The sequence below is a fragment of the Acanthochromis polyacanthus genome, chromosome 6, assembly GCF_021347895.1.
Source record: "Acanthochromis polyacanthus isolate Apoly-LR-REF ecotype Palm Island chromosome 6, KAUST_Apoly_ChrSc, whole genome shotgun sequence".
Lineage (NCBI taxonomy): Eukaryota > Metazoa > Chordata > Actinopteri > Pomacentridae > Acanthochromis > Acanthochromis polyacanthus.
The window spans coordinates 8736102-8842026 of NC_067118.1; the positions used below are offsets into that span (position 1 = coordinate 8736102).

General features: G+C 39.1%; 5 protein-coding genes across 9 annotated transcripts; 2 read left to right on the forward strand and 3 right to left on the reverse strand.

The window, feature by feature from the left end:
* Positions 1–203: 203 nt before the first annotated feature.
* On the reverse strand, positions 204–17807 carry ccnq (cyclin Q). 2 transcript variants are annotated; one of them, XM_051950027.1, is made up of 6 exons: positions 17780–17798; positions 17491–17640; positions 9548–9731; positions 7819–7951; positions 4778–4996; positions 204–1761 (listed from the first exon to the last, which is right to left on the reverse strand). In XM_051950027.1, exons 2-6 carry the CDS (start codon positions 17636–17638, stop codon positions 1672–1674), a joined length of 774 nt encoding a protein of 257 aa, XP_051805987.1. In that variant the 5' UTR covers positions 17639–17640; positions 17780–17798; the 3' UTR covers positions 204–1671. The 2 variants fall into 2 exon arrangements, with proteins under 2 accessions (XP_051805987.1, XP_022076326.1); XM_022220634.2 differs by having other exon boundaries at positions 17491–17807.
* A 923-nt stretch (positions 17808–18730) lies between these two features.
* cfap126 (cilia and flagella associated protein 126) lies at positions 18731–25483 on the forward strand. The gene is made up of 5 exons (XM_022220633.2): positions 18731–18826; positions 20185–20247; positions 20371–20442; positions 20531–20734; positions 25158–25483. Exons 1-5 carry the CDS (start codon positions 18800–18802, stop codon positions 25212–25214), a joined length of 423 nt encoding a protein of 140 aa, XP_022076325.1. The 5' UTR covers positions 18731–18799; the 3' UTR covers positions 25215–25483.
* On the reverse strand, positions 24595–37043 carry LOC110970368 (alpha-1,3-mannosyl-glycoprotein 4-beta-N-acetylglucosaminyltransferase C-like). Of its 2 annotated transcripts, XM_022220631.2 has the most exons (5): positions 36823–37043; positions 30263–30361; positions 29824–29974; positions 28388–28642; positions 24595–28301 (listed from the first exon to the last, which is right to left on the reverse strand). In XM_022220631.2, exons 2-5 carry the CDS (start codon positions 30356–30358, stop codon positions 27418–27420), a joined length of 1386 nt encoding a protein of 461 aa, XP_022076323.1. In that variant the 5' UTR covers positions 30359–30361; positions 36823–37043; the 3' UTR covers positions 24595–27417. The 2 variants fall into 2 exon arrangements, with proteins under 2 accessions (XP_022076323.1, XP_022076324.1); XM_022220632.2 differs by lacking the exon at positions 36823–37043 and having other exon boundaries at positions 30263–31132.
* A 6556-nt stretch (positions 37044–43599) lies between these two features.
* ap4b1 (adaptor related protein complex 4 subunit beta 1) lies at positions 43600–80461 on the reverse strand. The gene is made up of 14 exons (XM_022220629.2): positions 80349–80461; positions 80041–80179; positions 76781–77005; positions 76577–76707; positions 74121–74268; positions 68601–68886; positions 67387–67485; positions 64187–64298; positions 60184–60267; positions 59045–59148; positions 51668–51875; positions 50643–50957; positions 48136–48282; positions 43600–44148 (listed from the first exon to the last, which is right to left on the reverse strand). Exons 2-14 carry the CDS (start codon positions 80151–80153, stop codon positions 43691–43693), a joined length of 2430 nt encoding a protein of 809 aa, XP_022076321.1. The 5' UTR covers positions 80154–80179; positions 80349–80461; the 3' UTR covers positions 43600–43690.
* A 10918-nt stretch (positions 80462–91379) lies between these two features.
* Positions 91380–96617, forward strand: LOC127534532 (homeodomain-interacting protein kinase 1-like). Of its 3 annotated transcripts, none has more exons than XM_051949880.1 (11): positions 91380–91955; positions 93108–93310; positions 93495–93683; positions 93834–94015; positions 94123–94246; positions 94333–94443; positions 94534–94617; positions 94737–94909; positions 95062–95473; positions 95583–95637; positions 96242–96617. In XM_051949880.1, the coding sequence occupies exons 2-9, from the start codon at positions 93128–93130 to the stop codon at positions 95432–95434; spliced, it is 1419 nt and encodes a 472-aa protein (XP_051805840.1). In that variant the 5' UTR covers positions 91380–91955; positions 93108–93127; the 3' UTR covers positions 95435–95473; positions 95583–95637; positions 96242–96617. The 3 variants fall into 3 exon arrangements, with proteins under 3 accessions (XP_051805840.1, XP_051805842.1, XP_051805841.1); XM_051949882.1 differs by having other exon boundaries at positions 96245–96617; XM_051949881.1 differs by lacking the exon at positions 91380–91955 and having other exon boundaries at positions 92964–93310.
* Positions 96618–105925: the final 9308 nt, after the last annotated feature.

Genomic DNA, 105925 nt, shown 5'->3' on the forward strand with positions numbered 1-105925 from the left:
ATGTAATGATGAAACATCGTAGGTCGAGACATCGTAAACCGAGGACCCCTGTATAAGCAATTATTGTCCATATATTTACTTTAGAAAATTACAAATCGGATTGAAGTGCAGCTTTTCTTCATTCACATGTGGAAACCTAATTTAATATTCTGAACTGCTTCTTCTTTCTCTAAAGCTTTTCAGGGACCAGAAATCAGACAGCATTTCACAGTCCTTGGACTTTGCTTTTATTGTGAATGTCGATTTTTTTATGATATTTTTTAATCATAGCAAAACTGAGGCACAGCAGTTGAACTGTACATTTGGCTTTTAGATATAAAAATAAATCCTCTTTTCCATCTCGTTTCTTCAGTTACACACAAGAGAAAAATATTCCAAACAAACACAAAACTTAGGACACAATAACAAAAACACAACACTTTCTACCAACTTTGCAGATTTTAAATATGTAATGTATGTATATGTTAAAAGGCTCCATAGGTTCCAAACAGCTGTAGTTTTTAGAGGATGTTACTCAGACAGAAAGAAATATCAAATATCTTGGGGACTATTTAATACACACCTGATGCTCTGATGAGTATTTTGATTGTTTCTGTTCATAGTAATAAAGAAATGTGTCACACTGAGACTCTCTGGTGTGGATTTAATAGATTTTTCTGGAGCTCCGTGACTCTGAGGACTGAGATATATCCAGTTTAAACACACAGAATACATTATTTAGTCCATATTATCAAGTCATAGTTGGCTTTGGTCTTTTTATGAGGTTAAATTAGGAGAACAGCATAAAAAATAACACCAGAAGGATCCTAGAAACAGAGTAGGACAGTCTCATTGTAAAAAATTCACCATGCACATTAAAACTATATTGTCATTTTAGCAGCAGAGGAAGAACCCACATTTTTTTCTCATCCATTTGGTAAAAGCAAAATAACATCACCATCTTCAAATGAACTCAAGAAAGTCACTCATGCTGCTAAATATCCCGGCTACAATCATGAAATATTCACGCTTCATTTGATGAGATCATTAGGCCAATTAACACATTCACATGTAAATGTACATTTTAATGTAATATGCATCGTCAGGGTGAGCTGTGCTTCAGCATGAGGGATCTAACATGGTATCCAGTGTGGAAAATCCAATTGTCCTTGTTAATATGCAGATTTATGCAGCGAGGCGCTCTGGATTCTAATAAGACTTTAGCTTAACTACATGTTTATCACTGTCTAGTACTCTCCCAAAGCAGGAATGTGTCAGAATAATGCCATGAAATAACAACTGAGCTCACCATTCCCATGCATCTTTAATGGATTTGTTGGGGTTATTTATTGGATCTCCCCATTAAATCCTCACATCAGTATTTGTAGTTCCAACGTGTAAAGTGTGAGCTGATCACTGAAGGCTGGGATGTTTCTGGTGCTGTATTTCAGAGCACATCAGTATTCTGCAGTGCCGAGAGATCAGAGACCAGACGGCGAGAAACGTCTCCCCACGGAGGCAGGAATCGGTACTGCAGGTGTGGGTTTTTGTCACAGCTCACAGACTAACTGGGGCAAAGCAAAGTGTTCTTCTGCCTCACAAAAAAAAAAAACCCACACACACCTGAACCTTGACACTCGATTGCGCAGAATAACGCAGGACGGACGGCGACGTGTGCGGGTCTCGCGTCCTTCAGATACACTTGGCCTCCATGTCGTAGAGCTGCAGAAGGTCTGAGATCACAGCGTCGATGTCGGCTTTGGTCACGTCCTCACTCAGCACCTGCACACGCACGCACGCACACACGCACGCACACACGCACACACACACACACACACACACACACAACAGGCTTCAGCTGCACATCCGGCCTCAATAAAAAGTGGACATCAAAGGTCCACACGTCATTTCAAACTACTTACATTCTACCGCCTCAAGGACTGAAGCAGAAAACCGTCACAAATCCTGACTTTTCTCCATTTGCATTTGGACACGGTGACTTTTGAAATCAAAGCAGCGGCCAAAGAGACCTCATTTGCGGGATTGTTTGACAGTGAAAAACTATAACTGCAGCCACCCTGCAATTAACACTCAGAAGAGGTGTTTGTGCCTTTGAAGACCGGATGCAGCTGGATGGTTTGGTGCCAGTGTCACTTTAATAAAAGCTGCTGCACGGCGATGCTGTTTGTGGCACACCTATAGACCGAAGTGGAAACTGAAGATGCACTCGGGTACAATAAATGTCACACAGGACCTCGACATAAGGGCAGATTCTCCATTCAGGTGGCTTCTCTAACCATCTGAGCCTCAAAAAACTGCCTGTAGGTTTGAAAGGAACATTATAATGTAGAAAAATCACAAAAATGACACCAATTATTACAGCCAGGAACTTGAAAAGCAAAAATAAATAAATCTGATATTCGAGTTTCTAACAGTCCTTGTTTAATCCTACTCATCTGTGACATGCTCCTCAATTAAAAATAATAACCAAATAACTTAAATTCATGATATTTTTCAAGAAAATCCCTCTATTCCATATATCTTTTATCTTTATAATATGGAAAATGATCATAAACAATTCGATGATTGTGTCGTGTTATACACTAAATTAAAAATCATCATATTTCATTAAAATCTGTTCATGTCGTATTTAAAACAATTGCCAAAAATAAAATGTTTGCTCCATACAGATTCTGTAAAAAGCAAAAAATTCCATGCTTTTCTGCAAAGCTGAGAAGTTATTAGTGACTCAGCTGTGACCAACAATCACAGGCCAAAAATTGTGATTTTTCGGTTGAACTGCAGGCAGTGTTTACACAGAACAGATCGGAGAAAAGCACAGAAACAAATCAAAATGTAAATAGTAAACTATCTAGCATGTGTGGAGTCACCATAGTTCATATTATAAAGTAAAATAAACATGAGGTTGTCCTGTTTTCTCTTGCAGCTGCTGCAAAAAAAAAATTGTAAGTTTTTTTTTTTTTTTTTTAAATCAGATTTTTAACTTTTTCTGATTCACCAGCAGAGAGCAGACGGATCATTAAGACTGGAGCTTTCCAAATAAGGACTCTCCAGCCAAAAAACTATATTTAAAACACTGGTTGCTCATAACAGCATCCTGCTGATCAAGTCATGATATTTTAAGTGAAGTTCTAGAAGAATATAGAAAACAATCATAAACCGTTTGCTTGAAGGGGTCGTGTGACATTCATTAAATTAAAATCATCATATTTCATTAAAATCCGTTTGTCTTATTTTGAAAATTTGCCAAAAATAAAATGTTTGCTCCACACAGAAGCAAAAAATCCCATGCTTTTCTGCAAACTGGAGAAGTTATTAGTGACTCAGCTGTGACCAACAATCACATGCCAAAAATTATTCAATTTTTCGGTTGAACTGCAGGCAGTGTTTACCCAGAGCGGATCGGAGAAAAGTATAGAAACAAATCAAAAATGTAAATAGTAAAATATGTAGTATGTATGGAGTCACTGTTTTATTTCCAGTAATGATAACACATGTTGGCATTTGGAAAAATGTTGTACATGTTGATTTCTTTTTTTTTTTTAATTTCTGTAAAACAAAGAAATTCAACTTTCATTTCTTGTTATCTTTATGATTTATGACATAAAAATGTTGTCATACAGCAAAGAAGACATTTCTGAGTTCTCTACTTCTAGTCATGGTTGTGGTGTTTCTATAGAGGTGCAGGACTTTATAATGCGGCTAAAAATAAGCAAAAATAAGTAAAATATGTGACAGGAGCAAAAGAACAAAAATAGTTCAGAGGGTTGATTAAAGCTCCACATTTCCTTTCTTTCCTCTAAACTCTGTCTTTCTGGCTGCAAAACCTGCTGTATTTCCCATTAATGTTGCTTTTGTTTCCTGCAGGGATGAGAGAGAGAAACTAACAACATAAAGCTATGCACGTCCTCACACATGTAAACAAAGCAGCGCATGCGGATGAATATGCCATTAATTAGGTTAGACAGCAAGAAGTTGTCCCAGATGGAAATCGCTAATGCAGTTAGCGAGATGTCTGTTCCGAGCTGCTAATTTCTGATGTTTCCTTCCAGTCAGACTCAAAAATAAATGACTGAAATGATTCAGGCAACAACATTCTTAAAAGCTGTTTCTCTGCTGTTCTGGGTGATGTTTTGGGACAAATATTTTTGCTGAAATATGGAAAAAACCTTTCCTAAATAGCTTCTCATAACTGGAAACACTGTAGCTTGTGTGTTCTTGTCAACTAAGTAAGACTGCCAGCGTGAATTTTAGGGGAAATTGAGCAGGATGTGTGTTCAGACATGAAGTCAGCATCTTTGGTTGCTGTCAGATTAACAGAAAGAGGTGCATGCAGCGCTGCAAAGACCTACAGAGCCACGACAGAAGCAGTTTTCAGGTGCATTTTGTCTTCAGGATTACTGGCCCACTGTTTTTGTCTGCCAATAACGCTTTTTATTTACTGCAATAACAGAACTGTGGGTAAATTATCCTCCAAGTCATACCTGTACATACACTCAACAAAAATATAAACACAACAATTTTGTTTTTGCTCCCATTTTTTATGAGATGAACTCAAAGATCTAAAACTTTTTCCACATACACAATATCACCATTTCTCTCAAATATTGTTCATAAATCTGTCTAAATGTGTGATAGTGAGCACTTCTCCTTTGCTGAGATAATCCATCCCACCTCACAGGTGTGCCATATTTGCTAACATGTTTGTCACATTTTCCGTTCATCTCAGCGATCTCGCCTCCCTTCCTAACCTCCCAGTCGCACACTTTCCGCTCACCTGCCACCACTCTTTCTCTCCGACGGCGAGCTCCACTCCGTAGCTGTTCAGAGCCAGGTACAGGGTTGCTATGGCGATGTGTTGGGGGGTGTGGCGGATGCACATGGCTCCGTGGTAACAGTCTCTCAGCAACGCCCAGGAAGTCTCAGCCACGGGGGTTCGAGACCACGCGTGTCGGTTGACCAGCGACTTCACGGACAGCAGGTAGTGGAGTAAATACTGGAGAGACAAGACGTCCAAACATTACAACAACCACCTCTGATTTAATAGAAACGTCATTATCAAAAATTAGAGATATTTAAAATGTTATCTGTGAAATTTTAGCTTGCTGCATCAAATACTTTCCAAGATTTATATATATATGTGTGTGTATTTTTTTTAATTGCCCGTCCTTCCACTTTCTGCAGGTGTTTTTGCACGCTGAAATTTAATGTTGTTTAAACAACAATATCTCAGGAATTGTTACAGATGAAACCCTAAAATTTTCACTAGAATTTTTCATCCGGTCATTGATTCAGAATCTGTAATATTGGACAAGTTGATCGAATAACATCTGATTATGAGTGAGTTGAAATATACACAAAAATCAAAGCTGTCATGAAAAGTTCCATCTTTGAACTCATATTAACGAAAGAAAATGATATTATCTAAATGAGCTAGTGATATTTTCTGAACCATATGTAGCTGCATTTCACAGTAATAAAAACCAAACACATAGAATGCCAGTAACATAAATACTTGGGCACAAAATTAGGAAAAAAAATTCCATTGAACTTTCATAACTGATTGAGCAGGTTTGACAAGTTGAACCACAAAAACTAAGGACGTCCGATATTGGCTTTTTGGCCAATAACCGTCCCACTCTCGATTTTCGATACCGATGTATGTGGGCCATTGAACTAATTTTAGGTTAAATAATTCCACATATCTCCTGTCATGGAATTAACACATCATGTCTAATTTTATTGTGATGCATTCTCAAATGCAACAAGGCTTTCAAATGTAAACATTGTCTGTGCAAAATAAGAAAATTACTTCAACTTAAGTTATGGAAAAAACAAAACATTTATGCCTTTTTTTATTGTCTCAAACAACAGTTCACTCTCCTCCTCTCATACACCCATGATCACAGATTATTTGATCTGTCTGTCCATTATTGCGGATCAATGACACAATGAGAAATAACAGTAAAAAATTCAGCCTTTTATCTTTAATAGTTTTTGAGATATTGTTGTTCAAACAGCCTCAAATTTCAATGTGCTAAAACAACTGATAAAAGTGGGTTGACGGGCAATTTCAACTAAATTTTTATCTGGAGAAGTGTTTGATGTATGCACTTAAAAACTGCAAATACAGGGTGGGGAAGCAAAAATGTCCTATTGACAAATTTGAATGTCCTTCCCAAACGGTGAGGGTAATCAAAACAATACTTAAAATCAAAGTTCCTTACCTTTAACCAATCTTTTAAGTATTGGTCAGACCTTGGTGCATTGTGAAGTGAGCAAGCAACAAGCAAAACGCAGTAGAGTTTGTGATCTCCTGGATGGCCAAATCCCTCAGAAGGACATTGCCAAGATTGTTGGCATCAGTGAGAGGACCATTCGCCGCATCCAGCATGCCAGACAATCCAGTTTGGGCACCAAGACATCTCCAGATGGTCCTGGGAGTCTTGGGCTCAGATGGCAATAAGATGCCCCCCTACTTCTTCAAGCCAGATCAGAAAATTGTGTACTACAAAGTTCTGAGATACACCGTTTTGCCCTGGCTGAAGGCCACCTACCCTGACAAAAACTATGTGTGGCAGCAAGATGGGGCTCCTGCTCACACATCAATCAAGGCCCAAAAGTTCTGTGAGTAGAATATGGAGAACTTCTGGCCCAAAGGCATTTGGCCCCCGAGCTCACCTGATCTAAACCTCCTGGATTTCTTCTGATGGGGTGCCATTGAGTTGAGGACTAATGCCACCCCTCATGCCAATATGGATTTACTGAAGGCTGCAATCTCCAGGGAATGGGAGGCCTACCCCAGGGAGGATATCAGGAGGGCCTGTGCCTCTTTCAGAGGCTGTATCGAGGCCTTCGTCATGGCTGATGGAAGACAGATTGAATAAACATGTTCTAAAAGCTTTAAATTTGTGTTCTTCAAGAAATCAGTTCAAAATTCCAAAGAATAAAAAAGTTATACCCATTTATAGCTGTTTTTACTTGACAGGACATTTTTGCTTCCCCACCCTGTACCTTTAAGAAAATCCAGATTTTATCTGATAAAAATTTCAAGCAAATCAGACATGGTCAAGAAGACATAGTTTCTTTTTTTTTTTAAAAAGTAACTACATTACTTGTTAACATTAAATGCTTGATCACAAAAATGAAAAATCCCAAAAACATTTTTGGTGAATTTTCATAACTGATTGAACAGGTTTGGTAAGTTGCTGTAAATATTCTGAATCAACGCGATGATGAACAACAGTGAAAATTTCAGAAATAGTGGGGAAAAACCCTGCTGAAAGCGAATCAATGCACAGTTTTAAAAAATACAAATCTTGGAAAGTATTCGATATATCATCTAAAATTACACAAATATTTTTTTAGAAATATCTGTATTTTATGTCATTAAAATTTCAGGCAATCAGAGGTTGGTCGAGCGAAAATATTATGATTGCAAAAATGAAAAATTAAATTCCAGGTTGTTCTAAAACTGTGAAAACAGATAGAGCGAGCCATTATGCATCTGTGTTATTTAGATTACACAAGGTCCATTACAAGTACATGAAGTAATTTTGAAGGACTTGCAGCTTGAACACTGCATGCAATTGTCAAGTAATGAAACACAGAATAATGGATAAAGGTATGAGGTCAGCTGAGGAAAGGGAAGCAGCATTTTTCTGCTACCAACTGAAAACACTGCTTCAACCCAGATCGTGCAGCAGCTGCACACACAAACACAGCGGGACAACCGGGACGACAGCAGACGGTAACCGAGGCCGACAGGGAGGCTGGACGCTGAACAGTCAGGACAGCGGCCCGCTCAGAGACACCTACCTGGTGAGGGTGTTCGAAGGAGACGTGGAAGTTGAGCTGTCGCAGGATGAGGAGCTCACACTGCACCACGCTGTCCCTCAGCTCCCAGAACTCCTTGTCACATTCCAGAGGAGCGCTGCCGCTGTTGAAGTACCTGCCAGCAGAAGGAGAGGTTTAACAGCAGAACGACAACAACAAAGAGCAAAAAATACTAAATAAATGCAGGAATGGCAGCAGCTTAAGATTATTCTGATTAATGGTTAATCTGCCAGTTCATTTATCGATTAACCCTCGGATATCAAAGATGTTTCTGGCCATTTTTTTTTGTCACAGAAGGAGGCAGAGAACACCATCAGAGAGCCCACTCACCCTGACATAAACTGTTCACAGCCCTGTAGAGTAAAACCACCAGACACAAGAACAGCTTCTGCTGAACGGCTGAGCCATTCTCAGCTAAAATACGGCTGACTTTTTATTTTTGCACTAAGAACAACATTCTCTGCTTTTTGCACTGTACTCTCATCCTAGCAGTTATCACTTTGCCCTACTGTGTTTAAATATACTACCTTTGAAAAGTCTGGGGTCTAGAATAGTCATTTACTACATTAACAATGTCTAGACTATTTCTGATTCATTTAATGTTATCTTCATTGAAAAAAAAATGATTTTTTTTTCAGAGATAGTAGTGCACATCGAGTTGAAACGCAAGTGTTTTGTTTAGAACCAGACATTTTATTTAAACCAGTGAAATGATTAAATATTATGACCATTAAATGATCCTTTTAGTTAGGTAAGTAGTCTGCCGAATATTTTTTTGACTATAAAATGAATTATTTGAACTAGAAAATGTCAGAAAATGACTTAAAAGAAGTGGCATTACAATTTTCTAAGGCCCAAGTTGACATATTCAGATGAAGAGTTTAGTTTGAAATGTTCAGTTTTCTCTCATAGACAAGTTCATTTACAAGAACCCAACTAATAAACCCATCAGCTAATATTTATGTGTAACAGACAAACTGGAATCATTTTAATGTTGTCTGATATGTGCTACTATAACAGATATATTGATTGTCCTGACCCCAGTAGTAGAACTTTTAAATTGGTCAAATAAAACAACATTTGTGTTACCAAATACATAAACTGTTTTTTCTTATTTTGTACTTCATTTGTGTAACTTTTACAGTCATGAAGTAAGTAAATTAATTATTATGGTACCCTAAAACCCTTGAGCAGATTTGTTATCTTTTCTAAAAACAAAAATCACCAAAATGACGCCACCTGTCAAAGACGGAAACTGTTAAAACAGAAAGAACCATTAGATTCTCAAAGAACTACTCATGCATGACGTGTGGTTTCGTCAGGAAAATTAACCAAATCTAAGCTTAGAATTTTAATATCTTATCAGAAAATCACATTATTTTGTACGTTTTATCTTAAATTGTGACTAACAGTCATTTGTAACTTTGGACGACATTCCCTGGACTCCACGTGTGATGAGCAGTTAGATCAGAAAAATGAATCAAACATAAGTCACTTTGTTCTACATTTAATATTTGCTAAAAACAAACTGTTTGCTCTAGACAAATCCAGTAAAAAGGTAAAAATTTTGCACTCCTTGACGCAACAATAAAGCCATTCATGACTCAACTATGAGTAATGATAATACTGGAAAAACTCAGGGACGAACTGATTTTTTTCTTTCCTTACAGATTGATTTAAGGTTTTCCTATCCATTCTTCACATAATTTACCTGTGGCTCACGTTGATGATGTCCCGGGTCCTGATGTGCTGCTCCTCCACCTTCCCAGCCAGGTAAAGGCAGCTCATGGCCACCAGGTAGGGCTCGTACGCCTGGACGCTGACTCGCTCGAAGAAGCGATGATACAATACGCAGGCTGTGGCGACGGGCACCGAGCGCATCCCGAGCTTCACTCCTAAACAGCAGAGGAGGTTTTAATCATGTCCCATAAATCTGTTTCCACAAACTCACGTATTTCTATTTGCTGTAACGCTGATTATTTGACCAGGATTGAATCACCAGTTAATGTGCACGAATTCAGAGCACTTAAAATGTGGATTTCTAACTTTTAATTCTAACCAAAGCCTTCTTCCACCCAAATATAAAACAGTGAACCATTTCTCCACAAGCAAAACCCTAAATTTAATGTCAGACCTTGATGATTAACAACAAACACGTATTACATTCATTTAAATGTCTCTCTGTTTGAGAATGAAAATAACACTTCAGAGTAAAGGATGGGAAGTCTTTTTTAAGTTCCATCATGTATCTTATGACTATGGAAGTTCATTTCAACCCAAAAAGGGGGGAAATGACATAAAAATACAAATATACCAAATAAGTTACACATACTGAGTCAAAATAAACTCAATAAAAGTTATTCAAAATGGAATCTTTAACTTACAAAGTAAATTTATGATAGCAAGTCATAATTTTGCCATAAAGCAAAACCAACTTTTTATTAGCCTAGCTTAGCTAGACTTTGTATTCCCGTTATAAGGGATATACGGAATACGGTCTAGCCCTCCTCCATTGACACATTTTGACAGGTTGTCAAGCTCCGAGCAGATCAGACCGAACCAATCAGAGCACCAGAGGCGGGAGTTAACGATGCGTCATCTTCAGGGCCGAGATTACCCATCTAACACCTGTGCACCTCCCGCATACAAACGAAATGGCGACCGCAACAGAGCGAGGTTTCTTTTTTTTTTATTTTTTTTTTTTATTGACAATATATACATACAATATACATAAACTCTCGTAGGGAGGCAAAGTTTGTAACATTTTTTACAATATGTCTTAACATAAAGAAATAGAAAAAAAAAGTGCAAGGTAAATGTCTTTACAAGGCATATGTCTCATTTACAAATATATATTTTTTTACAAGGGTACATAAGCAGTTATTGTATTACAAATCTTTTCAATTGTTTCATATTTATTTCTCAATAAGGACAAGGAATTGTAAAAAGATCGGATTTCAGCTTTAAATATATTGATTGAGGGTGTTTTATTTTGCCATTTGACTTTGTGTATGTGATATTTTCCCATAATAATTACAATATTACATAACTCAAGAACATTTTTTTTCACATTTTCTATACCATACATTACTTCCTCCATTTTTAACTGTGTCATTTTGTCTATTTCAGTCCATTTTGATACTTCAGTCCAAAAATGTTTTGTTATTTTGCAATGGAAAAATAAATGTTCTATTGTTTCTTCTTCCTCCGAGCAGAAAACACATGGCTCTACCTCAAATCCAAATCTTTTATTTAACATTACTGCAACTGGATAATAGTTATTTATAATTTTGAATTGCATTTCTTTTATTTTAGGTGGGATCGGCCATTTCATATATTTATTTAATTTAGTTCTTTCCATTAATTTGCCTTCCTTTGTGTATTTTTTGATTGTTGCATCATATCTATGAAATAATTTGTTTTTTAACAATTTTTTTAATTTTAGGTTATTACACTTTTTATCATTTAGTGGCAATTGATCTAAACATAATTTAGGGAGAGATATTGTAATTTTGTTTGGGTGCTGTAGATACATTTGAATTAAATTAAGCAGGGCAATTGGAATTGCTCTGCACACTTCATTGTATTCTCTAACTGAAGTTTCAACATTAAACTTTTTAATAAAGTCTGCAAAACATAACAAGTGCCCTTGGTCATTTAAAATATCAGCTATATGAACAATTCCTTTATCGTACCAGTTTTGAATAAATAAGGATTTCCGATTGATGGTTACGACTCTGTTGTTCCACAAGGTGGAGCCATGAGGAGTAAAATTTTGGGCGAATGCAATTTTCCAGTAGTTCAGAACTTGTTTATGATATTCTGATAATTTTAGAGGCAGTTTTGTTATTTCAAAATCACATCTTAATAAAAAATCCAGTCCACCTACTTGATTAAAGATCATTTTAGGGATCTGGAACCACAATAATGTAGGGTTAGCCAGATAAGATTTAATCCAATTTAATCTGAACATTCCAACCATTGATTCAAAATCTATAGTTTTTAGACCTCCCTTATCATAGTCTTTTATCCTATTTTCTTTTCTAATGTAATGCGTTTTATTGCGCCAAATAAACTTATAAAGCCTTGTGTTTATTTTTCTAATATTTAGAGGACTAATATACAGGGAGTAACTCCGATAGACCAGTTTAGATACACCTTCAGATTTTGATAGAAGGTTTCTCCCAAATATGGTCAAGTCTCTTGTCAACCAATTGTTAAGACTTTTAGTAACCATCTCTATTTTTCCATCAAAATTTATAGCTTCTCTTGTTTTCACATTATTGGATAAATTAATTCCTAAATATTTTATTTCTTTCTTAACAGGAATTTTTTCCAGTTTAAGGTCAGAACATTCATAATTTGGCAACAGTTCACACTTTTTTAAATTTAAACACAAGCCTGATGCCTGGGAGAATTTGGATATTATATCCAATGATTTCTTAAGAGATGATTTATCATTTAGGAAAAGTATTGTATCATCTGCGAATTGACTTAATTTAAATTCTATATTGTTAATTGTTATGCCTATTACGTCGCTATCTATTATTGAGTAAGCCATTAGTTGGGTACAAAGTATGAATAATTTAGGTGAAATCGGACATCCTTGGCGAATTCCACATGAGACGTTAATTCTTGGTGTGAGACCATTTTGTACGGAAATATAACTATAGATATCATTATAGAATATTCGAATTATTTGACAGAACTTTTCTCCAAACCCCATTAATTGTAATGACTCCAGCAGAAATTCATGTTCGATTGAATCAAAGGCCTTAAAAAAGTCCATAAATAATATAAGATGTTCAGAATCAGGAGGGGATTTATAGTCTAACATATCAAGAATAAGTCTAACGTTGTTCTGTATATATCTACCTTTAATAAAAGCAGATTGATAATCCCCTATTAAAGAATTTAGGACACTTTTTATTCTATTTGCATATACCAATGCAATTAATTTATAATCATTACAAAGTAACGTTATAGGTCTCCAATTATCTAGTTTTTCAGTGTCCTTGTTTGGCTTGGGCAAGAGAGTTATTAGGCCAGTTTTCATTGTTGGTGATAGTTGCCCATTGTTTATCACATCTAAATAAGCATTAAATAGAAGATTTTTAATGTTCGGCCAAAACGTTTTGTAAAATTCGATTGTTAACCCATCTATTCCAGGTGATTTCCCATTTTTCATTTGTTTTAAAGCTATTTCCACTTCCGATATTCTAATCTCATCATCAAGCTTCTGTCTATCTCCATCTGATATTGTGTTTATTTTACTCTTGCTTTGAAGTAGATTTATGAATTGATCACTTTTATTTTTCTGAAATTTACTTTTGTACAGTTCACTATAAAATGTTGTTACCTCTTCCATTATTTTAACAGGGTCTTCGATCTTATTATCATCGATTTTTAGTTTATTTATGGTCTTTTTTGTTTGTCTTCTTTTTTCAAGGTTGTGAAAGTATGTTGAATTTTTTTCCCCTTCCTCAATCCATTTAGCTTTAGATCTTACATACGCCCCTTGTGCTTTTTTTAAATACATTTCATCCAATTGATCTTGAAGATTTTGCATTATTTCTTTTTCTTCAGTAGTAAGATCTGATTTTTCACATAAAATATTCATTTTGTCTATTATTTCTTTCTGTAATTTTTTACGATTCTCTGCAATTTTTTTGCCTGTTGCAATCGCTTCTTGTTTTATTTGGAATTTGAACCATTCCCATTTACTGGCATTTGACATTTCCATCACAGCAATTTCTTCTTCTAACTTAATAACTTGATCACAAAATTCTTTGTTCAATAACAATGAGTTGTTAAATTTCCAAGTATTACTAAACTTATGTTTTTTCTCCCCCAATTTTAAACAGATTTGTATCTCACAGTGGTCAGTCAGGGGAGAAAGTTGAATATCACAGTTAGTCACCGAGGATGTTAGGTTTTGAGATATTAGCCAGTAGTCCAGCCTGGAGCATAAGTTAGAGTCAGCTGGACTTATCCATGTAAATGTACTAATGCCAAGGTTCTTAAATCTCCAATAATCAATTAAATTATTGTCCGTACAAAAACTATGAATTGTTTCATCATAAACATGTTTTATCTTTGGAGGTTTTCTGTCCAGCCATGAGTCAGGAGCTATATTGAAGTCCCCTCCTATTAATAGTTTGTCGGTATCATATGTTATCATCCATTCTCCCAAGCATCGACTTAATTTGCTTAATAGATTCCTGTTTAACGATTTATTGTTATATCCATATATATTAACCAGTATAATTTTGCTGTTTTGTATTTCTACGCTGACCATCAACCAGTGCCCTTCCAAGTCAGATTTATATTCAATAATATTACCGTTAAATTTATGAAATAAGATCATTACTCCTGCTGAGTGAGACGTACCATGTGAATACAAAATGTTTTCACCCCACTGTTGTTTCCAAAATTTTTCATCTTCCTTATTTGAATGTGTTTCTTGCAAAAAAATTATATTTCCTTTGGTCTCCTTGCAAAACAAAAACAATGCCTTACGCTTTACACTATTTTTCAAACCTCGAACATTCAATGAACTTACAAAAATAGACATTAAATTGAAAACGAGTCGCTTATAAAAAGTACTAAGAGGATTAATACGAGAAATAGCAGGAATGAACTTTTTGTCCATGAATACAAATTACTCAATTCTCAGTTACAGATCCCAACAAGATCCCAAAAAAAAAAAAAAAAAAAAAAAGAAATAAACAATCACTTTGGCCACTAAATTATTGTATTTACTTGGATCTATTCTCCATATATACCAAGGTAGTTAAAGTTTGTTACCCTTTTCTTCAAATTATAAGGAGCAAATAACTTAAAAGGGCCATTATTCATATATTTTTAATTCTTAAATATTATATTCAACTTACTTTTTGATCAGTTATGACTCTTTTTTTTTTTTTTCCTTTTTTCACCTTTCCCTTCCTTTTTTTTATTCTTTTTTTTTTTTTTATTGACGACCTAATTTTGTGTTTTATGAACATGTGGAATCCTGAAATCTCAATTATTATTATTTTTTTAATAACAACCCAAAGAACCCAAAGAGGCCAGATGGCTATCAAAAGTTACTTAAATGGTCCCATTTATCCTCCGGGCCCTATCTTGAGCACCCATGTTTTCTATTTTTGTACCTTCTTTATCCAATACGTTTTCCATCGATTATGGCGTAGCCCTCCTTTAAGAAGGCTCTTTTTCCTCTTCTTCTGGCCTCTTCCACCTTTGGCCACAGCTTTGCCCGGACTTCCCTATCTTGTTTGGAGAAGTCTTCTTTAAACTGTATGTTCATCTCTTTACACACTCGTGCCTCTTTGGAGTGTCTCCAGATCTTGTCCCTCGTTGTCCTCATTCCGAATTGGATGATTATTGGTCGTGGCATTTTGTTTGTAGCAGCATCGTTTTTCACTCCAAGTCGATGTACAGAGTCCACAGTATCCCGAAGCTTTTCCACTGACACAGGAATTACTCTTGTGAGAATGCCAATAACTCGATCCCTCGTGTTTTCATTCTCTGATTCTGGCAATCCAATCAATCTGAGATTCCAGCGTCTTCGATAGCGTGCACTTTCCAAACTCATCTCTCTTAATTCAGCATTTTCTTTTTTCAATGACTGAACCTCTGCCTTCAGTTGATCCACTTTTTCCTTGTTTTCCTCTGATGACTTTTCATATATTGCCATTCTTGTTTCAAAATGCTCAAATTTTGACACAAGCATATCCATTCGTTGATCCATTCGTTTTGATAGTGCTTCAATAGCTTCGAGCACACATTCATTACCACTATTGTTTGACCCTGCTTTTCTTTTAAGTTTTTTGGGCATGGGACTATTTACCGGAGTGTTCTCTCTTTCGCTTTCCCCTCCAGTTGTCTCCATCTCCGACTGCATTGTGTCTTTCTCTTCCTCAGGGCCAGGTAAGCATGGTCCGGGATGCTAGCCGTTAACTTCAAGTTAGCCATTTCTTCAATATCCAAATAAACACTTTTCCTTTTCTTTATTCTATATAAAATGAATCAAATGGGTTACGTGGTGACTTTATTTACCAGTTTGGGATAACTGTAACTTCCTTCTTCAAATTTGTGGACTTAAATTCAGTTGTTGGGTCGGACCCTGCAGTTTCACGTCTGCTCACACCGCCATTCCCCCCCCCCCCCCCCCCCCCCCCCCCCCCCCCGTACGGCGAAGGAAGCTGTTAAAACTACAAAATATCATGGCGGAAAGGCAGTTGTTAGGTCGCTTAGTGATTGCGTCACACATGCGTTACGCTGATTGGCTCTCTCCAATTCAAGCTGTGATCGGTAGTCCCGCCTCTGGGCTAGATTTGGTTCAATGGAGCAGTTCCAGACTGACTTTATGTGTATTTGTAATACACAATATAAAGGCTGTCTGGTCCCCACGCAAACTTTTTATAGCTACATAAAAATATCTTTGTAACACATAAAATATATTTTTGTTCCTGGCATTAAGGGCTTCCATAGAATTTAATTTATCTTGAAATAATCAAAACATTGTCGAAGTTAGCTTGTGATCCCAAACTAAACTTAAATTCTGTCTTTTTTCCCCAGATATTAATGTTGTAAAATCACAGAAGATCTTTTAATGTTGTATAAAACCTACTTTTAAACTTTAATTCCACTTGCAGAAATGCAAATAAAAGAACATTTCACTGCTTTGTTTTGCACGTAGACCTCATTAGACCAGGTCCAGATCTGTATAAAGTACACATAATTTCATTTTTTGATTTTGTTTTTTTTTGCATTTTTACAAATAAAAGGTACGCTAAATAAAGGTTTCACACAACAGACAGTGTTTTAAAGAGTCTTTAGTCTCTGCAAACCAGTCTAGTCTAGATTTGACCACCCAATATATAGTGATTTAGATCTGGATCTAATCTAATGTGGTCCACATGGGCAAAAAGCATTCAAGTTTCCTCTTTTTTCGCATCTTCACAAATAATCTCTAATCAGAAACTGTACTTTAAAAAATCTTCAGCTCCTCTGTCACAATCCAGTAGAAATTTGCATCATTTTTTGTTGCTGTTTTTTGCATTTACACAAACTAAGAGTCTTTAGTTTATGTAGGACAAACTAGTTTAGATCTCACTACCCTATGTACCATGGGTTTGGGATCTGGACCTAATCTAAAGTGGCTTAGATGTGCAACAAACAGAGACATCTCCATTTTTACGCCTATTTACCCCTAGAATGAAGGTTTTACTCATTGTAAAGTAGGTTTGAGACTAAATCAAGGGTTTACAGAAATGTTTAATTTGGTTTCACATCATGAAAATGTGGCAAAAAATGACAGCCAGTCACTCAATGCTGCAAGTTTACTTCCTGTGTGTTCCTGGACCGTGTTTTTATGTTACCATAGAGTATTTTTGTGTTATCATACAGTGTTTTGTGCTACCATGCAGGATTTTGTGCTACCATACAGTATTTTTTCTGTTATCATGCAGTGTTTTTGTGATACCATAGTGTTTTTGTGCTACTATACAGTATTTTTGTGTTATCATGCAGTGTTTTTGTGATACCATACAGTGTTTTGTATTACCATACAGTGTTTTGTGTCACCATACAGTGTTTTTGTGTTACCACGCAGTATTTTTGTTTTATCATACTCTGTTTCTGTGTTACCTGTTTCCATGATGAAGCGACAGACGCGAAAGTGTGTTTTCATGTCCCGGCCGAGGTCAGTTTCTGGCTCCCCGCCGGAGTCTCTCCTGGCCGCCAGTCGCAGCGCTCCGACCGGGACAGCAGATAGTCTAGAGGACGGACCCTCCATGTCTGCTGGACCACAGGAAGAAGAAATAATTAACGTCTATAAATGACGAACTGAAGACAAGTGAAGCTAAAGAAGGGTTAGGTTTCTAATTTAGAAAACAAAATAAATACAGAAGGTGCAGGACATTTCTGTTAGACGGACATTTTAACCAGCTACACAGCAGACGCGCATGTTTCCGGGAAACGGAAGCTGCCGGACCAAATACAGTGAGACTCCCAGTTAGCAATTTCAAAATAAAAATCTTTTGCCAATATATTTTAAAGATCGACGTTGATTATTGTGCTTACGGCAAATGGAACGTCCGTGTAAATATTCGTAAACATTCACATCTTCAAATACCGATCTGACTGTTCCTTTTTATGAAAAACATACAAACAAACCAACAAAACCCTACATACAATCAAGGAATGATTTTTTTACACGAGTGGTACATTTTTTAAAAATTAATATTACCATTTTTGAAATCATAACATTCCGAGATGTGTCAATGATTAGCAACAACATGCGTTCATATTTCAGTGCAGTGGCAGATTTTTGATAAAAATTCACTATCAGAACTTTAGTGGGCAAAATGTTACAATCAGATGCTGTATTACAAATTTGACATACAAATATCATTTTTCCACTAATATGTTTCATTGAATTAGACTTTTAAAATGCGCATCAGTGCTGATCAAAACTACTAAGCATTCATAATGAGAGCATTTTTATGAAAAAAAAAATGTTTTTCCCTGTGGCATGCTTTATGAGGAACATAGTTTGGCAATAGAAACAAAAGAAAAAAGAATTTATTATGGTTGTATTATGATGGCTGCTGTTAATTTTTTTTAAATCCTCCAAATACACCCCCTTTGTGCATTGATACGGCCAAAATTATTTTTTTAAAAATCTGTATTTAAATGTGTTTTTCAAACATCTATTGTCAAAAATGAAGGGGTAAAAACAAAACAGACGGACAAAAAGCAAAAAAAAACCCACGACACAACTCTTTGTTTTCATGTCTATTAAACACATTATTTATTTATTTATTTAGGTCGTTATACTATGCTATTGGTGTGTATTTTTTCTTATGAGTCTTAGCAGCGGAGCAGCACCGTTACCGCGTTGCTATGCAACGACTCACCAACAAAAGCAGACACGGAAGTTGCAGTGGTCTCAGAAATGTCATCGAATTTCTCAGCAAACCAGGTAAACTAAATGTCTGACCCAATAAAAAACCCTAAATTTTAATTATTTTATGTTCTGCTCCAAGTTACACGGAGATTTTTGTAAAGTCCTTCAGACATAAACTTCCTCTCCTGATTTCTAGATACAGTCAGTTTTCATTTCAACGCGTTTCTTAGATGATGGCGGCCGTACTAATCTTTAAAGAGCATGAAAAAAATATTTAACTGGCCTAAGAAAATCAAAAGAAATCGCATGCTCATGTAATGTTTTGACAGTACAAAGTAAACCATTGTGTTTTTTATGAGTGCACAGACACAGTTGTTTATTCCCATGTTTGCATCATCTAATACAGTAAGATAATAGCTAATGAACTTTCAAAGTGTTCCATTATCTGTGTAAAAGGCAAACTAGGTGACTTTATGGTAACGTTGAGCATGTTCGTTTTTGAGCTAGAAGACAAACAACTTCTCTCAGTTGAAGTTGTTCATTCTCAAATACCAAGTAGCTTGATATCAAGGACCATTACTGTTCAGAGGACTATTGTTAACAAAATGTTTATCTGTAGCCGTATTCCCAGGAATGGATGGAATTCACAGTGTACAGAGTGTGTTTAAAACTGATGGAGAGGAACCGCTCTTATGTCAGCCCTCTCTTGTTGGTGTAAAGGCCTTTCCATATCCTCTTGTCACACGATCCCTCCAATCAGATGGTTCCAGATCCTGTAAAGAGAGTCTCTCCCTGTTGTGATTGGTCTGCTTATCACCATTAACAAGTAGTATTCTACCTTCATCATCACTGCTGACTTCCATCACCTTCATATGAGATGATCACAGTTTCTGGTGAAGCACCATCTCCAGTTCAGTTAATTACCCTTTAAATATCTGTTCACTTATGCATATTTCTTGTTTACACATCGTATTCATATTATTATGAATGTACACTATCATTCAAAAGTTTGGGGTCATTTAGAAATGTCCTTATTTTCGAAAGAAAAGCATTTTTCTTTCAATGAAGATAGCATTAAATGAATCAGAAATCAAGTCTAGACATTGTTAATGTGGTAATGACTATTCTGTCTGGAAACAGCTGATTTCTAATGGAATATCTCCATAGGGGTACAGAGGAACATTTCCAGCAACCATCATTCCTGTGTTCTAATGCTACATTGTGTTAGCTAATGGTGTTGAAAGGCTCATTGATGATTAGAAAACCCTTGTGGAGTTATGTTAGCACGTGAATAAAAGAGTGAGTTTTCATGGAGAACATGACATTCCGTGACTGACCCCAAACTTTTGAACAGTAGTGTATGTAATTCTTAAAGGGGCTGTCTTTTGTATTTTGGCATAACCCAGCTTACATTTTCTACTTTCTATCCTCAGTATGACGACACCTTCAGACCGCAGACGTTGCAGTACTGGGGTCAGACTAAACACGTCAAAGAGGTACTGGATGTTTTATCAGCAGTCCTGTCCTGTTGGATTACAGCAGCTGTGTTTCTTATTGCCTAGATGCATGTTCATTTGAAAATTTGATGAGTGAGTTTATCTGACTGTGTGTGCTGGCAGAGACCCACTGCACGACTCGGTCACACCACCTTCATAGCGGATGACAAAGGATATCTGCTCCCTGGAGTGAAGGTGAGAACAGATCAATCCTCTGCTGTGTCTCTTCATTAACAGCAGCCTCTCTGTCATTGTGAATCACTCGCTGCGTGTTTTGCCACAGAGAGGCAGCGCCTGGTCAGACTTTAAGGGCACCTGGGATCTACCTGCTCGCATCCCGCTCCAGCGGCCGCTCAACCCCACGGCTCGCACTGTGGAGGGCATCAACAGGCTCCAGTCATGGGGATTTTACCCACAGAACAGTGATGGTTCTCGGCCACACAGAGGCAGCAAAAGCACAGATTTACTGCAGGATGCTGGCGAGCAGGTCAGACAACACACAAATCCATGTATCAAACTCATTTTAGTTCAGGGGCCACATTCAGCCCAATTTGATCTCAGATGACCAGTAAAATCACAGAATAATAACCTATAAATAACCACAACTCCAAATTTTTCCTTTGTCTTAGTTCAAAAAAGTATATCCTGAAAATGTTCATATTTAAGGAATTATCTTTCTACAAAACATCATGAACAACCTGAAATTTGTTAAGAAAATAAATTCAATTTTAAACAACACTATGCCTCAGTTTATCATTTACACATTACAACTTATAGATCACAGAGTGTCTACAAAGGAACACAACATTTAGTCACAGGTGTCTGGAAGTGATTGATGTAGTATTTTACTTTATGATCAAAATGATGAAAGTCAGACAAATAAAGGAATAAAACAACAAAAGCAACACAAAATATTACAAAAATGAGACACAAAACGCCCAAAAATGGGACACACAACAGGAAACAAAACTAAGGAGACAAAAACCTTGACAAAAAGTTACAAAGTGACAACAAAATGAACAAATGACAAAATCAAGACAAAAAATGACACAAAAGAGACCAAAAATAACAAAAGCAAGAAACACAACAACAAAAAATAGAAAAGCAACACAAGCCAGACAAAAAACACAAAATGACACAAATGATGCACTAAACAACAAACAAAGCAAAACACAAAATGACAAAAATAAGACAAAATACACAACAGAGACAAAAAGGAAACACAAAATGACAAAAACGAGAAACACAGTGACAAAAGCGTGAGAAAAACGATAAAAGTTGGACATAAAAAATAAAAACAAAATATTTCAAAAATTAGACACAAATGACAAAAGAACAATGAGCAATCTAATATTTTACTTTAAGATCAAAACTACTTGTCATGGTCTAATAACAGTTAATGTTTTCTCTGTGATTTTTACACTTCACAAAGTCCTCCTGCGGGCTGCATGTTTGACACCCCTGATCTATCCAATATCTATACACCACTTTATACTCTGTAGGGTCACAGGGGGCTGGAGTCTGTCCCAGCTGGCTTGGACAGGTCGCCAGTCTATCACAGAAAGACAACCAAGCACATTCACACCTATGGACAATTTAGAATCACCAATTAACCTCAGCGTGTCTTCGGACTGTGGGAGGAAGCCGTAGATGAAAACCCACGCTGCACAAGGAGAACATGCAAACTCCACACAGACAGATCCCAGGCTGAGACTCGAACCCAGGACTGGTAGCTGTGGTCACACAGACATACACTACAGCTGAAAAGTTTGGGGTCACTTAGAAATGTCCTTATTTTTAAAAGAAAAGTTGTTTATTTTTCAATGAAGATGACATAAAAGTATTCAACAATACAGTCCAGACATTGTTAATGTGGTAAATGACTATTCTAGCTGGAAACAGCTGATTTTTAATGGAATATCTCCATAGGGGTACAGAGGAACATTTCCAGCAACCATCACTCCTGTGTTCTAATGCTACATTGTGTTAGCTAATGGTGTTGAAAGGCTGATTGATGATTAGAAAACCCTTTTGCAATTATGTTAGCACATGAATAAAAGTGTGAGTTTTCATGGAAAACATGAAAATGTCTGGTTAACCCCAAACTTTTGAAGATTAAAGTTTGTAGCTGTTTTTCATGAAGGTACACAGAAAGCTTCCCTGCCCTTCTTTATGTTTTCACAAGCTCTGTTTTAGAAGCCTGTGCTGTTCTGGGTGTGACTGAATCATCAGAGTTCTTGTGTAACAACCACAATGTTCCCAGTAAAGACTTGCAAATGTCACTGTAAAGAAGGATCTTCTTGTTACTTCACATCCTGAGAAGGATTTTGCAATGATGTTGATGATGATGATCTAGTTTAGTTTTGGCCACCAGACTTTATAGTGGCTTCAGATCTGGATCTAATCTAATGCGGTCTGCATGTGTTTTCTGTTTCAAGCTTTTTCTTTTTTCTGGTGCCCTGATATCCAATTGTTCTTTCAGAATTTCATCTGAAAACACCACGTTAAACCTTTTTGCGTTTCTGCACCACCTGCTTCTCCACCTCCATTTCCTCCTCTTCCTCATCTGTTTGGAAATCATCTTCCTCCCCATCCTTTTCACCCTCCATACTTTCTTCTGCTGGACTTTTAAAACCGAATATAGAAAGAGGGTAGAAGTCACTCATGCTGTCTTCTGAGCCACTGTGATCTTCCTCACTGGACGACGGCTCCCACATGTTGTTTCCATGTTTGGAGGGCTTCCTCCGATTGAAAGATTAATCGATTTATCAAGCACAGATTAGAAAATAGATTAGTGTTTTGGTATTTATCTCATAAAATATGCAATCAGTAACATTCATCTACTTTGATTTGGCCAAAAACTAAAACAATTTGCATGTATCTTTCATTATGGGACTGTATAAATATGTTGTTGAGTATCGTGTTTAAATTTATGAACTTGTGTAACATTTTTCTTCTTACAAATGAAAATTCACATTGATAAGCAGACACCCTGACATGGTTTTAAAAAAGGACTTATAGTCTAATCAGTGGCTTGTGGTGATTAATGTGAGCTGGCAAATTTAAGATACAAATACTGCTGTGTAACACGCACTACTGATTAGGTCTATTAATTTTTTGACAGTTATTTACATGTGCTGCTACTGCTGCACACTTTGACAGCATTTATGATTCTCTGGTGGCTGCAGTAGCTTAGAATATGAACACTGTGCCAAGGATGAAGCTAAACCTGCTGGTGTTTTTCACACCGAGATGACTACATCTATAAAAACTGCTCTTGTGTTTTAAAGCAGGGGAGTCAAACATGTGGTCCGTGGGCCAAAACCGGCCCAGCAGAGGGTCTGGTCTGGCCTATGGGACGACTTTGTAACAAGTAAAAATTAGAGATATTACAGAGACATGAAACAAAACATAGACAAAAAATTTGACAAAAAGTTACAAAGCAACAACAAAATGGACAAATGACAAAAACGAGATAAAAAAAATGACACAAACGAGACCAAAAATGACAAAAGCGAAATGACAAAAAAAAGACAAACAACACAAGTGAGACATAAAAACACAAAACGACACAAATGATACACAAAACGAACAAACACAAAATTACAAAAAAAAGACAAAAAACAAGCAAGACAAATATCAAAAAAATTGTAAAACTATAACTTAAAAAATTATTTCTAGACCATGACAAATTATTTTGATCATGAAGTGAAGCACCAGATTGATCATTGTTCTTTTGTCATTTTGTGTCTCAGTTTTGTAATATTTTGTCTTGTTTTTGTTGGTTTTTGTCATTTTGTGTCTGACTTGTCGTGTGTCTCATGTTTTTGTCTTGCTTTAGTCTTATTTTTGTCATTTTGTGTTTCGCTTTGTTGTTTGGAGCATTGTTTTTGTCATTTTGTGTATTTTTTGTGACACTTGTGTCGGATTTTTCTGTTGATTTGTTCTCGCTTTTGTCAATTTTTTGTCTCGTTGGTGTAATTTTTTGTCTTGTTTTTGTCATTTGTCTTGTCACTATGTAACTTTTTTGTTACCTTCTTGACTTTCTTGAACTTATTCCTAAAATGTGTTCCAGGCTTTAGTGTGAACATTGCAGAGCTTTACTGACTCACACACAGGTTTTATACAAGGATTTTTTTCGCTACATATTTAGACCATGTGACTCGGTATCCATACAGAACGTACATATGCATAACACATGCCTGAGCTCACCGCAAGGTCATTTTTATTGAAGATTTCATTTGTCAAAAATCACATAATGAATGAGCAGCCTTGGCAAAGTGCTGAGCTCTCTGAGTGCTTTTCTAGTTCCTAATGAAGCTGTAGCAAAAGATGAGTTTTTAAATATTTCATAATGAAACAAGGATTTGAAGCCTGTTTATTTTTAGAGACTTTACAGGGAAATCTTTGAATTTTGTCACAGACCATCATAAAGTCAAATAATAACAGTAGAATAGCCAGACAAAGTATTGTTCAAGTTCCCTGGTTAACATTAGCCACCAGAAGCTACCGGTCTTGGCACATTAGATAAGACTTTAGCACAGGCATACGAATCTAAATCTGAAAAATAGTAAAACATAAAACAATAAAAAGTTGTAGCACAATAAAAGCTGAAGTTAAAAACATAAAAACACAACAAAATCATAAAGCCAAACATACATTCAGCCGGTGGAGGGAGGCTAGCGCTGGTCTGAGGTGATCACACTTGGTTTGTTCCTCGTTAGAAGACGAGCAGCTGATTGTTATGGCAGCTGAATGAACAACTGCTCTCCACCCACACAAAGAACTTTAACCAAGTGGAAGTAAAGGCATCAGTGTGGCTACTGGTTAGGAACTCAACTTTACATTAGCAAGAGGAAGAAGGTTCAGGTCTGCTGAGTGGCTTCATCATCTATTTTCACTCATTTCAGACCAGCGGGGATATACAGCAGGAAGCCGCAGCTCCGTCCTCAGCAGCCGAGGCCTGACCGACGTCCCAAAACCGCCTCGTCACTGTCGCCCAGAGAGCTGCCAGCCGGAGCAATGCGACCGAAGACCAGCCAGCTCAGAGGCCTGCCGAGGAAGCAGCCGGCCAACACCAGCATCCTCTGAGCAGAGACCAGTGAATGTAATCAAATCCTTCATACATCACAAAAACAGCTGTAAAAATAAAGTGTCGTCTCTCAGTGATTGTACAGAAGCAGCTTTCCAGCACATCAGTGTATAATCAAATAAATATACAAAGCTTTCCTCAAAATATCTCTCTTTTATACACGTTTTCCTCGTGTTGTCAGCTGTCACTAGAGTCCAGAATGTCTTACTGTTCTGCCAGCTGACCAGCATAATGAGTTCCAGCATCACCGAAAAGAATAAAAGGTATTGTTCTCTCCACGAGGACGCACAAGCAGGCGGTTAGTAGGCACATTTGTTAGTCGGTGGTTTCTCAGACTTTGGGACGGCAGCAATGTTTTGCAGCATGAAGGGCCACATGTGTAATATACAACAACATTTAAAGGCAGCAAGCAAAAATAACCGCCTCCAGTGTCTTAACCCTTTGAACCCCACATTTTTACTCACTGTGGACATACTTTAACTGGAATACAAAGTCCTGTGCCTGTATGAAAACAGCACAAACATGGCTAGAATCAAAAACAACTCAAAACATCTTCTGTGCTGTATGACACAGCTATAATGCCACAAATCATAAAAAAAGACAAAACAAACGAGCTTAAACTGGTAATGTACATGTTTCAAAGTGCTCCCAGGTTTTACCTATACTGGAAAAAAATGGAGACTCTACATGCTGTAGATATTGTACGACTTACATGTTGAACTTGTTTCCAAACTCGTGCCTTCTCTGTGTAAACACTGCCTGCAGTTCAACCGATTTCAGCTGATATGACCCAGAATTCTTGTCACATGAGTGTTGGATGTAGTCAAATCACTAATGGGCCAAGAGACACCTATTTTTTTAGTTTTTTAGAGAATACTATTAGAGTAAATGGTTATTTTTTGGTGGATTTTTCAAGTGAGACATGAGGAATTTAATTATTTTTGATGAAATATTACAATTTTTTGCGTAGATTTGGTTCCTAAACAAACAGCATGCCACAGATGAGTAGTTCAGGGGCTGTCAGAAAGCTGAAAATATGATGATTCTTTCTATATTTCAGTTTGCTGCTCTGATAAATGGTGTAATGGTGTATTTTTGGAGTTTTTTTTTTTAAAGAAAGGACAATCTGCTTTGTGTAAACACTGCCTGCAGTTCAACCGATTTCAGCTGAAATGAACCAGATTTTTTTCCCCACATGACTGTTGGTCGCAGCCAAATCACAAATGGCTTCCCATTTGGACCAAGGAACACCACATTTTTTTTTTTTTTTTTTTTTTTTACAGATCCTGACTGGTGGATTTTTTTTAAGTGAGACATGAGGAATACAATTATTTTGATGAAATATTACAATTTTATGCGTAGATTTGGCTCCTAAACAAACAGCATGTCACAGATGAGACAATTCTTTCCATATTTACAGTTTGTTGCTAATAAATGTTGTATTTTTTTGCAATTTAAAGAAAAGAAGACAACCTGCTTTGTGTAAACACAATCTGCAGTTGAATTTTTGTCATGTGTCTGTTGATCACACCTGAATCACTAATAGTTTCACAGTTAAGCCAAGGAACGCAGAATTTTTCTTTTTTTTACAGAATCTGGTCAGTGCAAACAATTTATTTTTGGTCATCTTTTAAATGAGATGCATCAAATAAAGTGATTTTGATGAAAAATCACAAATGTAAGTTTAGATTGGTTAATTTTAAAAACAGAACGCCTCAGATAAGTTGTTCTACTAGAGTATGGCTCTGATAAATGGTGTCATTTTGGCATTTCTAAAGAAAGACAACAACAACTAGCGGGTTTGGGGGGTTCAGAGGGTTATCCTGGCAGGTTTTGGTTTATGGCTGACTTACTGCAAATTTCTGCATTACGTCGAAGAAGTATCACATCATCACAGAGTTTAGTCAAACATTTTCTTACAGCAGCGTCACGATGTCATAAAGCACTGGTTTGATTAAAGAAACAGTTCAATAAGGCACAAAAGTCACATTGTCAGTTTGCATACAAGGCCCAGCCAATCAATACTTAATTATTAATCTGGCAGGAAGAAAAATGAAGGCTTATTTCTGGCGTGGAGCTTAACTCCGCTTCGTAGTGATCCTGATTTTATGAATGACGACCCAATCTTTCTGTTCAGCCGTGACCAGTATCCTCAGACATGAGGAGGCAGAACTGTACTTTTTGTCTACCTCCTCCATCTCAAACTTCCCTTTTTCGATCACTCCCACTTTCTGGAACTCTTTACAGGTCTTGTCCTTATTTGCAGTGACGACGTCGTGGCCGAGATCCACCTGAGCCGAACGCAGCAGGTCTTTCAATCCTGACCCCGTTTCTACCAAAATCCACGTCACCACTGCAGGTTCCTTGAACACTACTGTCAAGTGATTTCCTTTTTGTGGAGCATATCCCCAGAAGTATCCTTCCCCAGCGTCCCAGGCCAGGTTGGGGTAGTTCTTCTGGTAGGTGGACATGTCGGAGTAAACTTCAGCTAAAGGATTGGTGTAGAAACCATCCTCAAAGTCCTTGTCCTTTAGCTTGTTGTGACGCCCTTTGTACGAGGAGAAAGTCCCCATGTGTTGGAACAGCGACGGTTTAAAGAGGATTGTCTCTTTTTGGGTCATCACCAGTTTGAAGTGAGTCAATAACCAGTCGCAGGGCATCTCCTGGTAGAAGAGAAAAAGGAAACGGGCCAGGAGAGGCAGGTGGGCCGACTTGTAGAGCTTCCCGATGTAGCCGAGGGACGAGAATTCCAACGTGGCCCAGGTGATCTTTTTCGTGTTCTGCTCCTCTATGCGGCTTTTCATGCTGCTGAGGAAGTTTTTTGCACAGGCGATGTCGTCCTCCAGCTGCAGGTAAAACTGTCCGAGCCCTGCGCAGTAGTGGATCAAGAAGGCGTAGTCCAGGTTTTGCTTGGAGCGAAAGGTTACCCGATCAGGAGCGTCGTTGTAATTCCTCTTTAGACCTGCGGGGGAAGCGGAGAGGCGTCTCAAACAAAATGCTCATGGCATGGAACGAACTGTACACCAGAGCATCACACGTCCACTTTACCTGTGATGGGAGGGTAGAACTCCTGAGGAACATGGATGACCACGAGCTGGCCTTGTTCCAGCTCCAAGGCAAATGTGGTTTTGATCTCCGTCAGCGTAGCGACTCTCCAGCGGGTGTCGAAGTCTGCCAGCAGCACGACCACCACCATGGAGCGTCGCTCGGCAGAAGACGACTTTGAGAAAACAGACAGCAGGGTGGAGATGAGATAGCTGTCCTTCTTCCTTTGCACCGAGGATATCCCAATAGACAGATACCCTGAGACATGTCGAGACAGAAATGGAAAAGGTTCTATTTTTTGTTGAGCTCATTTAAAACCAGTCTAAAGTTATCACTGTTATGAGATTTATCATAAAAATTCAAAACATTGTCATGAGTCATTTGTCTGGCAGGCCTGCACTTGAAATATCTGGCATCAAACCTGGTTCTGAAGAGGCTGAATGACTTATACTAAAGCCCTCACACATAGTGTACTGTGCAATGAGTTGGATGAGCATTCTTACTAATGCGCTAAAACCTCTGAAACCCACAGCTGCATGTTTTCTTTTAAAAAACAAATTTAAGTCACAAAAAAATCACACCGTTCATGAGAGCTAGAAACTTTAAAAGCAGAAAAAAATCCTCAAATTTTCAACTTTCCAGCTGTCCTTGAACTAACCGTGTGTCCTTTTTTTCCCCCCATTCTGTTGGGAAAATTAACCAAATCTCAAGCTGTGTTTGCAAAAAGCAGATTGGAGGATATAAAAAATTGTGCAAGCGTGGGAAAAATAGAAGGATTGGCAACAAAATAAAACATTCCTGACAGATAAAACAAATGTAGCGTGGCTCAAGGCAGTATTCAGAGAAGCAAGCTATCAGGAAGTCTGAATACATACAGCATGGTGAAATAGAGTTCATTTGAAGAGTAGTGCGAAAAACGGCTAGTTTGTAGGAGCTGCTTTTCATTGTAATATAAAGTCCTGCACCTCTATGGAAACAGCACCATGGACTGTGGGAGGAAGCTGGAGTACCCGGAGAAAACCCACACATGCACAGGGAGAACATGCAAACTCCATGCAGAAAGATCCCAGGCCGGGAATTGAACCGGGGATCTTCTTGCTGCAAGGCAAAAGTGCTAACCACTACGCCCACTGTGCAGCCCAGTCCAAAAATATGCTGAGGTTAATTGATGACTCTAAATTGTCCGTAGGTGTGAATGTGAGTGTGATTGTTTGTCTGTATATGTAGCCCTGTGACAGACTGGTGACCTGTCCAGGGTGTCCCCTGCCTTCACCCGAGTCAGCTGGGAAAGGCTCCAGCAACCCCCCGCAACCCGAGTGAGGATAAAGCAGTGTATACGTAGAGAATGGATGGATGGATGGATGACACTCAGAAGTGTTGTTCCTGCTCCTGTAGATTGCTTTGTGATTCCAGATCTTTGTATAAAATGCAAGACTCACTCTGTTGAGTTGCCGGCGCTCCAGCGAGCAGCTGATAGGACACATTTAAAGGCAGGTACTGTCCCCGGTCGACCCACGACTCCTTACTAACCAGCAGCTCTCCTTGCCAGCTCAGCTCACTTGGATGTGCCTCAGGTGACCTTGACAGGCCCTTTAAAACAAACACACACGCTTATTATTAGACGATACAATAATGTGAATATGAAAGCAGACTTGTTATCGTCACACACTGTGAAGAGCAAGAAAACAAAGTGCAGCCTTTGAAGTTTGCAGGTACAGTTAGAGCTGATGCTGTTTCGTGCAGGTCCCACTCTCACGTATATCTGAATTGGATGTGTGCTTCCTTTCCTCTAAGCCGTGGAAATGAAATGTTGCATTTTGTAAGCGTGAAGTTAAGCCTATGTGTGTGTGTATGTGTGTGTGTTGTGTTTGTTCTCACAGGCATGAGGAAGTTGGAGTGGTTGATGAAGTACAATCCCCCGACAAGGAGCAGCACTGCCAGAACGACGCTCTTCTTCTTTAAAAGCAGTCGCATTTCCTGTCACAGTCCAATGTACACACAAACGCACACAAACAAACACGATACTCCGTTCATTATGCTGCCGCGTAACTCAGTCAGTGCAACTGTAAATAATTCAACTAACAGTTAATGAATGTTTCAGGAGGCTCCTATGCAGCTTAGATGGGCCTGTTTGTTGTGAAAACCATGGAATGAACAATTTTCTGCTGCTTAAAGTTCAGTTTACACACGTCTAAACCCACGGTGTAGAGCAGGGTGTCAAACTCATCTTAGTCCAGGGGCCACATGTAGTCCAAGTTGATCTCAAGAGGGCTAAAGCAGTATAATCAAAGCAGAATAACCGAACACCCCCCCCCCCACCCCCCAAACTCCAGATTTTTCCCTGTGTTTTGCACAGGAAAAAAAAGTGCATTCTGAAAATGTTCATGTTTCAGTAAGTGTCTTTAGAAGATAAGATAGCTTTGAAACGTACAAGATAAATAAGTTAAGAAAATAAAATGAGAACAAGAAAGGCACTCAGAGAGCGCAGCCTCCGCCAAGGCTGCTCAGTCGTATCATTTCCGATGGATGAAATCTTTAATAAAAAATGACCTTACATTGAGCACAGGTGTGTCTTATGTATGTGTTATGCATGTGTACGTTATGTATGGATACCGAATCACGTGACCTAAATTTGTAGCAGGCGGCACGAATTGATGGGACTCAGAAACACCCCCACAATTTAACCAATTGTTCCTTGTATCATTTCTGACAGATAAGTCCTGATAAGTCCACAGCGGTGGATTTGTAGTAGGATCACAATCATGGGATCATCAGCAGGCAGCTGACGTAGTGTTCACTTGTTGTCATGGTTACAGTGACGCCATGCTGCTATCTCTCACTGATACAGAAATCTTTAGCAAATCTGTGGATCCAGACTATAAGCTGCATCACTGCTAAAGTCTAATCAATTGGCCCTTGTTTCATTTCTGACCTTCCTTGAAAATTCATCCAAATCTGTTCGTCTGTTTTTGAGTAATGTTGCTAACAGACAGACAGACGGACAAATCAACACCCATTGTTACATAATTTCGCCGCGTTCCTTGGCGGAGTAATAAAAAATAACTTAATATTGGAGTAAAAGATGTAAACAGAAATCTTTACAAAAACAATGTACAAGAAATGTTTAAGTCGCAGCAAATAACAAAAGAGAGGATACAGGGGCAGATAGTACAAAACATTATGAAGAACCTGAAATTTCCAACAGTTACAACAATATTGTGCCTAATTCTATGCTAACAGCTAGCGGCTAAGCAGGCAGCCACAGATGAACCTGAAACAGAGTCTGGAAAACAATAATAAAGCTTTAAGATCTGGACCTTAGTGGACGATAAAAGTGATAAAACAGTAAAATATTAAGACAACAGAGAAGAACTGAATAAACAAACTGATTAACAGAGAAGAATGTCCTAACTTAAACACTAATACTATATTTTACTGAATTTAGAGAGCCACTTTGGAAACATTTAAAGTAATTTTTGTCAATTCTTTCAACTTTTTCAAGATTTTCTTTAGTTTTCTCAACACTTTAAAGAATATTATGCCTCAGTTTAAAATTTACACATAATTTACAGATCACAGTTTATTTACAAAAGCACACAGCATTTAGTCTCTGGACTAAATGCTTTCGGACTAAATGGTATCTGGAACTGAACAATCTAGTATTTTACTTTATCATCAAAAAACAACTTGCGAAGATCTAGAAACTATTTCAAATTTACAAATTCACAATTTGCAGTTCATGTTTTCTGTAGTTTTTTTACATTTTGTAAATTTTTCCCACGGGCCAGATTGGACTCTCTGGTCAGCAGGTTTGGCCCACAGGCCGTATGTTTGACAACCCTGGTGTAGATGGTGACATTTAATACAACCCTGTGATATTCTGAGCCTTTAACACATAACTCACCTGTCTGTCTGCTAGAAGATAAAGCTAATCTTTGTCAAATCAGATTTTGACTCAATTTCATCAAAAAGGAACCCCCAGAATTACACTATTGTTTAGAGCCACAAACTTTAAGAACAGAAAAAGTTGTCAGAGTTTCAACTTTCCAATGGTTATTGAACTAATCATGTATGAGGTGGCGTTTCTTTGGGAAAATTATCAAAATCTAAACTAAAAATCATGATATTTCTTTCACAAAGTCACTTTATTCTATGTGTCTTCACCAAAAATAAACCATTTGCACTAATTTTATCATAGTAACATTATTTTTGTTTTTATTTCTGTTTTATTGCTGTCATAAAGCACTTAAATTAACAAATAAATTTCACTTTACTTACTTTAATCAGAATCTGTAAAACAAATAAATTCTGCACTCCTCGGTGCAACATGAAGCCATTAGTGACTCAGCTGTGACGCAAAAAATTAGGTAATTTTCCACTGAACTGAGCTGAACTGCAAGCTAAACAAATAGGAAGCAATATAAAAATGTAAACAGTTAAATATTTATTCTAGGTAGAGTCAACATTATTTTCCCAGGACTGGCAACAACTGTGGACACTTGAAAGAATGTTGTACATGTTCATTGTATTTTTTCTTTTTTTTGTATAATACATAATAAATAATTCAACTTTTGGTTTTGTTGGTTGGTTGTTAATGTTGCTGTTTCCATGGAGTTGCAGAGCTTATAATTGCAGTGAAAGGAGAGGGGACTATTAGGATTGGTTCCTATAGCAACGCCGCAAGGGAGGAAACATCAGGCGACAGGGATACTGTTCGCGCGACATCGTCTGACGGAGCGGAGGGACGGGTTGAATATTCAGATACCACCGTTACGACCGAATATTCGGATATTCGGGTCCAGTCCTACTATCCAGTGGTCATTAAACTAATCATGTGTGACGTGAAGTTCTGTCAAGAAAATTAACCAAATCTAAACATGAATTTGTGGCATTTCATCAAAATCACTTAAAAAATGGCCAAAAATAAAGTGTTTCTGCTGACATGATTCTGTAAAATAAAAAAGATTCTGAGCGCCTTAGCTTAAGCCTGAAGCCATTCAGATGTGACGAAAAGAAATGTGACAAAAATTCAGGGATTTTTCAACTGAACTGCAGGCAGTGTTTACACGAAGCAGATTGACTTTCAAAAAAAATTCACAGTTTATCTGATCACCAAACCGTAAACATACAAAGAATAATCATGTTTTCAGCTTTCTGACAGTCCCTGAACTACTCATCTGTGACATGCTGTTTGTTTAGCAGCCAAATTTAAGATTAAAATGACAATATTTAATTAAAATCGCTATATTCCTCATGGCTCATGTAAAAAATAATCACCAAAAATAAACCATTTGATCTAATAAGATTCTGTAAACACACAAAAATTTGGTGTTTCTCAGCACAAATGGGAAGCCATTAGTGATTTGACTGCGATGAACAATGATATGACAAAATTCAGGGATCTTTTTTTAGCTTACTTAGGTTGAATTGCAGGCAGTGTTTACATAAAGCAGGCAGGAATATGGAAACAAATTCAAAATGGAAGTAGTGAAACACTACTGTATGTACCATTTTTTTAGTGTTGGTAATACGTGGGACCTCTCACTGTACATGATGATTCAGGTTTTTTAAAAATTTTTGTCAAATAAATAATGAAAGAAATACATTTTTTCCCCTCTTTCTATGATTTATACATTTTTACTTTGCTATATTGCACATAATCTATGTTTGAGTTCTTTTTGAGACTACAGTTGCTACGGGGGGCTCTGGAGATCCCAGGCGCAGACAAAGAGAGACCGGCAGATAGGTGAATAATTGAAGGGGTTTTATTAAACGAGAATCCGGTGAACCAAAGTTCCTTGAATTTCAGAGAGGTTATTAACTATTACCCTACAACTCCCATTAAATTATGATTAGAATTACGACACGTGATATATTTAGATGACGTATTTCTATCTTTATATCATTATTTATCTCGTATATTACCTGCTGCTCATTCTATTTACCATACTACACATAGATCATTTATACATCATATACAGTGCTGTGAAGAAGTATTTGCCCCCTTCTCGAATTCTTATTTATTAAAATATTTCCCCACTTAAATGTTTAAGACCATCAAACTAATATAAATGACAAAGATAACCTAAATAAACACAAAATGCAGTTTTTAAATGATGATTTAGTGTTTTAAGGGAAACAGGCTATCCAGACCTACCTGGATCTGTGTGGACAAGTAATTGCCCCCCTTGATAAATCATGAATTAACTGTTAATCACATTTTAAGAAAGCAAGTTCAATTTCACTGACCACACCCTAGCCTGATTACCTAAAGATCTGTTCTCAAGAAGCTGCAACAAAATACCACGATCCAAAGAAATTCAAGAACAGATGAGAAATACAGCAATTGACAACTATTGGTCTGGAAAGGGTTAAAGCCATTTCGAAAGCTTTAGCACTCCAGCAAACCACAGTGAGAGCCATTATCCACAAATGGAGAAAACATGGACGAATGAGTAACCTTCATACCAAAATGACCCCAAGACACAGCGATGACTCATCCAGGAGGCCTCAAAGCAACCCAGGACAACATCTGAAGAACTGCAGGCATCCCTAGCCTCAGTTAAGGTCAGTGTTCATGACTCAACAACAAGGAAGAGACTGGACGAAAATGGCTTCCAAGGCCAAATCCTTGCTGACTAAAAAAAACATAAAGGCTCGTCTTACTTTTACAAACAAACATCTGAATGATCCTTAAGACTTTTGGGAGAATATTCTATGGACTGATGGGATTAAAACTGAACTTTTTGGAAGGTGTGTGTGTCTGGTTACATCTGACATAAAAGTAACACAGCATTTTAGAAGAACATCATGGCAACAGTCAAACATGGTCCAAAAATATGTTGAGGTGAACTGATAATTGATTCTTCTAAATTTGCCCGTAGGTGTGAGTGTGATTGTTTGTCCTGCTTTAAGTTACTGTAATGTTTAGAATTTATTTTCTTGTTCTTTACAGTGAAGCACTTTGGTCACCCTTTGGGCTGTTGTAAAGGGCTATATAAATAAACTTAGATAGATAGATAGATAGATAGATAGATAGATAGATAGATAGATAGATAGATAGATAGATAGATAGATAGTAGTGTGATGGTGTTGGGTTGCTTTGCTGCTTCAGGACCTGGACGACTGGCTGTGATTGATGGCACCATGAATTCTGAATGTTCCGCCATCAGTTTCAGACCTCAAGCTGAACCTCACTTGGGTTCTGCAGCAGGACAACAACCCAAAACACACCAGCAAGTCTACTTCTGAATGGCTTTAAAAAAAGAACTGAATGAAGGTTTTGGAGTGACCGAGTCAAAATCCAGACCTGACTGTGGCTGGACCTTAAAAAGGCCGTTCATGCTGGAAAACCCTCCAGTGTTGCTGAATTAAAACAATTCTCCAAACAAGAGTAGTCCAAAATATCTCCACAGAGATGTGAAAGACTCTTTGCCAGTTTTAGAAAATGCTTGATTTCAGTTTCTGCTGCTGAGGGTGGCCCAACCAGTTACTGGGGTTAGGGGGCAATTACTTTTTCCCACAGGGCCAGGCAGGTTTAAATAGCTTTTTTTCCCCTTTAAAACATGAACTCATCATTTAAAAACTGCATTTTGTGTTTACTTTGCGAAATATTTACGTTTGTTTGATGATCTTAAACATTTCAGTAGACTGGAAACAGTAAAACAATAAGAATTTGAGAAGGGGGCAAATACTTTTTCATGTCACTGTATCTTATACTGCTCATACTATATATACTTTAGGATATTCGTACTGCTTTTAAAGCTGTTCCACTTGATTATTTCACATTGCACTGTACTGTCACTGCTTTTTGTTGGTCCTCAGTGCAGTAGCAACAAATCTAATCATAGAATAACTGTGTCAACATTTGGTGGTGGTTCCTGCTGGACCTGATTTCATGTCGCCTGTGGTCAAACGCAGTATAACTGGATGTTTTATTTTTTATTTATTTACCTCGGTGTTGAGCAGACAACAGGTAGAGGGTGAACCTTCAGCACCGAGGCCCTTTTGTTCTGTTAAGTAGAATATCGAGTCTCCATCTCGGGACCCTAATTATAGCTCCGAGCTGCTCATCTATAATTAGTTTGTCCTCCGACTTCTGGAAAATCAACAATAAAACCACACAACCGCCAGTTTACAGGTGTGTTTGAGGCGTTTCGAAATAACAGTTCGAAGAGAAAAGCGGCCGTTACACATATACACACACACACAGCGAGCGTGAAAGTTATTATTATTACCGGACCGTTGGTTCACCGGGGAACGGTCCGCCTGCAGCCCAGCTCAGACGTCGCTTCAGCCGCAAAACGAACTCAGACTTCACCGTTAGAACCGGTACCAACCGGCAGAATGAAAACTTCCCTAAACGCGGCGATAAAAGTCAACTGTGTACCGAGAAACAGCCCGTAACTGCCGGTATTTCGCCGAAAGCGTCCACTCACCTCCTCCGGCCGGTTTCCCCTCAGCTCCGCGGCCCGACCCACACCGACACCCGATGGCTGCTGCTGCGGCTCTTAAAGGCGGCAGAGAATCGGAGGAAGAGCTCGACCTTCCGGAGCTGAGGCCACACCTGAACGGGGAGTGTCACCGGTTCACAACACATAGATTTTATTTTGAAAAACTGTTCTTTCCTCGAGCAATGTGTATATTTAGTCACAACATTGTGATATGTTTATAATAATAATTTCATTTAATGTAACTTTTTTTCAATATCTGCCACAAGAATACTGTTCGGGATCAATATGTGTGTGTGTGTGTATATATATATATATATATATATATATATATATATATATATATATATATATGAAAATAAGCTCTGCATTTGAATTCTTAATTTAACTGAAAATATATAAATGTTCTGAGCAAAGATGTACTTAAAGTAGGAAAAATAAAAGAGCTCAACGTGCCATTGTTTTTGCTGTTTTTTTTATATATGTAATAAAAAAGATAGAATATAGCAATATATTATAATATAAACTATACACTAGTGGTCAAAAGTTTTAGAACGCCCCAGTTTTCCAATGAATAGCCTGAAATGGTACAAAGGTAAGTGATGAACTGCCAGAGGTTCAAAAACAAAAGGTAAGGTTACCTAAAACTGAAAAATAATGTACATTTCAGAATTACACAAAAGGGCTTTTTTTCAGGGAACAACAAATGGGTTAACAACTTAAAGCTGTTCTGCAGCAATGGAGGTTGATCAAGCCTTGAAAGTTGGTGCTACCAAATCCTGCAGGAGTCCCAGTTTTTCTTGATTAGCCTACTTCCAACCCCCTCTGTCTGCATAAAAGTAATGATGGAACACACTGTGGCTCCATACCCTCCAGAGCATTATTTGAACAGTAATGTACTGCAGAAAGTAGTGTGTTGCTTTAAAAATGGAGAGAAAAAGGCAACTTACAATAGAAGAGAACAGACTATCATGACACTTAAAAATGTAGGTCTTTCTTACAGAGAAATTACAAAGAAAGTCAAGGTGTCAGTGAGTTCAGTTTTCTTACCATCAAAGGGCGCTCGGAAACCAGAGGAAACTGACAGGAAGAGGTCTGAAAGACCCAAACTGACTACACATTCAGAAGACTAGTTTGTGAGGGTCAACAGCTTCAAGCACACCTTCATAGTGGTCGTAGTAAGAAGTCTCAGTTTCAGCTGTGAAGAGGAGACTTGGAATTGCAGGATTGTCAGGTCCAACTGCAGCAAGAAAGGCATTGTGGAGATGTCAGAATAAGATAAAGAGGCTTGCCTGGACCATGAAATACCACCAATGGACTACTGAAGACTGGAAGAAGGTATTATGGGCTGATGAATCAAAATTTGAAATCTTTGGTTCATCACTCAGGATTTTTGTCCTCTGTTAGGTAGGGGAACGGATCCCAAAACACAAAGAACATTGTATAACATCAAAATCAATGGTTGATGCCCAAGAAAATAACTCTTTGATGGGTGTCTAATTGAAAGAGCACACAGTAAATACTAATAATGTGCATTGGTATGTGTGTTGCAGTAAATCTCAGTTTCAACTGCGAAGAGAAGACTTTGATTTGCAGGTTTGACAGGTCAAGCTGCAGTAAGACGTCAGAATAAGATAAAGAGGCTTGCCTGGACCATGAAATACCACCAATGGACTACTGAAGAATGGAAGAAGGTATTATGGACTGATGAATCAAACTTGAAATCTTTGGTTCATCACTCAGAATTGTTGTATGCCATCCAGTAGGAGAAAGGATGGTTCCTCAGTGTGGAATCAACTGTCAAACATGGAGGAGGAAGCGTGAAGGTCTGGAGCTGTTTTGATGGATCCAGGGTGGTGACTTGTACAGAGTGAGGGGAACCCTGAACCTAAACGGCTACCACAGCGTTCTGCAGCACCATGCAATACCCTCTGGTAGGGGTTCATCCTACAGCAAGACACACAATCTTTGAAAAACAATGTAAACCGGTTGTAAAAGATTATCTGTCATTTTCAATATACACACCTATAAAATAGCCTTTTTACTCTGCCAAGGAACAGTGGAGTTATGTGATGATTGGCGTTAGTTTGTCTGCGTGAAACATTACTCAAAAACGGACGAATGGATTTGGACGAAATTTTTAGGGAAGGTCAGAAATGACACAATGACCAAGTGATTAGATTTTGGCTTATAGTTTGAATCCAAGGATTTGTTAAAGATTTCTGTATCGATGTGAGTTCACATGATTGCGATCCAACTACAAATGGAGCCTGCGGACTTATCGGGACTTATCCGTTGGATATCATATGACTCAGCTGCCTGGGCGGAGCACTGCACTCTGTGAGTGTTTTTCTTGTTTATTATTAAACAAAACATAGAAACTGTTAATTAAATTTACAGATTTTCCTTGTTTTGCTAATTACAGAAAATAAAAATGACACATTAATCATAAAAAACAGGTCAATACAATACAATGTAAAATAACAGAAAATATGGAATATATTCTCTTTTTGAGCTACAAGTTGTGCCGTTTTCCACAGTGGAAGCTGATCCATTCCACTGGAAAAGAAGGAAGCAAAACGTTTGTTTTTACAAAGCACATTGAATTCCTGTTAATGTTTGATTGGGCGTGTTGGAGTTTAAATAAAACCACGTGCGTCGACTGTCAGCATCAGTCACGTGTAAACCATGAATTGGCCTTAATAAGTCTGCTATTGTTCAACCCTGCCAAAAATGCTAAAACTGACTTTTAACTCTGCCCAAATTCAACGTTTAAACCAGGATGCAGCCATAATACTTGTGATAACCAGCAAACAAAGCGACTTAGAGATCAAACTGTGGGCGTAATAGAACTTACTGTTTCAAAATTTACACTACCAGTCAAAAGTTTGGACACACCTTCTCATTCAGTGGTTTTTATTTCATTATTTTCTATATTATAGATAAATGCTGAAGACATCAAAAAAGAATACATATGGAATTATGTTGTACACAAGAAAGTGTTAATCTTCAGTATTAATCTACAATGTAAAAAATAATACGAATGAATTAAAAGCATGGAATGAGAAGGTGTGGTACTAAAATAGTAACCACAACTTAATCTGTTGGGAGAGCTTTTGAACAAATTCTGAAATATTTGCACCCTTTAAATTCGACAAATTCCTTAAACCACAGATTCAGCTCTGTACAGTTTTTCCTTGGGCATCCCTGCATGAACACTGCTGTTTTAGGGGTGCCATTAGGTCTTTAAAAAATAAGCAAGAAACAAAAACACATATTGTACTTAAGCTAAATAATGATTGATTGGATGATTGCTGCAGCACAAGAACCAATCAAATCCATCAGCTGACATGTACACTACGGTTCAAAAGTTTGGGGTCACTGAGAAATGTCCTTATTTTGGAAGCATTTTTTCAATGAGGATAACATGAAATAAATTAGAAATCCAGTCTAGACATTGTTAATGTGGTAAATGACTATTATAGCTGGAAACGGCTGATTTTTAATGGAATATCTCCTTAGGGGTACAGAGGAACATTTCCAGCAACCATCACTCCTGTGTTCTAATGCTACATTGTGTTAGCTAATGGTGTTGAAAGGCTGATTGATGGTTAGAAAACACTTGTGCAGTTATGTTAGTACATGAATGAAAATGGGAGTTTTCATGTAAAACAAGAAATTGTCTGAGTGACCCCAAACTTTTGAACTGTAGTGTAGGTCAACCTTAACTTATTTAGAGCAATTTTAGCTAATATAGATCAACTTTGACTAACACAGAGCAACTATAATTCATGTACACTACCATTCAAAAGTTTGGGGCATTTTATTTTTCAATGTAGATAACATTAAATGAATCCAGTCTTGACATTGTTAATGTGGTAAATGACTCTTCTAGCTGGAAACGGCTCATTTTTAATGGAACATGTACAAACATAAAATTGCCTGGGTGACTCCAAACTTTTGAACGGTAGTGTAGGTCCCAAAGGAGACACTGGTTTTACATGATCTGTAAACATTACTGCAACCAAACCAGCCGGTTAATGTTAGCTGTTATTGCATCTTGTATAATTAGCATTGACATACCAATAATAAAAAATAAATAAATCAAACATCAAAGAGAAGCTCTCATATATTACCTGTATTAGCGGAGTAGCCAATAACAATGACAAAAGAGCCTAACAGGGAGGATTAAAGGCTGCGTAGAACAAACAGTACTGCCACAGCGTTGACTTTGTGTTTGAGCTCACTGAATGGGCGTGAACGAGGAAAAAGGTTTGCATGGAGCATTGTAAAAAGCAGGTGTGTCATCATGACGGAAAGATATCCAATGGCTGTTAATGACCAACATTCTGACTTATTCAAACAGACACCAGTTCAGAGCAATGCAGTTTAAATATTTTATTTGAATTACATGTATTATTAATATTCCAAGTGCTTGAAATGTCCTACAGCCACCTCCTGTACTATGATACTTCAGAATGAATGGGGGAGTGACATTTAGGTTATCGTGAACTGCATTATCACCTTTCAGTCCTCAGATGGAAAATTCTGCTTTCATGATGCATCGCCACCATCAGGACAAACATGGCTCAAAGAGAACTATTCTTTAATCTGCATATCATGCCGAGCTCTGAAGAAACACAGAGGCGATTCCTATTCTTTCATATTTTACTTCAAATAAAAAGAGGAAGTATATATAATTTTACTACCGATGGACACCGCTTCTGCCATCTGTGTTCACTCTATATGTGGTTTCCTGTAGTTCTAAGGAATAGCATTGTGCTCCTGGTGATGTTTTACATTTATATGTAGGGGAAGAGCAGGTGTGTCCCGATCTTTGGGTAGATAAAAGGCAAATGTTATTCAAACGCTATCAGCATGAACCTAAGCTAGGTCCTTTGCTATCTCCACTGTCACACAGGTGTCATAAACACTTGTCTTGCAGCACTGTCAATAAATAATTGCCAAATTTACAACATAAATGGACATCCAGTCCGTTTTATCTGTCAGTTGAGAGGTGATAGTGCAGTTTACCTCCAGTCTATGCCTGAAATAGTCTATCATTAGTTTCGCCCTGTGTTGATAGTCGTCACAAACACCTGCTACCTGCTGTGAAGGCCACTGGTACACGTGTCACTGGAAGGCTATTCTGGTTGATCCTGGCTTGATTTAGTACACCAGACCTCGTCATGCTGCCCCTTTTACAAGCTAAACCCCCACAATGCTCTCTGCTTGTGGAACCACCTCTTCTGGTTGCTATAGTAGCAAACAGTACTAGTTGAAGTGTGTATTATATATGAAAATACTATCAGTTTGGGATTTGGCATGGACAGATATTTAGTATTGACTGGATCAGGGGCAAAAATAAATGTAAAAACAATTAGGAAATCCTTAGGGATGGGTGTATACTTGAAAGAATACATAATAAATACAAATAATGTGTTTGTATATGTGTGTATTCTTTTGAACAATCAAAAAATAATACTTTAATAACACTATGTTTAAAATGCACACTCCAAAGTAGAAGGCAAATGATCACTGACACACAAATTAGAAAAATATTATTAAAACTGAATATAACACGGTTGAACACCAGAATTTGGGGGCAAAAAATATATGTAAAAATAACTGGGAAGTCCTTAGGGATGGGTTTGTATTCGAAAGAATACACAGTAAGTCCAAATAATGTGTTTTTGTATGTGTGTCTTCTGAACAATCAAAAACTGATACTTTTTGGAATACTATATTGAAAATACACACTCCGAAGTAGAAGGCAAATGACCATTGACACACAAATTAGAAAAAAATGTGATTACTGAAACAAAACTGAATAAAACACGGTTGAACACCAGAACTTTCTCCATGTTGGACCATCTTTTTCATCCACATGGAAAAGAAATGCCAGAGAAGCTGAAAACATTTGATTGTGAGACTCTACAAAGATGGAAAAGGATACAAGAAGAGTGGTATTCAAATAAAAATCAGTGGAAACACAGTTGCAGCACTAATCAGGAGGTGTAAAACAAAGGATGGTACCACTAATCAGGGCTGCAGTGTTCGTCCTCCTAGAGTTCCTGTGGCAGCTCACATAGCACAAAGAACATCCCATAATGTCAAAATCTATGGACAATGCCCAAGAAGATAACTCTTGGATGGCTATATATTTGTAAGAATACACAGTAAATCAAATAATGTGTATTTGTATGCGTGTCTGATGTATCAAATCAAGCAAGGATCAACCAGAATAGCCCTCCTGTATCCCAGTGACACGTGTACCAGTGGCCTTCACAGCAGGTAGCAGGTGTTTGTGACGACTATCAACACAGGGCGAAACTAATGATAGACTATTTCAGGCATAGACTGGAGGTAAACTGCACTATCACCTCTCAACTGACAGATAAAAACGGACTGGATGTCCATTTATGTTGTAAATTTGGCAATTACTTATTGACAGTGCTGCAAGACAAGTGTTTATGACACCTGTGTGACAGTGGAGATAGCAAAGGACCTAGCTTAGGTTCATGCTGATAGCATTCAAATAACATTTGCCTTTATCTACCCAAAGATCGGGACACACCTGCTCTTCCCTTACATATAAACGTAAAACATCACCAGGAGCACAATGTTATTCCTTAGAACTACAGGAAACCACATATAGAGTGAACACAGATGGCAGAAGCGGTGTCCATCGGTAGTAAAATTATATATACTTCCTCTTTTTATTTGAAGTAAAATATGAAAGAATAGGAATCGCCTCTGTGTTTCTTCAGAGCTCGCCACGATATGCAGATTAAAGAATAGTTCTCTTTGAGCCATGTTTGTCCTGATGGTGGCGCTGCATCATGAAAGCAGATATTTAGGCTTTCTCTGAGGACAGTGTGTGCAGCACAGTGGTAAGGATTGACATGAAGCCCTTCAGAGCTTTGTCATCTCTTGGCTGCTGCCTAAGAGTCACTTTTACAGTTTCCTGTCCTCCGTCAGCTGTTGCCTCCGTTCCCTGCCTCGCCTGTTCGTCTTCAGTGCCTTCCACGCCGACTTCTCCATCAGCCGAGCCTTTATTTACTTCTGCTTTCTGAGGCTCCTCCCCGGTGTACAGCAGTTCCCCCAGTATGAGCGTGCTGTGGGGCGAGTCGTCCAAACAGGTGTGTGTGTACAGGTAAACCCTCCACGGAAGCGTCTGCGGCGGTGTGAAGGCCAGCGTCTGGATGTTGACCAACTGCATGGCAGCCTGGAGGCTTTGCGGGGAGCAGCAAGGTATCGTCGGGCATCGGACACATTCTTCCATCCACACAAAATCCTCCTCCTCTGCCTCTTCTGCAGAACAACAAAATGAGAAGCAGTGTCATAGATAGATAGATTTATTGCCACGTGGCAAAACCAAAATGCCAGATGGCAAAAGGAAATGCCACATGGCAAAACTGAAATGGTATATGGCAAAGATGATGGCGTGTGGCACTGTTTTCCACTGGTAATGGTGTATATAATGTCACTGGTCACACACACACAGTATATACAGTGTATAGAGTATCAGGGCATATGGTCGGTTAAGGCTAGGCTGGCTCCAGTGGCTAACACGGTTTGCCGAGCCACCATAGTCACTTAGCACGACCCGTGACTTTACTGTACCCATCGGCGGTCATACATGTACAGACGTCAGTGTGAGAAACATAAAAAAATACAATAAACCTATATCGCACTGCACATGAATCAAAAGCACATTCCATGACTGCATTTTGTGAGTAGGCTCAACAATGATTCAGTCGTGTTGCCAATAAAGAACAAAAAACAAACGTCGCAAATGAACACTGCCGTAAAGTGAATTGGGGGGTAGGCAAGACAACTGGCATTGCCGCGCTGCTCCCTCTGGTGGTAAATCACCAGTCACACAATTTTGCCATATACCAGTCCTGAGTCTGCCATAAGCCACTGCTGAATGCCATCTGGCAGAACCGCTCTGCCATATGCCACTGCCACCTAGTGGTCGGCCAGAAGCCATTTTGGGATCTCGGCGCTGCTGGGATCTCTTCAGACTCTGAGGGGCTACAAGACAAAGTTTCCCAGATATGTGGTGTTGCATCATATTATTATTTAAATTATGCAATGTGTCACGCCCCTCCTGTTCAGAAGCGCTGGCTCATCTGCGTAACAACGAGCAGCTGTGCTGAGAGCGCAGCAGGCAGAAATAAGCAATCAAGCGCAGTATAAAGCCTGGATCCGCCAACAGCTCCAGTGTTGGTTCATTGCTTCATCGTCCATGCCCCACGACGCACTCCGCTTCATCCTGCACTCTGTTACCGTCTTCTGCACATTGCTCCCTGGACTCAGTCCCCCCCGGTCCTCCCGATTAGCCACTCCGGGCCTGCTTCCGCCTCACAGCTGGAAGGTCCCTGGTTCTTGTATCCACCTTCCTGGGATCTTTCTGCATGGAGTTTGTATGTTCTGCCTGTGCATGTGTGGGTTTTCTCCGGCTTCCTCCCACAGTTCAAAAATATACTGCAGTTAATTGATGATTCTAAATTGTGCCTAGGTGTGAATGTGAGTGTGATTGTCTGTCTGTATATGTAGCCCTGCAACAGACTGGTGACCTGTCCAGGGTGTCCCCTGCCTTCACCCGAGTCAGCTGGGATAGGCTCCAGCACCCCCGTGACCCTAGTGAGGATTGAGCGGTGTATAAATAACAGATGAATAACCCAAATGTTCCACAAAAATCCTCTTTTGACTCAGTTTTCCGCTATTACAGTCCTTGTTTATTTCACTCCGTATTACAAAGGCAGTGTAGGCGCTCACATCAATGATGTTAAAAAAAAAAGACGAGCAATAATGCGTCTGCAACTGCATGCAGCTGTGATCTCGTCCAGGGTATTAACCACTCCCTTTTTCGTGTTGTAGTTCCAGATCATTTGTGGTTTTCTGTCTTCTCTGGTGCTCAGGACAGCATCTTTGTGCACAGTGCTCATCAGCAGGACATTTGTTTTCCTTTCTTGGGGCTTTAGGAGACGACAGTGACTCTGTCAGTGAAGGCAAACACTGAAGATGTTTCCTTCCTGTTCTTCATCACAAGCAGCTCAGAGGGAAGCTCCGGTTCAGTTTTTTCTCACTGTCCCCAACATGGTAACCTTCCTTTTCATGCATTCTTCACCCAGGGCGTACCATGTAAAAACTAGAAAGGCACTCGGAGAGCGCATACCTCCGCCATGCCGTTTGTCTGTCCATCTGTCTGTGTGTGTGTCCGTGTGTGTGTGTGTGTGTGTGTGTGTGTGTGTGTGTGTGTCTGTTTGTCTGTTAACAGCATAACTCAAAAAGTCATGGACGGTCGAAAGACAATTGAGAGATGGCCGCACTGCAATTGAGAGCTTCAAAAAATTCCTGGATCCAGACGGTGATTCGGATCACCTCCAAAATCTAATCGATTCTTACTCTTGCTCTTCCGGACATCCTGTAAAAATTTGGTGAAAATCCGTCCATGACTTTATGAGTTATGCTGTTAACAGACAAACAGACACACACACACACACACACGGACACACAGACACACACACACACAGACGGACAGACAAACAAACTCCGGTGATTACATAACCTCCTGGCGGAGGTAAAAAGTATCAAAGTTCTCGCAAGAATGATGTTTCCCCTCCCCCACATCATGTGAACCATCAGTGGTTCTCACACTACTACAGTTATAGTTATGTTGGTTAGGGCCCTGAAACTTCTGAAAGATTATAAAATCGCATGCTATAATGGCCTAAATGTCATCCTGAACAAATGAGTGTAAAATGTTGATATTTCTAATGTGTTTTATACAGCTGAAACAGCCTGGGGTCAAACTGATCCCAAGACCAATGTGTACAATATGTGTACAAGACACTGAAAATAAATCATCATGTTAATTTTTTGTTTACCCAGTTGTCCTCATCAAAACTCATTATATATGGAGCAAAAACAATGATGTCAATCATTTATTTAGAGACGTTAAACATTGAATGGGGTCAAATTGACCCCAAAGATAATAGGAGGGTTAGAAAAAGTAGTTCAGGCAAAATGATGGTCATTATGTTGAATAATTCTGTGTCCTAACATTAAATTATCATTGTTCAGGCAGTAATGTGTATGCAGCATTCAGTACAACTTCAACTAAGGAATTCCATTATAGGTTAGCAGATTTATTTAAAATGTATATAACTGCCATTTTCGACAGTCAACGCTCAATAACCCTTTATGGATCAACGGAAACATGTTCCTAGAATGAAGAAAACGTGTTAAAAATTTTAAATCTCATTTATAAAAGTATTCATACATATAAGTCAGACTTATTTCTCAATACAAATTAGTCGTCTTGACAGATTCTGTAAAGATCTGTCAGACTGGATGACAAGCATCTTTAGGTCTTCACAGATGTGCTGTTGGGTTTAAGTTTAGACTTTCGTTGGGCAACTCGAGCTGAAGTCTGAAGCTTTGAATTCATGGTTTGCTTCAAGTCAACATTGTGCCGTTCCATCAGTTCTGACCAGCGTCCCTGTCTCTGCCTCGAAAAAGCATCCCAGTGGCATGATGCTGCCACCACCATGCTTCACTATAAGGACAGCAGTAGCAGGTGATGAGAAAAGCTCAGCCCAAAGAGTTTAGTTTTTGTCTCACTGGACCAGAGAATTTTCTTTCTAGTTTTCTCGGAGTGATTTATACGTAATTTAGCAAACTCTAAGCAAGCTGTTGCGTGTCTCTTCCTCAGTGTGACTTCCATTTGAGGAAGTCTTGATGAGATGGTCATCCTCCTGGCAGGTGCTCCATGCCTATAAAAGATTTCTGGGAACAATGGGTCCCAGAAATCAAAACTTCATCAATTTCTGCTTCTTCAGCCATCGTGGCTCAGAGAGCATTCAAAACTTTGGGAAGTATTTTATGCCTGTGCCTGGATCTGTGTCTCAGGACAGTTTTATTGTGGAGGCCTATAGACTGTCCTTAAACTTCATGCCGTAGGTTTTGTCCTTGCAGAAAAAAATGTGCCATTTTTTGCATGCGTTTCATGCAAAAATCTTTATTTTTAAAGTGCCCACTAGATAAAGCTGTCAATTAAATGCAGAGCAGCTAAAAGCACTATGTCAAATAATAAGAACTTCATTTTTTTTACTTCAATACAGAGCTTGGGTGAGTGTACTCCACCAGAGGAGACTTCATACCATCCTCTTTCAGCAGGCCTGCTTGCTCTTATCAACCACAAGTCCTGCCCAATGGAGGGGAAGCTCCCGGAGAGAGAGAATCTCTGGGATGTGTTGTTTACAATATAACCTTTTTCCATTTCATTACCTTGTTCAGCATGCAGGGCCCGTTGCTGTAGCCACAGGCGCTCAAACTCCTCTGGGCTGAGGGCTGGGAAGAGGGACAAGCTGAGGGGGGCGGCGACACTGGAAGCCAGAATATCAGCAGAGGAGTCTAAACACCGACCATCACTGTCTGAGCATGGAGAGGACAAAGAGGAGGGGAGGATGTAGTGAAAAGTGAATGCAGGGGAAATAAGAGAAGGAAGAAAAGGATGCAGCAACAGGGAGGCGAATAGTTAAGTTGGAGGGAGAAAGGGAGTTAGGATGAGTGCCAGAGGAAGAGATTTGTGATTAAAAATGGGCCTGCATTCCCAGAAATGAACCCTAACTTCAAGAACCCAAAGATTTCTCAGTTTCTGACCAAAGCAGCACAACTTAAGTATGTAAGCTTGATGCATTCGGACCCATATAAAGTGGCATGAAGATATTTGTGACCGTCAGTAACCTTCATGACCAAGGCTGCTGAGTCCAGTGACTGAGCTCACATTCAAAGCTCTAATAATGGCTTCCCATATCATTACAGAAGTATTATATTGGACTTTTGTGGTCTGGTTTATGATCTGACTAAACACTGGGACATGCCACAAAGCAAACCTGAGCTCAGTTCTAAGAGTCCTAGCAAAGGCTCAGAATACTTTCTACTGCATGTCGAGGGAAGAGGTGGTGCCATCCAAAATACTCAGCTCCAATTATGGTAATACCCCTTTTGGCTTGAGTACAAGACTTTACTGGTCCTGTAGCTGCCATTCCTCTAATGCTGGTCCTCATTCCATTAGGGGAAGACATTCTGTTCCCACAAAGAAACTGCAAGTAAAAAAAAGCAAGTTATGAAAACCAGAATCACAAGCAGCTATAACAGCCTTCGAATCAGGGAAATTCACTGTTTAACAAGCTTGTCAGGTTTCTGCAGATTAACTCGCTGTGGAGATGTATTTCAAAATAGCTGTTAGAGCACTATGAAGATTAGTGGTGGACTGTGACTGAGCATTTACAGTAGGTTCCAGGTTCTTTGTAACATACAGCACGTACACACAAAATACATGCTATACGTATGATGTGCTGCATCACAGTACAGTATAACAGCTCCAAGCAAAATGCTGCCTCGGGACATTTAAATTCAAGTACAGTATAAAACAGATGTAAGCAGAACCCTCAAAAAGTTCATTATTTCTAAGATGATGAGAGACTTTCTCCTTATTAATCAATCAAAAATTAATACATTAGTAATACTATGTTGAAAATACACACTCCAAAGCAGAAGGCCAATGATCACTGACACACACAGATTGGAAAAAATGTGATCTCTGAAACACAATGGTTATAAAATGACTCATGAACATCAGAACTTTCTCCTTGTTGGACCTATGGGCTGTGTCTATCTGCATGTCTGCATCATGGCTCCACGTGGAAAAGAAATGCCAGAGAAACTGAAAAATCTGATTGTGAAACTCTCAAAAAGATGGAAAAGGTAACAGGAAGAGTGGTAACCAAGTAAAAGTCAGCGGAAAAACACATGTTGCAGCAGTTATCAGGAGGTACAGAACAAGGGATAGTACTACTAATCAGGGCTGCAGTGGACATCCTTCTTAATGATACAACAGACAGTAAACTACTTTGATTTCAGCAAGTGACTCAGACTTGGCACGGCAACAAGAGTTTGTGTGGCAGCTCACATAATGCAAAGAACATCACATAATGTCAACATCTGTGGATGACATCCAAGAAAATAACTCTTGCTTGGTCTTCATCACAAAACTAAAAGATAAATCTTATCACAAGAGCATTAAAAGAAGCCTGATGAATATTGAAAGCACATTCTTTGGTCAGAATAGACAGAGATACATTTGGTACAGATGGAGTCCAGCATGTTTAGTGTGAACCTGGTCAGGACTACTGCAGTGCACGCATAGTCCTGGTAGTGAAGCACAGACGTAGAGGTGTGATAATATGGAGCTGCATGATTACTAAAGGTGTTTTGCTCCACAGCAGCCTAAGCTCAGCCGAATGAGTACGAAATGTAGCCCTTTGAGACGACATTTTAACCTGCAGATGCTTCAAAGTTAGTTCCAACCTGATGCTCTGTACCGTCCAAATACTGATTTCAAAAACTGCGACGTCACTCGAGGTAAAAACACTGTCTGTGCTGTGAATTCGGCAAAAGTTAGAAGCTCTCAAAGTTAGGTACGGTCCACTCAACTATCAATCACAGATGCAGAGAGAGTTTTGTTCCTGAAGGGGGCTTGTACAGCAGTGGCTCAGCTGCCTTTAAACGTACAGACACTGTTTTAGTCTGTTTAGACAACCACTAAAAGCAGGAGTTTTACTATTGTGAAGAAATTAACCATTATCTTTGTGGTAGTTGGAGCTGAAAAATTTGAAAAACACATTTTGTGAGACTGCAGTTAATTTGCTGAAAAGGTGAACAACATGGGACATTTAATTACTTACTAGTGACTACATACACAACAGGAAGATTCTAATATCAACACTCACCTGAATGAACCTTCTCAATGTGGCTGCAGTCCAGTGTGTCGGAGAGGTCAGCGTTTGGCTTTGGGTCAAATGTGGTGTGTTCAGGGCTTCCCCTGCTGGCCGACTCCGTCTCTATGGAGCCCTGCCTCAGAGGCTCCAGGGTGTTAAAGCTGCGAGCCCATTGGCTGACAGGTTCAGCGGGGCGGCCGATCAAAACACCCAGGGACGGGTCCGACCTCCGTCCCTGAAGGACCTTTCGTGTTTCCTCTATCCCACAATGCAACAGTCGGTAGTAGAGGAGCGCCTGGTCACGAACACACATGTCTGTCTCCTCCTCTGGAAAACACAACAGCATTAATAGTCATCTCTTTTTAGTTTTATCTCTTGGATAATCAAGAAAAGCACTCAGAGACCACAGCACTCTGTCACGACTGTTCAGTCGTATCATTTCCGATGGCTGAAATCCTGAAAAAAATTTGTGGCAGAAATCACGACAACTTAAAATGTGGCCATTTAATATAGATGTACCCACAAACAAAATGACCTTGCGCTGAGCACAGGTGTGTGTTATGCACGTGCACGTTATGTACGGATACTGAATTGCGAGACTTAAATATGTAACGGGCAGCGGGAATCGATGGGACTCAGAAACACCCCCACAATTTAATCAATTGCTCCTTGTATCTTTTCCAACAGATAAGTCCCGAAAAGTCCACAGCGGTGGATTTGTAGTTAAATCGCAATCATGTGACCATCAGCAGGCAGTGTAGTGTTCACTTGTTGCCATAGTTACAGTGCCGCCGTGCCGCTATCTCGCAACGATACAGAAATCTTTAACAAATTCATGGATCCAGACTATAAGCTGCATCCCTGACAAAATCTAATCTGTTGGTCCTTGTGTCATTTCTGACCTTCCCTGAAAATTTCATCCAAATCTGTTCGTCCGTTTTTGAGTAATGTTGCTAATAGACAGACAAACAGACGGACAAACGTACACCAACTGTCACATAACTCCACCGTTCCTTGGCGACGTAACAAACACACACCTATGCAGTAGTGCAGCAGTCTTCCAAGCATGTCCTGAGTCTCAGCAGGTCGGCATAGAAACAGTCTCATGGTGGCTGTTAGCAGCTCCATCTTGACTCCTAGAGACGCTTCACTCCTCACTCCATCGATGAACACTTCCAGAGTGTAGGGGGCGCTGGAGACTCGCTCGCCGTATACGCCCAACAGCCACAGCAAAGCCTGCCTGCCCTAGAGGAGGATCAGAAAAATATCTGGAAGGTTTAGGTCCCTAATTGCAAATCAAAACACCTAGCTTGACCCCAATTAGCACAATAGTGGAACCTTCAGGAGCCAGTATGTGCTAGTCAAAGCTACTCAGGACATTTTCATGATCACTGCAACAAAGAAACATGGGATGTGTATTGCTACAATTCTACAATTTTTTTTAGCAGGCGCTGCTATCCAAAGTGATGTACATCTGAGAGTTGATACAACACAAGCAGGGTTCTAATCAGGAGAAAACAACCTGGATAAGAGCTGTGGTGTCTACAGGCAGTGCAGACGTCATAGGATTTTTTTTTTTTTTTTGCAGTCTGTCAAGTGTAAAGTTGTTCATTGAAGAGTTTTAGTATTTTCATAAAGACCGAGAGAGACTCTGCAGATCGAACAGAGTTTGGTAGCTCGTTCCAACACCGGGGAACCACAGAAGAACACCCACTTAAAGGGGAACTTCGTTTTTTTTCAACCTGGGGTCTGTTTCCATATGTAATTTCATACATGTGAGTGATGGAGAAATGAATTTTCGACATAGTTCCAGTATTTAGCCAGGCAGGCAGCTTAGCAGCTCAGCTAGCAGCTCGGCTAGCGAAAAGTATGGGGCAGCTGCCCCCCCCCCCCCCCCCCCCCGCGTCAAAGAACGCAAATCTCGTTCCGAAATCCCGCGAGAGCTCGCGAAATCACGTGAGAGCTCGCGCCAAAACCGGTGTTTTGGTGCGAGCTATCCCGCGATTTCAGAACGAGATTTGCTTTCTAGCATCCTGAGATTTGGATACAGACCACAACAAAGAGCGATCGCCAGGTAATGTGGAGGTTTTCGTTCACTTCTCATCTCTAGTATGTTGTGGGACACTCGTTGAGACTATCTGAGCCGGTCAGTGTGGGGAAAAAAGCACGCTAGGGTGGACTTTGACGCGGGGGGGCCAGCTGCCCCATACTTTTCGCTAGCTGAGCTGCTAGCTGAGCTGCTAAGCTGCCTGCCTGGCTAAATACTGGAGCTATGTCGAAAATTCATTTCTCCATCACTCACATGTATGAAATTACATATGGAAACAGACCCCAGGTTGAAAAAAAACGAAGTTCCCCTTTAATATCCGTAAGTCCACTATTGTTGTCCAAGAAACACACTGCCTGTCCAAAAAAAAAGTCCCACACTCTTAATATTTCATTGGATTGCCTTTATCGTTGAGTACGACACACATTCACCGTGACATTGTTTCGATAAGCTTCTGCAAAGTCACAGCCTTTATTTCTGTCCAGAGTTGGATTCATTTTCTGCTAAGATCTTATATTGATGATGGGAGAGTCAGACCGCTGCACAAAGTCTTCTCTTCTTAGTTCAAGACAGTATAATACAACAGACAATCTGCTACACGATTCTCTGGATGTCCTACAACATGACCCTGTCCCCTAAAATGTCTGTCAACTTCACCAAGTCCAGGAACAGCTCAGTTTGGGCTGTAGCAATGCACTTAATTGCCCATCATTTGTCCATCATTTGCTGTCTAAGATATAATTTCAGCCAGCATGATACAAAAGACAATCTGCTACATGACTCTTTGGATGTCCCACAACATGACCCTGTCCACTAAAGTGTCTGTCAACTTCAACAAGTTCTTCAGGAGCAGCTCAGTTTTGCACTTAAATATTCACAACTCAGCCATCTGTCATCTGAGAAATAGTTTTAGACAGTATGGTACAGCAGAAAGTCTACCACATGATGCTCTGGATGTACCACAGTGTGTTCCAGCCCCCCAAAATGTCTGCCAACTTCACCAAATCCCTCAAGCAGCACCTAATTAACTCTCTACATTTCAGATTTAGCCCATAGAGACACAATCGCTACGATAGTAAGAAACACACCAAACTGAAATAAACCAGAATGATCCATTATATCATCCCACCCAAACAGGTGCCACATTGTTCTCAGCAGGGTCACCTGAGTAAAGATGCCATATAAAGTCACGAGAAAAGGTAATCACAGGCAAAAAAACTGGGTATGTTAAAGCTTCAGTAACTGACACCACAAGATGATATATTGTCTTACAGGAATCTGTTAGAGACAAACATCATTGAAACTTAACTACCGTACATATTATCGTGTACTGCATTTACTTATAATTCTCAGGTATGCGTACTCTTGCACTGCTGTCAACTACTACTCCATTTTTTTTGACAGCAGATAACGCTCTTTGTACTCCTGTCCACTGAAGCAACAGAGGCAATAATTACATTTTGATGGTATGGTATGGTATGTATGGTATGTATTTATTTATACAGGGACAGCGTACAATTTTACATTGACCAAAAGGAAAGATGCAATGTACCTGGTTATAGCAAAAATGCTAATTTCCACCAGTAGTCCCTGGGCAGGTTGATGTTACAATCATTGAAAAACTGATACAAATGTAAATGGACACATATGACCATAAGTCCACACCATCAGCAATCAAAACAAAAAAGAAAGAAACCAAAAAAAAAAAAAGAAATTCATATTTATTTATATCATTTAAAAGTAATAAAATAACAGAGAACAATCGAACAATATCTTTCACTGAAAATTAAAAATGTGAGCATGTTTGCTTTTCTAAAAGCCATGTTTTTGTTAACCGCGCAAACAATTTAAATGTTGTTGTAGCAATAATCTCAGATGATAGCGTGTTCCACTGCCTCATTGAGATTACAGAAAAAGCTGATCGCGCAAACGCAGTTTTACATTTTGGGAGACTGCACTCTCCTCTAGATGTCGAACGAGTGGATCGAGTCATTCTATCTGTACATAAAGTAATAAACTGCCTAAGAGGGGGGGCAGCAATGTTATGTATTATTTTAAATAGAAAGCAAACATTATTGTAAAAGATGAAATTTTCAAAGTTTAACATGTCATATTTTTTAAGAATAGCACAATAATGATGTTTCCTGAACTTTTTATCATGGATCTTAAGTGCCTGTTTGTATACAGACTCGAGAGGCCTCAGAGCAGTTTTGCAGCCCTGAGACCAACTCGTCATACAGTATGTAAAATGGGAAAAAATCATAGAGTGCAGGTACAAATGGGATGCCTCTATAGTCAAAGACCCCCTAATGTACTTAAAGTTTGCTAGATTAAATTTGAGCTTGTTTCTTAATTTTTTAACATGTTTTTTAAAAGTGAGGTTAGAGTCCAAGGTTAAACCTAGATATATGAATTTATCTACCTTTTTTATCTCCTTACCTTCAATGAATATATTTGGGTAATTTAGCGGTTTGCTTCTGATTGTGAAATACATTGTCACTGTTTTGTCTGTGTTTATTGTCAGGCAACTTTGACGCAGCCAGTCAGCAACTTTTTGCATTTGGTTTGTTAATGTTATGGCTACGTCTGTTTCATTTTGTCCATGAACAAACACCACAGTGTCATCAGCGTACATAATAACATTGGCAGTACAAACAGATGGTAGGTCATTGATGTAAATACTAAAGAGTAAGGGCCCCAAAATGGAACCCTGAGGCACTCCTGTGGTGTAATTTCTAGGAGAAGAGATTGTATCATTGATCCGCACACTCTGTTGTCTGCCAGTGAGATATGACTGAAGCCAGCCCAAAGTCTGGCTCGACAGACGAAAATGTGCAAGCCTATTCAGGAGCAGATCATGACTAACGGTGTCAAAAGCCTTTCGGAGGTCAAGAAACACCGCCCCAACCATTCCCCTTTTGTCGAGGCTGGTCTTAATTTTTTCAATAAAATAGGTGCAAGCCGCCTCCGTTGAATATCCTCTCCTAAAACCAAACTGTAATGGATTCAGGAGGGAATTAATATTTATATGATCTATCAGCTGTTCAGAGACAGTTTTTTCAAAAATTTTAGAAAAGATGGGAAGAATGGTAATAGGACGGTAATTCCCGACCTCCTGTCGATCACCAGACTTATAAACTGGTGTTATAATACCATCTTTCAACGCAGAAGGAAACACGCTTTCACTTATTGATTGATTTATTAACTTAGAAAATACCATGCATAAAGTGCCTTTATACCTTTTTAAAAATGAGCAATCTATCCCATAAATATCTTTTGCTTTACTATTATTTAATTTGTCAATGATTACACTAACCTGTGCTTCATTTACATGTGATAAATAAAAAATAAAATCATTATTATTTTCGATTAAGTTAAAAACCTTTGGCTTAGCAAATGATTTTGCCAATTCATTTACAGAGTCAATAAAATAATCATTAAAATTTGCAGCCACAAGGGCATTGTCATTTTGAACAACACCTTTTATTTTTAAATAAATGTCACAATTTTCCTGATGTTTTCCACTAAGTTTATCAATATTTCTCCACAAAATTTTACTATTTCCTTTTGCTTCCTCAATTATGTGAAGGTAAAAAGAGGTTTTTGCTTTCCTAATTTCTGCAGTTACTTTATTCCTTAAACTTTTATATACAATTTGATCTGTAGGCAGTCTAGTTTTTACAAATTTTCTTAGGGCAGCATCTCTTCTTTTCATTATAGTCCAGAGTTCACCGTTAAACCAGGGTAGACTTTTCTTCCCTCTCTGTTTTCTTTTGTTTAGAGTATATTTTGATATTGTTTTTTGCAAAGCCATTATCAAGTCACTACATGCTTTTTCACATTGTTTGTTTGCTATAGTTTCATTCCACTCTGTGTGGTTCATGTCATTTTCTAAAAGAGGAAGAAATTTTTTGGGTATAAAGTTTACACCACTATTATCATTTGCACGACAATTAAATGTAGTTTTCTTTATTTTCCTAGCAATTAATGTGAGGTTGTGGTCAGATAGACCGGTGATTAGATTGTAGCTTCTTATTATCCTATCAGGTTTATTTGTGAACACTAGATCAATTAAAGTTTCAGAACTTTTAGTTATTCTTGTTGGTTGTTTAATCATTTGAACCATTTCATACTTTTTCATAATATCCTTTAGTTTTTTCTTACGTGCTGTATCACACCAATTTAAATTGAAGTCACCCATCAATATGATTTCTTTGCTTTCATAGCATTTAAGCATATTAATTAATTCAGAATAAAATTCATTAGTTGCACTGGGTGGACGGTAAAGTGCAATGATAAGAAAAGACATTTCAGGTGACAACGTGATTTTAGTCCCCACGCATTCTAATTTATGTTCCGTGAGGTCTACTTCAGTACTTTTGATGTTGTCATTGACGTATATTAGCACTCCGCCTCCCTTCCCCACCCCTCTATCACGCCGATACACTTTATAGCCCGGGATAGAAAAAACAGATCGTGGAGTGGCAGGGCGCATCCAAGTTTCACTTAAACATAAATAATCCAAGTTGGAGTCCGATAATAAATGTTCAATTTGCTCCGTCTTTGAGATAATGCTCTGAATATTTAAATGTCCGCCAAAAATACCTTTTGGTTTAGTGTCCGGATTCCACAGCACATTTGCGTGATTAACAGTTTGAAATAGTCTTAATGTTCTCTGTTTCAGAGCCGCAGTTGCTCTATTCGCACTCACAGTAGAAGAGAGTACAGTCTGTAGACTTATTTGAGGAAAGTCAAACTTAAGAGGGGCGCAGGAGACTCCAGCATTTATTATGGAGACGCTGGGATTAGAGTTTACCTGTGGCAGATGTTGAGAAGCAACGGATAGATCCTCAGGCCCAGGGTTTAGTTGTACGTCTCCGCACAAAAGAAGCACAAGGCAGAGCAGGGTCTCACCTCGCCGTCCCAGTGCGTGCCGGCAGGGTGTTTCAAATTCTGCTCTCGGTGCAATCGCTTTTCCTTTATCCAAAACGTGGGTGAATATGATGAATTGGCTCCATGAATCCAGTGGTATGGTACATAACAGACTCCCTGCACTGGCGTGCGGCTCCGACCTGAAGCCTGGAGCCAGATGGTCCTGCACACGGCCAGTCAGGCATTCTAGTGTAGCCATACGCCAGCTTCCAAATAGATTCACAATGATGCCGACGCATAACACAATGGCACCCAGTACTTTCGTGCTTTTGTTGGGCAGCGGTCGTTTATGCCATAACCCAAGAGAAAACTGATGGATGGGCTGTATTTCTGATGTTTTTTGTAAGAGTGGACGCAGCACCTGCCGAGCTGTCATTCCACACCGCCATCTTTGAACTTGTCTCATCATCCGTCGCCTGATGATCCTGACGGCAGCGTCAGGTGAGCAAGACTATACTTTCACTGGGGTAACTCTAACCTGCAATGTTGTGTTTTTATATTCAGGTAAGTGTCAAAGATTAACAGACATATTTTAGCGTGGTTTCCTGGATCTGCGTCACAAAAGCCACAAAGTTGCAAACCAAATGCAAAGCTGAGTTTCTACATACAAATAAAGGCATGGCATAGCAGCAGTGGAGGGAAGAGTGTTTGATTGATAGTTTTCTGGAAGACAGCTTCCTTACTTATAGCTAGCAGTAACTGGTTTATTCATCAACATTAAAGTTGTTATTACAGTAGTTTAGCAATCAAGTAATTATGTACATGTACACATGTCGAGTTGGGAAAGATTAAAGCAAAACAAAAGAACAAAAGCATGCAGAGGCATGTCATCACCTGCTACAAACAGGTTGGAGGTGGAAACAGGAGTACAGGGTGTGCAGGAATATTTCCATGCAGTCAGACAAAAAAAACTCTTTCTAAAATGACACGAGGTGCAGCAAGAGCAGTTGGAATGGCAGGAGCCTTTGGCAAAAGTCAGGGAAGAGCGTAGGTGTTGTGTAGCTGTGATCAAAGTAGAGCTCAACACCCAGGTTTCATCCCTTATTGTGTCGTATCTTTTATTCTTCATTTTATGGTCTTTTTTCCAGAGTCATTTTGCGGTTGCGTAAATGTGACTTATAAAGAAATATGACTTTGGAAGTTAGAAATTTCTCCATAAAACTCGTGATGACTAAAATAAATCTTCTAAAACAGTCATACAAGGTCTCATTACTCGTGACAGAGGTTGGCTGAGAAGTTGTGTAGATTCAGGGCCTTTAACCTTGACCTTATACAATAAACAAATCAATCTGAAGAAAGATGATGATACTTTACTAAGGAACAAGGTGATTGCAGGTATATTTATCATAAAATAACACATTTATTATCTTGCAAAGTCTGTGACTGTTTTAAGACATGCAAAGTGTGTGCGGGTGTGACGTGGCCATCATCTGACCTGACTGTCCTGCAGCGTCTCCTCGCAGCCCTCGAGAGCAAAGCAAACAGTGTCGCTGCACTGAGGACACACCCAGACCAGATCACGCATCGTCTGCACCACCGCTGAGGAGTCGGGGTAGGGGGAGGCAAAAAGAGAGAGGGTTGTTGTGGGGGAAGACACGGTGGAAAACCAAAGTAGATGCAACTGTGGAGTATTCCAGAAGTGGAGGACATTTGGGCTTCAAATTTTTTGAACAACAAACCTTCTCTTTTACAATATTATGCTCCATATTCATCAATAACATAATAAACTATCAAAAGATTGATTGTCTCAGCTTACACATCAACGACACCATTTTTATTCCATGTTTTATTTGTTGTTTGCTAACCCTACTCTAATCCCAGTAACAGGGTTGCTAATCCATACTAATGTTAGCTTTTTCTCAGCAGTAGAAGCAAGATGTTTAGCTAGCTGTTACTGCTGACCAAGCAGACAAACTGACTGATGGAAAACAGTCAAAAGAATTAGTCTGGTCCTGATAATATGAGGTAGAGTGAGACATTCAATCAAGGCTGACAATGTTACGAAAATATGAAAAATAGAAGAGAGGACAGAGCTTTGCTCTACCCATTCTTTAGGAAAACTGTTTGCTCATGTTAATTCCAGCGTTTCATGAGATTCACTGTTTTCTTCTTCTTCTACCAGCTCAAAAGGTTTTGCTAACAGGGTCGTCGTGGGACACATGTTCCATGAAAAATCATTATTATGTAAAGTATTATGTTGATTAAAAAAAAAAGTTCCCTCAATTATAAGAGACATAAATGAAAAATACGAAATAAAGGACATTTAAATTTAATTTTAAGAGTTTTATTTGAGATTTAATTTGGTCATGAGGAGGGTTGGGGCAAGAAAAAAATGGCATTTTAAGGGGAACTCCAGACTTATTTGGTATTTCAAAAATATTTTCAAACATTCTTTTCTCCTAGTCAATTTTAGATTTGATCTCAGGCAAGTACATTTACACAACTGCATGTTTTAGTATTTTGTTTGTGGATTATTTGAAATTTGATGGGTGGGATATAACAATTCCTCCATTTCTGGAATGGCGCAACTACATTTGAATGCATATTTGTGGGAGCTGTAGGATTGAGCTTTACCAGAAGTAATGTGATCTTGCTTTAGGCCGAGCAGTCCGGTGAGGATCTCTAGACATCTGTCACTGTAGCTGCGTCCAATTCGACCTGCATGCAAACCAGACACACTGATAAAACAAAACAAAACCTAACAGTTTGATTCTAATCACAGGATTTCCGACACCTCCGCATCGCTGGGTGATGAGACTTCAACACCTCCATATCTTCAGCCCACTTACCACATCCTGCACTCAGATCCTGCTTATAAACAGTCTAAATAGAGCATCTTCATGTCTTCAAAAATGACACCATTTGTCAGCTAAGAATGACTGGATGTTAAATTTTCTAGCTAACTAAATCACATCTCAGTAAAAAAAATTGCCAAAAATAAACCATTTATTCTCTTAGATTCTGTTAAAAAAAAGAAATTTCTGGACTCCTCGGAGCAACAGAGAAGCCATTAGTCAGTCAGTTGCAAGCAAGTATCATGTGAAAAAAATTAATAGAATAACTTGGCTGATAAGAGACAAGTATGGAAACAAATTAAAAATGAAAGCAGCACAATATCTATAGCATGTACAGTCACCTTTTGCCCAGTATTGGTAACACATGCGGGCACAGGTTTAGCATATTGATTTGAGTTTTTTCTCCACCATTTTTGTAAACGAAGTAATAACAGAAATTTAGTTTTCCTTTCTTTGTGATTTCTGGCATTATGTGTCATGCTGCACTTATTTCCCCCTGCTTCTAGTTGTGCTGTTTCCATAGAGGTGCAGGACTTTATATTACAGTGAAAAATGAGCTTACAGAGACTATAAAATGCCCAGAAATTGCTTAAGGTTTAAAAGGTTATAGTACCAGAGGTTGTCAAAAGCGAGGACACTACTGTTTTCCTTCCCACTCTCTAGTCATTGATCAACAAGTGTGATGAGAATTATGTTGACCTTTGTATTACAGGGAGGTTGAAAAGACAATAAAGTGTGGAGTGAACAGAGACACTAGTCATAATATACCTGAGCTAAAGAAACACAGTGTCCAATAAAAGTTTAAGGAGAAAAATCTTCCTCAAGAGTAAAATCTTCCTATATATGAGCAAACTGTGATTTTTCTACAGGTGCGTATAAGAATAAGAGTGTGCTATTATGAGCTGGCTAAAAATAAAAGCTGGAAAATCATAAGTGTCTGGAAACACTGGTAATGTTTAACCAACTGCCTCACAGGCCACCAGGTTTATTTACTTTCTAGAACTATTTCCGCTAACTCTGAACTAATTCAGCTCATCAAATATTCTGCTGTTGGCTGCAAGAGTGAACACAAATACCTTCATGCACTCCCAGCATCCAAGGAACTGTAGATCTAGGGGATTACTGTTATTATTGCTGATTGTCACCGCAGCAGTCGTTAGCATGTTGTGCAGTTAATGTGGCTAACGTTACCTTTAGCTTTGATTATATGCTCACAGGTCAGAGTTGTGTGGAAACTGTAAGGCTGAAGGACACGCAGAGATGTTAGAAACGTGAAATTGTAAGCAGTGAACAAGGACTGAGTGGGTTATAGTGTTTGAATATTGTGCTTCAGTTCAACCTAAACTAAGCTTGTTCACATATTTTTCTGTTTCTGTTGTCAGACAACAGAACAAGCATCGAATAGCGACTAAAACAAAGCTTATCGATGGGCAGTCGAGTCACTTCCAGCCAAAACGTCATCTGACAAACTCACCAAATACTAGAGTTAAAAACCACTGTGCTGAAAATTTGCTGATATCGACAAGTAAAATGATCAACCAAACAGAAAATTAAAAGGAAAAACAAGTGCTGATCTGACACACTCGTCACAGGCGTAGAGAAAGTCTTCTTCCTGAAGGGGAAGCAGCTCATGTAAAGCAACAGACACTAAAACAGCCAATTTAGAACAGCTAAGAGTTACAGAGTCATGGTGAAAAGAACCACCTATGCTTGATTTTGAGCTGAAAACATTTTGGGAACATGTAAAACTTCCGTTACTTTGCTGAGAAGGGGCTCAATATGGAACTTCTAGCAAACACTTATACCTACACACGTGGACAAAATTGTTGGTACCCCTCAGTTAAAGAAGGAAAAACCCACAATTCTCACTGAAATCACTTGAAACTCACAAAAGTAACAATAAATAAAAATTGATTGAAAATTAAATAATCAAAATCAGCCATCACTTTTGAATTGTTGATTAATAATTATTTTAAAAAACAAACTAATGAAACAGGCCTGGACAAAAATGATGGTACCTCTATAAAAGATTGAAAACTATTTGACCAGAGTGACATGATTAACTCAGGTGTGTCATTTAATTGACATCACAGGTGTTTCCAAACTCATAATCAGTCAGTCTGCCTATTTAAAGGGAGACAAGTAGTCACCCTGCTGTTTGGTGAAAAGGTGTGTACCACACTGAACATGGACAACAGAAAGCGAAGGAGAGAATTGTCCCAGGACATCCGAAAAAAAATTATAGACAAACATCTTAAAGGTAAAGGCTATAAGACCATCTCTAAACAGCTTGAAGTTCCTGTGACAACAGTGGCTCATATTATTCAGAAGTTCAAGACCCACGGGACAGTAGCCAACCTCCCTGGACGTGGCCGCAAGAGGAAAATTGATGACAAATTGAAGAGACGGATCGTTCGAATTGTATCCAAAGAGCCCAGAGCAACCTCCAAAGAAATTAAAGGTGAACTCCAAGGCCAAGGTACATCAGTGTCAGATCGCACCATTCGTCGTTGTTTGAGCCAAAGCGGACTTCATGGGAGACGACCAAGGAGGACACCACTGCTGAAAAAGACTCATAAAAAAGCCAGACTGGAATTTGCAAAAATGCATGTTGACAAGCCACAAAGCTTCTGGGAGAATGTCCTTTGGACAGATGAGACCAAACTGGAGCTTTTTGGTAAGGCACATCAACTCTATGTTCATAGACTCAAAAACCAAGCATACGAAGAAAAGAACACTGTCCCTACGGTGAAACATGGAGGAGGCTCAGTAATGTTTTGGGGCTGCTTTGCTGCATCTGGCACAGGGTGTCTTGAAAGTGTGCAAGGTACGATGAAATCTGAAGACTATCAAGGCATTCTGGAGGGAAATGTGCTGCCTAGTGTCAGAAAGCTTGGTCTCAGTCGCAGGTCATGGGTCTTCCAACAGGACAACGATCCAAAACACACAGCCAAAAACACCCAAGAATGGCTGAGAGAAAAGCGTTGGACAATTCTAAAGTGGCCTTCTATGAGCCCAGATCTGAATCCCATTGAACATATGTGGAAGGAGCTGAAACATGCCATTTGGAGAAGACACCCATCAAACCTGAGACAACTGGAGCTGTTTGCTCATGAGGAGTGGGCCAAAAAACCTGTTGACAGCTGCAGAACGCTCATTGACAAATACAGAAATCGTTTAATTGCAGTGATTGCCTCAAAAGGTTGTGCAACAAAATATTAAGTTATGGGTACCATCATTTTTGTCCAGCCCTATTTCATTAGTTTGTTTTTTTAAATAATTATGTTAATCAACAATTCAAAAGTGATGGCTGATTTTGATTATTTAATTTTCAATAAATTTTTATTTATTGTTACTTTTGTGAGTTTCAAGTGATTTCAGTGAGAATTGTGGGTTTTTCCTTCTTTAACTGAGGGGTACCAACAATTTTGTCCACGTGTGTATTTGCACTACACTGTAGCGCAAGACACACAACCAGTCAGAAGGTCAGACACACCTTCTCATTCCATGCTTTTTATTTATTTGTATTTTTTGTACATTGTAGATTAATACTGAAGATTAACACTTTTTTGTTTACAACATAATTCCATATGTTTTCTTTTATAGTTTTGATGTTTTCAGTAATAATCTACAATGTACAAAACAATTAAATAATAAAAACCACAGAATGAGAAGGTGTGTCCAAACTTTTGACCTGCTTGTAATCTGAAGTGTAAAGTGTCGCTAATTAGTGACACAAGATACAAGAAAGTGTCTGCAGGGAATGGTGCGAGAATGTTTACCTATAGCTGAGATTGCTGCCTGTGCAGTGTCAGTGTTGACGTCCGTGCAGTATCCCTTCAGCTCATCCAGTAACATCGCTACGTTCTCATCATTTACCAGCTCCACCAGCACCTGCAAACACAACAGCGCAAGCTTTAGCACTGTTAAAATACCAGACTGCTGCTGCTACATCTGGGCAGAAACTACAGAGGTACTTTAGCCATTTATACGATTTAAGTATTAAAAAGAGCCACCAGTTGGTGAATGTTGAGAGAGTCAGTTGATGTTACCATTTTATTAGTACATTAAGTGAAAAAAAACGAGTTTGTGCAACCAGGGAGAGAAGAGGGTTGGATTTGGGGTAAATCTGTTACTTTGATACCAAATTGATGCTAAATTTTAGAAAAATGAAGTCAAGAGCAGACACTGTGACAGATCTGCTGACATTTGTGTAAAAAACACATTTAATGTAGGATGAAATTACCCAAAAAAAAAGCAGTTTATACAGTTAAGCACCTCAAGTGAAAAGGAAGAAACACTTTAAAAGTATTGAGACAGACATACAGACCTTTGCACAAAATTCACAGTTTCAGTTGTTGACTCTAAGTTTCTTTTTGTATAAATCCAATTTTGAGAACCTCAGAAATGCTTCTCAAATCTTTGCAGATGATGTGCTTCTGTTACTTCTGACCTTCTGCTGTTACTGGGGAGGTTTGAGTGTGAAACAGCTGGGATAAAAGTCAAGATTGCCAAGTCTGAGATCACGATTCTCTGCTGGAAAGCCAGAAATTGCTCCTCTGGGTTAGGAGTCAGTTGCTGTTCCAAGTGTAGTTCAAGAATCTCAGCATGTTGTTCACAGTGCCAGTGAAATGGAGCTCACGGTCAAATTCAGCAGAAAAGGTAACTGAGTCAGAAGGCCAAGAATTCAATTTACTGGTCATTCCTAACTGCACCTACGACTGTAAGGTTTATGTGGTGATTACAACAATGACGTTACGACAACAAGCAGCCAAAACCAGTTTCTTCTACAGAATACAGAATCGCTGCTTCTCTCGAGGAGAATGTTTCTATTGGTACCTTACATCAGAGGTTTTCCAGGGATGCTTAACAGGAAAGAAATCCTGGATGGATGGATGGATGGATGGATGGATGGATGGATGGATGGATGGATGGATGGATGGATGGATGGATGGATGGATGATGATGGATGGATGGATGGATGGATGAAAGAGGATGGACGATAGATAGATGGATGAATTGATTGAAGGATGGATGGATGGATGGATGGATGGATGGATGGATGGATGGATGGATGGATGGATGGATGGATGGATGGATGGATGGATGATAGATGGATGGGTGGAGGGATGGATAACATAATTGAAGTTGAGTGATGACTAAAGAGTGTGTTGATGGAAACTAGACAGTTTCTTTAGAGGTGAAATTAGCTGGTAGGGTGGAAACTTCCACACTGTGAAATCAGACATTCTTTCTGTTCAGACGTTTCAGTCTCAAGCCCACGTCAAGACACATCTGAATACACTATCAGGGTTATTTTCCCAGACTGTTCTATCGAAAGCCACAAAAAGCGTCACATGATAAGTTTCAACCGGCTCACTAAAATGAGTCAACTGATCTTCACATACGTAAAACTGTAAATGTGGGAGAAATTTTTTCGAAAAATCCACAAAATGATAGAAGATATCGTAATTACAAAATGTAAAAACAGGACGAATCCTTTGTTTGACTTTCTGACAGTCCTTGAAATTTCCATAAACTGATCTTAAACATGTAGAAATGGGTTTTGAGAACACCACATAATCATAACTTTAAACAAGATGGCTTACTTCTTCAAGTGTCTGTTATGTATCATTTGGATTTTTACAGATATTGACTTTTATAGAAAGGTTTAGTGCCCATGCGTCACTGTGATGTGATCGCTCCTGCTCTTTTTTCTACTTTTTCTTACTTGTAGCTTTGTTTTATTTTTTAGTATTTCCGCATCACAGCCAAAATCTAATCACTTGGGTCTTGTGTCACTTCTGACCTTCCCTGAACATTTCATCCAAGTCCGTTTTTGAGTAATGTTGCTAACAGACAGACAGACGGATGGACGGACGGAACAATGCTAATCATCACATAACACTGCTGCGTTCCTTGGTGGAGCAACAACGAGTCTCATCAACCTGAGCTGTTGTGTCCTTTGCTGTAAATCTTTATTTTTATGGACATTTGAATTTGTAGTCTGACAGATGTAAAATTTTTGAGGAAAGTGAAGGCACAAAAAAGTGTGTCTTTTGCTCTCTGCGATGCTTTTGGATCAATATTGGTGCAGAAATGTGTCCATGCCATGTTTAACATATAGAATACAGAAATTGTGTAACCCGTTTTGGAGTAATGTTGCTAACAGACAGACAAACAAACCAGCGCTGACCGTCACATAACTCCATCGTGTTTCTTGGGGGAGAACTTACTCTCTGTGTTTAGAGTGGAATCCTGTTCAAAAAGCACGACAGCTCAGTCAAAGTGGTCCGTGGGATTTTTTTAAATGGGTGACCTATTTCTGTAATCAAAAGCCAATATAGCTTCCTGGATGCTTGTACGAGGGCACTGACACGCACAGTCTAGAGAACAGGTTAGTTAACATCATATTTTTCTGCAGTTTCAGACGAACAGAGGAACTTTACTGACAGATATACAGTAGATACCATCAGCAGATTTCAATAGCGTGTTCTCTTTAAAAAATGTCAAAATTACACCATTTATCAGAGCGAGAAGCTGTAAAAACAGAATCAATTGCAGATTTTTAAAGTTTCTGAATTTATGTGTGATGTGACATGTCGTTAAAGCAAATAATCACCAAAAATAAAGGACCACATTCTGTAAAAAACAGTCAACTTTCAGCTGAACTGTACACAAATAGTATGTAGAGTCAGAGTTTTCCAGTATTTGTCACACTCAGAGGAACCTGAAAAAATGTTGTACATGCTGATTATAGTTTTTTTTTTTTTTTTCAAATTTCTGCTATTTATTTTACAGACAAATCCCATTTTTATCTTCTAATTTTTAATATTTATGGGATTATAATTGAGTTTTACTGCACAGAAGACCTTTCTGAACAGGTGCATGCTGACATGTTCAGTCTGGGAAACAGGGACGTTCACACCACTATTTGTTTACAAAAACAAAACCATGCAACACTGAATCAAACAGGTCGCACCTGCATCTTCCGTTGCTTGATGTAGGCCGGCTCGGCATAGCCACAGAAGAAGCGTTTGTAGTGCGCCCCCATCAGGCCGGGGATGGAACGTAACAGCAGCTTTAAAGAGACAAAACCACATTGATTTATTTCTCAAAATGTTTCCATGCACATATTTCACATGAGATTTCCACTGACAAAGAAAATTATGAACTAATTAAAGACAGCAGTGCAGAAAATATCATTGTGTTAATTTACACAACCTTTACAAAAGGCAGAGACACTTCTCACTATAAGCATATATATATATTTATTATTAGGTCTTATTTTTCTTATGTGCTTGTATGTTTAACCATGTTATAAGTTTACCTTCACAGATTGTAGACTTCAGGCTACAATCTGTAAGTTTATTCTTATGTTTACACCTTATACTATTGTCTCAGGAACCCTAGGAGATAAACATATTGTGTTTGGTGCCATTTTAATCATTTATTCTGTGTTATTTCAGATCTGTGATCACCACAAATGCTGAACAATTTGATTTCTACATTCAAGAAATGAACTAAGACTAAGTTATAAGGTATTTGGCCTCTGACCTCTCCCAGACAGTGATGCTCAACACCACCCCTTGGGAGGAACACATTCATGACTGGCTAGACGCTGATTTGAATTTGGCTCCAAAACTTTCCCTAAAGAGGAAAGTAACTGGAATGCAACTGAACTTTTAGGAAAATTCACCTGAGGCAGCTTGTAGAACGAAGGGCTCTTAGAAGAATGAAATTGGGCTTAAGATTTACTTAAGAACTACAACTGTGCGAATATTTTCGTGATAACTATGAGCTTTGACTCTTAGTGTTTTTACTTCGGCACACCATTGCAACACAAACCTGCCAAAGTTCCTCTTTGTCTCTGTGTTCCTGAACCAACTCATCCAGTAGATCATCACAGCTTCACACCCTGCAGTGGCCTCCCTCTCACTATCTGAATCTGAACATCTTTGGAAAAAAACTTTGAGGATGCCGTTTTGGAAAGCTTTACTTTTATCCCCAGAGCCACAACAGTACTGCATACAGTTTGCACCGTCATACCCTGCCCACCCACCTATCTACAAACATACAACCATCATCAGGTGCATTATTCTCCTTTTCATTGTACAGGAAAAATCCTTTAGTAAGTAATGTGATGCACCCACGCTTTTATACTGTCACCTCCATACTGGGACTGTCCCCACTAACCTGTATGTGGCAGAGGGCAGTAAACCTCATCTCTCTGGATCCACTGCCACATGCAGCCAGCAGCGGTCCACGAACTCGCTCGAGGGCGGCCAGATTGACGGCGGGCTGGCCGGAGCAGAGGCTGAGGAAGAGGCTGAGGGTGGCAGCCATGACGGGCGGATGTGGGCTGACCAGGGAGGCGTCCAGCAGGGACAGGATGTCGAAGAGCTCGTCCTCTGACTGGGGCCGGTAGCGCTGGAGGACCCTCAGCACCTCGCACTGACCCCAGATGTCACACTCCTTCAGCCTTGGCAGGACAAACACACAGACATTAACGCAACAGTATGACTGCATCTGCTAAACGCTGCTGCATACTGGTGTAAGGTAACAACACTGAAAAACTGTCAGCAAACACAGCGGTTGGTTAAAAAGAAATAAATGGTTTTTGTTGCTCCTGTCACATTTTCTACTCACTGTTTACTCATTTTTCACTTCAATAAGAGGTCCTGCACCTCCATAGAAATAGTACAACCACAGCTAGAAGTGTTTTTGGCAGTAGGACACATTTATAATGCCACAAATTACAAAACAGGACAATTTGAATTTCTTTGATTACTTATTTTACGAAAATGGGGGGAAAAATAGAATCCAGTGCACACAGCTGTTACCAACACAGCCTGCAGTTCAGTCGAGAAGTCCCTCAATCTTTATCACGTGATTGTTGTTGAGCTACTAATGGCTTAACATTTGCGAACAGGGATGCAGAATTTTTCATTTTTCAGTGTCTTTTGTGCAATATTCCAAGTATAATGTAATTTATCATAAACAAGAAATGCACTCCGTCAAGGCTGCTCAGACGTATCGTTTCTGACGGAAGAAATCTTGAAAAAATTTGTGCCAGAAATCACGGCAACATAGAATGTGTCCATTTAATATAGATGTACCCACAAACAAAACGACTTTGCCTGAGCAAAGGCGTGTGTTATGCATGTGTACGTTATGTATGGATACCGAATCATGTGATCTAAATATGTAACTGGCGGTGGGACTTGATGGGACTCAGAAACACCCCCACAATTTAATCAGTTGTTCCTTTTATCATTTCTGATGGATAAGTCCCGATAAGTCCGCAGCAGTTGATCTGTAGTAGGATCACAATCATGTGATCATCAGCAGGCAGCTGACGTAGTGTTCACTTGTTGTCATGGTTACAGTGACATTGTGCCGCTATCTGGCAATGATACAGAAATCTTTAACAAATCCATGGATCCAGACTATAAGCTACATCACTGCCAAAATTTAATCACTTGGTCCTTGTGTCATTTCTGACCTTCCCTGAAAATTTCATCCAAATCCGTTAGTCTGTTTATGAGTAATGTTGCTAACAGACGGACAGACAGACAAACCAACACTGATCGTCACATAAGTCCGCCACATTCTTCGGCAGAGTAATAACGTTTCTCATCAATCTGCCATTTTTATACCAAAACATTGCTCCTAAGTTGTGAGGATTTTCTTTCACATATGCGAGAGCAATCTGAACATCTTTGGAAAATAACTTTGCGATTTGAGCTTTTGTGTTGCTAACAGACGGACAGACAGACACAGACGCCGATTGTCGCATGACTCCGCAGCATCCCTTGGCGGAGTAACAAACAAAAACCGAAATTTGATGTTGTTTGAATATTTATTTTACAAATATTTTAAATAACTGCAATTAACATGTATAACATTTTGCCAAGTGTCCACAAGTGGTACTAATACTGGAAAAAAATATAGTGATTCCACATGATGTAACTAGAAAAGCACTCAGAGAGCGCAGACCTCCGCCAAGGATAGAGAGGAAACAGGAAACCCATGCAGTAAAGGATCATGAGCTGGAATCAAACCTGTGTCTCTGACACAGTTCTGTTTACGAATCACCTTCTTAACCAGTTGAGTTATCTGGACACCTTGCTCCAATTTGTTGGACGACATACTAACCTATGATGTTTTTGTCCTATTTTGGACCACATACTGAAACATACTAAAAATACAAAGCGATCCAGAATCCAGGATCCTTTCCGGATTGCAACCAAAATTAAATCAGCTCTTCCTCTTACCATAGTCTACACACACACACACACACACACACACACACACACACACACACACACACACACACACACACACACACACACACACACACACACACACACACACACACACACACACACACACACACACACACACACACACACACACACACACACACACACACACACACACAAACACCGGGTGTCACATAACCTCCTTGGCGGAGGTAAATATTTTATCATTTACATTTGGAAGTTGCTTTAACTTGTCTCCTTGTTGCTCTGTGTAAACACAACCTGCATTCCATCCCAGTTAAGCCAAAAAGTTACTGAATTTTTGTGCCGTGACTGTTGGTCACTGCAGAGCCACTTCTATAGCTTCTTAGCTGCACCGAGGAAAACAGAATTTTTAGTGTTTAACAGATTTTGTTTAGAGTAAACGGTTTGTAAATGAGGCATGTAGAAAAAAGCGATTTTGAGATCACAAATATCACAATTTAAGCTCAGAATTCCAAGTGGAATTCATACATCATTATTTCAAGGACTATCAGAAAGGTCAAAATCCAGTGCTTCTTTCTGTGTTTACAGTTTCTTGCTCTGATAAATGGTCTCATTTTGTCAGTATTCTAAAAAATAACATTCCTTTCAAACCCATCGGTCGGTTTTGGGGTTCTTATGGTTAACCCTTCATGTCACTTTGGCCTCTACTTGCACAAAGCTGCTGGACAAATTGTTTGCAGAGTATCTGGCTGATTTGTTGAACCAAAATCCGACAATACATGCATCTACCACCAAATACCGTGTGGACATCCAAAGCCTAACATACACAGAGCTTCGCATTGTCTAAAAACTATCAGCTACAGTGGGTACGGAAAGTATTCAGACCCCTGAAGTTTTTCAGCACAGTGTTACAGCAGGTTTTCTTTTTAAATAAATCTGCAAAGTGTTGACATTTCTGTGTTTTTCTGTCCGTGTGGGGTGCTGTGTGTACATTAATGAGGAAAAAAATGAGTTTGAATTATTTTAGCAAATGGCTGCAATACAACAAAGAGTAAAACATTTAAGGGGGTCTGAATACTTTCCAGTGGATTTCAAGTGTTTCACCGTCCGACACGTTCCTTCGTCCCCCAACTGCAATTAATTCTGATTCAGACCCACCTGCGTCTGGAATTATTCAGTACGACACCAAATGTAGATTAATCTACTGCTGAAAATAGCCCCTAACAAATGCACCGCTTCCTCCACATTTGATAAATCTACAGTCTGCAGCTGTTTTAGGAAATTACACGGTTCGAGATTAGCAAGAAATGTGCTCTGAGCTACAAGACAGAGTAAAGATAAAAATTATAAAACATAAGATACCGCCAGCTTTATCCTTTAATAGAATACTTCAGCATTTCGGGAAATGTATTTAGTGGCTTTGTCTTCATGATGCAAAGCCGCTTCTCATATCTGCCCACTGAGTTTCTTCTGCCAGCGATGCTTAGAGAGAAATCTATCAGGAAGCAATTTGCTGGAGCTGATTTGATTAGCTGTGTAGATAAAGGGTTGCTGGTTACACACAGACAGACAGACAGGCTCGGCGCTGCGCATTAGGGCTTCTGTCAGACACGGAATGAATACAAATAACTAGAAAGGAACAAGACATTATTCTTCTGTGAAAAAAAGTTTGAAATGCACTTATTGAGCAAAGAAAAAAAAAGAAATGGCAGAAATTTACTAGATCGAACCCTCTGATCCCCAAAACTCAGCAGCAGATATGAAAGGCATGTTTTCTTTTCTTTAAATCACCAAAATGACACCATTTATCAGAGCCAGAAACAAAGAGAATCCGCGGATGTCGTCTTTCCAATGTTCCTTGAACTCATCGTTTGTGACCAAATAAAAGCTTAAGACAGACGTTCATCGAAATTCTTATATTCTGCATCAACCCATTATCTACACACCGCTTAATCCTCATTAGGGTTGTGGGAGTGCTAAAGTCTATCCCAGCTGACTTAGGGTGAAGGCAGAGGATATCTGGACAGCCACATATAGAGACAAACAATCACACTCACATTCACACCTACGGACAAATTAGAGTTACCAAATAAGCTCAGCATGTTTTTGGACTGTGAGAGGAAGCTGAAGTACACAGAGAAAACCCACATAGCACAGTCGTTTCCTCCTAGTTATTTGCAAACTCCATGCAGAAACATCCCAGGAAGGCTGGGAAGTGAACCTGGGATCTTGTAGCTGCAAGGCGAAGGTGCTAATCACCGACCCACTATGCAGCCCTATTTTACTCTACATGTCTAATATAAAAATTCATCAAAAATAAACCGTTTGTACTAACCAGATCCTGTAAAAAATGAAAAATTCAGCATTTCTCTGCACAAATGCTAAGTTATTAGTGGCTCAACAGCAACCAACAGTCATGTGGCTAAAATTCAGGGACTTTTCAGCTGATCTGCAGGCAGTGTCTACACAGAGCAGATAGGAGACAAGTATAGGAACAAATTCTATCCATTTTCTTCTGCTTATCCGGGCCGGATCGCGGAGGCAGCAGATGAAGCAGGTCATTCCACACGACCCTTAACCCGGTGACGCTTTCCAGCTCTTCCTGGGGGATCCCGAGGCGTTCCCAGGCCAGATGAGATACATAATCCCTCCAGCAGGTTCTGGGTCTGCCCCGAGGTTTCCTCCCAGGCAGATGTAATCAGAAAACCTCCAAAGGAAGTCTCACCGGTGGCATCCAAATCAGATGTCCAAACCACCTTAACTGGCTCCTTTCGACATGAAAGACCTGTACTCTACTCCAAGCTCCCTCCAGATGTCCCAGCTTCTTACCCTATCTCTAAGGCTGAGCCCAGCCACCCGACAGAGGAAACTCATTTCGGCCGCTTGTATTCGCCATCTCATTCTTTCAGTCACTACCCAGAGCTCATGACCATAGGTGATCAAACAATTTAAAATGTTAAATATCCAATAGAGCCCTTATTTTTTTCCCAGTGTTGGTAACAGCTGTGGGCACTTGGAAAAACGTTGTCTGTGTTGATTGTAGTTTTTGAACCACTTCTGTAAAATGAATAATCAAAGGAATTCAAGTTTTCTGAAATAATTTATAGCTTTATAACTGTGTCCCACTGCAAAAAACATAACACATTTTTGAGTTCTCTCTAATTCTCAACACACTTGTGCTGTTTCCATCGAGATGCAGGCGATTATATTGCAGTGAAAAATGAGCCCACAGTGAGTGAAAAATGCCACAGGAGTAAAAACCGGCTATAAACTTCTCAAGGATTAAATCAGGATAAAATAGAACACATTTCCAGTTGTTTCACTCCTCCACTCTCCCCACAACAGTACGCTTAAAACATCTCAAAACATCAAACTTCCGCCTTATCACACAACCAAACCACAAGTGTAATTCTTGCTGGTTTTGACAGGCTTCATTCAGCTGCAGAAGATCGGACTCTGGACCGACCTGTTGAGGAGGTGATGGGTGATGGGTTTGTTGATGGCCACTCCTCCTTCGTCCTTCAGGATCTCCTCCAGAGCTCGGAGGCAGTTCACCATCACCACCGGGTCCGGGTCCCTCAGCAGGCTGTAGAGCTCGTTCACCACCGCGGCGTCTGGAAGAATCGGAAACAGGAGGTTTGTGCCGACGCACATGTGGAGGGGAAAGTCGTTTTATTCTTCAGTTGGAACACAGCATCTAGCAAAGCAGTTCTTTTTTGAGCCCCTCTTTTCTTTTGTAGCATTAGAGGTGACCACCAAGAAAAAGATTAAATATGGAATATTTGTTTCTGTGATAAAACAATATAATGCAAGTTTAACTGTGGTTAAAAGACCCCATACGGTAAAAATACATTTTTATTATGTTTTGTGGCTGTTCTAAACTTGGAGGTGTAAAGTTATTCTTTCTTTTTCTGTTTTTATTCTTTATTTTACCAGGTAAGATCAGTTGAGAACAATTTCTCATTTACAATGATGACCTGGCAAGAGGTACCAGCAGGAAGAAAGATAACAAATAAACAAAAACATGTACAAAAATTGGCACACAAGTGGTTAAATATAGATTAAAAACACCCTAAATTAATGCTAGCAATTCAATGAAAACAGTCAGCATGTGCAGTGGTCAGCTAAGGTCTGCTGCAGCTTCTGCTTAAAGATGGAAGGTGACGGAAGTGACGACAGTTCCAGAGATTTTTGGAGGGAATTCCAATCGACAGCTGCAGCAAAGCGGCAGGAATTGCATCCAAAGACAGTGCAAACGTCTGGAGTCGCCTGGTGTAAAAGCCATTTAGAAATGATTCCTCAAGCATCCCACACAACTAGACAGAATCCCAACTTTAAAAGCCAGTCAGGATTTTCCTGAGCAGCTACGCTTCAGCTAAAGATTTGCATAATGCTACCTCCTGCCAAAAGAAAATCATTCATGTCTGCATCAGCTGCCATATGGTCAACTGTTTTTCTGTGCTGTGAATCACCTACACACAGAGAGTCTTCTTCCTGAAGGGGGCGTTTACAGCACAAGCTACAGACACTAAAACAGCCTTTTTTAAACAGAAATAAAACCAGGATTATACAGACACTTCTGGTTTTCTATTATTTATTAGTTTATTTATTTCTCTTTCTCATAATGGTCAAAGCAGTCCAAGCACCCTGTTTCTAAGCACTTTTATCAACGTACATCCCCGTGCTGACTTTGTAAAATAGTTTTTTAGGACTTGTTTGAAATTATATCATGAAAAAAGAAAAAAATGATAAAGAGAAGAAAAGAGAGTGAAGTTGTGCTCTATATGCTGAATACCTGTGAAAAGCTACGTTTGAAAATAAAGAATTGAAAAAAAAAACAGGATTATACAGTAATGGTGAAATAAAATACAATACAATAACTATTAATCTCCGAGGGTAAATTCAATTGCCTGGGTTCTCATCTGCTTACTTCTGAATTAAATAATCTAATTGCTGATGGCAGGATTTACTGAATCTTTCAGTCCTAAAGCACAGAAATAGGAGCCGTCCACCACCGATGTTCTGTTGTTCACTGAGGCAGACATGAAGTGGATGATCCATGTTTGTCAAAATGGCCTCCATCTTTCCAAGTGCCCGTCTCTCCACCTCATCCTCCAACGTGTTCAGTCTGATTCCAACTATAGAGCCAGCTTTTTTAATCAGTTTGTTCAGACGCCTTGCATTCTTGTTTTTTATACTGCCTTCCCAGCAGACTGCAGCACAAAACAGGACACTGAAACGAACCATCTTTGAAATATTTTCAACTGAAAAATGGAAAGCCATGTTTTGAAGACGTGATGCTTTCACTAATTTGCAGAAAACCGGCACACTACGGGACCTTTAAAGTGACACGACACTTCAAATCAATTTTTAGCAAAAAAATGTCATTCACTCAGGCTTGTTTTTTAATTTATGTGTGCACGTTATCTCACAAAGGCTGCATGGTGTCTTGGTGGTTAGCACTTCGACCTTGCAGCTAGAAGATCCCTGGTTCGCATCCCGGCCTTCCTGAGATCTTTCTGCATGGACTTTGCATGTTCTCCCTGTGGGTTTTCTCCGGGTGCTCCAGCTTCCTCCCACAGTCCAAAATCGGTTAATTGGCAATTCTAAATTATCTGTAGGTGTGAATGAAAGTGTGACTGTTTGTCTCTATATGTATCCCTGTGACAGACTGGTGACCTGTCCAGGGTGTCCTCTACCTTCACTTTAAGTCAGCTGGGATAGACTCCAGCCCCCCCACGGCCCTAATGAGGATTAAGCGGCGTATAGATGATGGATGGATGGACATTATCTCACAATAAATTAAGTCTTCAAGACTATCTCCTTTCTCCACGCCCTTTACAATCAGAAATAGTGTTAAAACCCTGAAAATGTCACTGGATGACAGGCACAGACAGAAAGATCGATGATGGGAAACCATACCTATCTCAGAGCTGGGCTGGAGATTGTGAAGTTTAGCCCAGCCGAGTACCGCCACTCGTCGCACACAAGCCGCCCTGTCTCTGAGCCCTGCTGTTAACGGCTGCTCCACGTACTCCACCAAGCTGGGTAACCTGGAACGCACAGAAACATGGTCAGAAACCAAATCACGGGCCGATACAACGGCCAACACCGGCTCCAGCTCACCTGAGGTTGGTCATGTTCCTCAGAGCCAGGCTGCGGACCATCGGGTTCGGATCCTGACAGTCTTTCCTCAGCGTGTTGATGACCAGCAGGGACAGCTCCGGATTTAAGGCGGCATAGGAACACAGGAATACGTAGACCAGCTTCTTCTGGACCACATCCACTGTGGCACAGGCTTTTACCATCTCACTGAACAGACCAGACATGTCCACGCCTTGTGACATCGCCCTGAGAGGACGGGATGGAAGAAGAAGGACAAAAGGGGGGAAAGAGGAAGAAGAGAAAGAGGAGGGAATAGGTAAAAGAAAGATGTGGGGAGAAGTCAGTGAAGGTCAGTGAAAATGCGAAAATAACAGAAAGTAAGAGATGAACACAGCAAAAGGAGAAAACAGAGGATAGCAGATATGCTACCGTTCAAAAGTTTGGGGTCACTCAATTTCATGATTTCCGTGAAAATTCACATTTTCATCATGTGCTAACGCAGTCACACAAGGCTTTTCTAATCACAACTCAAAACACATCTGTTCAAAACTGCATACTCCTTCTGATGCCTTGTCTCTATTGTTTTTAATGTTATTAATTTGTATTGTGTACATATGGAAATGTTTGTTTGTATGGTGTCCTTGAGTGCCAAAAAAGGCGCCGTCAAATCAAATTTATTATTATTATTGTTACTATCAATCAGCCTTTCAACACCATTAGCTAACACAATGTAGCATTAGAACACAGGAGTGATGGTTGCTGGAAATGTTCCTCTGTACCCCTATGGAGATATTCCATTAGAAATCAAACGTTTCCAGCTAGAATAGTCATTTACCACATTAACAATGCCTAGACTGGATTTATCATTCATTTAATGTTATCTCAATTGAAAGAGAATTGCTTTTCTTTCCATAATATGGACATTTCTAAGTGACCCCAAACTTATGAACGGTACTGTAGGTAGAATAATTGACACAGGAAGTGGCCTGTCCAAGGATTCCACTGTCTCACTATGAAGAAGGCCAGACTCTGTCAAACTCTGCTGGTGCCAGAAAAAAGATTACATTTCTAATCCCACAGTCATACTTCCAGCATCTAAAGTGAAAAATGAAATACAATCTGGAACTCTAAAATGGTGTTCACAGCTCAGGTATATTCACTTTTGCTGCATTTCCACTTAGAGGCCTGAATTTTCAATACAGTCATCCTAAAGTATTTGTTTTGATTGTTCATAAGAGGAAATAAAGTTATGGAAAAAATGATTAGACCATCCCTGTTTTCTTCAATTTCTTTTTCATTTTAAGGCCTGGTACAACTAAATGTACATTTCTTTTTTACAAATATAATGATAACAACAAAAATAGCTCTTAAGAGTTTCATTTAAGAGCTGATATCAGACATTTTCCATGGTTTTCTTGATAATAACCAAAATCACTTAAGTTCTTCCATCAATAGCTATGGCATTGTTCTGCCAAAAACAGCTTTTAGGATTCCGTGTTTTCTTTTCTGTCTGTTTTAGTCCCATGATTCATACAGGAGTTGGTACGTGATTGCATAAACATTGTTCTTGATGACTGCAGCCATGCATCTTGACATGCTCTCTACCACCTTCTGACATCGTTCTGTTGTCACAGCAGCTCATTCCTGTTGTACTAATTCAAACTAATTCATTTAGCGTTTGATGATTTTCCACAAGTTTTCAGTTGAATTAAAATCTGGTGATTGAGCAGTCAAGGCATGGCTCCAATGTTCTGGTTCTCCATCCAGGCTTTAACTGACCTAGCCGTGTGGTAAGGGGCATTGTCTTGTTGGAAAATCCAGTCATTGGAGGCAGGAAAGAGTTTTCCAGCTGATGAAAGAAGACTGTTTTCATGAGTAGTCCTGTACATGACCTGGTTGATTTGCCCTGTTCCATCCAAACTGAAAAAACCCCAGATCATCACTGATCCACCCCCATGTTTTACTGTAGGGCAGACAGTCTGGTTTGTAGCTTCTCCAGGCTTCCTCTTAACCAGTAAGTTGGCTGGAGTGGGAATCAACTGAAAATTGGATTCATCCCTGAAGAGAATCTTAGCCCAATCATCAACAGTCCAATCCTTGTGATCCCAGCAAAGAGTAACCAGGCTTTTCTCTGCCTTTCCTTGATAAAGGGCTTTTCCTGTGCCCTGTGTGACTTCAGACCAGCTTCAAGAAGTTAGTTTCCAATTGTCCTTGTCCAACAAGTCACATTTCTCGACAATGTTCACTCATTTTTAGGGTCCCTGGAGGTCTGATGACGATTCCTGACACAGGAACAGATAAATGACGGTCATCTGGTGGGTAGAAAGATGTTTCCTGCCACAACCAGCTAGCAATTTGGTTGTAGCATGATAGGCTTGAATTTTCTTGGTGTAATGAACGGCTGTCTTGGAGCTCTTCAGTTTTTTTGCTACCTGTCTCTCATTCAGGCCAATTTCCATCAGTGTCAAGATGGCTGCCTTTGTCGCTTCACATAATTCTTTAGTTTTAGGCATTATGTGAGAGCTGACAACTTCTGAGTTGTGCTACGGCTTTAATGTACACAGAAAACCACTTTAGGCCTTTGCATGTGCAGTGCTGCTTATGGCTTGAAATGTCCTCTTATAAACCCTGTAAATACAGACCTGATCAAAACCTTAAGACCAGTTGAAAAATTGCTAGAATTTACCTTTTGCACATTTGGATCTTAATGAGGTTTTAAGTAGAGCTACAATATGCAAAAACAAGAAGGGGGAGTGTGACAAAAAGCACTTTGAAAAAGTAACACTCCCACTTCTTGCTTTTGCATATTGTAGCTCTGCTTAAAACTTCATTAAGATCCAAATGTGCAAAAGGTAAATTCTAGCAATTTATCAAATGGTCTTAAGATTTTGATCAGGTCTGCATAATGAAGCTGAAGCATGTCAAAGAGGACATAAAGTGTTACGGAATGAGCTGTATTTTTGTCGTGTTCAACACACATTTAATGGTACCAGGCATTAAAATGAACAAGAAATTGAAGAAAACAAGAGTGGTCTAATCATTTTTTCTGTACTCTCTGCAGTTATTGAGAGGTGATGCAGGTTTGAATGAGTTGGACATTTAGGTGATGCTGCACGTTGTTTTGTACTTAGTCAGTGTTCAGGGTGGAGTATTCTTATGCCTCCTCAAAATAACTTGGAGAGCCGTGCAGCAGGATGTTGGAGGAGCCCCAGCAACCTGATGGATGGATGCAGATGAAGCGCAGTGGCTGATGGGAGTGCGGAGGAAGGACAGCAGCCTACCTGATGACTTTCAGGATGGTGTTTCTGTATCGGAGCTGGTCGGACTGGACGTTGGGGTTGGACAGAGCCCTCCTCAGCTCCCTCACAGTCTCCTCGCCGCCCAGATAAGGCATGTTGGCCGCACACAGGGAGCCACTGACTTTCAAAACAAACAAACAAACACTGGTTCTCAGTCTCAAAAACGTAAAGTTAACCGTTAGCTTGTTGTCAAGTAGAGGTGACAGAAAACACATCAAAGCCGGAAACCCAAACTGAAAGCATCATTTACTACATAACACTATTAACACATGTATTAGTTTAAAAATTACCTTCAAACTAGAGGCTTTTCACTTGTAATAACACATCACAGATGACTGGATTGTTTACACTGAGCTCACTTCCGCGTTTCCTCTTCTGCGCTCAGCGGCTCAGTTTAGTCCTGCGCCGCCCTCTGCTGGGGGGAGGTGGGAATTACACCCTGCAGGCGGTTTCTCAACTTTAAAAAGTCTTAACAGGTGATAGAGATCACAACATGCTTGATTTTTCAAACCAGGAAAAGGATTATAAAACCCAGACTAATAAAAGTGTTGCATCTTAACAATAATATCAGGTCCACACGTGCAAACTGTTTGTTTACTGCAGAACCACCATGGTTACAACAGCCAACTTCTGTACAATGAACATGACCGAGCATAACTAACATTTGCTATAAGTCTGCTGGTCTCCTGGGTACTGCAGGGAATTACTTTCTGACCAGTTTAAACCATAACTGAATACTACACCAACAATAAATAACTACTACCACAAAAAGGAAGTCTACCAAAGGTATTTCTGATTTCGAGAGATGTACACACGTGGACAAAATTGTTGGTACCCCTCAGTTAAAGAAGGAAAAACCCACAATTCTCACTGAAATCACTTGAAACTCACAAAAGTAACAATAAATAAAAATTTATTGAAAATTAAATAATCAAAATCAGCCATTACTTTTGAATTGTTGATTAACATAATTATTTACAAAAACAAACTAATGAAACAGGCCTGGACAAAAATGATGGTACCTCTATAAAAGATTGAAAACTATTTGACCAGAGTGACATGATTAACTCAGGTGTGTCATTTAATTGACATCACAGGTGTTTCCAAACTCATAATCAGTCAGTCTGCCTATTTAAAGGGAGACAAGTAGTCACCCTGCTGTTTGGTGAAAAGGTGTGTACCACACTGAACATGGACAACAGAAAGCGAAGGAGAGAATTGTCCCAGGACATCCGAAAAAAAATGATAGACAAACATCTTAAAGGTAAAGGCTATAAGACCATCTCTAAACAGCTTGAAGTTCCTGTGACAACAGTGGCTCATATTATTCAGAAGTTCAAGACCCACGGGACAGTAGCCAACCTCCCTGGACGTGGCCGCAAGAGGAAAATTGATGACAAATTGAAGAGACGGATCGTTGGAATTGTATCCAAAGAGCCCAGAGCAACCTCCAAAGAAATTAAAGGTGAACTCCAAGGCCAAGGTACATCAGTGTCAGATCGCACCATTCGTCGTTGTTTGAGCCAAAGTGGACTTCATGGGAGACGACCAAGGAGGACACCACTGCTGAAAAAAAACTCATAAAAAAGCCAGACTGGAATTTGCAAAAATGCATGTTGACAAGCCACAAAGCTTCTGGGAGAATGTCCTTTGGACAGATGAGACCAAACTGGAGCTTTTTGGTAAGGCACATCAACTCTATGTTCATAGACTCAAAAACCAAGCATACGAAGAAAAGAACACTGTCCCTACGGTGAAACATGGAGGAGGCTCAGTAATGTTTTGGGGCTGCTTTGCTGCATCTGGCACAGGGTGTCTTGAAAGTGTGCAAGGTACGATGAAATGTGAAGACTATCAAGGCATTCTGGAGAGAAATGTGCTGACTAGTGTCAGAAAGCTTGGTCTCAGTCGCAGGTCATGGGTCTTCCAACAGGACAACAATCCAAAACACACAGCCAAAAACACCCAAGAATGGCTGAGAGAAAAGCGTTGGACTATTCTAAAGTGGCCTTCAATGAGCCCAGATCTGAATCCCATTGAACATATGTGGAAGGAGCTGAAACATGCCATTTGGAGAAGACACCCATCAAACCTGAGACAACTGGAGCTGTTTGCTCATGAGGAGTGGGCCAAAATACCTGTTGACAGCTGCAGAACGCTCATTGACAAATACAGAAATCGTTTAATTGCAGTGATTGCCTCAAAAGGTTGTGCAACAAAATATTAAGTTATGGGTACCATCATTTTTGTCCAGCCCTATTTCATTAGTTTGTTTTTTTAAATAATTATGTTAATCAACAATTCAAAAGTGATGGCTGATTTTGATTATTTAATTTTCAATAAATTTTTATTTATTGTTACTTTTGTGAGTTTCAAGTGATTTCAGTGAGAATTGTGGGTTTTTCCTTCTTTAACTGAGGGGTACCAACAATTTTGTCCACGTGTGTATGTTTTTAAATTCTGGTAAATAGTTGCCACATCATGTAGACCTACATCGACCACTTTGTTACCAGATTGACGCTTCAAACTGGACCTGGCAACCAGGTATGTCAGACACAAACTAACAAACTAACGAACTGAAAATATACATCTGACATTACAGGATTTGGAGAGAGACCTGATGAGTGGGAAAGTTCTCTCCAACAGAATGCATTTGTGGAAACACAGGGGGTTTGATCCATCTCTGAAAAACCTATACAGTGACCATTTCACTGTATTCAACGACACATGTAATATTAACTTTTAGTTTTAATGTCTCAGTTTTTTTGTTTTTTAAGAAAGGTATATTCGGTATTGTAATCTGTATTTATCACATTATGTTAGGTATGTTGTAGGCCCAAATTTAGCTATAATTCGAAACTCAATGATGACATGATGTCACACCTTATTAAACATCAAAACTGCACAGCAAAGGTTATATAATAAACTCAGTAAGAAATGATAGTTTCTTCACAGACCATTCGTGACTTGTGCAGGAATTCATCTGTGAACAACAGAATATTTTTAGGTATACAGCTTTGTAATTTCACATATAAACATCATTAATTTATGAGTATGTATGTCTATTTACTTGCTACCCCAGACACAACAGATTATCCAGCGCTTGGAAAAATTGTCCTCCATGTCTGGAACAGACAAGCAGCTGTTTGTCACAGAGGTCTTTGTCCCAGAGGTGAGCTAATGAGGATACACACAAAATAAGTCATTACTAAAAGACTTTAGTAACTACCAAAGACTTTATATTTACAGTAAAATTAGTGAGTGACTGATGACATACGCATCAAAGAGCTATGAGTGGCGACGTACTTTGAAGAATTTGGAAAAACTGCACAGCAATAACAAAATGTAGGCAGGACTTCACATTGTGATAGGCATGTAAACAACACTGATAGCCGTTTTCATTGATTTATATTATAGTCCCCTTGGTCATGGTATCAACACACTTAGAATCAATTACAATAAAAATCAGTAGAGGGAGTAGACAACCTAATAAGCATGAAAAGACAAGAAAAAACAGATACTGATCTAAAAATATGAAAACTCATATATCTACAAAACATTTATTTGGCAGTGTGATTAATGGTGTTACCATTTGACACACTTAGGTGGAGTAACTAAGCTTCCTTTTTTTAGGTTTTGATTCGGTGGTTGCAAACCAACAGCAATATGTGTCGCTATCAAGCAGAATCCATGCTTCTGAAGAGCACATCTGCCAAGGGAGAGACAAGGTACACAACATTGTAACACTTTGTGGGTGTGAATGCCAATGTGTGACATAAACAAATGTATGCAGCCAGTCTTGGCATAGTGGTTTTTCACCAGTCAATTAATAAATAATTTTCCATTACTTTCAGAGCTGAAACCACAGTAACAGAGGAAAATACAGAACCGGTAAGAAAGTATTCTATTTCTGCACTAACCAACAACTTAATATCTACTTCTCAGAAAGTAAAGTATGTGATAATATTTCCTTGAAACTCTATGCTCTGTGTTGCTTGAAACTCATACAGAGATCTGCACATTGTCATATTCATTATTTTATGTTCTTATAATGGCATAACATTGCAGCTGGATAAAACCTGGGAGATGAAGTTTGTCAGTGTTCTGCTGCTTGTCTGTAAACAGATTTGTAAACAGACACAGACATCCTTCACCTGAGCAACACCATTCTGCTTCTCCTAAGGGATCCTGAACATACAGATATAAAAAAAAAATAGAAATACAAAAACTTTAACATTAACCTTATTAATCCCATACAGTTTTTCACATTAGATGCATGCTGCATAATAATAAAACACAGCAATACAATACAGATTTTATTTGCTGCCAGTATGCATTAACTGGGACAAATATAATAGACAGTTTTAATATGTACCAAGTGTGATCTGTTTAAGAGTGTATAGTAAATACTCTGTAACTTTAAAAACTAGTTGTGAATGATGTATACGCAAAATACCTTGATGAGGTTTTTCTCTTTACTGCAGGGAACAGTGCTTCTAATGCATGCTGCAGCTGACTGGTGCAAAAAGTCCAAATTTGGGGGAGCCTTGAAGCTGCCAGCTGTCATTTCAATGGACAAAGACGAACAAATGGAAGTCCTCAAAGAACTGCAGAGTTGGGAGGGTGAATATGATGAGTCCTCTCCGATGGAAATGATGTCATTTGTTTTTGAAAAACATGATGACTATGAGAAGTTCATTGAAGAAATAGTCAACAAAAAAAAACATGAAAATATTTGCCAGGTTTGAGGAGGTTATGAACCTGAGTAAATAAATGAATCCAGGAAAAAAAAACCTCCCACCCACCCACACACACACGCACCCCCCCCCCCCCCACACACACACACACACACACACACACACACACACCATATATGTTGTATTTACTATTTTACTTTCTTTTGTATTCTGTATTGTATCTATAGTGTATTAAATGGTTGAGTTGTTCAAGAAAAATATGATACACACACCTTATACAGTGCCTTGTGAAAGTATTCGGCCCCCTTGAACTTTTCAACCTTTCGCCACATTTCAGGCTTCAAACATAAAGATATAAAATTTTAATTTTTTGTCAAGAATCAACAACAATTGGGACACAATCGTGAAGTGGAATGAAATTTATTGGATATTTTATACTTTTTTAACAAATAAAAACCTGAAAAGTGGGGCGTGCAATATTATTGGGCCCCTTTACTTTCAGTGCAGCAAACTCACTCCAGAAGTTCAGTGAGGATCTCTGAATGATCCAATGTTGTCCTAAATGACTGATGATGATAAATAGAATCCACCTGTGTGTAATCAAGTCTCCGTATAAATGCACCTGCTCTGTGATAGTCTCAGGGTTCTGTTTAAAGTGCAGAGAGCATCATGAAGACCAAGGAACACACCAGGCAGGTCCCAGATACTGTTGTGGAGAAGTTTAAAGCCGGATTTGGATACAAAAAGATTTCCCAAGCTTTAAACATCTTAAGGAGCACTGTGCAAGCAATCATATTGAAATGGAAGGAGTATCAGACCACTGCAAATCTACCAAGACCCGGCCGTCCCTCTAAACTTTCACCTCCAACAAGGAGAAGACTGATCAGAGATGCAGCCAAGAGGCCCATGATCACTCTGGATGAACTGCAGAGATCTACAGCTGAGGTGGGAGAGTCTGTCCATAGGACAACAATCAGTGGTACACTGCACAAATCTGGCCTTTATGGAAGAGTGGCAAGAAGAAAGCCATTTCTCAAAGATATCCATAAAAAGTCTGGTTTGAAGTTTGCCACAAGCCACCTGGGAGACACACCAAACATGTGGAAGAAGGGGCTCTGGTCAGATGAAACCAAAATCCAACTTTTTGGCCACAATGCAAAACGATATGTTTGGTGTAAAAGCAACACAGCTCATCACCCTGAACACACCATCCCCACTGTCAAACATGGTGGTGGCAGCCTCATGGTTTGGGCCTGCTTTTCTTCAGCAGGGACAGGGAAGATGGTTAAAATTGATGGGAAGACGAATGGAGCCAAATACAGGAGCATTCTGGAAGAAAACCTGTTGGAGTCTGCAAAAGACCTGAGACTGGGACGGAGATTTATCTTCCAACAGGACAATGATCCAAAACATAAAGCCAAATCTACAATGGAATGGTTCACAAATAAACGTATCCAGGTGTTAGAATGGCCAAGTCAAAGTCCAGACCTGAATCCAATCGAGAATCTGTGGGCAGAGCTGAAGACTGCTGTTCACAAACACTCTCCATCCAACCTCACTGAGCTCCAGCTGTTTTGCAAGGAAGAATGGGCAAGAATTTCAGTCTCTCGATGTGCAAAACTGATAGAGACATACCCCAAGCGACTTGCAGCTGTAATTGCAGCAAAAGGTGGCGCTACAAAGTATTAATGCAAGGGGGCCGAATAATATTGCACGCCCCACTTTTCAGGTTTTTATTTGTTTAAACAGTTTAAAATATCCAATAAATTTCGTTTCACTTCACGATTGTGTCCCACTTGTTGTTGTTTCTTGACAAAAAATTAAAATTTTATATCTTTATGTTTGAAGCCTGAAATGTGGCGAAAGATTGAAAAGTTCAAGAGGGCCAAATACTTTCACAAGGCATTGTATTTTGTCCTTTATTACTGTATTTACTAATTTACTTTTTAGTATTCTGTATTGTATTTAAATTTTAATAGTAACTAATATTTACTTTCAATTTAATCAGTTTAAATTTCATCTGCTTTTAATTGCACAACTTTATTTCTGTGCGAGGCTCTGATGAGAATTCTTCAGAACAGCATGGAGACAAGGGAGGGGGCTAGATGCTGATTGCCATTCATAGCAGAGTTGCTGGAGTGCTGGTTAAAGAAAAAATTACTTTAAGATCCCAATGCACCGTGGCATTTCCCCAAACAGCGGTATAAGTACTGGTACTGGCATTAACCGTGCATCTCTTCCAAACTGTGGCATTAACCGTGGCACCTCCCTCAGACAGCGGGAATAAACCGTGGCATGTCGCCCAAACAGCGGTAAAAATACTAGCATTAACTGTGGCATGTTCCCTAAACAGTGGCATTAACCGTGGCATCTCTGCTGGCATCTCCAGAGGCCACTGGAAATGCTGCTGTGGCAGTGGCATCTCGCCTAAACAGTGGCATATTAACTGTGGCATCCGGCGGTGCCACAAAAAGTGTCACTGCTAGCTGCCAGTGCCACAAATCGGACCTGCTGTCTCTCAAACAGTGCAGAATGAACTCCTTGACTGCATGCTGGCAGTTTTGAGAGAGTCCATTATTGAGGAAGTTCAGTGTGCAGACTTCATATCCATCCAGGCTGATGAAACAATGGACATCTCCACCCAGTGTCAGCTTGTTCTTGTGATCCGCTCCATCGACAAAATGAATGAAGTGCAGGAGAGATTTTTTGAGTTTATACCTCTGCAATCTGCCACAGCTGGGTCCATTGCCACAGCACTTTTGGAGAGGCTGAGCCTCATTCTCCCTGATGACCAGAAGACCAAGCTCATCTCCCAGGCCTATGATGGTGTGAGTGTCATGGGAGGAGCCACAGGTGGTGTACAGAAGAAAGTGAGCGATGTGTATGCCAATGCACACTATGTCCACTGCGATGCTCACCAGCTCAACATTATCATGCAGCAGGTGACATCCCGTATCCCAAAAGTTGGTCAGTTCTTCTCTGACCTAGCTGGATTCTCAGGATTTTTTCAAGATCCCCCAAGAGAACCAGTGTGCTTGACAGAGTGGTGGCACACAGGCTTCCAAGAGCAAGCACAGTAAGGTGGAACTTCCACAGCCGTGCTGTCAACACTGTGTTTGAGCACAAAGACGACCTCCTTCAGTGCTTCAAACCATCAGGGACTCAGGTGACTTTGATCCTACCACTGTCTGTGAAGCTGGAGGTTTTGTGAGACTCCTGGAGGATGCTACCTTCTGCTTCTTCCTGGAGCTTTTCCACCGCATCATGCCTCATGTGGACATGCTCTACAGCCAACTCCAGAAGAGGTCCATGGATTCGGTCTTTGTCCACAGAGTGACGCAGCATTTCACCGACAACATGCCGATGATCAGGTAAATACATTTGTATGTAACTATATTAAACCCTTATGCATCCTCTCACTAAAAGTGTCATACGCAGTACTATGGGACAAAAATGTCCAAGTCAAAAACTGTAATAAAATTATTATATAATAATATCATTTTCCTCTTACATAGTTATATTTTTAAACCATCAGTCCAGATAGTAAAAGTTTTGATTGAACTGATCATTTTCAGAGTATTAACATTTTCTTTATTACCTTTAATTCCCAGTTCATTTACATTAAATCACTATTGTTTATTGTGAAAAAATAAAATAAACTGAGTTTTACCCAAACACTTAATGCTGAAGGAAATATTTAAAACTAATGCAGTCTTGGATGTATTAGTGATGAGTAACAATGATTGATTTTGACAATGATTTTGTTTCCATCATTATTTATTCGTGGATAATTTGTGTGAAATGAAAAACTCACACTCAGTCATGTGCACATCACATGACTGTAATAAAAAACTTCTGATTAATGTTAACCATAATAAGTCATTATTTATGATACTTAATGTGCTTAATTTCTTTCTGTTTCCTGGCAACTAAAGTTTCATTTTTTTCTCTTCTGGGGCTGCTCAGAGACTCCCTCCCTACTGTCAGTGAAGAACATCACAGCTGTGTGCCTCAGCAGCAGCTGGCCAAGAAGCGCCGCACACTGGGACCAGATGAACTACAGAGGATAGCTACAGAGGTGAGATCAAAGCTGAGGCTCTGGTAACTTAGTATCCTACCATATGTCTGTGACTGGTGTCCTTCCTGTTGTTGTTCCTTTCTATATATATGTGGACGTCGTCTCTCCCTGAAGTTGATGAGTGGTGACCTGAACAATCCAAATTTTTCTCACCACTCATCAGGACACACAGCTTCATAAATAAATCTAATATCAACTGGCAGCGGTTCCTCCTGGCCTTAGCAATCTGAACAACATGGCTCCATGTAGCGCGGATAAACCTGCTGGACAAACTGTCACATGTAGATAGCAGGGCGTTTATGAAACACAGAATTCAACTGTACAACAGCTGCCAGTGCATACACATCTGTCAGCAACAATAATTGATTATCTGTGTTGAATTAACACTGGTATTCAAGGCTGAAGTCTGTTATTTTCCTCTGTAAAGTAACATGTTTGAAAGCTGCTAAATTAAAGAGGGACATGAGGGTGTCCACAGCCATATTCCCAAACCTCCAATTTCTCCAATAAAGTATATGCTATTCTGTTGGAGATGAACATTTTCCAAATAAGATTCAATAATATGGACATGACCTGAGTGTGTTGTATGGTCTTTTACAGTGTTATAGTCATAGTAAGCTGTTATGTGAACAACTGGACAAGACACTTTTATGTAGGTTCTGTGTGATATAATGTGTGTCTTTCTTTATAGGTTTGTGACACAATCCTGGGCCATGAAAAAGAGAGGTTTGCCTTCACCAAACACCTAATCAGTGCTACACTGCTTCAAGGAGACAGATTCCAGGAGTACGACAGCCAGTTCCCTGAAGCAGCGCTCAGCACCACCATGGAGGCCTATCCAATGCTGAACAAGGGCAAGCTGAAAACTGAACTGTCGCTCATCTTCAGCAACACAGAGTTCAGGAGTTGCAATGGTGCTGTGGCTCTGTACCAGCTCTTCATGAGCAACAATCTTCAGGACACCTTCTCAGACTGTGTCTCTCCTGAAGATCCTCATCACGACTCCAATGACGACAGCTGGATCTGAGAGGCGCTTCTCAACACTAAAAAGAATCAAGACCTTCCTCAGGAACACGATGTGGCAGGATCGTCTTAGTGCACTGGCCATGCTCTCTGTGGAAAAGAAACTTGTCAGGGAGACCCCAGATTTTAACCATAGAGTCATTGAGAAATTTGCATGTGTCAAAGACAGAAGAGCAAAACTTGCATACAAAAAATAACACAGATGTAGAGGTGCTGGCTTTAATCTCTAAAATGTGAGGATTTACTTTTTTGTCATTTAATAATGTAAATAGAAATGTTAGTTGACACAAGTGGCACTTTAGACTGAAAGCCTGTTGATTTTCATATGTTCTGAAATCTGAGGAATTACTGTTTTTCTTTATTTTCATTGTAAATATTTAATGTTAGTTGACAGAAGCACTTTGGGCTCAAAGCCTAAGATAAGATAAGAAGGTTTTATTTGTCACATGCACAGTTATACATAGTATAATGCCTAATGGTTTCAGTGTTTTTGTTTTCAGTCAAAGTGACAAATGTTTATTGCTTTGATCTTAAATATGCAGATTTGCTGTTTTCTCATTGTCATGTAAGGTTGTTCATGTAAAAGTTAGCTCACAGAAGCACTGTCTGCTTTAAGCCTTATAGTTAGGGTTTTTTTAACAAAATGTCCAATGTTTGTTGGTTTCACAGGTATGGATTTGTTTTTGTTTATTTGAGTATGTAAATATAAATATGTTGTCCCAAAGATTTTGCTGGACAGAAGAAGCACTTGGCACTCTTTGAAGCTGGAAAAATGAATCGTTTCTTTTTTACTTTTGAAGTAAAAAATAGATTTGCATATTTATACATTCTTAATTTGTTTAATTATAGAAAAGGAGATTTTAAGGGTCTGTGTACCAATTACACCTTATCTGGAGCAAATCATATCAAACACTGGGGAGATAAATTCAAATTCACAAGCTGGTAACATTTACGTGCATTTAATTGACTGTTTGACTCAGCAGTAGTGCTTAGGTGTACCCTCCTAGTGGTGCATAGTAATAGCACATGAAATGGCTGAGAACATAATTTACATCAAGTCTTGTATTCCGGTGTTGCCGACTCTGCTGTTTGGTTTGGTAAATTCAGTGCGCCCCCCCCAAGAGAAAACTTCACCGGCCGCCACTGATCCTAATCCTAACAGTTGTGGAGCAAACTGGATGAAGACTTGGTTGCAGTTCATGTCTTCAAAGAGATGCAAAATCAACATTTTAAAGGTTTGAACCATGTTATCTGAGGCACCCAAAGGAATGTTTTTAAGCCTCAATAACGTATTTGTGCACTTTAAGTTGAATGTGGAGGGAGTTCCTTTCTGTAGATTAAATTCGTTGATGAGATGAAATATTTCACTGTTAGAACAGGTTCTGTAGTTTCCATGTTTAATTGTTTGATCTAAAAAGAAATATTAAATCAGTTTGTTATTTATTTGTTAATTGTTTTGATTGCTTCGTAGGTCAACACAAATTTAGCTTCAGCAAAAGTAATTTCATTTATTGTTGGTAAATAATTACATTAGGTCCATTAGATAAGGAACCAGAACAGGATTCAAGAGAACAGGATCTGCCCACCAGGTCTGAGATGAACAAATGGAGACAGATCTTACATTATATGAGGTATAAAAGTTTCTATTTTACTTCAACATAGTTGATGGCACAATTTACCACAACATATTTTATCCAAAGGCTCAATTAACCAGAAGTTGAAACAAGGAAACTTTATTTTGAAAGCCATATTCCTCGTATCCAAAGACTACACCAGCGTTTCAGCGTTTCACATTAACCCAGACCCACAGTGTGCTTTTTTAACTGTCAGTGTGACAGTTCAAACAATAACAACACTACATATTTGCTCCATTGCATTTGTTTACGTTTAAACCAAGTAGTGCTGAGACTGCTGTCAGAATGTGACATCATGGACATTCTAGAATTCAAACCACATTTAAATCCCAGTGTGGAGTCAGCTCTGGACAGTGTCTTACAGATTTCAGGAGGACAACAGGACTACACTGAAACTAGCAGGACATCGAAATTAGATTCAGCATCAACCTTTCAACAAAATCCAAAGAAGCGAACATTTTTGAGGTAAGTGACTTCACTGTTCTGTTTGATGAAGCAAACACCAGAGGAAACATTCAGAAGGAAGTTTTAAAATCTGTTTTTCTACAACTCTGTCCAGTTTGTAATGAAATCTGTGAGCCAGAACAGGATGTAACACTCAGTTTTGTGCTTGTCGTGTAATTTTTAACATCATTTATTCAAATCTAAGATTTCAGCAGTTCGGTAGGTAAATGATGTGTTCAGGTTTATCTCAACTGGATAACTAAAACCAGCCAGTACTCCTGTAAAGAGATTATTTCAGAGATTATTTCATCTACTTGTCCTGTAGTTGAAACAAGAAAAGACGGTGAAAAATTCATGTTTTATCTGTATTAGTTCTTGAGATATTGTCATTTAAACATTACCTCAGATGCCTGTAATATGTAAAAAATGTGCTGGAAGTGGATAAACAGGCTTTAAAAAACATCTCAAATATCTGGATTTGTAAATAAGAAATCCAAAAACATTCAAAAATATTCGTATTTTTAATATATTTAAAATATGTTTTATGCTAGAAAAAATCTGTCCAATGAGACACAGTTGATCAGAAAATGTTCTAACAAATGAGAGACGTCAGCAATTTATAACAACATTAGTCAGAGCATGTTATTATAGGTGATTAAATGCAGATAGATGAGAAAAACAACGGCAGTTTGATCATTTAACATGACATTTTCAAAAGTAAACAATGCTGAGAACTTTCTAATTGTTTTTAAATTCATTCTAGAATTCATTTTAAACACAAACTCTGAGTGGAGACACCATTTCACTTTATTTTACTGAGTTATTTATTAGTTTATTGAGTAGTTTAGTAAAACCAACCTCAGAGACATCCATATTTCAACAAAATCCAGATAACCAAACTTTTGTGAGGTAAGTAACTCCACTCTTCTGTTTATTGAAGTAAACACTTTGGAGTTTCTGAGGAAGCATCCATGTAATTTTGCTGCTGTCCAATATGCCTTATAACACAATTCAGAACAGGGTGTAACACTCAGTGCTGTTGTTTTGTGACAATTGGTTCAATATTTAGCAAATTTGATTAAAAACTGAGATCACAACAGTGTGGTAGATTACCAACGGTTTAACAAGACATCCATAGATTATGGCTCTCTTTTGTGTCTGTTTCACTTTCAGTCTTCTGTGACAACATAAAAATGAACATTCAAAGATCATCCTCACCGTCTTCCTCTGATGGGAGAACCAAAGTCCCAAAAGGCTACACGCTGGCGAAAAACCTGGGACATGGAAGCTATGGAACAGTGCTGGAATGTGTGGAAGACAGCACTGAAGAGCACGTGGCTATAAAGATGCCCGAAAAGAACAATCTAGACCGTGAGGTAAGACACTCATATACTCAACATAGGATTTCAGCTGAAGAGTGACACAAAAAGACATTTTTAAAACGATGGCAGTACCACTATAAGATTCTGAGTAGTGGCACTGGTCATCTAATGTACTTCATAGTTGTTGAGAAGAACTGATTGGACTATGTGGCTCAGCAAACATATTATGTCTCCACAGGCGGAAATCTTGGAAAAGCTCATGAGCCACAACTCGGACGAGTCCAACATCATCAAGTACAAGGGAGAAGTCTTTGTAAAAAGTACGCGGCTCCTGGTGTTGGAAAAACTGGACATCACCCTGTGGGACTATGTACATGGATTAAGAGGACCAATGCAACTGGAACACGTCCGTACAGTTATTCAACAGGTATGACCTTCTATTGTCTCTTTATATTTACCTCCTACAGTGGTGCTATAAACAGCATCAGTGGTTCAGGAACCTTTACAACCTCTACTTTTATTGTCATGTGACAGATTTCTTGAACAAACTCCTGATAAATGTTGTTTTTTCTTACAGCTGGCCGTGGCTTTGAATACGACCAAGAGTGCTGGCATAATCCACACTGATGTGAAAATGGATAACATCATGATGGTGGATCGTGTGAAGCAGCCCTTCAAGGTCAAACTTATTGACTTTGGTTTGGCCAAGTACAGGTCTGAGGCCAAAGCAGGAGATCTAGTCCAAATACTTAGATATAGGTATGATAATACTGATCAGTTTTCACCATTGAGAAACCTTTAATTCAGCACTGTCTCCTTACTGTCTACTGTGTCACATCTTCATTTGATGTTTTTTCCACATTCAGAGCTCCAGAAATCATCCTGGGCCTGCCGTATTCAGAGGCCATCGACGTTTGGTCGTTAGGCTGCGTGATGGCCAGGATGGTGGCTCGTATTGCTCTCTTCGGAACACACTCAGAATACTGGATAGTGAGTAAATTACTGTAGCTGAAACGCATTAGAAGCCGTCGCACGATTAGCTTCAGGTCTAACGTGGTGTTGTGTTCTGTCTGCAGCTCCGACAAATGATCAGTCTGCTGGGTCCGCCACCGCAACACCTCATCGAAGCTGGTCCGAGATCACGATTGTTTTTTAAGAAAATAAGTGGTGGTGTGTGGCGGCTGAAGGTACGATACTCCTACTGTGATTTTACCACTGACCTCTACTCACTCAATAAGATGAAGGCTTTAGTAAGCATCTTTGTTTTCTTCTTTCAGACACCAGGAGAGCATTTTGGGATCTTGGCCATGTACGCCATCCCCACACATCACAGGTTCGGCTCTCTGGATGAAATGAAGAGGGTAGGTAGTTTAGGAAGCAGCAGCTAGTTGCTGAAGAGTGACGTTCATTTATTGTATTCATATTTCAGGTTGAAGGTGACTTGACCACTGTTGTACTTTCCAAACGTTTTCTGCACCAGGTGTATTCTGAGCCGGACAACCCAGCAGAGGCTGATGAGAGGAGGGAGTGTATCGAGCTGTTGAAGGCGATGGTTCAGTGGGATGAGAAGGACAGAATCACCCCCAGTGGTATCCTCAACCATCCTTTTATCACTAAAAGCTACCTCAACAGCAGCTCCCCCATCAGCAGTTGGTAAGTGTGCTTCTATTTACTTTGTACACAGGTTGTGAGGTATTAACAGCCCAGCAAGTGACAAAACACTGATATGGACTTTTGCTGATTTCCATGTTTGCATTCTCTGCTTGTCGGATGTAAACCCAACAGTGTGTGTTTCCTTTTTTTAGCGATGAACCTAAACCCTCCACCAGCGTGTTCATCATGGTTAAGCCTGCAGACCCTGAAAACAGAACTGACCTGACAGGCTTGCCTGATGAGGACAAAGACCGGGAGCACAAGAAGAGCAGCAAGGATGAGCACAGTGAGGAGAGTGATGATTCTAAAGCTGCTAAAGACATTGAGGATGGTGAAAACGGTGACACCAGCAACGTTAGCAAAGATGATCAGTTCAGGAAGGTCGAGCAGAATCATCAGTACACTGAAGACAGCGAAAAGGAGCAAAGCAAGAAGAAAAAGAAGAAGAAGAACTGCTTCCAACGCATCTTGTCTCGGATGAAGAAGACGTTCTGCTGCTGCTGTGTGTCTGATGTGATGGACTGAGCAGCACCAATGGCCTGCAGTCACATTTCACTCTCACAGGTCTGACCTCAGTATCCTTCTCTGGGTTTATTGTTCTCTTGTGTTTTGATCTGTTTTCTCTCTAATATCCTGCTCTCTCTCTCCTTTACCCTCACTCCAACCGGTGCAGGCAGAAGGCCGCCCTCTCAGAGCCTGGTTCTGCCGGAGGTTTCTTCCCATTTCAAGTGAGTTTTTCCTCCCAAGTGTCCCAAGTGCTTGCTCTAAGGGGAATCCAAAGGATTCATTGGGATTCTGTCTGTAATTAATTTTAAATGGACTAGTCCTCATTTTATCATGTAAAGTGACTTGAGACATCTGTTATGAACTGACAGTATGTAAATTAGGACAGTAGTGTTAAATATTATGTACTTAAATAGTGCAAAGCACAAAATAGATCAAAAGAATAATTTTATAAATATAATATTTTTTTATTAAAATATGCAAGTATGTTATTTGTAAATATAATATGGAGTATTAATAATAATAATAATAATACTCCATTTTATTTGTAATGCACTTTTCATTTAAGCAAAATCTCAAAGTGCTACATTAAAGATATAAAAGGATTTTAAAAAAGTAATAAAAGAGCAATCATAAAAATACTTAAATTTAAAACACATGGACCAAAAAATCTAAAAATAATTCAAAGGGAAATGACACGTGCTTGTCTTTAGCATAGATAGTGTGAAAGTATATTTGAAAAACATTTTGTCTCAAGTCAACTTTTAAAATGTTGATTACACGGCAGATATGACTAATTTATTTTCTGATTTTTACCACGTATTCTAGCAGGTGATTGGCCGTGATGAAGAGACGTCAGATTGTACAGAACGGTGTTATGGAGCTGACATTATGGAGCTGCGGTTCCTGGCCTCACCTGCCTTGAAGTTCTATCTACTGTCCTGTTCTCTCTCTCCTTTACCCTCACCCCAACCGGTCGAGGCAGATGGCCGCCCTGTCTGAGCCTGGTTCTGCCGGAGGGTTCTTCCTGAAAAAGGGAGTTTTACCTCCCCACTGTCGCCAAGTGCTTGCTCAGACGGGAATCCAAAGGAAATTATGGATTTGTTGGGTTTCTCTCTATAATTTTGTCTTTACTTTTCTCATTTAAGTGTCTTGACATGACACATTTGAACTGTAAATAAAATTTATTGAAACTGAATTGAAAGCTTCACCCAAAAAGTGTCTGGATTTTGGTCACATGGTTGTTGCTCAAACTTATCTGAGTCAGTCATGGCTTCTCAGTTGCCGTGCAGAACAGAGAATCTTTTGGGTTTTTAAAAAAAAAAAAAAACGGTCATCATTATTTTTGGTGAATTTTTGAATTTGACATTTTAAAGAAAGTGACTACAATGAAATCTAAAAATTTGAAGCTTATTTTCAATATTTTTTCTCAGTGTAACCACACAAAACTGATGGTATTTATTACAAACAATCGGAAAGTTGAACCATTCTTTCCATTTTTACAGTTTGTGGCTCTAAAAAAACATTTGTATTCTGGAGATTTTTTTCTAAGAAAGCATGCCTTTTAAGCACAGTAGTGTTAAGAGGGTTAGAAGTGACAAACATATCTCATTGCAATGAGTGATAAAGTTATTTTTCCTGCACTCCGCAACTTACAAGTCTCCAAACTATCAATCCTAACTATTTGTAATCCTTTACATTGGATATCTCCTTTCACAGATACAAAATCACAAAGTCCTTTACAACTATAATAAAACAAAAATAACGTAATAATAAAATATAATGATTATTACCATCAGACCTTGTTCTCTAATATCATTAAAATAAATTCCATTTTGAAAACAGAAGACAAATAAGTTATTATTAGCAAACTTTATAATGTGTTTTACTAATATGCAACATATTTTAACATACTATTGTGTTATTTTAACACTAATAATAACATATTTTAACATAATATGAAGTATTAACCAAGTCCATGATGTATTTTGTTTGTATCATACTAAAAAAACTTAATGGAAGCAATGGCAAAAATGTAAAAAACAATATTAGCAAACTTTGTCATATATTTTAGTCATCAGCAATGTGTTTCTAGAAAACCATGGAAGAAATTGGTCATGTGGCCAAATATTTTTGAAGAAGTATCCATTATTTTCCCAGTGAAGAGAAGGAGCACATGGAGGAACACATTTTAGTGCATTGAAAGAATTGAACTTTCCGAACACTCCTATGGTCAGAATGGGTCATGCTGCCACCTTGTGGTAAAACCTAAAATATTTTTTAACGTGTGCATTTATACCCTGATCACAAATGCTGGCGGGCCACAAAGAAATTCAACAGCGGGCCGGATTTGGCCCACGATCCGGACTTAGATAAAAAATATGCATGGATCGTTCCAGAACTGGAGGACATTTTACGTCCCATTCATCAAATTTCAAATAATCCATGTACAAAATACTAAAACATGCAGCTGTTGTGTAAATGTTCTTATCCTGAGACCAAATCTAACAAAAAACTATAGGAGAAAAGAATGTTTGAAAATATCTTTTAAAATACCAAGTAAGTCTGGAGTTCCCCTTAAAATGACATTTTTCCAACCCCCTGATGACCAAACTGAATCTCAAATAAAACAACCCAAAAAAAAAAAAACAGTTAAAATGAAATTTAAATCTCCTTTTTGGTATTTTTTCATTGATTTCTCTTGTAATTGTGGGAACATTTTTTAAATCAACATAATATTTTAAATAATAATTATCATGAATGAAATCTGAAATTCACACGTGTCCCACAACAACCCTGTTAGCAAAACCTTTTTATCTGGTAGAAGAAGAAAACAGTGAATGACATGAAATGCTGAAATTAGCATCATCAATCAGTTTTCCTGAAGAATGGGTCGAGCAAAGCTATGTTGTCTCTTCTGTTTTTCATATTTGTCAGCCTTGATTTAATGTCTTGAATGATTGAATAAAACACAAATAAATGCACGAGAATTTTAGCATCAACCTGCAGTAGGAATGCAACAGGAGCAAAACGTGCAAGATTTAGAGGGTTCAAGTGCATTTTGCTGATAATATGTTGATGCAGGACTGCTGCAGTATTTTTACACAGTGGAAATGCCAGTTTTAAATTGAAATATTTAACCACCAACACCACAATATTTCCACTTCCAATAGTGGATGAAAAGATGATCATGACTACAGTTTGGCTCTCTCTTTTTTTAAACCCAGTTTTGTCAGTTTGTCTCTTCCTAGCATTAAAACATGATAAAAAATAATCCTAAAATCGTACAAAATATTTAATTAGGATGAGAAAAAGTCCACGACTTTTACCTGCTATAAGCTCTGGATTCACTCATTTTTGTTCATTTTTATAACAGATAAATCCCTCATGCATGTTATACATGATATCAGGATCAGACTAATTCTTTTTCTGTATTTTTCCATGAATCAGTTTGTCCTCTTGGTCAGCAGTAACAGCTAGCTAAACATCTAGCTTCTACTGCTGAGAAAAAGCTAATATTAGCATGGATTAGCAACCCTGTTACTGTGATTAGAGTAGAGTTAACAAACAACAAATAGTCAATAGCTTTTAGTGACTTTGTCTTATTTCTATGTCATTTTTGTGTCTTTGTGTCATTTTTGTCTTTTTATGTTAGGGTGACCATATTCTGTTTCTCTGAAAAGAGGACACACTTCCAGCTCACGCGTGAAAAATTTTCAGTCCCCCCCCCCCATTTTTAGGGGTTTTCCGTGGGTCAGGGGGCTTTCTGTGCTTCAAACTCAGTTAAACAGATATTCTGAATTCCCCAGAAAAAAACACTTTACCTGGATATACAGAAAAATAGCCCAAACACTCACAAACATTTGCTCTATAAATTATATATATATTTTAATTTAAAGCAGTTCTCCTAAACAATATAATCAGTCACATACAAATATGGCATGCTCTAGTCTTTAATAGTTATTGACTCAAGTTGTGTAGGAACACATGTATTCAGATGTTTAACAAAATAAGAAATAATCATCTCTCTTAAGTCTGACACTTACACCTTAGTTAGGAAAAGTGAGGTAGAGTACCATTCTTCAAAATAACCTCTCAATTATCAATTATATAAAAATAGAAATAATGCCTCAAAATATTAAACAAAAAGAAAAAAAAGAGGTAGCCTATTCTTCAATGTTCAGTTTGCCCATTCTTCAAAATAATGTGTCTAATGGCAAATGAAAAAAATATAGAAATAATGCCTCAAGTCAACAGTCCTTTTTTTCCTTCTTTTTCCTTTTCTTATTAGCTACAGAGACATAAGTCCCAGCTTTGCAGACTGTACATTCTGCCTCCCATTTGACACGACCTGGACGAAAACAGGGGTACTTTTTTCACATTTCATCAGTGAAATGACATTTGCGTTTTGGTATTTTCTTTCGGTTCGAGTGTTCTCTCGCAGTGTGCCTACCTGCCTGTCAGCGAGGAGTGAGTGTGGAGTGCCTCTGTACTGCTTTGTGAATGATTAATACACGTTCCGGGGTTCGGCTCAAACTCCGTCTCTCAGAGCGTGTTTCCAAAGGAACCATTCAACGTGAATGATAAATACACTGGTCTGTGACGCGCTCAAGCTAGGCAAGATCAAAAACCCGGACATTTGAAGGACTTTATAAACGCCGGCCGGACAGGCCGGACAGCCTCTCGAAAGAGGACATGTCCGGGCAAAAGAGGACGTATGGTCAACCTATTTTATGTCATTTTTTTGTTATTTTACTTGTTTAAATATTTGTCATGGCCCCTCCCTCTCCTGCTCGGCGGCTGTGCTGGAGCACAGCTGGCTGGAATGAGCAAACGAGCGCAGCTGCTCACAATGACCAATCAGCTCTGTATAAAGCCTGGCTCTCTCCACTGCTCCCATGCTGGGACATTACAAGCTGCACTCTGTTGTTTGCACACCGTTGTCTGGACCCTGCTTCTGTGGATTACCCTGCTGGCTCCATTATCCCTCCTCATCCCAGAATCCCTTGTCCACTCTGCACCCCTCCTCCATCTGCTCCTGGTCTGCCTGCTCCTCAGTCCTCCCCACGTCTCCGCCACTGGCTCCCTTAGCTCTGCCCCCCCCACCACCACATTCGTAGACCCGTCACCGTTAGTTTAGTTTTGTTTCCCTGTTCTGTTTTGCCTCACGTTGGGAGTGATTTTGTGTTACAATCAAGACTCATTATTAATTCACCTGTCTGTCCCTTGCCTGCTGCATGGGTTCTAAACGTCCCAGTCATAACAATATTGGTGCTATTATTGCTATTAGCCTTGTGCAAATGGTTGTACTCTCTATTTAGCTATCATTTTGTATCATTTTTGTGCTATTTAAGCATCTATTTGTGTCGTTTTTATACCACTTTTTTATTTTGAATTTTTTTCTCATCAGTCAGTTTGTCCTCTTGGTCAGCAGTAACAGCTAGCTAAACATCTAGCTTCTACTGCTGAGAAAAAGCTAATATTAGCATGGATTAGCAACCCTGTTACTGTGATTAGAGTAGAGTTAGCAAACAACAAATTAAACACAGAATAAAAATGGTACCATTGGTGTGTAAGCTGAGCCAATCAAGCCTTTGATAGTTTATTACCTATTATTGATGAATATGGAGCAGAAAATTATATATATTTTTTATTTTCCAATCATTTTGAAGCTCCAATATCCTCCAATTCTGAAATGACTCTTAAAGTAAAACATTCAGACACACAGGAAGCAGTCAAACACAACACATAAAGACAACAGAACGTTTCCTCCATGCTGTTTAATATTTGGGGCTTCTTTCTTTATACAGTGTGGTGGGAGATGGAGTCTAGTGATGTTTATACTGTACACACTACTATTGCCATTAAAATAGTTAATTTACACGACGTTATCAGTAGATATTACTGATGTCCTCCCATACAAGGCCTTGATGTCCCCAGTGGCGGGACGCTAAAGGACAGGACGTCCATATACATATAACAAAAAAAGTTGCCTGTTTTCCACAAAACAGAAAATATTCAGCATCATATGTGTGGTCTAGAGTCAGTCACCACCACGTACTGTACAGCGACACCAGCTCACGACAGCAGGAAGTTCAGGTGCATCATGGGACGGGTGCAGGACGCTCTCCGTGGCATCGCAGGAAGTTTCACACAAGTTCTTAGTGGTGAAGGTTCAGTGGATCAAACTTTTAATGACTGCTGAGACTGAAGCGTTTAAATCACTGTCAGAATGTTTGGACGTCGCTGATTAAAGGACGGCTAAACGCTCTGAAGGGTTCATGGGTTGATTGAGTTTTAAACTCTGTTAGGTCAGAAATAAAGACAGAACATGACAGTACAGCTTCTCCAAACATTAAATAAAACACCAGAGGACATCAAACATAGTAAAAAAAAAGCTTCTGAATAGAGTCCCATGAAGTCCCAGAAAGATCAAATTATTACTTATGTTCACAAAATCAACATTTGCTGCCATTTTGTATGAAGAAGACATGAACTCATGTTTACAAAATCCATAAAAGATGTAAAATAAACGACATTTTTGATTATCTTGTTGCTTGAAGACAAAGTTGTGTGCAAATTATGTAAATTAGGACTTTTATGTAAAATATCCTTTACATGAGCAGACCAGGTAACTTATGGATGAATGAAAACTAATAATTATGTTTTCTCTTTCATGAACAAGATATTAAATGACTTCAGCAAACAAGATAACCTGACAACAAGATATTAACGAGATGTATAAACGAGATGACAACTTGTGAAAACAAGATATCTTCTGCGAATGAGACAATAACTTCTACAAACAAGTTAACTTGTGAGAACAAGATCATAACTCAAACAAGATATTAACTCATAAAACCAAGATATTAACTCGTAAAAACAAGATTTTAACTCATAAGGACAAAATATTAACTTGTAAATACCAGTTATTAACTCGCAAAAACAAGATACTAACTCGTAAAAACAAGACATTAAATCATAAAACATTCCCTCAATGTAACATGAAAACAAAGGAAGAATCTTCTCAATGCAACATACAACATTTTTAGAGCATCTTTGCAGAACTTTATCTGCCTTTAAGAAGAACATTCTGGCATGCGTTTGTGAGGGTTTTCTGTCAAACATTTTTAGAACTCGTAGGTAACGTTAGCCAGTGCTGCCTGTCGACCTCGTAGAACATTTCTGGAGCCACTTGAAGGCTGAGAAAGCCAAACATTCCCGACACGACAAGAACATTTGGGATCATTGTTGCGTCGTGCTGGGATATTACGGCTTAGCAGGTTTTACAGCGACTCTGATGAGACTCTGCTGGAGTACAGCCTTGAAACCTGAGACAATACATCTAAACACATCACTCAAATGCCTAAAAAGCTTCACTGGCACCTTCTGTCCATCACAGAAGTAGTTTTAAAGAGCCTGACACCAACTATTCCAATCCCTCAGGTCTGAAACCAGTCGTCTTCCTTGAACCTCCACGTCTTTTTTCTGGTTTGAGTTATGCACAAACACTACATTGAGCATAAACTCATTTTATAAAACAGTTATCAGCACAGAAAATACAGTTTATCCTCCTCACACACATTTAGTCACATATAAGGTCTAAATGTCTCCACATCTTATTCCCAAAAATTGTCCCTTCTGATTAGATTTCAACGTATTTATCATAAACTGTGGATATTTAAAATGGCATCTGTGAAATGTTAGCTTGATGTCTTAAGTACTCTCTGAGTTAAATTTTTTTTTTTAAAAAACAGCGCATTCAAATTTGAGGCTGTTTGAGCAACAAGATCTCAGGAACGATTAACCCTTAGATGCATAAGTGGGTCAAAAATGAGCCGGTGAGGTCGTTTTCTCACAATATCTTTGTCATGAAAAGTTTTTATCATTTCATATTCAAACGAGATGTGATGGAGGGACAGAGAGCAGCAACAGATGGAAGAAAGGCATGGAAAAATGGGATGTTGACATTCTTCTATTCCATTTCACTGCTCTCTGCTTCACTGCAGCTCAAAGTGGAAAAACACAGAATCGCATTTTTATAAGCTGTAGGTACTCTTTAAAGGAGAATTTTATATAAAAAACATAATCACATCAATGGCCGCAGATTAAACAAGAAAAGCATTTACAGAGCACAGTACTGCTCAGTTGTTGTATGATTTCCTGTGAATGAAATCTTGAAAAAATTTGTGGTCCTCAGTGGTGGATTTGTAGTAGGATCGCAATCATGTGATCGTCAGCAGGCAGCTGATGTAGTGTTCACTTGTTGTCATGGTTACGGTGACGCCTGTTACTATCTCACAATGATACAGAAATCTTTAACAAATCCATGGATCCAGACTATAAGCTGCATCACTGCCAAAACCTAATCACTTGGTCCTTGTGTCATTTCTGACCTTCCCTGAAAATTTCATCCAAATCTGTTAGTCTGTTTTTCAGCAATGTTGCAAACAGACAGACAGACAGACAGACAGACGCCGACCGTCACATAACTCCACCACGTTCCTCGGCAGAGTAATAAAATCATTCTTGTGTGGACAAAAATTTTAAAAAAAAAACAAAAACAAAACAACAACACATATTATTATTCTTAACCAAAATGACAATAATGGCCTAAAAACACATTGATTCTATTACGGGTCATTTTTGTCCCACTTATGGAAGAGTGGAGGGTCCAATCACTGGAGCGTCTAAGGGTCAAAGATAAAAACCCGACTCCAGACCTTTCATTCCTGCTCAACCAGTGATGAAAGTTCAATAAAAATAGCATTTTTTCTATTTTTGCAACCAAGTTTTCATATTAAAAAGCAGAATGCTCAGACAATCACTTGCTGACATTTGTCTTATCGACTTTTTTGTTCATTTGGGCTCCAAGATGGAACTTTTCATGTTGGTTTCACGTAGTTTTTTTCCTCTTTCAATTCATCCATAATTAGAGATTATTTGATCTACCTGTGTACAATATTACAGATTCTGAATTGATGACATGATGAGAAATAACAATGAAAAATTCAGGTTTTTATCTTAAAATGTTCCTCAGATATTGTCGTTTAAACAGCCTTGTGAAAAAATGTGCCAAAAGTGCCTTTTTTGTCTTTCTCGGCCACGTTTTGGATTCACAAATTCTTAACAGGAGCTAAAAAAACAACAACACATGAACCCAGTCCAAAACCAAAACTAGTTTTAGAAACACTTCAAAATGAGTCCTAAAAGTCAAAAACTAATACAAAACCAGGACCAAAACCAACCTAAAACGACTCTTGACAAAATCCAAGACCAGCCCAATACAATCTAAATCCACTTCTCAGCCAGGACCAGATTCAGTGAAAAATAAATCCTAAACCAACTTTTAGTCACATGAAAAACGAGAAAAATCAAGACTAAAACCAAACATAAACCAGTCCAGAAGCACTTCTAGAAAGCCCCAGACTATGATACTGCCACCACCATGCCTGATGGTAGGTTTGGTGTTCTTGGGGTTAAAGACCTCACCTTCTCTCCTCCCAACAGATTTCTGATCAGTTTTTCTTCCATCTGACCACAGAACTTTCCTCCAGAAGGTCTTTTCTTTGTCCATGTGATCAGCAGCAGACTTGAGTGGAGCTTTAAGGTTCTGCTTCTAGAGGAAGAACTTCCTTCTTCATGGATCCTCTCAGCTCCTGTTGATGTAAAACCCTGTGGACACTGACAGCTGTGTTCCAGCAGCTTCTCATTCGTTACCTCCGCCAGGAGGTTATGTAATCATTGGAGTTTGTTTGTCTGTTTGTCTGATTGTCTGTTAACAGCATAACTCAAAAAGTAATGGACGGATTTTCACCAAATTTTTACAGAATGTCCGGAAGAGCAAAAGTAAAAATCGATTAGATTTTGGAGGTGATCCGGATCACCATCTGGATCCAGGATTTTTTTGAAGGACTCTGTACAATTGAGAGATGGCCGCCAGTCCTTCAAAAAAATCCTGGTTCCAGACGGTGATCCGGATCACCTCCAAAATCTAATTTAGCTTTATCAGTTAATGAAAGTGACGGCATTCAGACAAATGTCCCTTTTCAGTTGTGCTTCCTTACAGCTTCATTTAGAGATGTGATATTTGTCATTCATGTGAGATTAAAACACCAAATGTCGTACACTACCGTTCAAAAGTTTGGGGTCACCATGGCAATTTACGTGATGATCGGTGTTGGTTTGTTTGTTTATCTGTCTGTTTACAACATTATTCAGAAACGGAACAATGGATTTGGATGAAATTTTCAGGGAAGGTCAGAAATGACACAAGGACCAAGTGATTAGATTTTGGCAGTGATGCGGCTTAGTCTGGATCCATGGATTTGTTAAAGATTTCTGTATCATTATGGGATAGCATCACACTGTCCCTGTAAAGCTTGTTTTATGTTTGACGCGTCCGAAAGGTTCGTGTGGCTCAGTGTGGACAAATTACGTCATTTTTAGCAGACACGCCCCCTCACACAGCCCTTCTCAAGCGTAAAATTTCCGCGTCGTGCACCTACAAAT

Coding starts and splice junctions, on each gene's coding strand:
- LOC127534532 (XM_051949880.1), top strand. CDS start 93,128: ATGAACATTCAAAGATCATCCTCACCGTCTTCCTCTGATGGGAGAACC. Junction 94,247..94,332: donor CACACTCAGAATACTGGATA/GTGAGTAAATTA, acceptor TTCTGTCTGCAG/CTCCGACAAATGATCAGTCT. Junction 94,910..95,061: donor AGCTCCCCCATCAGCAGTTG/GTAAGTGTGCTT, acceptor TCCTTTTTTTAG/CGATGAACCTAAACCCTCCA.
- cfap126 (XM_022220633.2), top strand. CDS start 18,800: ATGTCATCGAATTTCTCAGCAAACCAG. Junction 20,248..20,370: donor AGACTAAACACGTCAAAGAG/GTACTGGATGTT, acceptor GTGTGCTGGCAG/AGACCCACTGCACGACTCGG. Junction 20,735..25,157: donor TGCAGGATGCTGGCGAGCAG/GTCAGACAACAC, acceptor CACTCATTTCAG/ACCAGCGGGGATATACAGCA.
- LOC110970368 (XM_022220631.2), bottom strand. CDS start 30,358: ATGCGACTGCTTTTAAAGAAGAAGAGCGTCGTTCTGGCAGTGCTGCTC. Junction 29,975..30,262: donor ACTCCAACTTCCTCATGCCT/GTGAGAACAAAC, acceptor TTTGTTTTAAAG/GGCCTGTCAAGGTCACCTGA. Junction 28,643..29,823: donor AGCGCCGGCAACTCAACAGA/GTGAGTCTTGCA, acceptor GACATGTCTCAG/GGTATCTGTCTATTGGGATA.
- ap4b1 (XM_022220629.2), bottom strand. CDS start 80,153: ATGCCTTATCTGGGCGGCGAGGAGACTGTGAGGGAGCTGAGGAGGGCT. Junction 77,006..80,040: donor ACCATCCTGAAAGTCATCAG/GTAGGCTGCTGT, acceptor CCGTCCTCTCAG/GGCGATGTCACAAGGCGTGG. Junction 48,283..50,642: donor CATTGAGAAGGTTCATTCAG/GTGAGTGTTGAT, acceptor CTCCATGCTCAG/ACAGTGATGGTCGGTGTTTA.
- ccnq (XM_022220634.2), bottom strand. CDS start 17,638: ATGGAGGGTCCGTCCTCTAGACTATCTGCTGTCCCGGTCGGAGCGCTG. Junction 9,732..17,490: donor TCGCTTCATCATGGAAACAG/GTAACACAGAAA, acceptor TCTGCTGTTTAG/GAGTGAAGCTCGGGATGCGC. Junction 4,997..7,818: donor CCTTCGAACACCCTCACCAG/GTAGGTGTCTCT, acceptor TTGTCTCTCCAG/TATTTACTCCACTACCTGCT.